The 141,545-nt window shown below is 49.6% G+C and overlaps 4 protein-coding genes and 2 non-coding genes across 15 annotated transcripts in view; all 6 read right to left on the bottom strand.

The window, feature by feature from the left end:
• Positions 1 to 5,518, bottom strand: part of DGKD (diacylglycerol kinase delta) — a 112,464-nt gene extending 106,946 nt beyond the window's left edge. Inside the window, exon 1 of the mRNA XM_040638862.1 lies at positions 5,346 to 5,518. Within this exon, the coding sequence (XP_040494796.1) occupies positions 5,346 to 5,501 (156 nt within the window). The 5' untranslated portion in view covers positions 5,502 to 5,518. The remainder of the gene's footprint in view (positions 1 to 5,345) is intronic.
• A 6,566-nt stretch (positions 5,519 to 12,084) lies between these two features.
• On the bottom strand, positions 12,085 to 47,075 carry SAG (S-antigen visual arrestin). Of its 7 annotated transcripts, XM_008690321.2 has the most exons (16): positions 46,687 to 47,072; positions 39,238 to 39,372; positions 34,968 to 35,028; positions 32,944 to 32,988; positions 31,074 to 31,267; positions 29,435 to 29,494; positions 27,913 to 27,989; positions 26,847 to 26,982; positions 25,826 to 25,910; positions 23,718 to 23,790; positions 21,591 to 21,728; positions 18,474 to 18,551; positions 17,535 to 17,558; positions 15,943 to 15,998; positions 12,732 to 12,747; positions 12,085 to 12,314 (listed from the first exon to the last, which is right to left on the bottom strand). In XM_008690321.2, the coding sequence occupies exons 2-16, from the start codon at positions 39,310 to 39,312 to the stop codon at positions 12,209 to 12,211; spliced, it is 1,224 nt and encodes a 407-aa protein (XP_008688543.1). In that variant the 5' UTR covers positions 39,313 to 39,372; positions 46,687 to 47,072; the 3' UTR covers positions 12,085 to 12,208. The 7 variants fall into 7 exon arrangements, 5 of the variants coding, with proteins under 5 accessions (XP_008688543.1, XP_008688544.1, XP_008688546.1 ...); XM_008690322.2 differs by lacking the exon at positions 12,732 to 12,747 and having other exon boundaries at positions 46,687 to 47,075; XM_008690324.2 differs by lacking the exon at positions 18,474 to 18,551.
• A 3,365-nt stretch (positions 47,076 to 50,440) lies between these two features.
• ATG16L1 (autophagy related 16 like 1) lies at positions 50,441 to 88,126 on the bottom strand. 3 transcript variants are annotated; one of them, XM_040638902.1, is made up of 18 exons: positions 87,862 to 88,126; positions 84,411 to 84,504; positions 80,157 to 80,262; positions 79,375 to 79,448; positions 78,242 to 78,493; positions 73,386 to 73,451; positions 70,739 to 70,825; positions 70,011 to 70,067; positions 69,018 to 69,120; positions 65,583 to 65,688; positions 62,005 to 62,075; positions 61,245 to 61,316; positions 55,968 to 56,088; positions 55,596 to 55,701; positions 53,402 to 53,551; positions 53,208 to 53,255; positions 52,794 to 52,895; positions 50,441 to 52,022 (listed from the first exon to the last, which is right to left on the bottom strand). In XM_040638902.1, the coding sequence occupies exons 1-18, from the start codon at positions 87,974 to 87,976 to the stop codon at positions 51,929 to 51,931; spliced, it is 1,824 nt and encodes a 607-aa protein (XP_040494836.1). In that variant the 5' UTR covers positions 87,977 to 88,126; the 3' UTR covers positions 50,441 to 51,928. The 3 variants fall into 3 exon arrangements, with proteins under 3 accessions (XP_040494836.1, XP_040494840.1, XP_040494841.1); XM_040638906.1 differs by lacking the exon at positions 70,011 to 70,067; XM_040638907.1 differs by lacking the exon at positions 52,794 to 52,895.
• Positions 56,627 to 56,851, bottom strand: LOC121099947. The gene has a single exon (XR_005831674.1).
• On the bottom strand, positions 67,811 to 68,088 carry LOC121099946. Its single transcript, XR_005831673.1, has one exon.
• Positions 88,127 to 114,075: 25,949 nt separating the features above from the next.
• INPP5D (inositol polyphosphate-5-phosphatase D) overlaps positions 114,076 to 141,545 on the bottom strand; it is a 112,765-nt gene continuing 85,295 nt past the window's right edge. For both annotated transcript variants that reach the window (XM_040638913.1, XM_008690547.2), the window contains exons 14-27: positions 141,381 to 141,477; positions 140,709 to 140,847; positions 139,305 to 139,413; positions 139,048 to 139,136; positions 135,185 to 135,266; positions 132,057 to 132,146; positions 129,676 to 129,789; positions 128,356 to 128,438; positions 126,555 to 126,642; positions 124,051 to 124,200; positions 122,411 to 122,507; positions 120,443 to 120,709; positions 116,024 to 116,630; positions 114,076 to 115,224 (exon numbers count right to left, since the gene is read on the bottom strand). In XM_040638913.1, coding sequence (XP_040494847.1) covers positions 115,222 to 115,224; positions 116,024 to 116,630; positions 120,443 to 120,709; positions 122,411 to 122,507; positions 124,051 to 124,200; positions 126,555 to 126,642; positions 128,356 to 128,438; positions 129,676 to 129,789; positions 132,057 to 132,146; positions 135,185 to 135,266; positions 139,048 to 139,136; positions 139,305 to 139,413; positions 140,709 to 140,847; positions 141,381 to 141,477 — 2,015 coding nt within the window. In that variant the 3' untranslated portion in view covers positions 114,076 to 115,221. The remainder of the gene's footprint in view (positions 115,225 to 116,023; positions 116,631 to 120,442; positions 120,710 to 122,410; positions 122,508 to 124,050; positions 124,201 to 126,554; positions 126,643 to 128,355; positions 128,439 to 129,675; positions 129,790 to 132,056; positions 132,147 to 135,184; positions 135,267 to 139,047; positions 139,137 to 139,304; positions 139,414 to 140,708; positions 140,848 to 141,380; positions 141,478 to 141,545) is intronic.

The following is a 141,545-nucleotide window of genomic DNA, read 5'->3' on the forward strand; positions in this document are numbered from 1 at the left end:
GCTGCTCAGTTACTTGGACCAGCACTACCAGAAGCAGAAGTCACTTTATCCTACTCATCTCCCCCTACCGCCCCCTCCCTCCCAGTATTAGGCCAAATTCACCTGTTAACATCCTCTCAAAGCGCTCTGTCACCTGCTTAACACTCACACCCATTACAATGCCACACTAACTGTGTGATTACCTAAGTACTATCTGTCTTGTTTTCAGACTACTAGCTCCAGGGGTGTTTATAGTTCTCATTCAGTAAGGTACCCCACGTGCCTAGTACACTTAACGGTATTTGCTGAGTTAAAATGAATCTGTGGAATAAGAAAAATAATGACTAGCCCATGGTATTCCCACTTGTATTCAATAAATTAACTTTTTAAAAACATTTTCATTGCTAATTGTCTGCCACATTCATTTTTATTTGCTCTCCTGGCTGCTAGAGATGACGAATCAGCCAGCTTGAGCTGGGGGAGGAGGGGTTCAGGGAGAATGATTAAGAAGACAGAAATAACCATAAAAGAAACAATTTACTGAAGGCCAGGCCCTATGCTAAGTGTATGTAGATTGTCCCTTTTACTTCTATGACTTAAGAACATCATTTCTATTTTAGGGATCTGACAACTCCTATCACCCTTTCTATTTTGCAGATATGGAAGCTGAGGCTCAAGAACACATTTACTGTCGCTACCACCAACCCAGGAACTAGTATTTTCCTTGCTTCAGCTCAGGAAACCAAGTCTTAAGAGAGGTCTAGGAACCTGTCCATGATCTCATGTCTCGTAAGTGGGAGAGAAGGGCGTGAATCAACTTCATTTAACACCTAAGTTTAGGCTCTTAAATACACATGTGAGCTTTAAAAACCTTTCAGAGGACTACACACCTGCTAGGACAGCTATAATCAAGACGTAATAACTGAGGGCGTGGAGAAACTGGAACCTTCACACTGCTGGGGGGAATGTAAAATGGTGCAGCCATTCTGGAAAACAGTCTGGCAGTTTCTCAAAGACTAAGCACAGAATTACCATGTGACCCAGCAAATCTACTCCCAGATAGACACCCACGAGAAAGGACACATATGTCCACACAGAAACACGTACGTGAATATTCACAGCAGCCTCATCCAGAATAGCCAAAAAGTGGAAATAACCCAAGTGCTCACACTCCAACATGGATGCACTCTGAACACTTGCGCTAAGTGAAAGAAGCCAGACACAAAAGGCACATACTGCATGATTCTATATATGCGAAATGCAAATCCTCGAGACAGAAAGTAGATTAGCAATTGTCTAAGGCTGAGAGAGTTGAGAAGGAATGCGGATGCTAATGGTTATGGGGTTTCTTTTGGGGGTGATGGAAGCATTCTAAAATTGACTGCGGTGATGGCTGCACAACTGTGCGTACACTAAAAACCACCAAACTACACACTTTAAAGGAGTTAACTGTATGGTATGTGAATTATATCTTTATAAAGCTATTTTTTAAGTCTTTTACAACTTAAACATTTTGCCTAATTTCTGCTAGTCTTCATTTCACAATGGGAAAAATGCCTTGTTTAAATTTGAAATCAGGAATATGAGCACTTTTGTGAGCAAAGCCAAAAATGTAAACTTTTTTAAAACTCTGAAATAGATTAAACTCTATCTTAACTGATAATGCTTCACAGAATCACACTGTTCTTTATTCAAATTTCAAAATACTTTAAAATGTGTTAGTGAATTATTCTACCAGTGTATTAGCCCTATCTTCCTTTTCCACTCTATGAGATCCTACAGAGTCGTTACTACGAGCTATGGTTAGGAAATAAAAATGAAGTAATGTGTTTGCTGGGGACAGGTGGAACTTTGGAAAATACCGGACATGCGTGAAATGCTAAACTACTAAATGACCATGTCAAATCTCCACTCATCAAGTTTTTGTAATACTAAAGACCTGGGGAAAAGTTTTAAAAGAACCTCATAAACTAAAGATTTCTTTGGAGTTTGGGAAGGCTTGACACACATGTCATAAGGACTTGTTTCTCAAAGTCTGGTCCATGGGCCAGCAGCAGCAGCAGCATCTCCTGAGAGCTGATTAAAATGTAGACTCTCAGGCCCCAGCCCAGACCTACTCACCCAGAATCTGCATCTTAACAAGATCCCCAGGGGATGTGCCTGCACATTAAAATCTGAGAGACACTGTCATAAGACCCTTCCCTTCCTTTTTCCATTAAGACAGCTCTTAGCTTGCACTGGACTGGTATTTCAAAAACCTGACATGCACACAGCTCTGGTCACAGCTTGTCCTCATTTTCATTCTTTGATCCTCTTCTCTACTCCAAACTGCAGAGGGCCTGATCCCTAACAGGCTGGGTTTCCCAAGCAAGAAGGGGATTCGGTGACTCAAGCAGCAGCTGCGCCCTCCAAAGGCACCAGGGCCAGCCAGACAACCCAGGGAAGTTCAGCCTCTTGGCAGGTGGGAGTTGCTCCTAGGGTCCAAAATGCCACCTCCTCCCTCTGTCCTCCAGCTCAGGGGTGACAGTGGTTTCCTATTTGCTGCATCATCTCAGGGTTGCTTCACTGGCCACTGTTTGCATCCTCAGTTCTTCAACACCTGTGCAACCATTCCCCTACATTAAATTCCCTATTTTAAAGATTTTTTTTTATTTGAGAGGGAGAGCGAGAAGGAGAGAGAGCATGTGCGAGCATGGGGGGGGGGCAGGCAGAGGGAGAAGCAGACTCCCCGCTGAGCAGGGAGCCCAACTCAGAGACTCATAGGCACGGGACTGACCTGAGCCAAAGTCAGACACTTAGCCAACTGAGCCACACAGGTGCCCCAAATTCCCTCTGTTTTAAACACTTCAAGTGGTTTCAGCTTTCCCTTTTATTTTATTTTTTTCAGATTTTATTTATTTGCCGGAGAGTGAGGGAAAGCAAGCACGCACAAGCAGGGGGAGCAGCACGCAGAGGAGAAGCACACTCCCCACTAAGCAGGAAGCCCAATGTGGGACCCAACCTCAGGACCCTGGGATCATGATCCAAGCAGACGGCAGACGCTTAACCGACTGAGCCACCCAGGCATTCCAGATTTCCCATTTAGACCCAGAATGATACCCCGTATCATTCAGGATATTTCTCTTATGCACCACATATACCAGAGCAATTTTCTGAATGGCTAATCTGCTTTAAAAAAAAAAATGGGGGGGGAGCACACAGAAAACCTCACACATCCCACATTCACACAATCTCTAACAACACGAAAGAAAAATTAGCCTTAAGCTATTTGTACAGCAGATGTGACTGTATTCAGCAACTCAAATCCTCAGGGTGTATTTTTAACACTCTACCCATCACTCCTCCTCAACCAGAACAGCTGGTAGGTACAGCAGCTATTGTTTTTTTTTTTTTGGGGGGGGGACGCCTCCTAAAGAACAGAATTCTGGACAAACACTAGAATATCTGAGAGATCTAATCTTAATCACACTTGTGAATCATATGCCCACACTGGGTACATACTATGCTCCAGGACCAAACAACAGGGGAGAGCAACTCTTACCAGTATCGTTTAGGGCTACTTGGAGATCTTCCTAAAAGCACATCTGACTGGTCACTCCCATGCTCTGAATAACTGTCAGCAGCTCCCTCTTGCCCAAGGCCAAAAACCCAACTCCACAGCTCCCCCCTCAAAATCCAGCCCAATCTACCTTTCCAGCCTCTTCCTAATTCCTCTCAACCTGACCCACTCACTTTCTGATCATTCCCAGATGTGCCTAAACCTTTAGATACAATATGTGTCAATATGCATTAACTATGTGGAAAGCGCTTCCTTCCCCCATGAGCTTGGCAAGCTCTTTCCCTCAAGATCTGTTTTAAAGGGGACCTCCCCTCCCTGCCTGCCACGGTAGCTGGATTCTCTGTCCCGAGCTTCCACAGGACTTACTAGGTCATACTGTCACATGCACAGGTGTCCACCTTCCACAGACTAGGACCCAGACTCCTAGTATCCATCTTGGGATCCTGACCATGGTTCAGCATCAGATCCACCTTTACTACCTGTGACACCCTGGGCAAGTCACTTAACCTCTCTACCTCGATTTCCAATCCCATAAGATGGGGATAATAGGTAACACCCAACTCAATGGGTTCCTGCTAGTACTAAATGAGTTACAGCCCATGCAGACTGCTGTCAAGTTAACCCAAGAAAAGTGCCTGGCACACTGCCTGGTAAGCGTCGGAGAACTGCTCTCATTACAATCATTACTATTACCGTTATGCCTGGAACAAAGGAGGTGTTCAATACCTATTTGCTGAATAACTGGAACGCTTCACAATAAACTTGTTTGTAACACATTCGGACCAAAGATTACCCCCCACCACAAGTATCAAAGGCTGACAGAAGGTAAAGCAAGAAATGGCTCCCACGGTAAAAGTACCAGCTGAACCTAACTGGCCCCGGAGGAAAAGCGCACTGCAGCAGGATGAGAGTCTGTGCCAGCTGGATCGGCCGGGGCTGCCCACAGCCCCAGCATGCCCTCAGCCACCTGTCCAGCCACCTGCCTGAGGCGGCCGTGTTCTAACAGAGAGGGCTCACCTGTAGCCAAAACCATAAGCAGTTTTCAACGGGAACCGCAATGGGAAAACAAAAGGCGCAACTTTCCTCCCGCAGAAAGGAAATGCGTCTTTCTGCAGCGAATACTTAGCGTCTGGAGTTCTCCACCGAGAGTTAGATGCCCAGCGGGTGCGCAGCCAGAGAAAGCCCCCTCTCCCGGCTTTCCCCAGAGGGAGGGAGAGCCGGTCATAGAACGCGCATCCCTTCCCTTAGGGGCACGAAAACACACGAGTCAAGGAAGAGCCCCCACACCTCGGGTCCAGCTGGATTTCCCAGGGGACCACAGGTGAGTCTGCAGAGCACCCAACGGGAAATGACCTGGTCAGTCCTCAGAAACGTGCAGAACCAGAGGCTCGGGGAGCGTACGCTTGCGGGGCGCAGCCAGCAGCCCCCATTTCTGGTGCGCTCGCCCCCCGCCTCTAGGCCTCAGTTTCCTCCCAGTCCTCGCAGCGCGGGGCTTCCTCGCGGCCCACCGCGGCGGGCGCCCCTGGCCCCGGCGCCCCGCCCCACCCGCTCGGCCCCGCGCGGAGCCCACCTGCGCCCCTGGCCCGGGGTCCCAGCCGCCGCCCCGCCGGGAGGACGCGCTCAGCCCGGGCGCGGGGCGGGGCGCCCGGCCCGTTACACCGTGGGGCGCGCTCCGCCCGGACGGCGGCGCCCGGCAGGACCCCGGGCCGGGCTGGCCGGGCCTGGGCGGCTCTCGGGCCGGGCCGCGGGCCTCACGGGGCTGCCGCGGCGTGAGGGGCGCGCGCCCGGGCCGCCGCCGCGGGCTCACCTTCTGGCGGATCTGGCCCGACGTGGACACCTTGCGGATGAGCTTCTGCGGGGAGCCGGGCTCCGCCTCGGGCTCGCTGTCCGACGACTCCTCGGGCGGCGGCGGCGGAGGCGGCTGAGGCGGACCCGGCGGAGGGGCGCCCGCCGCCGCCGCCATGCTGCCGGGCCAGCGCGCGCACAGCGGGCGGGGGCGGGGCCGGGGGCGGGGTCTGGGGGGCGGGGCATGTTCGGGCGGGGGCGGGCCCGGGGCCTGGGCGGTCCCCCACTCCTCGTCGCCGCGCCCCCTGCCGGCCACGCGCGCAGCCGCAGACGGTGGCGCGCTCAGGCCCCTCCGCCTTCACCCGCCCCCTCCACCCCCATGTCCCCTGGCCCCCGGTCTTAACATCTGTTGTTTTCTGTCTAGGACACAATTTGTGTGGTTTTTTGTCTCTGTGTTCACTTTTTTAAAATCTTTAGTCTTCCCGTTCAAGAATGTAAGTGATCTCCAGGAGCCGCGGGACCGTCCTGTCTTGCCCTGCGTTGTGTCGCCAGCGTCTAAAGCAGCATCTGGCATTTAGTAGTTAGTTGCACCGTAAACAATGGGGAGTGGATGGATGCATGCAAGAATGCAAGAAAGAAAGAAGAAAGTACTGGCCTCTGGGATGCCAGAGCAGGGATACACGATTCCATCTGGGAAGGGTTCCTGGAGAAATGATGCCTGAGAGAAGAAAAGGGCCAGTAGGAGTTATCCCTGACAGGGGAATTGTGTTCTAGGAGGAAGGACCAGACTCTGCAAAGTCCCAGAGGCAAGAAAGAACAAGTGTCAGGAAAAAACGGAAGTCATAGCCTAAAGGGAGGAAAAAACCGAGAAGAGATGAGCCTGGGGAAGGGCAGGTCAGATAGGGCTTTGTAAACCTGATAAAGGGGTTAGACCTGAGTGTAACAGGAAGCCCTTGAGGGATTTTAACCCCCGGGGCGGGGCTGGGTCACAAAGCCGGAGCCTGTGATCCAGGCTTTGAAGTAATCAGGGCAGGTGGCTGCCCTGGGTCATTGGGAGGGGCCGCAGAGATGGAGCAGTGGACTCAGGAGGGGAGTGATATGTAGGTGAGGCAGGAGGCAGAGGTCACAGGGATGAGGCCCAGCGTGCTAGCCAGGACTGCTGGACGATAGTGGGGTAGGTGGAGCCCTTCACTGGAGAGCACAAGAGAGTGCACTTGTTTTTGCTGCCATACAGCTGAGAGGGGCAAATCCTTAGGGGGCTACATGACTGTCCTCTTGCTAGAGACTCGGTGGCCCCTGGCCTGCCTGCCGGTCAGCATGCTCTGGCCCCCACTACTCGGGGTGACACTTTCCAAAGGCAAAACAAGTGAATCCATCTAGCATGGGGACATGGCCAGGGAAATGGACTCACAGCCAGGACAGGGCATAGCAGGGCCTAATGCAGGAACACTCTGGGACAGGCCCAGAGCCCCTGGTGCATTGCCCAGTGCTATAGCCACGAGCCACATGTGGCTACTTCAGTTTCAGTTTCAATTAATTCAAATTAAATATTCGGTTCCTCAGTCACACCAGACACATTTCAGATGCACAATAGCCATGTGTGGCTCAGCACCTACCACATGGGACAGCCAAATATAGAACATTCCCATCATCACAGTAAATTCTGCAGTGCTTGAGGATAGTGATGGCTCTCCTGTGCTGACCACGGGGCACACACACCAGACACTTGACCAGTGATTCTAATCCTCACAGGAGCCCCACAGGGCAAGCTCGCTGGGCCTGCCCTGGAGATGAAGACGGCAGCCAGACGTTCAGATACATACCTCTCCCAAGGAGTGTTAGAGACAGGGTTTGGGCCTGAACCATATGACTCCAAAGTTCTTGATGCTTCTAGGCTAGCCTTCCCAGGAAGCTGAGCCTGAAGGAGCTTATAGGAAGCAAGAGGAGAGAAGGGCCTGGCCTGTTATGGGCTGAATTGTGCCCCCCACCCACCCCAACATTCACATGTTGAAGCCCTAATTATCCTTCGGATGTTATTCCTAACATCAGAACTTGACCCTGTTTGGAGATGGGGCCTTTAAAGAGGTAATCAAGTTAAAATGAGGCCACTAGGACGGGCCGTAATCCAGCATGACTGGTGTCCTTATAAGAAGTAGAAATGTGGACACAGGCTCAGTGGTAAGAACATGTGAAGAGATAGAGACACCACCTACAATCCAAGGAGAGAGGCCTCAGAAGAAACTGATTCTGCCAACCTTGATTTCAGACTTCTGGCCTCCAGACCCCGGTCTGTAGTCCTTTGTGATGACAGCCAGAGCCAACTAATATGGGCACTGGGGAGAGCCTGTCCCGCATCCCCAGGGAGGTTGGTTGTTTTGTAACAATTAATTACAAATAGTGTGACACGGAAGTGCAAAACGGGGGGGAACTAAGAGTTAATTCTGTCAAGGGTGTCCGGAGGCTATCTAGAAGAGGGGTGACCCCAGCAGGGTTTGGAGATTTGAGTAGAAAGGTGAGGGGTTGGAGGGAATTTTCCAGGAAAACACAACAAGGCAAGAGACTCCCAGGCAAGTTTGCTGCTGAGCGGAGGGGGAGGGGAGGAGGAGGCTAGGAGGGTGCGCAGCTGTGGCTGGACCCAGAGCACCACCTGTGCTATTCTCAGGAGCAAGGACTGCATCATTGGGCATGGGGGCCACTGAAGCGTGTTTAAAGCAGAGGAACCAATGTATCTGGACAGAGAATGATCCAGAGGAAAAAAGACTAGAAACAGAGAGGGCATTAAAAAGCAATTCATCGGGGGCACCTGGGTGGCTCAGTCGTTAACCGTCTGCCTTTGGCTCAGGGTGTGATTCGGCGTTCTGGGATCGAGCCCCACATCAGGCTCCTCTGCTGGGAGCCTGCTTCTTCCTCTCCCACTCCCCCTGCTTGTGTTCCCTCTCTCGCTGGCTGACTCTATCTCTGTCAAATAAATACATAAAATATTTTTAAAAAACTGAGTTAGAGGTGCTTGGGTGAGCTGTCGCCTACACCCAACAGACGCTCAGGGGACATCTGAGCTCTAGAATCCATTTGAGAGGCAAAAAGCCAGAGACATGAACGTGAGTTGACAGGAGTATATTGTAATCATGAAAAAGTCCTATAAGTTGTCCCAGCCAAGGGGAGCCTAAGGAGATGTGACAACTAAATGTCATGTAGGATCCTGGAACATAAAAAGGACATTCGCTAAAAACTAAGGAAACCTGAATAAAGAACGGGCTTTAGTTTAATAATAACCTGTCACTATGGATTCATTAAGCGTGGTAGATGTGCGATCCCAACGTGAGATGCTCGTAGCAAGGGAAACTGGGTGTGGAGGAGTTCACGGTCCTAACTGTGCAACTCTTCTGTAACTCTCAAACTACTTGAAAGTAAAAAGTGTATTTTCTAAAAGAGCATTAGGCTCATTAAGAATCGTATTTTGTTCCTAAATCGGAGAATCCTAACTCTGGCATACTTCCTGTGATGAGCAGAGAAGCCTTTCTGTTCTGTGACTGCCGGGCGCTGTTCCCTTGGAGATCTCCCCCGAAGTGGCTTGCCTGGAAGAGCACATTCCCTCCGGTGCCTCTTTATGGAATGAGTCACGCTGTGAATCATCTCTAACAATGTGCGCCTCCCTGAGTTTACCCCACCTTAAGGGCATATCAAGGTGGCAGTAATAACACACTTCACATCCAACCTAATCCTTCTCGACTTGTCAACGCAAAAGTGCATGCACCTCCTGTCAAAAAAACCCCACTTCCCGTTAGAATGCATGATGCGCTTCGACACATGGGAATAAACTTATTTTACCCCAAACCCAGGTTATGATTGACATTTGGAGCGGGACATTTCTTCACTGCGTGTGACCTATCATTTCCCTGGCCCCAGGCATTGTGACAACCAAAAACCACCCCCATTACATTTCCAAACATCCCAATTGGGGTCCCCACCCACTGCATCCCCCCAAGGATTAGTGAGGTAAACCATGAAGACAGTGGCCTTAAATGGGGAGGGGAGCGATGGGAAGTGTTACAGGGAGAGGAAAACAGACTCTCTGAGAGGAAGTTAACTAGCAACACACGTAATAAAATTGTAGCTTACTAAATACACACACACACACACACACACACACACACCCGAGTACAAGTAAACTGGGGAAATCGGAAGCAGATGGGTGGACCGTACCAGTGTCCATGTCCTTTGTGATAGCATGCCACAGTTTTGCAAGATGTTACCCTTGGGGAAAATACAGGATCTCTTTGTATTGTTTCTTACAACTGCATTCGAATCTACAATTATCTCCATAACATTTCGATTTAAAAAAAGAACTTAAGGGCAGCCATTGCTGAGTCAGGAGTGCTAACCTCCCCCTCCGAGCCCCCAAAGTCTCAGCATCAGAAGGTGAACAAAGGGCTGATGATAGATTCAGGGAAACCAGAGTTCAGGTCTTGATTCTTACTGGCACCGGCTGTGTGACCTTGGGTAAGGTGCATAACATCTCTGAACTGTACTTTCCTCATCTAACAAACGGCTGTGACAGGCCCCACTTACAAGCGTGGCTCTCATGACAAGATACAAGAGGTAAAGTGCCTTTACCACAAGGCAGGTGCTTGGTAAGTATGATCCCTCCTCTCCAGCCCTCCAGTTGCTGGTTGCAGAACTTCGTCCCACGTTCCCAGCCACCACTCTCTCTGTGTAGCACTCTCAACTCTTCCAATGCACCTACCCGGGAACCCATGGGCCACACATCTGACCTGCACACGAACATCCAGCATCCTGACAACACGCCGGCAGACAGGTGAGCGAGCGCAGGCCCAGCCCAGGCAAGGTTCCACATCCCATTCGGAGCAGCGGGCTGCTTGCTTCCTGCTCCCACCCGCTCACCCTCCCCAGGGTGACCAGCTGCAGGCTATATTCTAGCCAGCACCTGGAAGTCTGTGAGCTGGGCGTTTTGGTACCAAAATAACCTGGAGGGCAAGGGCCGTTCGGACCTCTGGTGCAGCGGATTGGCCTTCCAGCTCTTTCACTCCACCTCTAACCCACACTGTTCCAAAGGTCAGGCCCATTAACATTCACCCTGACTTAGGATGTCCTGGGGTCAAGCAATGCAGGAACCAACGGGCTGGTCCTCTCACCAGGCACTGCCCAGCGGACTCCCAGGTGCCCGCTTGCCCAGGATCTCCGGCGGGAGCCAACCACAGCTGGCCTGCGCGCTTGGGCGTAAACAGAGGAAGGGCTTCGATCCCCAGAGCAGCCTGCCTGCCGCCCTGATCCTTCCTGAGTCGCCTGAGAGGGGGCCTAAGCTGGAGTGGGGCTGTTCCTTGGAAACGGAGAAAACACAAAGGAGAAATTGTGTCTGACCCTGCAAACCCACAGGTCAAAGGCCCAGTATTATTATTATTATTACTATTATTAGTCCTTCTCCAGAAATGAATCCTCATCCTTGTGTCAGAATGCTTCAAACTCCACACCTTGTTTTTTGTGTGTGGGATCCTGTCCAAGGTTCCCAAGTGGAGCCTCCAGCCTAACTCCCAGTCCCCAGGACACAAGCCAGCCTGGAATCCTGCTGAACCACCCCAGATGTTGGTGCCTTCGTGTGCACGGAGCCCATGCTGCTGTCCAGCTCTCTGCCATTGCTCGTGGTCCCGGAGACCTGACCCCAAGTGTCCACCCTGCCCATGTCCCCTCCCATTCACCCTCCTACCTTCTGTGAGGGGTGACCTGCTGCACACCCCTTTGTTCCTACTCCCCTAAAACATAGTCCAGAGCCTACACTTTCCCCTGAGCGCCTCTATGGCCTTTGGTAGCAGCTCCCAAGACTGGGGTGTACCATGGGCCAGAAAGGGGACTTTAAAGGACAGGGCCCTGGTGCCACCTCCGTCATCCCATCTCCCCTTCAACTCCACCTTCCCCCCCACCACACACATACCCAATCTCAGTGAAGACACTCTAACCGAGAAGCCCCCTCTTCTAGCACAAACTGTTCCTAGGGCTGGGTGCTGCCATCACTGGCCACAGGGCATTGATCTACCTGACCAAAGCTGCGCCAGCCAGATTCTCCTGCTCAGGACCTGCCCACTGGAACCAGAGACCCCGAAACTGAGGGCATCCAGTGTGGGGCCACCATTCCGCGAGGATGGCTGCCCAGAGGGCGGGACCCTGAGGCCCTGGGCAGCCCCGGGAGCTTCGGATCCCTGCCCACCTCAGGAGTGGCTACTCAGATTCTTCCTTTAATTCCATTCTCTGAGCCCCTCCAAGGTCCTCCCAGTGCACTCCCTCCCTGTTTCCCTTAAACTAGCCAAATCTGATTTCATTGCTTGCTTTCAAGAGAGACTTAACCAACAACTCAGAGCTCAAAGAGGGACTTGGTTAAATTAGTGATGAAGAGTGTTTTGGCCACATTTGTCCTTTGCCCTGTTTATCTCAGGAGGCCCCTGGGGGGCCATGGAGCTAGGATCGGTCAGGTCATTAGAAACACTGTCTCCCCCTTGCCCTCATATGTTTCCAGGGAAGCAGTTTACCCCAGGACCCCTGGCGAAAGCCCTGGGCACACCAGGCTCCACCGGTGAGCACACCAAACGGGACATCTTCCCACCTCCATGAGCCAGCACTGAGCCGGTCTGGCTCCCTTTCTAGATGCTGCCCTCCCCCACCTGAGACACAGAACCCTGATGGCTGCAGCTTCCTCGTCAGTGACATCACCCTGCCCCCTCAACAGCCAGCCCGAATCAGATCGAATCAGATCGCAGCACAACGAACTTTATTTCTGTGAGGAAGACTCACACTTTGGCATTTAGCGTAACTAAAGGGCTAACTGTGGAGCGTGGCTCATCGTGCTGTGAACTACCCCGCTTCCCAGCGCCTTCTTCACTCATCCCCGGCCTCCCGGTCTTTCTTCCCGTCCTCAGTGTCTCCCGAGTCTTTCAGATTTTGGCGAGCAAACTCCTCGAAAACCAAATTTTCATCCTGAAAACTAAAACAGAACGAAGAACATTTTGATCATGACACGCTCTTGGAAGCTCGCAGCTCCAGCAAAGCAAGATCCTTGGTCTTCCCTTTGCAACAGAGGAAGCGATCAAGATTTTCCGACAGGATGCGGCATGGGACCAAGCCGTTCTCCTCACAGCTTTTCATGTAAAATCTCTTTAGCAAACACGAAGAAGAGAAAATGAAGGAACCCACAGAGCAGACACACACGCCAAGCAAAACCAAGTGTGTGCGTGTGTGCACATGCAGGTGTGTGTGCAAGCCAGAGGACTAGGGAGCAGAAGGAGAAACCAGAGCCTGGGGATGTGTTCGGAGCATGCAGTGTGTACAAAAAGACCCCAAAGCCGGTTTGTGCCCAGGGAGGAAGGCACGGAACACAGGGAAACTCAGGGCAGTGGCTCACCTTCCCTTTGCCGTAGCTGTAAGCATGGAATAAAGGAGAGAGAGAGAGAGAATCATCAGCATAAATTATTTCTTTTCTTCTGAGAGAAACAGAGAGAAAGAGCGCGCGTGAGCAGGGGGAGGGGCAGAGAAAGGGAAAGGATCTCACGCAGGCTCCATGTCCAGCATGGTGCCCAATGTGGGGCTTGATCTCACGACCCTGAGATCACGACCTGGGCTGAAATCAAGAGTCAGAGGCTTAACCAACTGAGCCACGCCGGTGCCCCCAACAGCATAAATTCTGTGTGATAGCTGCACCTGGAAAATGTCTTATTTTGGTGACTTTATAGTTGGAGGGGAAAGAAGCCTAGATACGCGCATTTCACAACAACTGCATGTACTCCCTGTCTCTTTGCCTTTTCCAGCTGCCAGGGAGGCTTTCTCCCTGCACATCGGCACCCCAGCCTCCTTTACAGAACACATCGCCCTCACCTCCCCAACCACAACAAGCCATACCCCCACATCTGGGATGCTCTCTCTTTTCAAAGCGTTTTTCCCTTCGTGTCCTTTGGACTCCATCTAGAGCAGAGTCCCAGGTGCGGTGATGACCCACCCTCCGGGCCCATCTCACACCTTCAGGCCCGGCTCACAAGGGGCGAGTCCTGGGACTGGATGTCTAACCAGCACCTCCCATGGCTGGGGGGCGCACTCAAACTGGTGAACCATTCCCGGGTCCCTCAGGGCTTGGTCTCTGTTCACACGGTGATCATCTTGTTGTTGTCGTTGGGTTATATTTTCAGGTATGTTTTGCAGCCCCTGATTAACTGCTATTCATCTGAGTGGTTCTTTGTCGTTGTCCGTGTGTTCCTTTAGCTTTCTGCCGCCCGAGTAAAGTCCTGTAGCCCTCAGTGGTGAGCCAGCAGGAGCTGAGTGAACAGCTCCAGAGGGTTTTTCGGAAGCACCACAGTGATGGAGAGCCTCGGCTCGCATCTCTCAGGCGCTGGGAGGGAAGTGTCTGTGCAGGCTGCTAACCACAGGAGACCAACGGAGAGTCCCCCTGGCAGGAACCATCCTGGGCCCCCATGTGCTAGCATAATTACACTACCTGGGACCACAAGCCTGAAAGAGAATCAAATCAACACCTGCATTCCATTGTAGATGCCCTTGAGAGCGGATAATAAAAACTTGGTAGCATTTCTGTGGTGCTTACTATTCGGTATAAATTACTCGGCCCCAGGCCCTGGCTGAGCTTCTTAGCGACAGCTTAGCCCTGTTTCTGCTTAGTCTACCTATCTAGGCTCAGGGCCAGGAACCAGGCAAGTAAGATGTGAGCACTCCTGTGAATGAAAGTCCTATGACTCCAATCTCAGGAACTCAGAATTTTGAGGCCACGGGGTGATCTGTCCTTTCTCCCTGAAATCTCACAGGACAAAAGATCCTCATTTAGTCTTGACATTGCGGTATGTTCAGTGGAAGGGCCATCACGCCTGGAACATGAAAATGTCATACCCAGAAAAGGAAGAGCCCCACTTCCCCCAAGTTAAGGCGAAAAGTCTGTTCACAGCTCCAGGAAACAGTCTGGCATAAATGATGGCATCGCCTCAGGTCATGGTTTTAAAATATTCTTTTAAAATGTCCTTGAAAGGGACCAGAATGCATCTCAATCTCACATAGTTAAAAAATAGTATCTGAATGATACCAGCAGATACTAATAAGAAAAATGTGGTCAAACTACTTTTTCCCCAAAGTACACTGACTATTTGCATCCAGAATATTTGGAAAAATACTTTGAGACAAACCCAAAATGAATAGGGGGGCTCATTCTAGTGTTTAAAGGCCATTTCATGGGGCACCTGGGTGGCTCAGTCAGTGAAACGTCTGCCTTCGGCTCAGGTCATGATCCCAGGGTCCTGGGATCGAGCCCTGTGTCGGGCTCCCTGCCCAGCGGGGAGTCTGCTTCTCCCTTGCCCTCTGCCCCTCCTCCCTGCTTGTGTTTTCTCTCTCTCTCTCTCTCAAATAAATAAATAAATAAATAATCTTAAAGGCCATTTCATGATCAAGATACAAAAAGCTATAATGTATAAGAAAAATAAATCTTCCTTGTTTATACAATTTTTTTTTTTTAATAATCTCAGTGCCCAACATGGGGCTCAAATTCATGGCCCTGTGATCAAGAGTTGTGAGCTCTTCCAATTAAACCAGCCAAGTGTCCCGTTTACGGCACTTTTACTTGAAATATTCTTTGTTACTATACCTATAGAGGGTTCTCTTTCACACGGGTCCATTTTCCTTTCCTGCCAACGAAGCAGCTTAACGTTAACACAGAGGAGAATTTTCCCCCAGAATTTCTAGGATTACACCATATTTTTTTTGCTGCTCCATTTACTTTCTTAAAAAGAGCCATATCAGAGCACCTAGGTGGCTCAGTCAGTTGAGCACCCGACTCTTGATTTCAGCTCAGGTCCTGGTCTCGGGGTCGTGAGATTGAGCCCCACATGGGGCTCCACGCTCAGCACAGAGTCTGCTTGTCCCTGTCCCTCTGTTCCTCCCCTTGCTCTCTCTCTCTCTCTCAAATAAATAAAAATCTTTAAAAATACATATTTAAAAGCCATATCGAGCTCTAATTCTATATACCACACAATTTACCCACTGACATGCACAGTCCAGTGGTTCTTACTATATTCGCAGAGTTGTACAACCATCGCTCCATTTACTGCAGACATCCACACAAGAGCCAATGGATTTGCAATTCAAAGGATCCAAGGCGTCAAGAACCCGGCGTGACCTTTTTTCCTAGTATTTTCTGTACTCTCATCACAATCCCCACTGCCAAAAATACTCATCTTGTGAATGCCTGTTAATGTTTCCAAATGAAACGCAAAAGCCTCAGCCTCGCATATGTATCTTTCACCTAAATTTTCTTTAAATCTCGATCCAGTTCTATTCCCATCAGGGCTTCTGCTTGTAAGTCATCCCTGATAAAACCCCACAAGAGAGTCCATGTCCAAGAGCAGGGATGCTCTGTCGTCCACGTGATAACTGGAAGTGGACAGGCTGTGGCTCGCGGATGAGGAGATGAACACTCTTCTGTGGCCTGGCCCCGAGCCACCGTGGGGGTGATAAGCACCTGGCAATGTCCACCGGGGCTGTGGTCAGGAACGACCAGCAATGAATAAATAAGAAATCTGCAAGTAGTAAATGACTCGAGAAAGCCAAGACAGCGCGTGACTGACCTGGGTCCTCGGGCTGGGGGTGCATGAGGCGGAAAGGCACCTCAGTGGCCACTTCACTGGAAAAAAGAGAATGCAGATGGGTGAGGACACACGCGGGATTATAAAGCACACAGAACAGAGTGGGGGCTGCAGAGATTCCAAGTTGGACGAGGATTCAGCGAGATTCAAAACAAACCAGAAATCAGGAAGTGGTCAAGGAGGAATTTTAAGTGTATTCCCTGGAATGTGGTCCAGAAACTTCACTTCGGCATGGCGGAGACAGCTAGGTTTTGTAGGCTCCCCTTCCTCCTGGTTATTAGGTCCAGTGATGTGCTACGGTGGGTAAAGGAGAGGTGAAATCCCAGAGAAAGGATAGTTTTGGGGGAAAAACCTTGCCAAAATGTACACGACTTTTTATGTGTTCGCTCTGAGTCAACAGTCACCTAGTCGCTTGCTAGAGAGGAGAAATGAGCAGCGCCCGCCAAATTCCAGAAGCTGAAGGGCTTCGGGGTGACTTGGAATTTATACAAAAGAAGGAAGGAAAGGGGTCAGGAAGGAGAACAGAGGACAAATCTGGACCAAGGAAGAACGGAAAGGAAGGAGTGAAAAAGCAAGGGTCTCTCCTTGCTTCACCCAGGACCCACCACCTCCTACCCCAACGTTACGGCTTTGGTCAAAGCACATCTGTCTACAAGGTGACTGCGGTCAGACCCCAGCGCAGATGGGCTCTGGGTTCCGTGTGAGGGAAGGAGACGGTAAGAGCCAGGATGAAGGAGTCCCAAAGGTCAGCGCATACCTCGAACATGGCTTCAGGCCTCATGCTTTGGGCACGATTTGAAAAAGGTAGCCATTACTAGTCACAACAGCAGAACGGTGGAAACAACCCAAATGTCCACCAGCTGCTGGATGGAGAACCCAAATGTGGTCTGTCCACACCATGGAATACTACTCAGCCATAGAAAGGAATGAAGTATTAACACAGGCTACAACACGGATGGACCCCGAAAACGTGATGCTCAATGAAAGAAGCCTGTCACCCAAGGACAGATACCGCCCAATTCCTTTCATGAAATATCCAGAAGAGGCAAATCCATAGAGATAGAAAGCTTAGTGGTGGCCAGGGACCAGGAAAAGGGGGGAACGGCAAAGACCACTTAATAGGTATGGCTATGGTTTCCTTTTGCGGTGGTAAAAATACGAAGGAGCCAAAGAGCAGTGACTGTTGCACAACATTTTAAATGTCCTTGATGCCACGGCATTGTACATTTTAAAATGGTCCAGGTGGTAAGCTTCATGTTATATACACACAGACACTCAGACACACAGACACAATGGCAGCTGCCTGGAGCATGCCAGTTTTCTGAGCGTATGTGTGTGTGTGTGTGTGTCCTTGCCCAGGGGAGGTTCAGCTACGGTCCCGAGGAAACATCCCCAGCCTCACAGCGATTAGGCAACATTCACACAATGCCTCCGGAAGGCAGTGGGCCTCATTTCATAACACCTCTGAGCATAACTGCCACCAAACCAGGTTTCACCATGACTATCTTGAACCCCAGACTGGTTCCCTGTGATATCCCGAGAATCAAACAGGGAAGGAAGGTGATGAGGCTTACCTGGAGGTGAGCTCTCCCAGGAAGCTAGGAAACAAAAGCAAACAGGGCTGGTGAGTGTTCCAATGGTAGCACGACCTTATTTCCCATTATTCAGAGGTCGGCGTGTCCCAGGCACACTCCGCACTCACGGCTTACAGGATCTTCGCAATCCCCTAATATTCAACTTGACTCTTCCTCTCTACTTGTGATATCATCTCTTTCTCAAGTGGTTTAGCTGAAAAGAGGAATCACTTAGGTCTAAGCCCTGATGTTCAAGAACAAACCACAAGGTCTTTGTGGAATACCTGCTATTTACTTATCTTGACTACTAAAAGAAACTACCGTTTTAGATCCTCTCGGAGAAAATCAAAGGTAATGCCACGCACTTTGAAAAACACTACAACTACAAAACTGGGGTACCACGATTTGTGAAATCAACCCACGCACTACTCTGTTGCCCCGGGCAAAACGGGGCGACCTCTTTACTGACTTAGAATCACAGAATGCATGCATGGACTTGCCTTTGATGGTTTGTCAAGGTAAAAGGCCAGACCCTTTGGCAATGGGATTTGAAAGAAAAATGAGAATTCAAGTTCTTTCCCTCCTACCATGCAAAAATGAAGATCTACGGAGAATTTGTTCGGCAGCTGCCATTCTTTCCTGAAGGGCAACGTAGCACTAAATGGATTTCCCTTTTTTGCATGTCAGCTTCCACCACGTGAGCAGGCACTTCCGCCAAGCAGAACTTGGCAGAGTTTGCTCCTTCTACTTTTTTCCACGTGATGTCAGATGAAACAGAATCAACCACAAGACAAATAGAATCTCTCCCAAAATCTACTTGGTCATCCATAGAAAGTGTAGATCTTTCTTCCTTGCTGGCTCCCAATCATTCAGGGAAGGAAGAGTTCAGACGGGGCGAGGCCAAGACAGAGCCCACCGCGTTGGCTCTTGGACACTCACCCTGACACCGTGAGCTTCACCTTGATATGGTAAGACACCAGGATGCCCAGGACAGTCCGGTCTATGCCCTCCTTTATTCTGCTCAAACAGAAAGGAAAAGTGGAAGATTGCAGAGGAGCAGCAGAAAGCAAAGATTGGATGAGCAAACCCCTCACCTCTAGACAAGCCTATTATAATGGGAGCATCTTCTTAAGGAACTGGTGAATTCAACCAAGCTGTCAAAATCCTAGAACTTTCCATAGTCAGGGAAGGGGGTTCCTTTCCTGCATGGTAGCTTGGCATTTCCCCCCTTGGAAGTTCAGAGGGCAGAGTGTGCTTCCTGGTTCTTCCTGCTGTCTCCACTGATGTTCATCCACCTGCCTGTGAGCCAGAAACACACCCCTCCAACCCCGAGCCGTCCTCCTTGGCTCTTCCCTCTGCCCCACCTGCCAACCCTGGCCAACCACTGAGTCCTCCATAGGCTATTCCTATTATCTCAGTAACCTACCTCCTATAGGCCCAGCCCCTTCCCTGAGCTCTCAGCCACTCTGCAGCCAGAGAGCTCTCCCAGGGTCAAGCCTCAGCATGGCCTGGCAGGCAATCTGTGAGCTGGCCTTTGCCTGCCTTTGCCACCTCATGCCCTGCTATGCCCCAGGGTCTCCCATGCGCCAGCCTTGGCACACACCGGCCTGGAATGCCCTCCTCCTCTGCTCTCTAAGACCTCACGTTGACGCTGACCCTCCTTTGTGAAGCCTTCCTGGCCACCTGCCATCAGCATGGGTCTCCCTCCTTTGTGCTCTGGCCCCAGCACCCAGCATCTTGTTGAAGTGAATGAACACAAGTGAATGAGGCCATTGCCTGTGTCCCCAAAGAGGGTGCAGTCTAACTTTCCCCCTTAAAAACTGCCCTTCCAGGTTCTACTAACAGGTGCTGAGCTCCCACTGTCTGACAGGCACTGTGCTGGGCGTTATAACACATTATTATCTCATATGCCATCCGTTGCCAGGACATTAAGTATTTCAGGACGCCCAGTCACAGGAGTTAAGGTCTGAAAAACATCATGACACAATAGCTACAACAATGTGAGTGACAATAGACAACACGGCCAAGAAAGCTGAAGGCTTGAGGCAGAAGGCAGGGCATGATTGTGTTAAGAGGTCTGAGAAAGGTCTGAGAGTATGGGGCAGGTTCTGGGCCCAAGGACCCCAGCCCAGGGATCCCTTTCATGGGAGACACCTTGGACATTGCTCCCAGGGCCACAATGCCCTCCAGAGACTCCATCGGCTCCTTAGTGCCTGGAGCTCCTTATGGAGGGCAAATGCCTTTATCTAGAATCCTGGACTGTGGTCACTCAGTCGAGAGAGGTTGACACCAAAGGGGACTAAAAGGGGATGCAAGCCTGAGACCCCACCCTGTTCCTAGGATTGACTGTCTGACTTATACTGCACGGGGTCCAAACAGCTGGGGGGAGAATGTGCTTCATCTCATGCCTGAGAATACCCTGCAGGCCTCCCCTCCGCCATCTTCCTTGAATGGGAGAATCTCTCCACACCCGCCACTCGCTCACTCTCTCAATCTCTCTCTCTCTCTCACAAACACACGCGCACACACACACACACACACACACACACACACACAAAGATAGGCTAATCCGGGTTCTGCTGTGGTTGTCACTTTCCAGGGCCCTGGAAGGCAGCCTGAAGCTGGGGGTGAAGGAGGGACTCGGGGTTAGGAGTGGCCTTTGCTCTGTCGTTAACCGACAAGGACACCTTAGTCAAGCCTCTCCTTCTGGCTGAACTTCGATTTCCTCATTCATAAAATGAGTATAAATTTGCCTTCCTCACAAAAGTGTGGAAGACTTACATGGTTGTGAAAGAGTCCACAAACCATACAGCGCTTTTACAAACGAGTTGTGCCACTGTTGGGGTCTCGAGGGCCACACCCTGGAATAAACCAATCCAGTGTCAGCGTACCTGCCAGTCGCTCTCCCAGAGCTTCACCAAAGTGCCTTAGAATCGAACAGACCAACTTGGCAAATTATCCTCAAAAAATTCTTTGACTCCCATGATTCCGCCTCCTGCCAAATGTTTGCTGACCCCACTCTTGTCTCGGAGAACATGTGCTGCTGAGCTCTGGGGTCATGGAGGTCAAACAGGAGACCCTCTTCCCAATGGCATCCCCTTGCAGGTGGCCTACTGGGCCCACGGAGGGAACCCCAGGGCATCACACGGGGGATGGCAGGGAGTGGGCCTCGAGCTCTCCCCCAAGCACTCAGCGCTCACCAACCAACATGCTCCGGGAACGGAAGCCTCGAAGGATGGCTAGAAGTGGCAGTGGATAGTTGACCTTGAAGCCTCCCTCCGGTTTGTGCTAGATCTGCTGGCGAAATCCAGCCAGTGGTTCTTTGAGTTGGGGTCAGCAGAGCAGTGCTTAGTTCATTGAAATTTAATTGACATCTGTAGCTATCATGACCTCCTGTTCTTTACCTTTCCTGGTAGAAATGAATAAATGACGTTTCCATCATGCATGCAGCCACCTGCATTACTCAGTTTATTTTCTTTTTTAATTTTTATTTGTTAAGTAGGCTCCATGCCCAACGTGGGGCTCAAACTCATGACCCCGAGATCATGAGTTGTGTGCTCTACTGACTGGGCCAGCCAGGCGCCCCTGCATTAATCAGTTTCTGTGCTTAGGGCACTACACTAGCTAATGATATTTTTAGAAGGTAATGGCTGACATTTCTAGAGCGCTCACTGTGTACCCAGCACCACATTTTACATGGATTGTCTCCCATAATCCTTATAAACATGAGAAAAGGCAGCACCCCACTGAACAGACGGGAAGACTGAGGTTCTGAGGCAGCCCAAATAATCTGCCCAGGGCAGCCCAGACGGTAAGCAGTGCAGCCGGGGTTTGGCAGGAGACTGCCCCCAGAGCCCACTGCTGTAACCACCACGTCGCACCAGGGGAGGGAGCATGGGCCCTGCTTGGGCCACTGAGTCTGCCCTCTGCACCTGGAGTGACAGCCGTCAGGCTCCATGTGAGCCCGTGAGCCCGGGGGTGAGACGAGAGGGGAACACACCAGCACTACCTCTGCGTGAGTCTTGGGGGCCTGTCTCCTGAGCTACAAGGACTCACATCGTGCTGGAGGCGAGGTTCGTGTCCTCGTGCTTGATCTTCCCATCCAGGGCGATGCCCCTTCTTTCACGGTTGTTGGCCAACAAGGGCACCAGGGTCAGCGTCGTGGTCAGAGTGCTGTTTGGTGGCACTTTTTCTCTGTAGGAAGAAACACAGAGAGGATATTTGGCTAACTATTTTTAGGGCCATAAAGCCACCATCAGTCCCATGAGACCCTATCTGCCATCAAGCACTTTCCAGGATCCAAGTTCCCTGTGACTCACAGGGAAGGTGGTTCAGATTATCTGTGCACTTGCCTTAGGAGAAATATTAGTGACATCCCAAAACAGGCTGGCAGCAAGTCCCTCGTCTTCCTCTGAGTCACTGAAAATCTAGAGTATTCTGTGGGGCTAAATGAGACTGACGAACACAAGGGTCAGGGACCACAGCAGTCTCCTCCTAAGATTTCGCACCCATGCCATGGGCTGCAGGCCATCTGGCCAGGGCCAGCAAGAAGCCTCAGCTGGACGTCGCCTGTCAGCAAGAGCTGGCTATCGGGAGGATCAGGCTGCTGAGGAGGACGCGGTGGGGCCCTCTGTGAGCCATGCGGACCGGGCTGGTTTGGTTCAAGGCACACATGCTCTGTCTTTCCCAGCTCTGCCCTGTCACTGGGTCACTGGTCAGGTGGTAGGTGTCAGCCTCTGACAGGCACAGGGAACCCGTGCCAAACTGTGGGTCTGCAGGTCGGGGATGGAGCTGGGGACACAGCGGCGAGGGTTTCTCCAACTCGGGAACCTCCCTGGCTCCTGGGGGCTCCAGAGGTGGCCTGCCATTCACTGCACCCTGCCACCACACCTGCGCCCAGAGCCGTCCACGCCAGCCGGCTGCCAGTGTCAACACGCCCCACACATCCTCCCTCCTTGTACCCAGGCAGGAGAAGGCAGGGAGTGGCCCTAAAAACACGGCCCAGGAGTCAGCCCCAGGGTCCCGGGAGCCCCAGGGTTTGGGGACAATGACTCAGGTTCTGCAGCCTTCTGAGCGCCTTCTAGTCTGAGACCTGTGAGCACGATCTAGCTCAGCTTTCAGACTCACTGCTTCCCACCCTTGGGGGGACCCTCCAATGGTCGCCAGCGTCCTGGGAATCATTTGGTCCAAAATGCATCAAATTACTGAAAAGAAGTCCAGATAATAGGCTCTCTGAGGGAAAACCTCAGCTAGGGACCATTTTCTCCTTTCATCATTGAGCATATGCCAGAAGGTGAGCCAGGGAGACCCGGGACCCGAGGACGTGTGAGGCTGCACCTGCAGGGAGAACAGACCCCCGCCAGCAGCACCAAGCGAGCAGCCGATGAGCTACGGCTCCTTCCTGCCTCCCTCCCCTCTGGACCTATATTTAAACTTGGGTCCAGATCTGCTTTGAGTAATAGTTTATTCCAAAATTGTCTTTTAAAGTTTACGTCATGTTCTCTTGCTGACTCAGTTTGTCTTTCCTCACCGGCCCCCTTCCTGTAGCTCAGCAGCGTACAACGGTGCTGGGACACATCAGTGAGACAAAGAGGAAAAGACCTGCCCGAGCGACCCTCTCTGGGGGAGGCGTCACCCCCAGTAACCTGTGTGTGAATGAAAAGCATGCAGCAAGACCAGGCAGGTCTCTGGCTGCAGCGGGAAGATCCCATCATCACAGGATACTCCTCTGCTTTCGAGTCTAATGAAGGGAGAGAAAAGGTTCATGACGCCGGGCTCAGAACTGACATATCATCGGACTCTGGCTGTCATGGTACCACATTTTCAAATTGAGCTGAAGATCAAAAGACAGAGAACCCTCGCCTGGGCTTGCCTTCTCCGGGAGGCAGAAATCGTATCAAATTCCTATGGACTTATTCCAAGGAGCAAGAGAAAGTTCTAGCTGTTCCCACTGTGACATTCCAATCTTTATTTCTCTCCTTTCCATCATTCCTTGTGAGTGAGATCTCTGGGAACTCTTATGAATGAGAACAGAACTGAGATGCTAACTTTCTTTGCAGCCCTTGAAGTGAGAAAAGGGGAAGGAAAGGAAGCATTCTACTCCCTTCTTCAGGATGAGTGAAAGGGGAACTTGACAAGGAAGCCTGAGCCACCCAAGAAATAGAAACCCAAGCAGCTACTCACTGTGTTTCCTCCTGGGCCACCGGCTTGGTGTAATAATCACTCGAGTAGAGAACCACGTTGGCCACTTGTTCCACTGCAAAGGGGGGACAGGGGTGGGTGATTCGACGTGGGGTCCTCCATGCATGGGCATGGCGCCTGCCAGGGCCGCGGTGGGTCTTCCCTCTCTAATGCTGTTGGAGTGCACTTCTCAGGCTTGGCTTTAAGGCTGGGGTTTCTGAGTTCTGTCCCCAAACCACTCCTGTTCACCAATAACCTGCTCTGTGGCAGCTCGCACCCATGAGCCAGACTCCCTAAAACTGCACCTCCTAGGAGACCCCTCTCCGCTGAGCCCACGGCGAACCTACCCCTGGGTATCCTTCCAAGTGTACCGGGACTCACCATTTGTGCTTTCTCTAAACCCACGCCCCTTCCAACACTATCTTATTTAATGAGCACCTCCTTCCAGTTGTCCAAGCTAGAAACCATCTGCCAGCAGCATAGACCTGACTCGTGCATATGGGTAGGAAGATGGGCTCTGAAGCCAGACTCCTCGGGCTCAAATCCCAGCTTAGCTGTCAGCCATGGGGTGAGTCACTTAGCTCCTCTACGCCTCAATTTCCCCATCAGCAAAATGGGGTGACAACTGCATCTAACTTACACAGTTGTTCTGATGATCAAAAAAAATTATTTTTAATCTCTGCTAAAATCAAATTTGAGGAGTAAAAGAAACAATTTGCGTGAAAAACTCAGCACAGTGCCTAGCCTATAGAAAGCTACTAACATCTTGCTTCAGATGTTGGCTTCTTTCAAAAATTAATGGGTTTGATGTGAGAACTCATAAAACCTTGAGAAATAACTTAAAATTGAAGTATCAAATGATACTTTCTCAACTGTGCTACTTTGTGGAACACTGTATTGCACACTACACATGACATGCTAAATAATACCAGGTCCTACAGAGACCAAACCCAGATCAACTACGCCAACATAAGACAAAGCCATAAGCATCAGGAAAACGCGATAATAATTCTTCAGTACGCAAGCATCGAAACTCCTAAATCTCATCTATGATGCACATACACAAGGAAAGAGGAAAGTGGTGTGTGACACAAGTGACCAACCATCCTGATTTGCCTGGAAGTAGCCCATTTTAGCACCGAAAATCCTGGTCAAGGGGCACCTGGCTGGCTCAGGCAGAAAAGCATGCAACTCTTGATCTTGGGGTCAAGAATTCAAGCCCCACGACAGGTGTAGAGATTACTTAAAAAAACAAAACTTAAAAAAAGAAAAAGAAAAAGAAAATCCTGGTCAAGCCAGGACTGTTGGTCACCATAATACATTATAAGCCTGACTTCGTCTTAGTCATTGAGCGTTGTTTGAGCTAGTGGTGAACTCAGAGGTCACCCTGCCTGGTCATTCTGTCCTGTCTTTTTTATGTAGCCCCTAGAGAACCATGATATCAGACCAGGCCCTGTATGTGGGCAACCTCCAAGCTGAAGAAAGGGGTAGAACCGCAGGCAGGGTGCGCCTTGTGTGTGGTATCACGCAAGGCTTGGCCATCACATCGTGGTAACTCGCCAGCAGCAGACACAGTAGGGCTTTACCATTTACAAACGCATTTCCAGCCTCCAATCCCTGGAGCCTCACAAAACCCAGGAAGGTAGACCAGGAAATCAGTGCTGTGATGTCAGCTGGGATTCAGAAAGGACTCACACGGCGCGAGCCCACAAAGTAGGCCCCCTGTGCCCAATCCAGTGCTTTTCCCACCACGCTGTGCTGCCTCTGTCCACAAAAATTAATTCTGATCCGAGAAAGAAAACTCCTGTGGCTTCCCCTGGGATCTGGCAAGGGGCTCCAACCAGGAAGGCACAGCATGGAGTGATGGAGGATAGCCTGTCAGGGAAGTTGTTTCAGGACAACAGACAGCCCTAAGCGGGATTTGAGGTGGATGAGGTGACCCCTGAGGGTCTTTCCTCCTTTAGGTTCCTCCTGTGCATGGCAACAGAGATAAACAGGCAGTTCCAAAGACCCAGGAGGGCCTTATCCACCCAGAAGAGAAACCCTGGGGAAATATGACCAGATGGAGAAATTCCAGAAGACTCTGCCTTCCCGTATTGAGAAGTTCCTACCTAATGCTTTAATCTTCTTCACTGTCTTCTCTGTGTTATTGGTCACGGTAATGGTCACCGAAATGGGCTCCCCATGGAAATAGATCTGAAAAAGTTAGCAGGTAAGTCAGAAAAGTGGAACAGAGCGTGGTGGTATCTTTAATCTCATGGCTTTCTAGGTTTATCTCAGTCCTTTAGCCAGAATAAAAGTGGCTGAATTCCCACACTTTCAAGGAAGATAAAGGGCTCCTTTAGCCAGGGTCTGGAACACGGTGCGCCTCGTCTGTGGCGCACTAAGGAGGACAGCGGTGACCAAGGAGGAGTGGAGCACGGGTGCTCCCACCTGGAATGCCCAGTTCTGAGGGTCATGGCAGCTGTGGCCATGGGGGTCCCGAGTGGAATCACAAGGCCATTGGAGCAGAATAAGTGTGTGAAGGGGAATCAGTGGGGAGCCCAGGGGCAGAGCTCTCCTCAGCAGTGATTCCCACATGATCCAGGCCCTGGTGGGCACACCCTTGCACACATATGCACGCACGGGCATGCATATACACACAGTACGCTGAGCCTTTGCCATCAGGTGTGCATGACCTGGGTGACCAGAGGGACCCAAGACAGCCTCGGCCAGTGGTTCTTCACCCTCCTTCACCATGACAACCCTAAGAGACGACATTCACACGTGACTCGGTCACCCCTCCACCATTACATGGAAATCTACATTTTCCAGGGAAGTAAACAATTTGCAAAACTACACCCATCAGAGCTAGTAAATGACACCTGTGGGGGCCACAGGGGGGGCAAAAATGGCTTGGCTCAGGGGTATGTGGAAACTACCACCCTTCCCCCTCGTTGGTCAGGACTGGCAGTGCCATGGATGTGGCCAGTGTGACCCTCTGCTAAGGGTCACCTTTACTAGCTCCAAATTATGAGAAAAAGCCAATTATTTACAAACATGGCCTAGACACAGATGACCTGCTACATACCCGCGGCAGAGTGGGCCCCAGGCCTGCTCCCACACGGGGCGCAGTGCCAGCCCGCGGCTCACCTCTTTGCTGAGGGAGACAGCCAGGTGCAAGGGCTTGTCGGACATGAAGAACTGCCAGGCGGCCTCAGCTCGGGGCTGGGGACCCATCTTCGCTGGTGCATGCTGTACTTTCCGGATCAGTAAACGCACGGAGCTCCTGCAGACGACAAGCGGGGACAGGTCTGGGCTTACCGCCGGGCCCCCTCGGAGGGCGTCCAGGCCTCTCTCTCCGTCTTCATGCTGTGATGCTTCAGGGAGGACGGGGGAACCAGAGGAGGGAGGCACCCCATGCTGGGGTGGGGGAGGGCCTCAAGGACCTGTATTCTGGTCCCTTCTCTGAGGTTTCACCAGCTGGCTGGCGTGGGCTCAAGGTCACTGTCACCCTCAGCTCTCAGGGCACAGCCCAGGGTGGGCGGGGGCTGTGTGTGCCTCATGTGACAAGCTGCCACGCTCTCCACAAACGTGACTTCCTTCAGGTGCTGTTTATGACAGCAAGCCTCCACGTGCATGTGTTGAGCGTGAGGAGAGTGTTGAGGGCACGATGGAAAACATCATTCAGGTACAAGAAGAAAAGTGAACACTGGGGCCCGGGAGGGCGGGAAGGCAAGGGGTCTCTGACGGGCAGAGAGCCTCTGCTCAGGGTGATGAAATGTTCTGGGTGTAGACAATCTGGGGTGCGGACAGCGGACAGTGCTGTAACTATGGCCCCACAACACAGTGGATATCGTACTTTATGCCTCCGAAGCGCATACTCAGAAACGGTTAAAGCGGTAAACTTCACGTTGTGTGTATTTTATCACAGTAGAGGAATTACCGAGAAGAAGGAAACTAAGGAGAGAGGGAATCCAGGGGCGGCTGGAGGCTTATGTGAACCTTGAGATTGCTAGCTCCTGGGCCATTTTCCTTTTTTCCCCCAAATGATGAGCCACTGACCCCGCCCCATGTGTAGACGTCCTGACTCCTGGGCGGGTGGGCCCCATCTCCCTGGCCACGCAGCCCTGTGCAGGGAGCTCCGCCGCACGGAGCTGAAGTGAGGGGCTGCTTCCCACCCTGGGTGCCGCCCCATGTCCCACAGCTACATGCTTACTTCTTGGGCACTTTGTCCCCTTCGTCTTCTGCGCTGTCCCTGGCGAATGCTTTGACCTCAAAGTCGACCCCACAGCACTGCAGGGGGCAAGAGAAGAGACAAGGCTTCAGTCAGCACCTCCCTTCCCGGGAGCTGGGATGGGGTCTCACGTCCCACAGGGATGTTATGTGGCACCTCATCTTTCTGTCTTAGCCATATCCTTTCGAGGGCTACCCCATGAAGGTTAGATTTGCCACATGAAGAAAGAACGTAAGACTGACGTCAGGATGAGGAGCGCGCTGTGGCCCCAAGCTCCCAGGGACATCACGTACGGTGTCCAGCCCTCCCTGACTCCATTTAGCCGTCCCTCTAGATGTGATCCCGCATGCATGTCCCTGAGGTCACCCCGCCCACAGCAGGGGCTAGACGCAGGTGCTCATGGGGCTGGCAGGGGGGCCACGACTGCCCACACTGGCCGCCAACCCTGGAGGGCTGGTCGGCTGCACCCAGGCGTGGCCCCGCCTGAACGGGGGCCCGGCGCTGGCAGCTCTTCCAACTTGCGCAAACAAGCTGGAAATGGAATTTGGGGCAAAGCCTTCTGATTTTTAAACTGACTCAATAGCAGTATGTTGTGTGGGCGGAACAAATGCATCCGCCCCGCGCGGCCCCTCCCCAGCCTGCTCATGTCTGCGCACCACCGCACAGCGGGGGGTGGGGGGGGTGGGGGGGTGGGCACCGTGCTCACTGACCGCCCCAAGGGAAAAAGTGCAATTGGCTAAAGGACATGAAGTCAGTTGTACTGACGGTGGCATATGAGCCACAGCCTCATTGGTTCTATAGCCGTGGAATCATGACAATTCTGAGATCTAGTTTAAAAATAAACCAGCATGAGGGGCGCCTGGGTGGCTCCTCCCGGCGCACACTCAGCTCCTTTGCTTCTCTCCCCTCTGAGGCGCTCGTGCTTGGACCACCCAAACCCTCTCAGCGCCATGGTCAGGGTGCCCTTGGGAAGCTGAAGTCAGCACCTACTGCTCAGAGCCCACCAGTGGCTCCCCGCTCACTGAAAAAATCTATGGGGCCCGCACCTTCCACACCTCTGACCTGCTCTGGCCATTTTGCCCTGCTCCACCTGGCCCAGCATACCAGGCAGCGTGCCCTCTCTGCCTGGAACGCTCTCCCCTGGGATAGCATGGCTTCACCTTTACCCTCCTGGGGAGGCCTTCTTTAAACATCCCGAACAACCACCCCACCAGCCTCTCACCAGCCTCCTGTTCTCCAGAGTGCCTACCGTCCTTGGATGGGCCCTGGAGACACCTGTTACTTCGTTTTTGCCTGATTCTCCCCAGTGACCTGTGGGACCCAAAAGGGGCGGGACTGACTACTGTTCCGTCCCCAGGCTCCGTCCTGGCTAACAGCTGCTGAAGACAAGCAACAGATTCGTTATAACATCTCTCTGCTTTTGGGCATGTTTGAAATTCCCACAGCAAAAGGCTATTTTATGTGAAGGAATGAATGAATCCATGGCCTTTCTTTTGGAACTGACCTTCCCCATGTCTTGCGGGGCTGGCTGCAGCATCACCGAACAGGGTAAGTAATCAGGAAACTGTGGGAAGAAACAAATCCTTTCGTTCAGAGGCAGTTACTCCACGTGTAACATGCACTTGATGTACAAAACTGGGAGAAGGAAGGAGAAGCAAACAAAACAACAACAAAAACCCCACAAAAAACCATGTTCACCTGTATTACCAATACCCAGAGTAACATCATGAATACGAACTTCCAAGTGTCCTGTGGGCTCCCTCACACACAAATATGTACATACACGTGTGTGCGTTACAGAATCGAGACCCATGATGCCACGTGTCCTGCTGTCTGCTTTGCTCCCACCCCTGCTCTAAACCTCCTCAGAATGCACTATAACCATTTTTCTGCACCGTGAGCTCTGCCATTCTTCAGGCTTCATTAACACCAAATTTAATTGAGCCAGCCCCCTCTGTTGGCTGGCGCTTCATTCAATGGTACTTTACTTTTCTGCCATAATAAACAACGTAGCTATAAGCCTTCTTCAGCCACCTCCGCACAGTTTTATCCAATTAAGTCCACAGGCTATGCTGCTAGAAAGGGAATTATAGGTCAAAATCACAATTTTAAGGTTTTTGAAACGTGTTGGCATGTTAGCTTTACAACGTGATGTCACTTCAAACTCCCAGTACCAGATCATGAGAACACGCAGGACCACAAAAATGATTTTTAAGTGATTAAAAAAAAAAAGTTGTTAAGTACGTACAACGTAAGACAGGTTTCCAGCGTACTGTTTAGTGGCGTGAAGTACATCCACACTGTCCTGCAATAACCCCCACCATCCACACCCAGAAGGTTTCCACCGCCCGCACTGAAGCTCCGCCCCCAGGCAACGCTAACTCCCCGAACACCACTCCACGCTCTGCGTCTCTGAATCTGACTGCTCTGGGTCTCCCACGTGACCACTGGCATCAGACACTCGGGTGTCCTTGTGTATCTGGCTTCTGTCACGCAGTCTGATGTTGTCAGGGTTCATTCGTGTTGCAGCTGTGTCACAATTTCCTTCCCTGATAAGGCTGACCCATGTAACTTTGGAGAAATGGATAATCTTAAGACACATGTTCGAATAGGCCAGTAAAGAGGGTCGCGGCAGCTTCCCCAGACTGAGTTCACGCCCGAGTCTTTCGGAGACACCGCGGGTAGCCGGGACTCCCCCGGCGAGAGATGGGGCTGTTCATCTAGTGACCCACGGCCCAGCCGTCAAGGCCACAGGCGACTTCTGACTTCAGTACGATCTCCTGTCCCGCAGGGAGCTCTTTCATGTTTAGAGCTCGTCCGGGCCAACCGAGGGGCACGTCTTTCTTTTTATAGATGTGCAAGTGAAGGAATAACAAGCCCGTATAATTAGGTGGTCGGATGAAGGGAAATATTTAAACCGTAGGTTGAAGTGGTGCCTTCAAAGGCTGAGAGGCTATTTTCAAGGACTTAAAAAAAGACAATCACAGCCCGTGCAATCTAGAATTTCCTCCAAGGATGCAATTTGGAGGCCCGCAAATGTGAAGTCATTGCTCCGTCCCCTCTCCTTCACTCCTGGTCACACTGCAAGGTGCTGTGGGCAAAGGAATCAGGGCAGGGACCTGGGGGGGAGAGGAATCACCCACCATGAGCAGGAAGGGGTACGTGTTGCCCCCCAGCTTCTTCATCAGGCTCTCCTGCAGTTTCGTGGGGGCCCCGGTGGCCTCCACAGGTGGGAACACCTGGGCCTGAGTGAAGTACAGGTCCCGGCGGAAGCTCAGGCCAATCACGTCAATGTCCTCCTGGCCGTAGCGGAAGGCGCAGGTCAGAGATACGTACACTGGAAGGGAGACGAGAGGAGGGCTGGCTTGCCCTGTAGGCATGGCGCCCCCGCCTGGCCGGGTGAGCACAGAGCGATCCCGGCCACTGCCCGCCCCTCCGCAGCGCCCACCCACCAGCCTCGGGAGGGGAGGGGGTTTGAGAACCATGCCACCCAGCCAGGCCGCACACTTCTGGAGATCCAGCACCTTCCCTGGGGCTTGTGCTGATTACTCTGAAGGCGTATGTGAGTCAGAGGACGGGGAGGCACCTCCATGAACCACAGATATTGCCTACAGACTCCCCTTGTGTCCTCCATCCCACCACCCCCTTCTCTGGACCCACCTGCTTGGGGACTTCAGGAGGCTTTTAACAGAGAGTGAAGGTGATAAGCAGAGGGAAACAGTGCTAGGGAGTAAGACAGACCCAAGCCAGACAGGGGATGGCCAGAGCAGCGGGATAGGGGCTCGTGGACAAAGAGAAGAGAAGCAACCAAATCCCAGAAACGCGTCTTTCACCTTGCTCAGAAACTCATCAAGCATTCTCTAAGTCACCACCTCTGAAAATTCAACCTGATTAAACAGACATAATCTGTGCCTACAGTGGACTGAAAGGATTATACGAAACTATAGGTTTTGGGTGAGGACTATTTATAACAGTCTTTAATGGGGTAAACAAAAGCACACAATGTGCATTCTTCTTGAACAGAAAGCATTAGCAGAAGTGGCCCCCCCAAGTCCCTAGAAGTCATTGGTTGTGGATTTTGTCTGTGTCTTCACCACGAAGCCTAGAAGAGCCACTGATGGCTGGCCTGTCCCTTATCCAATGTTTGTGAGAGGAAGGTGCCCAGAGATGACCTGGCCTTATGCCTCCCTCACTGGACACTGTTTTCCTTTCCCTCAGAGCAGGTGCCCTTCTCCGGCCAAGGGCGTGGGCTTTCAGGGCTCAAACCAGGCTCCTCCAGGTGCTGGAGAGAAGCACGGCACCCAGGAGGAACTGAGAGGCAACGGAAGAGGTGATTTTCAGCCCCATTTCTGCCATGCCCCCTCAGTGCTGACGGCCCGACATCTGATGTGCTCCCATGGACACATCCAGGGCTGGGAATCATTCCTTGTGGTTGCCAGTAGCAACCACTCAAAAAGGCATAGTTAGAATGGAACTGACTCAGTGACGTTATCATAAGGATAACTCAGGTCTGCCCTAATCTAGTTTACACAATTGTCATTAGTACCAAACTACTTGCCCCACACATCACAGCTGCCAGAGATCTGCAAGGAGGCTGTGCTGCTGTCCTTCAGAACCAGCACAGTCAGTGTAAAAAGAAAATGAACCTTCCAGCAAGCTCGATTTCCCCCTTTTGGGATAAACCCATCGAAGAGCCCTCCTGAGTTTTGCCACTGGCACAGGGCACGCACACAGCTGATGGAGCCCACAGACCTGCGCTCTACACTCCATCCGCCGTTTACTTATCCTGCTGCCCTGGACAAGTGGCTCCCTTGGGTCTTTACCTTCATCTGAGAAATGGGGACAGTGAGCTCCAATGTGAACATAACAGTGTCCTGAAGATTATACGAGGCAGTGATGGGTAACAGGGCCTGGCAGTGATGGGTGTGCGAGAGAGCACCCACTGCTTCCCGGCCTCTCCTCCCCAGAGACCAGACCTGACCTGTTCCTGGGAGGACCAGAAGCCCAGCTCACCTTTCTTTCCCTTCACAAGTTCAGGATCCACCAACACGACACCATCTAAACCAAAAGGGAGAGAGCAATGAGGGCAGAGAAGATGAAAGAGACCAGAGGCCTTCTTTATATATTTATCTGTAGTTTTTGTTTTGTTTTTAAGGCTGTTCCGTGCCCAGCGCAGAGCCCAAAGCAGGGCTTGAACTCACGACCCTGAGATCAAGACCTGAGCTGAGATCAAGAGTCAAGACACTTAACCGACTGAACCACCCAGGCGCCCCTCTCTATAGTTTCTAATTGCACAAGTAATCCATGTTCATTATAGGAAAATTAGAAACAGAAGTTAAGCAAAGAATAAACAAAGTCGCCCAAATATCCACCACTCAGAGATCCCCATTGTCAAGATACTGGCACAGAATTTTTTTACTAAATGTATATACACTTATATGGATGTTTTTACTAAAAAAATGAGATCCCACTATACATACTGTTCAGTTAACTGCTTTTCTCATACAACTATATATTGCAAACATCTTTTCTTACACACACACACACACACACACAATATGTACTCATCATTTTAATGGCCACATGTGGCTCCATCGAATGGACGTACCATAATTAATTAACCCCCTCTAGTTAGGGCATTTATTTCCAATTTCCCCCATTATCATGAATATTGTGATGAACATCCTTACAGATACATCTTTGTATCAGTCAACAGTAGAACTGGATTTGGCTTTTGATGACATGCTGCCAAATGACCTTCCAGAAAGCGCTCTGCTCAGGGACATTCTCATTCTCAAGTGCCTAGAAATGCCAGGTTTTTTTTACACTCTCTCCTTTGAAAAATAGCTATTTTAGTTGAAATAATTATAGATTCACAGGAAGTTGCAAAGATAGTACAGAGACGTCCCTGTGTATCTTTCATTCAGTTTCTCCCAATGGTTACATCTTGGATAACTGTAGCACGATATCGAAGCCAGGAAGCTGACGCGGTACAGTGCACGTACAGTTCTAAGTCACTTTACCTCCTGTGGAAGTTGACAGTTCCCTCACGGAAGAGCTAGCTCTTGGGTCAGCCCCTCCCCCACCATCCATCCTTAGCACTGCCTCTGCCCCGCCTCCCCACCCCCCCGCAACTACTGATCAGTTTACCATTCCTATAATTTCGTCATCCCTAGATTGTTATCTAAGTGAAATCATAGAGCATATGGCCTTTTGAGATTGGCTTTTCCCCCTCAGCATAATGCCCTGGGGGTCCATACGCTGTTGCGTGTATCAGGGGCTCGTTCTTTGTGACTGCTGAGTAGAATTTCGGTACGGATGCGCCACAGCTCGTTTCAACCGATTCACCTATTGAGAGACTATTTTGGTTCCTTCCAGTTTGGAGCGATCACAAATCAAGCTGCCATAACAATCGCGTACAGGTTTTTGTGTAGATGTGAGTTTTCATTTCTCTGGGATGAGTGCCTGGGAAAGCAATTGCTGGGTCAGATGATAAGTATAGGCTTAATTTTTAAAGAAACTGCCAAACTGATTGCCAGAGTAGGTGTTCCATTTCACATCCCCACCAGCAATGGATGCATGATCCGGTTTCTCAACATCCTCACCACCTTTTGGTATTGTCACTATTTTTTATTTTAGCTATTTTGACGGGTATATAATGATATTTTGATCCATTGTGGTTTAATTTGCATTTGCCTAACGGATAATGATGTTGACCATTTTTCCATGGGCTTCTTTGCCATCCATATATTTTCTTCGATAAACTGCTTTTCACGTTTTTTGCACATTTTCTAATTGGATTTTGTCTTTCTTATTGCTGAGTTTCTTTATATAGTCTAGAAACGAGTCCTTTGTCTCCCCCACACTCCGAAATTGTTTCCAGTCAGCCAGTGGCTACCTCGCTGATGTTTTAATTTGCATTTCTTTGATTAGATTATCAGCGAAGCCAACTTGAAAAAATACAAAAGTAGCAGTTGTCTGATGGCTTTAAGGAAAACCAGCATTAAAATTAAAATCTTACTCCAAACTCAACTTACCCACAGGCTCTACTTGTTCAACATGGTCTATATAGTCTCTCTTCCCCAGATAGATGGTCACCTGTAGGAAGAACAGATGCGGATTTTAAGTGGCCAAACAACACTAGCACGTTCATGTTAAAAATCAGCAACAACAACAAAAACAAAACAAAACAAAAAATCAGCAACAATTAAAAAAAAAAACCAAAAAAACCCCAAACCTGGCAACAACTGACACATTTTGCTTAATCTTGAGGAGACTTGCTGCCCTCCCTGCAGTTTGCCCATCACCTCCTGTCTCCCCGCTTGGCTGTGGGCGGAGACTATGGATTACAGGCAAGTTGCACTCTCTCCTCAGTCCCATAAATGTGGTCCAAGGAAGTGTTCCGATCCCTTTGGATGGTCTCTGTTCTTCCACGTTTTCCCACCAAGCCCAGGTCTGACATTAACCAGGCTACTTGTTGAATTCACTAATAACACTTTAGTGGAAAGTTACACTTAATGCAACTGAGGCTCCTCCCAACATTTAAGCCTCTTATTTCTGGCTGTGAATGAAAGGTTTGCCCTCCTCATTAGAAGAATTTCTGAACTGAGCATAGAGGCAGGAGTTCCAGAGTTCCTGAAATCCTACCAGGCGAGCTGCCAGACAGGTACACCAGAACCCATGCTCTGAGCAAGAGAGGTGGGGGAGTTGGGGGGCAATGACTGCTGTTTCGGTCCTCTTCCTGTTTTGTGTCCTCAGCAGTGAAGGTCTTGGCCAACCTCCTTTGTGGGAGAGCACGGGTCTCGTTCACCATCACTCACTGCTCTAAGCCACAGGACTATGAGTGCCTTGATGGTAGGAATTCTTTCATCTTTCAGCCACCAAGTTTCTACCACAGTACCTGGTGCACAACAGGATTCTAATCCACATTTGCAAAGGGCACCAGTGAGTGACTGCATACACTCTACCTAGGCCCTTCTTCCCTAAGCCTCTTAAATTCGTATTCTTACATCCATGAACTCCCAGAATCATTTCTGTTGGCATTCAGTCATCTATTTCCACCCCCTCGTATCAGATATCCTGGAGCAAATCCCTATACCTGCGTGGTTATTTGTAATATTGATATGGAAGCACCCAAAGAACTACATAGTCAGGTGGCTGGGAAGGAAGTAGGTGTTGGATGGTGTGAGGATGTCTTCTGGACCAAAAAATAAATAAAAATTAAAAATAAAAATAAATAAAAATAAAAATAAAATCAGTGTATACAAAGCCCAGAATCAAGAGAATGCTTCTGGAACCAATGGCTTCATCTGCACATGAATGGACCAAAGGGGGATACAGGCTGATGCCGGAAAGGGTCTTACAGGACCCAACCTTAAAGACTCTAGGAAGATGTTAAAACATTTTTTTAAAAGATTTTATTTATTTCTGAGAGAGAGAGAGAGAGAGAGCACAGGGGAGGAACAGAGGGAGAGGGAGAAGTAGGCTCCCTGCTCAGCAGGGAGCCCGGCAAGGGGCTCAATCCCAGGACCCCAGGATCATGACTTGAGCCGAAGGCAGATGCTTAACCAACTGAGCCACCCAGGCGCCCCCAACACTGAAGCATTTTAAGCTTGGCGCCAAGCTCAACACTGACTACATTCTTCCACTGAAAACCCACAACTACTCTGTGAGATAGGAATTAGTCCCATTTTATGGAGGAGAAGACATCGGCAGCAAAGTGGAGAATGAATGGACAAGGGGAAAGCCAGTTAGGCATGTGATGGAGGTTGGGAGGAGGGAAGATTGAAGGTAGGTGGAGAGAGTGTGTTTTCTTCTTTTTTAAGCTTTAGCTGTGGAGGAAGAGGAACTGGAAAGGCAATAGGGTCAAGGGGAGTTTGTTGGTTGTTGTCTTTAAGATGCATGAGGTCCCTACTTGTTTTTACGCTCAGGCAAAGTACTGGTAGGGAGGGAGAGGCTGATAGTGGGGGGCTCTGGGGAGGAGGTGGACCCTGACCCAGGTGTAAATAGCATGAACCTCCGATGGGAGCAAAGGCATGTCTTCTGCTGCAATTGGAAGGGGAGGGAAGGGAAAGGAAGGGGCAGGAGCAGGAAGAGAAGTAGGGCTGAACAATGTGGAGCTGCAGCCCACCTGCTGCTTGCTCAACCAACAAACCAAGCTCCCTTCTTCCTGGATACAAGTTGCCAATTATGTTCAGGGTTCACCATCCCCCATGGGGTCCCGTGCTAAGAGGAGGCCAGCCCCAGAGGATGGTTCTTGATTGGCCTGATCCATTTAGGGTGGGCATGTGACCCAGTTTTGACCAATGAGATATGAAAGAAGTCTGCTGGAGGGCTACTGGGAAAATATTTTCCCACTCTTAAGAAGAGACACCAGGAAGCAAGAGTTTTTTCATTCTTCAGGAAGAAAGTGAGGGTGAGACACCTGGAGCTAGGGCAGCCATCTTGCCACCAGCTGGAGGCTGAAGATCACAGCAGAGGGCAAAGTGGAGAGAATCACAGAGAAATGGTCCCAGGGCTCCTGGTGCACCATGCCTGGAGCCATAAAGAGGTTGCAATTGGAATAGTCGTAATATGTGAGACATTAACGAATGGATTTTCCCCCATATACAAAAATTCTAAATTTCTTGATTCAAAGGATGTCTATAGTTGTGAGGAAGAAAAAAATGGGAAAATGATACAGCCTGGCAGGAGTGGCTTCTCTCTTCTTCTGTCAGAAGTCAAGACAAATTGCGTGGGAAGACACAAAGTTGGGAGAGAGTTTGGGGAATCAATGGTTGAGGGGTCTGCAAATTATCACTCCAAAGTGGAGTTCCTCAGCTGGGAGCCGAAAGGGCAGAGAGTGCCTGGTGCAAACCCGTTTCTCTTGTGTTGTACTATGAGGATCAGAGAGTTTCTTTTGGGCCCAACAAAGGCTTATCATTTGAGAAACCCTAAAGGAAAAGTCCAAAGTTCAGGTTTACAAAGCACAGAAAATAGAGCTCTGAGAAGTCCCTTGATTAGGTAATCACACTTTCAGAACTGCATGTGCCGGGTAAGTGCCTAATTGTGCTGATGATGATTCTCTGTGTCCTGCACCTTGACTCAGTAACAGAAACAGTCCCCAGGGCTAAGGTGCTTGAGTAAAGAGCAGACTGAGTCAATTGTATGAAGAGCCTCTGAAAGCAAAAGTTCAACCCCTTCTGCGGGAAGGTCTCAGAAGTGAACCAGAAGGGTGATCTAGATCCACCCTGTCCAATACAGTAGCCACTAGGTACAGGTGGCTTCTGGACACTTGAAATATGGCCATTCCAAACTGACAAGTGCTATAAATGGAGAATACAGACCAGACTTTGAAGACTTATCAAATGAACGTAAAATATCATCAATAACTTTTATATCATTTGCACATTGAAATGATAGTGTTTTAGATACACTGGGTTAAATAAAATACATGTTAAAAGGAATTCCACCTGTTTCTTCTTTTTTAATGTGGCTGCTACACGCTTTAACATAACATTTGCAGCTTGAGTTGGATGGCGCCGAGCTAGATTGTCGGCCCCTAAGAAGCCACTGAATGGAGCAAGAAGACCCCATCCATGGAGGCTGTGGGGTGACCTTCTGTCAGGCCTCTCATGCCAGAAGTTCATGGGCACATCTAGACCATCTGCTGCGCCCCAGCTGGAGCCAACAGTGGCATCACCTCTGCCGAGCACACGAGCTGCCAGGACATTGGCAGCCATGCAGCTGGGGTGTGTTCCCTTACCCAGTGGCCCTGAGGCCCATTGAGGATTGGAAGCATGGCGGCTGGGATTGGCACACAGAAGGTAGGGCTGCCTTGGTCCAGCATTGGGGCTTTCCCCAGGCAGGCAGCGAGATGACAAAGGGCCCCGCGAATTAGTATCGACAAAGCAGTGTTTGAAATGGTAAGTCATTGGTTCAAGGCCAGCTAGGAAAAAAAATAAAATTGGAAGTAAGGGGGTGGGGACAAGAGACAAGGAGAAAATTAAGGGTCTCAGGGCTAAGTTCTTTAGAAGACTGAAAAGAAGTTGTATGTGTGATGTGTGCAATTCAGCCATTCGATTATGTCTCGTTTATCATTCATCACAAATAGAGACAGAACACAACCTCTCAGGATTTTGGTGTTGATCGTGTCTATTTCTTTTTTCTTTTCTTTTTTTTTTAAAGTAATCTCTACACCCAATGTGGGGCTTGAACTCATGAGATCAGGAGTTGCATGGTCAGCCAGGTGCCCCGTGTCTATTCTTGAAAAAGCTCCTTTAAAAAAAATTTTTTTTCCATCAAGCCCCTCCTTTCTGTACCACTTACCGACTTGTCCCGGGAGATCTTCTTGAAGATCACATGGTTTGGTGCAGACTTGCTGCTCTTCGCGCTGGCTGCCATGGTATGTGTTGCTGGCAGCTGGCTTCTTCCACCTCGGGGTGTGCGTCAGGCGTCAGTGGGCTGCAGAAGGGTAAAATGATGCTGAATGTGCGGTCGAGAACATTCTGGGTATAAAACCTACATGTGAGATGCCGCGCGCCCAGTAGACATTTCCTTGTATCTGCTTAAATACCGATGTTTGATGAAATAAGGCCTCTGTCTAGTGTGTGTGACACCGTGGGGGGCTTTTTCTAGAACGTGTGTTTTCTTTTTCCCAATAAGCCTCAAACATTTCTTAGTAAACCTCACCTGGAAAGTCTGACTTCCTGACTAGCCTCTGGTGTCAGCACACTTGGCCATATTGGATTTAAAATTCTATCACAACCATGTCCCATGGCAATTAGAATAGGAAAGGTTCCCCAAAACCACACCATACCACTTCACAAATATCATTTTCAAAATATGTTAAATCCCCAGGAGTCCTGTCCCACTCTCCCACTGCTGCCCAGCATGACGTGCAGTGGAAAGGCCGTCTTAGCTGTCTGGACCTCAGCATACCGAGTCTCGTTAACAAGCAAAGTCCGTGAAACCACATGGAAAAGGCGAAACTGGGGCCGACTGAGCACAGGAAAACACCCATCGTCCTGCCCCTTGCTCTTCCCTCTGCCTGCCCCGGGGTCTGAGAAGCCTTGGGCCAGGGGCAGTCATGTACCTTGCGCAGCCAGTCAGATGGGCCCGGGAGGCGAGGCGAGGAGAGGGGCTCTGTCCCTCCGGGGCAAGCGGCTGGCCCCTGCTCTGTGTAACCAGATGACCCCACCGAGGCCCCTGGCTGACGTGCGTGGGGGAATTTGTAGGGAACCTGGAGTGGGGGCCCACACCCACGTCTCAATGTCTAGAAGCCAAATCCCATTTAAGGAGCAGAGTGGAAATGGGATTAGTGTTGAGACGGGTGAACTGGTGGTTTCAGCAGTTCTAGGCATTAGGCAGAGGCCTCTGCTCTCCTTCCAGAGGGGCTCACAGATGCGGGAGCTCTAGTGGGGAAGGCGTGGTGGGAGGGACGAGAGCTAAAGAAAAGCTACTTTCTATCCTAACCCTCTTTGGGTTCTGGAAATAGACTGATTATCCCTTCACTCCCAGTATCACCAGGACAGGGGATTTTCCAGTGTTCGACAGACTTGATTAAACTCAGCAGGCCGCTAATGCAACCTTGGGGGTGGGGATAGAAACAAAAAGGTCAAGGAGAAATGTCAACCTCAAGATGAACCCTGGTATTCTACAAGCCAAACGTGGGAAACAAAGGCAGGAGGAAATGCAGATAAAATTAACTGTCCTTATAACCTGAAGCTCACTGACAAATACTTGAGGCAGACAGAGTATAATGTTCCTCCGGGAAGCTCCTGTCTTAATGTTAATGCCTTGCTGGAGAGAAAAACTACCTTAGTTTGACAATAGCCAGGCCTCCAGTATCCTGTAAGTCTTCTTCAGCATATGAAAATCCTTTCGGAAGTTCCCTTTGTCTTGACTTCCCCCAACCCCAAAGTATATGATCAGTTGTTCCGCACAACCCCGGGGCAGCAGCTCTTTCTGCCCACTGGTCCTGTCCCCATGCTTTAATGAAACCACGTTTTTGCAACAAAGACATCTCAAAATTCTTTCTTGGCCATCGGCTCTGGACCCCAACAACATTACTCCAAAAACACATCAGAACTAGACAGGTTCCTCTCCCCTACCCCACGCCCTATTGATTATGGAGACGAGTCTTGTCAATTCCTCAACCCCCTACACCCCACCTCCCCAGTGTCTCTGGAATCTGTCCACATCTTTTCATCCCCAGAACCTCCCCCTGCATTCATAGCACCCCCTCTGCTTTCCTGGGCCATAATGTCTCCTGCTGTCTGACTCTATCCATCTCCAGCTTCCAGGCTCTTCTCAACAGTGGAAGAGGGCCCTTCCGAGCCCTGATCTGTTCTCTCTGCTTAGCATCTCCCATGGCTCTCAGAAAGGTTGCGGGCACCTGCTTTCCATTTTGTCCCGCACCACATTCCCCCTGCTCCCCCACACTGTTTTTTTTTGCCTAGAACAATCCTCTTCTCTCTTCACTTGTTGATTCCTCTCACGCTTCAGATGCTGGAAGAGAGGAGTCCCATCCTCACGGGAGCCTTCTCCAACCTCCCTCCCAGGCTGGGTTGGTGGCATTTGACACTTGTGTGGGAGATTACTGTATGGTCTCTCTTCCCTTACTTGACTCTAGGCTCCAAGAGGGAAGGGACCCATCTTGTTGTGTCCCTCACCGTCGCATTCAACAGCTGCTTCCAAGAACACTCAGGGAATAAACAGATGGGGCACTGTGGCCATTAACACATTACATATTGAACTTGACATGGTGTCTGGGAATGAAGCAAGTCTAAGCAGAAAGCTTGTTCTAACGTTTGAGATGTTAGCATCTGTGGAAACTTCTAGTGGCTTCCTCCTTGCCTGGACAATGCCTGAAAGGCCCCCCAAGATCTGATCCCTTGTTACCTCTGACTCCCTTTTCTCTTTCCTTTCCATTTCTCTCCCTCCTTTTTCCTTCTTTCCTTCCTTCCTTTTCTTTTTCTTTCCTTCCTTCCTTCCTCCCTTGTTCCCTCCCTCCCTCCCCTCCCTTCCTCTCCCCTCCCTTCCTTTCTTTCCAGTAGGCTCCACGCCCAGCATGGAGCACAATGCGGGGCTTGAACCCACAACCCTGAGACCAACACCTAAGCTTAACCGACTAAGCCACCCGGGCACCCCTGACCTTAGTTCTCACTACCTCACCCACTTGGCTCCAGCCCACCTGTCTCTTTGCTTTCCTTCAAACCTGCCTCAAGGCCTTTGCACTTAACTGTTTCCCCTTCTGGAACATTCTTCCCACAGAGAGCCACTTGGTTTGCTTCCTGAATTCCTTTGGGTCTTTACTTCAATGTGACCCCATTCATCCTGCAGCCTATCGTGCGCCACTTCACCCAAAACTTGCGGCCTCCTCCGCATTATTTTTCTTCACAGCACTTGTCACTGTCTCGCATACAGGAGAACCTGTGTATCTTGTTTCCTGCCTCTCCCCCCGCCCCCCGCCCTTCGCCACTCACACGTAAGCTCCAGGAGTGTAGAGATTCCTGGCTCTTTGCACCTATCCCATCTCCAGCATCTAGAAGAGGGATCTTACTATATGCTTAAAGCACATGGACAAGTCACTGGATTGCAACAGTGTGATAGCTGACGATAGCTAAAATTGAGAAACAATATTTTTAATTTCTAAGGGAGAAAACTTTTTTTTTAACAGAGAATTGCCAGCTACTAAATGCAAAAGGAATGATGGAAGTAGAAAAACATGCTTTGACAACTCTGGATTAATCATGACTTTTGATTTTCTGTATTTTTTAAATGTTTGTTTGTTTATTTAAGTAATCTGCATGCCCAACATGGGGCTCAAACTCACAACCCCGAGATCAAGACTCATATTGACAACGGAGCAGCCAGGTGCACCCTGTTTTCTGTAATTCTGATGCTTTGACATCTGGACCCTGGAGAGACTGCACCTCCAAGGCTACCCCTTTCCCAAAGAGACAACAAATTGCAAACTAACCAATCTGGAGCCCAGACGCCTCAGTGGCCTTGGTTCCTCCTGGGACAAGCTGTCACACTATCCACTACTGCCCTGACCTGATCATCTGCAGACCAGGGTTCAGCCAACTGGACAGAGCCCGTCACCACACCGCCAGATGAAGTTATTCAACCTCTCCAATCTTAAACCTGCTTATCTTGCCTCACCAGTTCTTTCCTATGGAAACCACAAGAAGTCTCCTGCCCATGTTTTCCCCTCCATCCCCCTGCCTCTTGACCAAACCTGGTGCTTCACAGGTGATCCTGTGTGGCATGGGCTGCCCCCTCCTTTCGAGAACTAAGTAACAAATTATCTTTTCAGTGGCCATTGTCTCCAGATCTGTTGGTCTTATCATAGCTGAATGATAGTAAAAGTACCATCTTAAAATACTGATGAAATGATGGACTCAAACAAAGATTACTCATTGGGGTCAAAACCATCAGGTGAAGAGTTGATGGAGAAATGGCTGTCCCCATTAGCACCACAGTGATGGTAAATGGATCCTGGGCTCATCACAAGGTGCGAGCCTGGCTGCGCAGCGGGGGACCAGGCATGGTCCACAGTCAATCTTAGCATTGACAATGGTGCCAACCAGAAGTGATGTATCACCTTGGGTGAACTGGAATCCATTAAGTGTTTCAACATCACTTCTGGTTTATGGGAAATGCAGGGACTAGAAGAACAAGCTAGAAGACACCACAAGAGTTATCAGATGAATGGAAAAGTAGCTGGTGCCTTTCATAAACCAATGTCACAGAAAAGGGAGGTACTTGATTAAAAGACACTCAAGGGACTCAACATCCAGATGTAACGTGTGATCCCAGACTGGATCTCCAATTTGAAAAACAGGATCTACAGGACATGTGGGTCCATCGGCAAAATCTGAATATGGTCTAGGTGACGTGTAAGACAGTAATATCTCGAGAAGGTAGAGACTGTGACCACACAAAGGTCATAGGATGGCATGTGTAATATGACCACATCTTGCAAACACACACACTGTGTGTATATGTACCCATATATGCCTACTTATTTATACTTACACATATATATACACATACATACTTACACATATATACACATATATACTTACACATATATGCATTACATGCATAATCTGCAAGGATACGTACTAAGGAACTAAATGGTCTCTGTGTGGTGGGTATGTCAAATTTTACTTGTTTTTAAATTTTTTTTCTTGTCTGTAATTTAAAGTTTTTCTGCAAGTCATTTACTTCTCCTATAGCAGAAAGGTTAAAAGATAACATTGTTAGAATTTAAAAGAATATCTGATTTTCCCCTTAGAAACATGCCAACAAGAGGAAGACAAATGACCAGGGTGCGTCTTTTCATGTCCCCACCAGAGAGGCTGCAGCATCCGGGACCTGCTTGCAGCTCTGGCTGCTCTTGGGACACCCATTCTCACAGTTTTGTTACCACCAGGTCGCTGGGAGGGTGCAGACTGACGGATTTCAGTCATTGACCTGCCAATTCCTGGCAGGTGGGGAAAACTTGGGGGGTGGGTTGCCTTTTGGAAATGTAGTCTCTGGTAGTCATTCCCAGCCTCTGGTCTGTGCTGAATTTGTCTCTGCTTGACAGAAAAATGAGAAAAACAAAGGCACTGTTGTAAGCTTTGTCATGGAGCAAAATGTCTTCACTGTAAACGACTGTCCTCCTTTGTTCTAAGGTTATGAAGTCCTCCATTTTTGGATATTAAGATGTCCTTCTTCTTTCCTCCCTCTTTATTGAGGTATACTTTACATACAAGCAAATTTGCCCATTTTAAAGTGCAGTGTGATGAGTTTAACTACCACTATGGTTAAGACAGAACATTTCCATCCCCCCAAAAGTTCCCTGCCCCCCCAATTCGGTCAACTCTTCCACCAACCCTCCAATCTCTGGCAACCACTGATTTGCCTCCCGCCATGAGTTTTGCACTTTCTGAAATGTATTGTGAAGTTTAGAACATAGAGAAAAGTTGGAATAATACAATAAACACCCACAGAGTCCACTGTGAGATTTGACAATGAACACTTCAGTGCATGTGCTCACCTGTGTATTGCTTTTTCCTTTTGAACCGTTTGAAAGTAAATTGCAGACATCATGACACTCTACTCATAAATATTTCAGAATGCAGCCGCTAAGCATAAGGACAAAATGTCCTTTCTTTTATAAAATGAAGATGAGAGTAGATGGTGGTTTAGGAAAAAAAAAAAAAAAAATCCTTACTTGGCCAAAATAAAAAGATGTCGCCTTCCCCTACAGCTTTTTTGGAAATGGGCTGCTCTATGAATGCGAAGTCTAGGAGCCACTGGTGACGGCAAGCTTGCTTCTCTGGAGTTGGTGTCCAGTGAGAGGAAGCTCCAGGCCCTGAGCCTCACTTCAGATACCACACGCAGCACCAGCCAGCTCGCGGGGGTGGCAGGGTGGGGATGTTCAGCTTAAGAAGCTTATGGCTTCAGGGTTAGGTTATCGTCTTAGGGGTTTATTAGGGCACACGCATGAGGAAAACTGGTATATCCCACTAAACATCAACTACAAATGAAAATCTTGTGTCCTCACCACCTTGGTTTCCCTGAAGCAGAGAGCACCTGAAAAGACTGGGCAACTCTATTTACGAAGAGTGCCAGGGAATCAGGGCTTTTAAAAGCCACCTTCATTCCAACGTGAACCTCTTGGTCAACTGGCCTAAGGAACAGAGGGCTGTTACAGGTTGGGTTGGCTTATAGCATCTGAAATCATAACTGAAATCCTGTGGGTTCTCGAGTTGGGCAGACACTTTTAAAAAGAATGTCATCCAGGGGCGCCTGGGTGGCTTAGTTGGTTAAGCATCTGACTCTTGATCTCAGCTCAGGTCTCGATCTCAGGGTCATGAGTTCAAGCCCAGCGTGGAGCCTACTTCAAAAAAGAAAAAAAAAAAAGTAAATAAAAAAAGAAAAAAGAATGTAGTTCACATTCCACCCCTTTTTTGGCTCTCCTCTCAACATCCATAATAAGCAGTTGTTGAACGCTTCCAGGGATGGGGAAATCATTACCACCTTTCTTTGAAACAGTGTGACACATGAGAAAATTCTTGTTAGGAAGGACTCAGCTTCCCTTCTACTTCCCTCCATTGCTGCGAGTTAATCTAATCTCTTCCAAAGGTGACTCACCCATGATTAGGACACAGGTGCTCATTCCTCATGGACATCACCACCCTCTCGCCACCCTGGGGTCCCACCCCTAGGCAGATTTGAATGTCCATCTTGAGGCGTGGTGCTGAGAATGGCACTCGGTGCTCCAGGCGTCCGTTTAAAGGGGGCATGCTGTACCAGCAGCCCCAGGCTGGAGTCCGAGGTTGTGCGGCCCACTGATGTGTCCCCTGCGACCTTGGGGAAGTCGCTGGGCCTCACTGCTATTCTCGTCACGCCACAGGGCTCCTAGGGCTAGAAGGGCTTCCGGGGGGTCGTGAAGCCACTTCGATACAAGATTGTGTGGCCAGGCACAAACCGAGCAGCTTCATCCTGAAGCTGTGCGTGCTTCGGGAGAGGCCTCTCGGAGGAACTGAGTGTCTGGGCACCCCCCTACCCCCCCTCCCTGCAAATCTACACGCCCGAAGCCCCCGGTGTGGTGGGGTGCTGGGAGGTGATCGGGGTTGGACGAGGTCACAGGGCGGGGCGTTGATCTGATAGGATTAGTGTCCTTGTAAGAGACACCCACTCTCCACCGGGCAAGTACACTCGGAAGTCAGGCATGCCGCCTCCTCTGTGGAGCGAAGGCCTGGGGAAGGAACCTACCTTGTTGGAGGCTTGACCTCGGACTTCCAGCCTCCAGAAGCAGGAGAAAGAAGCATCGGTCATCGGAGCCGCCCGGTGTGTGGTGTTCTGCGCTGGCAGCCCAAGCTCAGACAAGGGCCCGCGCTCTTCCTCGGGTGGGTCAGCTGCTTGCTGGAGATCAGAAGAGTGCGGGGAAAAATGGACACTGATCCAGTTTCAACAAGGTCCTTTTGTGTTGGACCTAGACAAGGGTGGTGGTTGAACACTGTGAATATACTTTAAAATGTTTTGTGTGAATTTCAATAACTTAAAATCAGTAAAAAAGAAGTAACACTTTTTACACTGTGACCCGAAACTGACACATACACATACAGAACAGTTCCTACACAACACTTCCGCTTCCTTTGTGGTTTATTCTTAGGTTTTTGACTACTCTCCCTCCCTCCTCCTCACTCGTCCCTTTGGCTGGTTATGACCCACCTTTTGGGGACTGTCTGGTTTGCTTTTTGCTGATTCAATCCTACTAAATAAAAACTTGACTGAGTGCGGAGGGTGCCGAGCACCACGGGGTGGGGGGTGGGGGGTCCTGAGACTTGATGTACAGGTTCTTAGAACCATCTGGGCGTGTACTCTCAGGAGCAGCAGCACTGAGGGCTTCCTGAAAAGAAACCAGACTGCGTGTGCCCTGCATGCTGCCCAGCCCGGCTCACAAGCATAACCGCCTACACTGTCTCTTAAGGCTGTTTCTCCAGGAAAATGCAGCCCAGAGCCTGATTCACCTGCTCTCCTCTCCACATCTAGGGTCAGGGCAGAGCCACAGAAGCCTGGCACACGGCCATGCGCAGGGCCACTGTTCCCACGTGGGACACACGTACTGCTTCTATGGGGAAAGTGAACTGATCCAGTGTGGGGCAAAAAAAGAAGTCAGCAACAGAATAAAAAAGACCCGAGAGAACAGAATGGAGCCCTAACTGTGGACAATTGCCACAACAGCTCCAAGTGAGTCCTGTCCTGTCCCCATGCTGCCGGGTGGCATCCCACACTCAGGCAGGGCTGCTTGTGCTATCTGCTCTGGCCAATGGGATGCGATGAAGGCCACCCCGGCGGAGTGACAAGTGCTCACACATTGACGCGTGCATCCTTGCTGCGTCATTCTTGTTCTCCTAGCTGCCTGCCGGACGTGACTAGGGCCACCCTCTACCATTCATCCCCAACTAGGCCACCCCGGCCCACTCACAGGATCGGGAGAATCATGGTTATTTCAAGCCATTACATTTTTAAGGTAGTTCGTTACGCAGCAAAAGCTAACTGGATCCTGATCCAAATAAGCCCATCGAAGAAAATCCATTGTTGAAACAGTTGGGAACATTTGAATATGGACTGGATAGTTGATGACACGGAGTTCTTGTCAATTCTATGAGGCGGAATTATGGCACGGTGTCCTTGGTGTTTTGGCATGAGTGCTGATTTACGGGGGAAATGACATGCTTTAGGTTTGCTGTCAAGTACTCAAGAGCTGCTGAGTGGCGGGTAGCTGCCCCAGGGCTCCTTCCACATGAGGGTTTCCTCTGGGTTCTGGAGCCACCGGATGTGGGTGTGCTCACTGAGCCTGTCAGTCAGTCAGGGTTAGACAAGGGCTGTGGAGCCCCAGGGAAAACTCTCGAAGGAGAGTGTGAGTGTTTGAGGAGCACAGCATGGCTGGAGCACACAGAGGCTGGAAAAAGTATCTGGAATGAAGGCAGGGAAGGGTGAGGAGGCAGAGATGGAAACCAGCAGGGCTGTGCTATGAAAGCCAGAGAGCTCCCTGAGGTACAAATATCAAACTTTGTGGAGGTGAAACAGGTTAAAAATAATTTTCTTGACCGATCTTACTAGATTGTACTTTTCTTACAGAATCTATACAAATGGGTATATTTCACTTTATTCAAGATTTCCGAAGTTTATTATTGGCTTGAAAACTTGGGATTTCTAGCAAGTGGGCATTATTGTAGGGCACAAGAGAAAAAACATCGTGGAGTAAAGCATCCCCGTGGCCAGCCCGAGGCCATCTGGTGGCAGCCTGTGGGCCTGGAGAGGAAGACCGACTGGAGGCAGTGGCGCCCACTAGGGGTCGGGACACTAGAACAGCTTCTCATTAGGCTTCGAGACGACACCCCTCCCCCCCCCTGCCTTACAACATGGGATACATTTCTCAGACCACAGAATCTGAGAGCCACAGGCTCCTGATTACAACGCAAGGGCTCGCAGGAACCCAGAAACGTTGTGGTTTCCGCAGTCCGGCAGTCTGGTGAGGGGAATTTCATCACGGCTGCTTTTTCCCAGTGCCCACACGGGTGAGGAGTTTCAAGTGCACATTTCAAAACGTCCAGTTCTCGAAGAGCTGGGTTGTGCTGTGCCCTGCGAAGACGCAGGTAGCTCTGCACACCTTGGTCCACTCAAGAGATCTGGAACTTGCCAACCAAGCCACCTTGAGCCCAGGCTGGCCCCTCCTGGCTGAGAGCAGCTTCCTCCACTAACCCGTGTCCATACAAAATCTCCCGCGTGCCACACGTGAAAGACGCAGAGGGGCTTTGCAGCATTTATAGGACAAAGGCTGTGTACGCAGTATGTGCTTTAAGAATAAGGCACTGAGCTTCATTTATCACACTATTTTGGGAAATGACCTAGAGAATATAAGTTCATTTAAAAAACATTTAAAAATTCTCAACTTCTGAGATATGTGAATGTCTGGGTCAAAGCCGACACCACTGACGAGGTAGCATACCAGCTCCCAGTGCCCAGGGTTCATCTGGGAAATGGAGAAACTCCTATGCCCACCTCCCACCCCCACCAGCAGAACCCGCAGCAGTGGGGAGGGTCCCAGATGATCTGACAGACATGGTGCGTCAGGACCATCAGTCAGATGAAGTCCTACTCCACTGCTGTGTGAGTCCACACGCTCAACAGCTCGGCCCTGGCAGGTGACCTGAAGAGAGCTTCACCATGCGGATGATCTCAAACTGAAACCTTTCTTTGTTCAAAGTAGAGAGTAGCCAAGCTTCCCTCCAAGTTCAAAGAAAACAGGATAACTGGAGGTTACTGCAATGCTTACTTTACACCTCTTTTAAGAATGACTTACCTTCTTGAAAGTGATTGCAAAGGACTCCTTCGGCCTTCTGGAGACTTCTGGGTGCCTCAAGACTTCAGTACACAACAGAATCCTGCCCCCAGGTTCTGGGCTAAGCAGATGTTTGGCTGGACCCTTGGTAAAACAGTCATAAGGGAACGGGAGAGGTCGGAGGGGAGGGGGGACTCCGGGAGATCAGGATTTGTCATAGTACAAGGCTGCTTGCTAGAGACAGGGTCTCCGTGAACGAATCACTCCCCTGTGAGGTAATTCATACCCCTTCAGCAGAGAGACCGGAGACCAGCAGGAGACAGGTATGGCTCCTCATCAATCCTATGGACAAAGGCTCCAGTGGGGAACCAGGCACTCGCACCGCCTGCAGTGTGGAGCCGAGGGTAGGAGTCTGGTTGAGTGCGCTGGGTGCTCAGCAGGACAGACGCAGAGATTCACGAGACCCTTTGCCGAGTTAAGACTTACATGTGGCGTGAAAATAGAATGCTGGTTTACAGGCAGTGGTAGTGGAGGCTTAAATGATGAACGACGAGGAGAGACTCCAGGAAAATAGTAGCTGTTATTTACCAATGAACGAATACCATGAAAACAGATGAAAGAAACAGCTTTTTTGCCGAAGGACAGAGGAGCATAAAAAATAACCACCAAGAGACAGAGTTTGAAAAGTATATAACAGATTTCTTTTTTATTTACAATCAAGTTCTGTTGGGCAACATAATTAAATAAATAAAAGATGCGCCCTGGCCTGTGAATTCCACCTCCCCTCGAGCTCTTGGAGCAGCAAGCTGGAAAGGGGGGCAGGAGGGCTGGGGAGAGAGGAAGGACGGACACAGCGGCCCTCCTCACCCAGCTCCAGCACTCATACCCACAGCTGTCCAGAGCACAAGTGTGGAAGGAAAAAAATAAAGTGCAAATTAAAAAGTGATGAAAGTATTGGTGTTTCAGTCACTCAGGAACTAAAATGATATACACAGGTAAAATGGTAAAGATAAATGTTAAAAAAAAAAAAAAAAAAAAAAAAAAAAGCCATAGGCCAGTTTTTCCCTGGCCCCGACCAGAACTCCTGGAACCTCAAGATGACCTTGCCATGCTTCTTGGAATGGGCTCCTGGCACTAAAGCACCGAGGGGGTATTGCACAGAGGCTTGGCGAAGGGGCAGTGACCCAGAACTGCTGGCTGCAGGCTAATACATTCGAGGCCTCCAATCCCTTGTCACCAGCAACTGTAACCATGGCACACCTGGAAAGAAGGTGGTGTGTGCCCCACCTACTTTCTGGGAGTCTGCAGGTGGCCGGAGGAAGCCACTCTACTCCTGCAGCTCGCCCACTTCCTTGGAAGAAGGTTACTGCACTTCCTCTCCTACCTCCAAAAAGTGTTTGGTAACCAAACTGAGATCTATTCCTTGACCAAGAACCAGGTGTGTAGCATCGTTAGGGAGAAAGGAAGCCTGAAGCTTTGAAGAACAGCTGCTTTCTAAGAACGGTTTAGGAGATCTAAGGAAATTCCAACAGTAATCACATGAAATCAGAGTAAGAGCCTCATAATAAGGACAGAGACCAGCAGGGAGGACCACAGTCCCGTCGTCTCCTCAGAAATCAGGGCAGTCCCTGTGGGCTGAGGGCAGGGATAATCCTGTTTGGGTTTCTGTTAATCCAACGATTCAAGCGAGTTCACCGGGAAAACCATCCCAAGGTGACAGGACGTGCATTGGGCCAGAACCGACTCTGGAAGGATGGGAGAAAGCACGGAGGGAGAACCAACTCCCACGCGTGTGTGGGGTGTTCTTGGCCCTGCCGGCCAGTGAGGAAGCTGGCAGGTGCCCGTGCTCTCCCCGCTGAGGTATGGAAGATCAGAGCCAGTAGTGTTTCCCACCCAAATCAAGGCAAGAACCTGAACCCCTGCTAAGTGACTGCAGGGACAGATTTTTTCAGTGTTACTCTTTCAGGCCATTAGAGACCTCAGCTAAAATCCTCAGAAATCCCGTTCAAAGGCAGGCCATGACACCACGCGGCCCCAGCTCGTCTCTGGACGTCAAAGCTACACCCCACACACCACCTGCCAGGACAGAGCCACGGGAGCTTGTGCGCTTCTCTGGCTTCGGCTCCTCTCTCTCTCTCTCTCTCTCTCGCTCTCTCGGAGGTGCCATCAATACTCTGACCACAGCACAGCTTTGCTTCCTTTGTCCACACTGACGACGTGGGAGCCGGAGGGGGACCACGCCACCGCATTGATGGACGAGCTTCAAAGGGAGAGGTCGAAACATCTGTGAGATCTTAATGAACTGAACGCCAGGCTCCCTCACATTCTGGGAGCAAGGCTTGCTCCAAAGCCTGGCTTGCTCACCAGGACTGCTGCCCCCAACAGGCAGGCCCCTGTGAATGAGCATGAGAACTCAAAGGAACACTGTACTTTAGGAAGCAGTTTAGGAATGAAAGGAGTCAGGTTGTACCAAGTCTACCCTAAGGCCATAGCTCGCACCCTCCAACTAGAGCCTCAGGGGACCGACTGAGGAGTGGACAATGGCCACTGCCCCTGGGAGCAGGGAGAGGTGGTTCTGGAGGAAAGCCCCATCTTTATTCCAACTAGCAGTTGAGCTTGGGTGGAGAGAACAAAGCTAAGAAAAAAAGGAGCTTGGGGAAGGACTGAAAAAGAGTCTGAAAATCTGTGTTTACAACCAGTCTTTCCGAAGGGAGAAGAAGCGGAGAAGAAAGAGGGAGAAGCGGTGCTAGATGATCAGAGAGACAGGATGCTTCCCAAACCTTTTTCCAGCAGCCACTGCTCGAAGGGCTCTAACTGGGATAGCCTGTCATATCGTTAAGCAGAACACTGCAGCTCGCTCTACTGCACAAACGGCCCCAGCCCTCCCCACTGACCTTGCTCACAGCAGAGCCAGCGAGCACACACCGCCCACCCGGGGTGGACTCAGTCCATGCCCAAAGGGGCAGGACCCCCGGGATAAAGTCACAGCACCTGCACACAACCTCAGGGGGGCTAACAGGGTTCCCCTTACCCATGCTGCTTGGAAAGGACCTTCTCCACTTTCCCCGAGAGCACGCTCCAGATGTAAAGAGAGCCCTCAGCGGAGCCCGCTGCCACATAACCACCATCAGGGCTGCAGAACACAGTAAGACCAGAAAAGTGTCAGCCACCCACCCCTAATTCAGCATCCCATGGGAGAAGTGCTGTGCAGGCAGAGCGAGAACTAGGAAAGGGGGCTGCCCTTCTCCAGAGAGCCCACCTTCCCTAGAAGCTCTCCAACAGCTCTTAGGAACACCAGAAAGGAAGGAGACAGTGACAGTGACCCCTAGTGCTGAGCTTCCAGGTCACTCCTGGACACTCCCTCAGGGTGAGAGTGTACAGATGCCCTGCTGGGATGTACCAGGTCGGGGGGGTGGGGCAGGGCAGGAGGAGCACTGCTACTCACCTGAACACAACTCTGGTCCAATCAGAGCCGCACTTGAACCCAGGCGCGCTGAAACCAACAAGAGCATCGTTACCCCGAGAGCTCACACCACTCAGGATTTGAGAGAGCAGGGTCAGGCCCTCTGGTGTTCATGCAACCCCCAGAAAAAACAGCAAGATTCAAGTAAAACCCAAACCAGCATTGCCTGCAGTTACCTAAATGTCTGTCTGACGGCATTGATTCGCAGGTCGATGATCTTTAGCAGGTCATCACGAGAGCAGCTGAGGAGTTCCGTTCTCTCCGGGTTTAAGTCCAGGGCAGTAATCTTCCCCAGCAGCTCCATCTCCCGGACAGTGCTCTCCGATCTACGAAAGTGATGGGAAGTCTGAGAAGACGTCAACACAGAAGCATGAGAACTTCCCCATTTTGACCAGGATGCCAGGGTCCGTGGAGAAGAGGGGGAAATGATGCCGTACTCTTGAAGGACAGTGAATGTGTCCCAACCTTAGAGAAATCACTTCAGGGACTGCTTTTATTATTTTTCTATCAATATATTCTATAGTAATAGTTTAAGTACCAGAACTCTGAATTTGGGAAGAACTAACTTCCTCGCCCGTCTGGGGAATGCTACCATAACTGCCATCAGAGCTTCGGCTCAGCACGAGCTAAGCAGGGCTACTACCCATCCAGTACTCTTCTGATGATGATATGTCGACGTGGCCAAGGCCTCATAAACCTGCTCCGGTGGGTCTGGGATGCTGCACTGTACGCGGACAAACGTGCGGCCTCTCACAGGCTCCCTGCCTTACGAAGTTCAGCTCCAGGAGCCCCAAGTCCAGCTGGGTGATTCCAGGTGTGGAGCTGGACTCCAGGGCAGAGTCCCCGCCCTAGCCAAGTCCCTCCTCTTCATTTGTCCGACTGCCCTCCAGGCTCCAGTCCCCACCCAGGCCCGTGAACAGCAATTCTGCAGGGCCCTATTGGTGATACGGCCAAAGGAGGTGTGGACCCTTCTGTAGTCATTTTGTTGTAAGCTTTCAATGAAATGATTTCCTACTTCCAGCAAACACTAAGTAAGAGTGTTTATCTTATTGTTGCTAAATGTGTGGCTGGAGGCAAGTCAATGCACTTCCCTGGGACTCAGGGTCTCCATCTGGCCAATTAGGGGGTGCACCGGAAGACTTCCAATATCGAGTTTAACACTAAAATGTTTCAGGGTCAAAAGGCTAACAAAAGGGTGTGAATCAAATTTGGAAGTGCTGTCCAGAAGCCACCAACTTCCCACCTGGCCTTTCCAAGCATCATCTATGAGCACAGGCTCCCTGTCCCCACATCTCCACAACCACCCTGCATCCACCGTGACCAGCAGCGACCTCCCTAACCCACCGGCCTTGCCCCTCGGCCTATTCCCTCAGACTCCTCCCACCATCCGACCCCTCTGCTCCCCCAGCCGTGGCCTCCAACAGGACTCTACAGTCTCCTCCCTATCTGTGGCCTCCCCTCCTCAGTGGCTTCCTAAAATGCTGTCTCCTGTTCCGAGGGCTATCTCTGAGCCACTCCTTCTTCATGTTTTCTGAGTCTTCCTGTGAGGACTTCTGTTTTTTTCCCCATTCAACCTCTCTCAAAGACTCTGCTCCTGTTTATCCAAGTGTCTCTTAGAAACCACAAATGTGCATTCTTATCGTAACACGGTATCTGTCGCTTATTCCTGCTCTGGCTTCGGTTCTCCCCTTCCTCACCCCCGTGTGCAAATGCTCCCTCAAGTCTGTTCCCCTCCACGTCTCCTTTACTGCTGGATGAGGTCCCCGCTCCCAGGACACCATCTTAACACCACCAGCACCATCTACGCACTCGTGTGGAGCGGTCCTGTGATCAACACCCAACGGCTTACAGGAGCAAGTCACTTACAAACAGCCATCTGATCCCAACCCACCACCGGCTAGTCCTGTGTGCCCACAGCCTGACCTACCAGGCTGTCCTGCTGTCCCGTCTGGAAAGTCTGTCTGTCAGGGGCTTTTCTGCCATGTGACGCCCACTCACTTCTTAAGACTCATCCTGACAGCCGTTCCCTCATGTCCTTGGACCAAGGTGCCTGGCGCTACTTCAGAACACTGTGCAGGCCTGTGTGTGGGTCTTCCCTGTGACATTTCAAACTACCTAGCTGTCTTTGTTTACCTAGCAGCTGGCAAAGTGCCTCGTAAGTGCACAGAGCATGCTCATAAGTATCGCTGAGCGCGACAGTCTGCTTCATGGTAAAGAATATCGAACTACAGAGATAGATGCGGACTGGAGCTCGTTTCTGGCACTTTCAGGAATTTTAAAAAACACACCCTATATATAAAACCTCATCAGAGCTCTACCACAGGAAGACCCCCTGATCTGCCTCCCCCACTGAGCTCTAGGGTATTATACCGGATGTCCCAGAAACGAATTTTCTTGTCGAAATGTCCACTCATGACACACTGCTCCGTGCAAACGATATCATTACAGCTAGATCCTGCAAACACCGTCTTTATGCCTGAAAGAAGAATGAACATCAGTAATCAGGCAGAAGCCCCTCCGTGGCTGTGCAGGCAGCATCGCTTCCCTCTCGCCCCGAGGAACCAGAGCCTTATTTAAACACAACCTCAAACACGAAAAGCTGTCACCACCTCAGTGCCACTCTGAACAAGAAACCGGACTTGTAATTCAAATTTTATCATATTAAACATAGGCTTTCGTGTGGCAACAAACCCCTCGCGGTTAACGTCTTATTATACATATAGACAGACTGAATTTCCTCACAGACTTTGCTGCGTAGATCCCAGAGCTTGAGGGTCCGGTCATGACTTCCGGAAACAATACGCGCATTGTCCAGCAGGAACTTGGCAGACAGCACTTTGCCACTGTGTCCTGTGAGTGTGTGCTAGGAGAGAGAACACAGCCGGCGTAAGCCGCGGGGGCACACCATGCTGGAAGAGCTAGCTTCTCCAAACACCCAGGGATCTGGTCAGGAATATTGAGACAAAAGGCTATGTGGCTACGCAAAATGTCCAGAAAGCCCATCTTTCAGTGTGGCCCAGAGGTGAGGTATCAAGAGGAAGAGCATAAATCTCCCAGCACAAATAACATTAAAAAAAAAAAAAAAAAAATCCAGCACCACTAGTGCCAACTTCAAGTGCCTCTATCCTCAAAAAAGGGGACGGGCTGTTGGAGGACCTTTCTGAAATAAGTTCTGTTACACATACCACCAGTCTATAGTGTTCTTGCAACCTTCTTTGTAAATCTGGATTGTATCAAATCACAGAATTTTTAAAAAGCCTGGATTTTACCCAGTGCCTCTCCAAGTCCAGACCCTATTTAAAGTCAGAACAGACAGGTTCCCTGCAGGCATAATTTACAAAAGGAAACAACAGGACTCTTTAAATAAACAATTAAAACCCCTGGGGGTTTTTTCAATCAGAGGTCTCAGCTTGAAATGTCAGACCATAACCACAGATACCAGCACTCCCAACAATCAAACCGCTCTGTGGCTAGCTGTGGGGTGCTGGCCAAGGAGCACAGCACTGGGGCCTCGCCCAGCACCAGCTGCCGTTCTGCCCATCACGGCACTCCTGGAGCCCAGTGGGACGCAAAGGGTACGGGGAGGGGACCCTGGGAGTCAGACCTTTCACTACTCACCATGGACTTCTTTTCCGTGTGGGTCAACATGCTCCTATGTACAAAATCTCAAAGGCTTAGAAGGTATTCATTGAGGTTTTCTTTTTAACAAGCCAACCAATAAATAAATAAATAAGCCTTTAAAAACTTTAATATACTTACTACAAGTGCTAAGTTACTTATAGGGTTTCCACACTGACTCCCAAAGATGCAATCTCACAGTTTTGTGTGAAATGTTTAGTGTGAGAATTTTTGAAACCAATCTTCCCTCCCTGCTCAGTGGAGCAACACCATTTCAGCACAGAACAGAAAACTCAGGCCCACACGTACTTCTCCCTTTCGAAGGGAGAAGCTGGCACAGATTCGAAGACTCATTTCTCCCACATTTAAACCATACTGAAACTGGAACAGCATCATACAATTGCTGCCAGCCAGGGGGCAGCTGTGCTGTGGCTGTGTAAAAACCTCCCACGGATCCTTGTCGTAAGATCCAGAAAACTCCAGCAATAAGGCTCACATTCAATACAGCACGGGAGTAAGGATTCCACTCAGTACAGATCATCCAAACTAAGGATCATGGGGAGACATTCAACTTGGCAAGGGTATGCCTCATGCCACGTAAATTAAGTTCGGAGAAAAGAACTACTTCTTCAGAGAAATTGAAGTCTTGGGTACATTCACTGTTTTCTTTCTTTCTACAGAAGTAAAATCCCAGTTGGCAAATACCGGAGGGAGAGCCACGGCTCAGCAACAGGCTTGTGAGCGCACTCGTTTTTGTGAACTCTACTATATGCACGCTAATACTTTCATCGCTCTCATGTGAAAATTCTCCTAAAAATGTATCCACTGCTCTTTTAACATTACAGTAGAAGTAGTTTTCACATGACAGCTGAAGATGCTCTGGTTTGAACAGCCGGGGCTTGAACATCTGTGAAAGACGAACCTCTTCCTCCTGCTGTTTCAGTAAAAGGACCAAACGAGGTGACCCGTGCACAAGGCCCACTGCTGGGAGCATTAATGCGCTTCCTTCCTGCACCCGCTAAGAGCCTGCAGGGTTACTCTGACAGTTAAATAATCTTCAAGTGGCGATTATAATTTAACGGAAATTTCTGTGCCCAGCGGACACCTAGGTCACTCTACATCTCATGAGCACAAATGGCGCTACAGTGAACAGCTATGGGCACACAGCCTTCTCCAGGCTTATTTCCCAGAGTAAAATTGTTGGAATGATAAAAGAAAGAAAAGGGGTACAGTTATTTCCTGGCTCTTCATATTGTGTTAGCTTGCTTTTTAAAAAAGTCTGGCCTTCCGCAAATCTCGTCCTTGGAGGAAATCCAGCTGATGCGCTCCAGCTCCGCGCCCTCAAAGGTATGGAACACAGCCTCCTCCAGGCTTCTTTCCTTAATTTACAAAGTCCTTATCCTAAGTGCATCAGACTTATGTAAAATTTTTAAACACTCAGTGTTCTTGGTATTTCTTTTCACTATTTAATTCAATGCAATTTATTTAACTTTCAGGTTTTAGCTTCCTTTTCCAAACAGCGGCTCCTAAGAGACGGGGCAGTGGGTTCAGATGTCAGAGCAGCTTGAACCTCTCTTCTCCTGCGCCCTGCCAGGGCCCCCCCTCCCCGGTACCTCAGGGCAGATCCGAGGGCTACCCACCATGCAGGCAACCACCATCAGCACCAACCAATCGACTGACCTCAGAAAGATGCAAAACTCGATGAGGACGTTTCTGAAGCAAAAACCACCACCTGAAAGCCAGTCACGTCATTGTGGTTACTTTCCCATGTCAACATTAGAGAAGTGAACAAGGTGGACTGTTCAACCCCGTTCCTCAAGTCACATTTTAGAGAGCAGCTGGGCAGTTTTGCAAGGACCCTGGGAGTCTAAAACACCTGCTATTCAAAGGAGTCCTCTGTAAATACCAGGCTGTTTCTAGGACACCTCCACTACAAGCATTTGAAAGCAAGCACTCAGCCAGCTGCTCCTTGCATTCTGGTCTCTCCCAACACCATTCCCTTATCATAAAAACTAAGGGCCTGGATCCTGAATTTCAGAACATCCACTTCGGTGTCTTCCAACATCCTCTGTTAACTAGGGTCTAAGTAGAAGCCAGAGCCTCCTACAACAGGGAGCCTCTTTACTTCCCGGACCCCATAAGAGTTTCACGTCTCTGGGCAGAGATGTTCAAAAAGGCCTCCTGATCTTCATCACACATACACGGAGAGCAGGCCAGACGCCCTCAAAGCTGGCTAGCCCAGCTAAGGAGGCTGCCATCCTGCCACCAGCCCCCAAGCCGTCAGCAACCCCAGCTGAAGCTCGGTGCTCCCACAGCCTGAGCACCCTCTCCAGTGAAACACGGCCCAACTCTGCAAACTAGCTCACTTGGAAACAGTTTCCGAACATTATGATCTCTGTCTTCCAGGTCCGGCTCCCACCACCACCACTAACCCAGGTGCTGATGCCCACCTGAATAGAACTCTCTTACCAGTGAAAAATACCATCCTGTACAACTGGTTGACCTCTCAACTGCTTGCTTTTCTCTTCCGAGGGCCTACGATGTAAGGAAGACTGTATGTCCCTCTTCACGATGAGACAGTTCTGCTGTACCTCAGTCTCTAGCGGCACCAGAATAATCCAGGTCAAACAGAGAAGAGCATGGGGCCCAGTTACCATTCTCATCTGGTAGCTGTGGGACCTTAGGCAATTTTGTGGGCTTATCTGAGCCTTGGTTTCCCCATAACCTACCTCACCTTGTTCCCCTGGGAGTGAAAAAGCAGTAGGGTACATACAGTACCTCAGTACTGGGTCTGACACATAGAAGCCACTCAAGAAAAGTCCCTTTTCCTTTAGGTAAACTAACGACTACAGACATATTCAACCCTGTCGCAGGTGTCCAGTAAGCGATCGACGGTTAATAGAGAACAGCACAGCCCACGGCAGATTATAATGTTGCCATGAGAACGGGCTAGGCCACGTTGAAGGTGCAGAAGTAGAGGGCTGCAACTGAGAACTTGTTCAGCCTTGGAACGGAAGTGACTACTGCTTCAGCAGAGGGTCCAGCCCTGCCCACGGGGGCCCGTGGTCCACCTCCCTGTTCCTCTATTCAGACAAGAACACAAAGCGGGCTCTTCCGCATTCACAAGGGAACGCTACCTTTGTCAGCTTCACGCCCCATACTTTGCACGGGTAGCTCTGGGTCTTCTTCCAACTTAGAACAAAGGATCACCACCACTACCTGTGAGGTAGTGACTAGCATCTAATACTGGTGATTTTTCCTAGAGTTCCTTCAATTAAATGGAGAGCCTATGCGATAGGTTAACTGTGCATTTCTAAAGATTCTTCTAGCCACATCCTGGCATCATCAGATCAGACCCCTGGCAAAAGACCATTCTGCTGCAGCTCCCCGCCTCTCTGCAGATGTACCCTGAAGAGCCTCTCAACACCATACCTCGTGCGGGCTAATGGACAAAAGCTTGTGTCAAATTTTTTTTCTTCATAAAAACCTCAGCTTCCCTCTTATCTTTCTTTTTTTTCTTTTTTTTTTTTTTTAAAGATTTTATTTATTTATTCAACAGAGATAGAGACAGCCAGCGAGAGAGGGAACACAAGCAGGGGGAGTGGGAGAGGAAGAAGCAGGCTCATAGCGGAGGAGCCTGATGTGGGGCTCGATCCCAGAACGCCGGGATCACGCCCTGAGCCGAAGGCAGACGCTTAACCGCTGTGCCACCCAGGCGCCCCTCCCTCTTATCTTTCAACAGCCTTTTCTTAATGAGCTCATGTGAAAACTGCTTCGGGCTTAAAGAGAAAAACAATGTGTCTCCAAATTAAGCTATTTGTTTTTCATTAGAACAAAAGTGCTATAACCATCAAGTTTTGGTCTTTGTTGTGGAGGCCAAGCGACTTAACAACTTTGGGTTCACATGCGAATTCCTTCACGTGACCCCCACCCTCCCCTTTTCCCTGCCACCTGCTCCCACCTTGTGTTAGTTGTGATTCTCACTATCCAAAGTGCACCCACATGCACTCCTATGTCCTACTTTCAGCTCTACTCTGTGAGCTCATTATTACTCTTGGAGACATAACAAACACAATTTCTACAACAATGCTGGGATCCCTGAAGTTCCGCTAAAATGGACACCTGCCCCAAGTATCTAGTTCTTAGGAATAGGAACACCCCAAGTCTTTCATGTGAAATGTGATGGCTTCTTAGTGCAAGTATTTTGAAACTGAATCTTGGACAAAGGAAGAATGTAACATGGAAACACAAATTTTCCCAAGGGGGAAAGAGAAGGGCAGAGGGAATAAAGTATGATTTTCACAAAAACACGATTCTAATTAATCAACCTGCCATCTCCTACATTTTGTGCTTGAGAAGCTCATAAGTTTGGAGATTATACTAACTTTAACTGGATCTTACCCGTAACCGATAATCATCCACAGTCCAGATTCGACTTGCAAAATCATTCGAAGCTGCTAAGAGGTAAGATCCCTATGGAAATAGGAGGGGTGGGGGAGAGACAAATTTTAGACAAAATAGAGGATTTCGCCCACACAATACAAATTCCCCAAGAATTAAGTCCAGAAAAGGTTTACCAGATGCTCAAAAGTTACACGCCTGATGTGGATACCAACCATTACTTACCCCCGGTATTCTGTCAACCCACCAACCCGGTAAATCCACACTTTGCTCCTGAAGTTGCTAAATCCCGCTGTCCCGCTGGAATGCTGCAGACTCTCCAGCTCAAACTGGAACTTGCCCTAGAGTTCATTAGCCAACCCCTCCGCCCCCTTCGGTAACGGCAAATACCAATTCTCTACACACTGTCCAAGCTGCAGAGCCGAGGCACCGGCTCTCCCCTGCCGCACCCTGCCAATACTACTCTCCCCGAGACCTGCCCGTCTCTCATGCACCTAGCTAGAGCCCCTCCCCTGCCCCTGCGCCGCCCGAGCTTCAGGAGCTTCAGCAGGGGCACCACAGACCTTCCTCCCTCACCCAGACTTCAACACGGTCACACCCAGCACAGAATTTATAATCCACCTGCATCCTGATCCAACACTGATTGGACTTAAGAGAACAGCAGGGAATTGAGCGATTTTTAAATTTCAAGAACCGGATGTCTTAAATGGTTTCTCAGCACCTCTAAGTGCACTCATTTCCACAGACACGGTATACTCACAGCGCTGTCAAATTCGATGCTCGTAATCCCTGCATTACTGCCGGACAGAGAGCCCTTGAGCTCACATTTATCTGGATAAAAAGGAAGACAGAGGAGAGGAAGGAAAGTAAGGCTAACACCTACGTTACAACGGGGCACCTGAAACACAGCAGAAGCCAACTAAAGGCTGCAAAGAGCCGCTGTCCTGCACCGAGCCAGCACTTAAGAGCAGCGGGACAAACGTGGCAGTGAGACAAGCGGACGGCTGGTCCCCTGGAGGAGCCGCGAGCGTGTAAGCCAACGCAGGGCCAGCTCTTAGCAGGCACTATGCTGTTCTTTTCAAGAAAGTTAGAGTCATCAATTCCCTTTACAAAGAAATAAATACAGGAATTTTAAAGACATGTCAATTCGTCTAGAGACTGAGTTTTAGTTCTGCTATTTCTCAGTAAAAATTTCTAATTCAGATAAATATACCTTTGGGTTTGACCAATATTTGTATCGATTTAACGATCACTTCTGTAGAACCTGACCACTAAATTTTTTAGAATCTATGTGTTAATTCTCCTTAGGGTCTGAAATTTTTTTTTAGTTATGTGTAACTGGCTAAGTCCTTAGAATGCCAGTAAAACTAGTCTGGAGTTTCTGGAATTTGTCCGTACACCTCCTCTGTCTCCGGGAACCAGAGATTCTGGCAATCCAACTGGCTGCCGGCACTCCCCTAGCCCCAGCCTCCCTCACCAACAGACCCAGCCACAGGCTCCTGGGTCCTGCTCTCAGACAACTCTGGCCACCCACGCGGGAACTTTAATGATGTAGGCACAAACTGACAAGAGTCCAAGTCTCAAAATGATGTGATTAAGCCCCTTTTTAAAGGGTAGCTTAAGGATGACAAGCTCAGAAAACAATTAAGGAACCATTCAAATCAAATTCAAAAAAAGGGGGTGGGGCGCCTGAGAGTCTGCTGACTGAGCATCCGACTCCTGATTTCGCTCAGGTCATGATCTCAGGGTCTTGAGACCAAGCCCCGCGTCAGGAACCCGCACTCAGAGCGGAGTCTGCTGGGGTTCTCTCTCTCCCTCTCTAAATAAATCTTTTTTTTTTTTTTTTAAAGATTTTATTTATTTGACAGAGAGAGAAAGCAAAAGTAGGGGGAGCAGCAGGCAGAGGGAGGAGAGGCAGGCTTCCCGCTGAGCAGGGAGCCTGATGCACTGGGGCTCCATCCCAGGACCCCGGGATCATGACCTGAGCTGAAGGCAGACGCTTAACCGACTGAGCCACCCAGACGCCCCCTCCCCCTTTAAAATAAATAATCTTAAAAAAGAAGTTCACAAAAGGGGGAGCACAAAATAGGAAACATTTCAAAGAACAGCCTTTTCTCTTAGTACTTCTAACTGGTAATAATTATGATATGAATAGTGGTTTGGAGATATCAAATACATTTAGGGTCAGGATTATTAAACTGGTTGATGAAGCCCACCCTCTGAATTTATTTGCAAAATACCTGTACAGCACATTTAATGCCTTTTCTTGGATCCTAGCTTTCATTAGATTTTCAAAAGTCAGAAAAGGCCAGTATTCACTAATTAAAGTCTTTATTTAGATCTTTACAAAAATATTACTGTAAATTCTAAGAAATATCGCTTTGGCTTATGCCCAAGATAATGGTCTATTTCTCTGGCAGTTAACGCATTGCCAAAATGTAAGAAATGACCAATAAATACTATTCTACATAAGAGGTTGATCTCAAACATCAAAAAAAACCCTTTCCAAAGCTCTTTATCTACAGGGCACCAAGAGAAGGTATATCAACATCCCAATGGAGCTTCTGCAAAATTTTGATAGAGCAAGGACAGATGCTCCTACTGCCCTTCTTCTGACACTTTAAAAGGGTAAAAAAACTATTTCATAAAAGGCTTTCTGGACTTAGTACCTTCCAAGATTCAGTAAATATTAGCCAAGGAGGAAAAAACCTGCCGACTGAATAAGTAATTTGCAGAAGAAACGCCCTATAATTAGGCCATAACTGATATTTGTTCCCCAAAATAAAAAGTGCTGCCGAACATTCTGTTATTTCTGTAGACCCAGTAGAAACTTTTTATCTTATTGACACAAATTATGCCAATATTACTTTCTATTTACTTCCTTTTCAGCAGCAAAAAAGTAACACTGTTACTAAAGGTTAGTTCTAATTTTCTTACAACTGCTTTTACTACCAGGAAGTAAAAGTATTTCTAGAGTTATTTTTATTTAATCACAAGACATAATCAAAACAGTGATCTGCTTAGATTAAAAAAAAACCAAATCTCATAAAACTTCTATTATGATATGGCTTTATTACTGTATTATCGCAGTTTTCACAATTATTATTCATAAGGTGTTTCTGGGTAAAATGGCGCACATTTTCATGGGCTTCAACTAGCTGTATCTGCCAGCAATTTAACTATGGAGTCACTTTCCAGGGGGAAAAAAAAAAAATGGCGAGGGCAGACAACTTTGGTGCTTTATTGATAATCTATTATTACCAAAGGGATCAATAGATTGGTCTTGCTCTAAACACACCAAAAGTAGTCACCCAGATACTTCTGCAGCTGCTTTACAGCTCAGGGGAGGCCACAGCGGGAAGAGAGGGCTCTGCAGTCAGAAGACCCAGCTCAGGTCCTGGTTCCGCCACCTCCTTGCAACGCTAATCAGTTACCAGCCATGTAAATCAACTATGCAAATCAAGTATGTCTCTGAGTTTTCATGTTTTCATCTTGTCAAGTAGGGGCGATACCCACCTTTCAAACTGCACGGGGCTATGGCGAGGATCAGGGGACATAACATGGACAAAGGCCTACTGGATCTACTCCTTGTTGGACGTGGGCACGTAAGCGCTACAACTACGCAAAGTTGACAAAGTGGTTCTTATTAACATCTTCAACCTTATTCCTCGACCTTGCTTTATTAAAAAAACATGAGGTTTAACTAAATCTCAAAATGCTGAAATTGAGCCATACCCAGCTTCAGAATTCTAAGAGAGATGACTTCATTAAGTCCCATTTCCTGTTTTAATGCCATCCCATTTCTGAGTACTCTGAAGCCACTTCTGAAACAAGGTCTAATCAAAGAAACGAGGTTTTGGTCTTCCGGCCCTTGATCAGAAGCTGCTTGTTAAATACATTTTTCCTGGAAGATACACTTCTTTTTATTCTCATGCATAGATATGACCTCAATCTTTTTCCCTAGGCCAAAGTCACTGGTGTTATTAAATGTACACACCTCCGCTCAATGTATAGCTTAATTCTAAAGTTTATGACTTAAAGCCTTTTTATTTTGCTTCTAAAACATGTACTATCTTGGAAGATGTTCCAATTATATCTGAGAAAACATACACACTAACGAATCCATAACTTAACAGCATTTTCTAGTCACTACTTAAAAATTCTGAGCAAATATCCACTCAGCTATAGTGTCTGAGATGGTGATAATGCTTTGGACAGATAATTCCTTACACAAAATACTGGATATTTGGAGAAGGTGAACGATTTAAAGATTGCCTGAAAGCAAGGTCAACCAGATGTCACCAGTGCAGCTTCTTTCTTTGCACTCTGGGGTCTCACCTCCAAACACTTCCCAAAGCTTAACTCTCCGATCCATGCCTCCTGTGGCCAGCAGCCGGGAGCCCGGACTGAACTGCACAGCGTTGACTTCCCCGTCATGAGCATCCTGCAAGACAAGCACCCCGCTTCAACCCCAATCACGGCCATTCCCGAGAGGAAGGAGCCCAGTACAAATGAACACTCTGGACACCACCTAACCAAAGGCGCTAAGACACTCATCCAGAAATAAAGGGGGTCCGCTCATAAACTAACTTGGATTTCTAGCCCAAGGTCTCCTAAGATTATTACCATTTTATTCTTAAGTTTGTCTTTACATTAATTTTATTTCTTAAGAAAAATGAAATTTCAGTCTATATTTTACTATGACCTTAAAAGTAAACCTCTGATTAACTTCCTCTCTTTTGGTCCAGATTATATTAATGCTACACGCTAAACTATCTAGTGAAAGTACAGCATGGGTTCTCAAAATAGAGGAAGGCTTTATGGCTTTCCTAATGTGAATATATCCTCATATGGAGTCCTAATACGAGCAGATACCAGTCCTGCTGCTACACATCAGTGTTACAGTTCTGGAAACAACGCGGCACTAGTGTATAGTAGCAGGGTCACTTCTGCCAAGTTTCTTAACTTTCCGAGTCTCAGCTCACTTGCTCATCTACAGAAAAGGACTTCCACCAAGTTGTGTGACCTAGGACTGTGCCTGATGGTGAACAGGCCTTCAATAAAGTAGGTGTCACTTTGGGAGAATTTAAATTCTTCACAGGGAGGGACGCCTGGGCGGCTGTCGGTTAAGTGTCTGCCTTCGGCTCAGGTCATGATCCCGGGGTCCTGGGACTGAGCCCCGCATTGGGCTCCCTACTCAGCGGGGAACCTGCTCCTCCCTCTCTCTGCCACTCTTGTCTGCTTATGCTCATTCTCTGCCCAATAAATAAAAAATCTTTAAAAAAAGAATAAATTCTTAACAGGGAAACTTTTTTTCTCTAAAGGTTTAATTATTTTGGAGAGAGAGGGAGTGTGCACAGCAGGGACACAGGGACAGGGAGAGAATCCCAAGCAGACTCCCCACTGAGTTTGAAGCCAAAAGCAGAGCTTGAACTCATGACCCCAAGACGATGACCTGAGCTGAAATCAAGAGTCAGACTCTTAATCGACTGAGCCACCCAGGCACCCCTTCACAGGGAAATTTCTGAGACTGGCGTCCAAACTAGAACAAATAATCTGAAAAGATGGCATCTTTTCTTGTGTTCAGGATGCGAAGGGAAATGGAGTAAAAAGCATCCCCTCCTAGAATGAGAGAAAAGAATACCAGAAGATGTCACTAAAACGTCTCTTAAAAGACTATGGGAGGCATCTGGGTGGCTCAGCTGTTTGGGCGTCTGATTGAGCCCCGCATAGGGCTCTGTGTTCAAAAGGGAGCCTGCTTGGGACTGTCTCTCTCTCCCTCTGCCCCTCCCACCCTCTCTAAAATAAATAGATAGATACATAGATAGAAAAGGAAAGAAAGAAAAGGAAAAAAAGGAAAGGAAAGGAAAGGAAAGGAAGAAAGAAAAAGAAAAGAAAGAAAGAAAAGAAAAGAAAGGAAAGAGAGAAAGGAAAGTAAGGAAAGAAAGAGAAAGAGAGGAAGGAAGGAAGGAAGGAAGGAAGGAAGGAAGGAAGAAAGAAAGAAAGAAAGAAAGAAAGAAAGAAAGAAAGAAAGGCAAAAAGACTATGGATGCTGACATCTTTATGGATGAACTACAATGTCTGGGATTCACTTTAAATTGCTCTGGCAAAAGTGTGTGGGGCAAAGAGAACAGACTGGCAGATGTAGCTAACTGGGGCTGCATGACAGGATGATGGATGATGGGACCCAGAGTTCTTTTACTCTTTACTCACACCAATGTTTGAAAATTTCCATAACAAAAAGGAAAAAAAAGACTGTGGAAAATGTGCATTACAAATATTAGATCATTAAACAGGTCATCTATCACTTGCCTAAAACATCATTTTGGGAAGATAAAATCTTATTGTCACATTTGCTTGGGATGGAAAAAGATGCTTGAAATATTATCAAAAGCATGATTACTAACCGACTGGGATATAAACATCACTTTATTTTGCTTGGTGATCTGATCCTGCCCCAGCCCTCGTGTCCCACTGCTGAAAAGCTATCAGAGAGGTGACCAACCTTTTTGCCTCCATGTGATTCCCTACCTTTCCTTTTTTTTATGGTATCTTTCTACTTCGGAGGTCTCAGATTGAAAACTTGAGATCATGCACCATCACACCCATGGCTGCCGCTCTTCGATCTCCTGCACAGCTGGTTCTGTTGGATATTTGTCAGCTGTGAACTGTATACTCTCAGAAACACACGCTGACAGAATCATCCCAAACTGTCAGCTGCTCCATTATCCCATACACATGACTTAAATGTGACGGGAGAAAACAATGGGCTGCTGGGAGCTGAGGGCAAGGAAGGGGCTGTGACATTAAGTGCAATCAGACCTTTTACCAATCATCACTGACCTCCATAAGGTGCACAGGCCCGTCAGGAACTCGCAGGAGTGGAATGGGAAGGGGACTAAATGGTCCCCAGTCCAACTCCTCATCCAGAGGGAGACTCTCTTTATGACATACAAGGCAATTAAATCACTCAGCCAGTTCACTGTGTGGAAATCTCTATTGAATTCCTCCTTACGCCTGGAAATGAAAGCCTCCTCCATATAAATCCCCTCCCATTTTTACGGTGAGTCTCTCTCCCCTGAAAGCTGGCTCCTCTAACTCACCCCACGTAATCCACGAGTCAGCCCAGTTATCTGGGCTCTGCTCTGCCTCTCCATCCCCCCGGACCCCCACCTGCCAGCCCTGAGTCACGTACCCAGCATTTCCCCAGGCTGGTTCCATTTCTGCCCGGTCACCTCAGCTGGGACCTGCTTATTCTTTTCTACTAGCACCCAGCTCTGAACTCCAGCTGACAGCCCAACATCACAGTGGACTCTGCCCAGGACTGTCTCCTGCTTCTGATCTTGTGCTCCTAACGATCGGAAGTCACACAGATATGGGTGTAATTCACAGAGCAAACAGATGCCCCTGCACACCTTCCAAAACAGACTATTGACTAGAATCTCACTGTAGATTGGAGCCAACCGGTGACAACAGTGACACGAATTACTGTAACTTCTCACCAACCCTAGTTCCTTCTCCCTTGTCCCATCTCTCATGCTAGCAATTCTCTCTCAGCTAGTCCTGTATTACAGAAAACGGTTATAATAAATTGTCTCCTGAAGCTAAGCAAAATGTATCAATCCCTTCCATCAGACACAGCCAACAGGTGTAAAAGCGTGCTATTGCTCTAAATAAAATAGAAAGCTAGCTGCTGTAGAGAACGGATCCTTTAACTGTCGGGCTCGGTTACCATACAAAGCTTGGTGGGATGTTGGGTTCAACCGTACTTACGAAGATACACATCGCTGTTGTTGGCACTCTCACTTCTTTACTAGAACCAGGATGAGGATCCACATTATCCTGGGGAACTGGAAAGGAAGAGACAGAGCGCCTCCTAAGAAGTAACATAAAGGAAAATATTAGGATTGCACAAGGCCTCCTGTCCACCAAACGCCCAGGAGGGATTCAAAGACGACTTTTGACAGTAGCTTTTTCTCCCTCCTAGACTCTTTGAACCACAGAACAATTCACCCGACAAAAGAGAGGCATCCTCACTCAAACGACACCTGGAGATATCCAGCACATACCTGTACTCTCTTGCTCGCTAATTCACGGACTCCAAAACCCAACACTGAAAAGCAATCCCGCAAAACTGCTTCCCAGCCAATAAACTGCTGCAAAAACATTCTCAACGTAATGTAAGTCCCTAATCCAAGGGAGCTCATTTATATTTTGGTAAGACCACTCAAGGTGACCTCTTTGCCTCGTTATGATCATCCTTAGCGTACAGTGTGGCCAAGGCGGAGTCGAACGCATGCCAGAGAGAGGGAGGACAGCGTGCCTGCTGTGCAGAGCTCAACCCAACCGTCTGCCCAAGAGGCTGACAGCACTCCTAGGAACATGCACAGTGGCCCGGGAGGCACATGCACATCCGACGAGGGGCGGGGGTGAAGCGACGACCAGCACAATTATCAAGGAGCCACGCTCACATGCCGGGCCGAGAGAAGGGAATATTTTCACCTGGCAGCGTCAGAAGAGTGATGTCCCAAGAGGGGAGACTCGGACAGACTAAAGGTAAGGCCAGATCAGCGCACAGCGAGATTAAGAGAAAGAAAATGGAGAAAAAAAGAAAGAAGCTAAGTGAACAGCTGAAGTCAAAGCATCTGTATACTCAGCGCCACAGAAATTTTGGGGTAGGTTTAAAAAATGGTGATAAATCATATACAATACTTATGAATATTCACACACATATTAACAAGGAAAGGTGAAGATTTTCTAACCTACCCAAAGATATTAGTGATAGAATCCAGAAGGCCTCCAGCAGGCTGCGAGAGTCGCTTACTAAAGAGGAGGGGAGGATAGGTTTAAACCTTAGAAACATTTTGCCCATAATTCATCAATAAAAACAGTCCACAAAAATAGGTACCTGGGATTATGTTTCCCAACCAGTTCCCAAACCCCAGCCAAGAAACCCCTCAGAGGAGCAAACCACCAGAAAACAGGGGGAAGGCAGGAGGGAGGACCCAGCTTCGAAATTTAGAAGACACAAGGTTCCCTCACATTAAATTAACCGTCCTAGAAACTGCACTTTAGACAATGACTCAGTCACAGACTGACCTAACAGTGTCTGGCTCTTAATAACCAATCCCCATCCTTTCAGTCCTGCTTTATTTAGCAAAGAGAAAAAGTCCTGGAACCCAAGTACGAAGTAAACAGTAGAATCTAAATAATCATCCCAACAAGGCGTAACCGTCCACCTTGTGGGAAGCCACACTTTCTCCCACTTCCCCTCACAGGGTGGTGGCAGCACTAGGGGACAGCTTGCTTCCAATAAGGAGGTGACCAGAGGAAGATGTGGACACTCAGGAGCCCACGATCTCCATGGCTGTGCAAGAAGGGCTGGGCGCTGCAGCGAGGGGCTTGGGTACATCGGGCTGCTCTTGCCGCGACCACACATGTGCTGTCAGACTGTAGCTTGAGCTCCCCTTTCCTGGCCCGCCCCGGCTACTTACGTGGCTGCTCTGCCGATGGCTCGCACGGGAGATGTCTCCTCAGTGTGATCAGAGGTTTCGTCCACAATGACTTCAATGTCATCGTCCCTGGAAAGAAGGGCAAGAGCCCAAGTCTTTGATCCTGCTTGGCAGGAGCTTTGTGGCGAGTGTGTCCCACAAACGCCAGCACCATCTCCTAGTCACACGCAGCCTACGCGACTGGGCTGTGACAGAGATGGCCGAGGGTACTCTGGAGAAACAGGAACGCTGCGCTCTGAACAGTACTACAAGAAACGTTTAAAGTGTTGACATCAAATCCAGAATTTCAACTGAAAATAACTTTAAAAAATAAAAATAACTTTTGATCCTCTGAGGTGTAAACACAGCTTCCACTTTGGAAAGCAAGGAAATGATGATCTATTAAATCTAGAACCACATACCCATTGCCAAGGCAGAGTCTTTCCTTCAGGCCGGGTTCGCAGCTAGGGGCATGAACGACCGGACTATAGTGCTCACCAAGAAATGGTTCCCTTCGATGGGCTGAGCACAGCACAGAGGACAGCTGGGGCAGCTCTGGGGTACCAGAAAATCAAAGGGCAAGGAGGAGATCCAGGGGAGTAAGAAAAGGGTTTGCTGCAAGGGCTATGGAGTCAATGGTTGCATTAACATCGGCTTTAAATACTGCCTTAGTAATAGAAACAAGAAAGCAAATCTCAAACGCAATTCATTTTTAACTCTGGGTATTTTTTGCTTAGGTTTCAGCCCTTGGTGCTTCTGACACTTGGGGAGTCCATCATGCTTCACGTGAAATAAGCCACAGAAATGCCCTGTTGTTTACCTGCCTTATCCCGCCCCCACCAGATACAAAGCGCCTCTGGAATTCACCCTCCCCTTTTCCTGGTTGGGGGGGAAGGCAAGTAATTATTTTGGTCTTAATGACCTCCTACCGAGTTGCAATCAGAAGTAAAATAATAAAACGTTAACAACCCAAGCCTTTATCACCTAATGCTCAGACTCCTTAGAACTTGAGAGCAAGATTTTTCCATGATTAATTATCCGGATTATGTAAATATATACTTAACTTGTTACCAGGCAAGTTAAACCAAGTCAAAGTAAATTTGTTTTCCTTGGCTATTGATCTTAGGATTCCACGCAACTGACCCCAGTCTAGGCCAGGATATAGGGAAGAACAAAGGCAAGCCTGAAGAAAGAGAACAAGGCTGGCCTTTCTTTTCTTCATGCTTGTGGTTTGGGGGAGTCACTTGTGTCCACGCAAGGGCGACAGCAGAGCAGCAGAGACAGCAAGAGTAGCGATCATGAACCGTGCCTACGTAAATGCTTTCAGAACTCGACAGACACGAAGACACAGAACCGTGCACAGGCCCAGGGCCACAAGAAAATACCAGGATGTGGCAACTGGTTATCACAACTCTTCAAAGACAGAAATGTCCTTTGCCCCAGAAACTCTGCTCTTCGGGAAGCACAGAGATTAAGAACAGGCCTTTACAGTCAGGCACACCTAGGTTAGGTTCACTCGGCCCCTTTCTATGAGCTCTTGGGCAGCATGCTTGACCTAAGTCATGTCACACCCAGTTTATGCTGCCGTTGGGAGGCAGACAAATGATGCTTTTGTAAGCTGTCATTTCTAGGTCATTTATTTACTTCGCAGTGTCAGGAAAATACATCTGAGATTTGTTTTCCACAACTGAGAGTATATAAGAAATGTATATATTCTGAACCTAAAGCACGGCCTTGGTATGAAAACCTTTTTTTTCTTATAAATTAACACCTGGTCTGGCGGATGACTCCTGTATGTAAATTCAAACCAGTCCCCTCCATTTATAAGGAAACAAACAATGTTTTAAAAACCCAGTACATCAGGGGCGACTGGGTGGCTCAGTCATTAAGCGTCTGCCTTTGGCTCAGGGCGTGATCCCAGGGTCCTGGGATTGAGCCCCTCATCGGGCTCCTCCACTGGGAGCCTGCTTCTTCCTCTCCCACTCCCCCTGCTTGTGTTCCCTCTCTCACTGGCTGTCTCTCTGTCAAATGAATAAACAAATAAAATCTTTAAAAAAAATAAAAATAAAACCCAGTACATCACAATTCTAATACTATACTCCGGAATATTTTCCAGTAGAAAAGGAACACATCATGAACTAGAAGCAAAGGGAATTCAGTCATTAAAATATCCACCACTCTTAACACAAAACTTCAGATCTTGGGGAAGACCCTCCACCCCAATCCAGATCAGGGAAAGTTCCAAACGGATTCAATCCTTCTTGCTCCAAGAGACTGTCGTTTTCACTTAGGCTTCAAAGGTTTGCCCACACCTCCATTCAAAGTCACACGCCAAGAACGGAGAGCAAGAGAAAGAACCCTAGCCCAGTGATACACTCCAAAAGGCCCAACGAGGGGCAGAAAACGGATCAAAGTGTCAAGAGGGAGGCAGCAAGGTGGTCACTCATTCCGGGCTCCCCAGCTGATGAGGAACATAAACTTGAGCAACCTTCGGGGACGTAACCAGTGTGCTTAGTGGCTCCCTTAAATCTTTTAGTTTCCTTTCCACAATCTGTAAAATGGTTTTACAGAAATAAGAACATGATAAAACCATTTTAAAAGCACTAATCAAATGACTAAGGGCAGTTCTGGCTGGAATAGCTCTACTTACTGTTCAACGGGTAGAGGTTCCTTCGCTGCTTCTGCAAGCTCTTTCTGCAGCCGGGCCTGCCGCCTCCTATTGAAAAAAGCCCACTAGTTATGTCTGCTTAAAGAAAGCACAGTGTTTCAGGCCTCAGTAAACTACCAGCTCTCACGACACATTTTATTGTTCAGTGCATCTAAAATAACTGCCCCGGGCAAAGATACCAAAGTCCCAAACCCGCACCAGTGACATCAGTAATGAACCCTGTTACAAAGGATTTCAGAGCAAAGCCCAGAAGAGGAATTCTATCATTAGAGAAAGCAGCGAACTAGCAAGGGAGAGGCCTGCCCGTCGTGACCCGGGGCCTCTCAGGACAGAAAGGCGCATCAGGTTTATCCAGGGTCCGTCACGGTCAAGAGTTGGCTTTCTGCAGCAAAGGCTGACACCAACGTATCAAGAGCATGAATAGTTAACAGTCAAGATTTACTCAGAATTTACTTGTCCCTGATTTGGTATTGTTATTTCCAGGTTTTAAAATTCATTTAATCCTTGTAACAATGCTTTGAGATTTAGCACGACTTTACAGATAAGGAAACTGAGGTATGAGCTTCTTGAACTGTCAAAATGCACATGCTTCACCTACCAGGGCTGGACGCAGACGTCTCAGCTGTGGACGATTTTTTTTTTTTTTTTAAGACATACGTATTTATTTTAGAGAGAGAGGGTGGGGGAAGGGGTGGAGGGAGAGGGAGTGAGAGAACCCTCAAGCAGACTCCCCACTGACCGTGCAACCCCACCGGGGCTCTATCCCAGGACCCTGAGACCATGACCTGAGCTGAAAATCAAGAGTTGGTGGATGATTAACTGACTGAGCCACCTAGGCGCCCTTCGGCTGTGGACAAATTTTAAAGTGGCCAAACAGTCAAGTCCACTATTAGCCCTTCTCAGAACAGTTTCTGTCTCTCCCCAAGTCCTAAATTCAGGATCTTCCCCGTTTTTAATCTTGGCCTCGTTTTCTCTTCCAAGGCAATTTTGTCTCTAACTGTGGTTTCACCCTGTATGTGGAGAACACCTAACCCGGAATTCTAGCACTGCTATTAAGCCCCCGTCAAGTATTCTAATGGAATTTTTTTGTAAAGCTCCTACCAGTGTCAATTCTCAAAACAGGAAGAAGTCCTCTAGATGGCATATCTGAATCATGGGAAGGATGAGGTTGCAACTTATACTCTTATTATTTTTTAATTTTACTTTTAAGAAATATCGTATTTATTTATTTGACAAAGAGAAAGAGAGCACAAGCAGAGAGAGCGGGAGAGGGAAAAGCAGGCTTCCCGCTGAGCAGGGAGCCCGATGTGGGGCTCGATCCCAGGACCCTGGGATCATGACCCAAGCTGAAGGCAGACGCTTAACTGACTGAGCCACCTAGGCACCCCCATTTTTAATTTTTTAAAAAAATACTTTTTGAGAGAGAGAACGTGCGCGTGCACACACACACAAGTGGGAGGAGGGGCAGAGGGGGAGAGGGATAAGCAGACTCCCTACTGGGCATGAAGCCCGATGCAGGGCCCAATCTCACAACCCTGATATCAGGACCTGAGCCGAAATCAAGAGTCGGACGCTAAACCGTCTCAGCCATCTATGGGCCCCTATACTCAATTTTATATCTGGAAGATGAAAACTAAGTTTTACAGAATAACAAAGTTTAGTAATTTTTTCTTAGCTGAAATAGATGACCAATGAACTACCTTTGAGGGAAAACCAGAATCTTGGTGTGGGGCATGGAACAACTCATGTACTAGAAAGGCACCTGCTGTAAAGGAGGGCTAAAGGGTAGACCTAAGGTCACAGGGAGGACAAAGCACCAGCAGCACCTCCTTCATTAGAACGGAGGAAAGAAACCGCCTTAATAGTTCAAACATTCCCGGAGTGCATCCGACACAGCAGCCACTGTGCCCGTGAAGACCCACCTCAGCCTAGTGAGGGAGACAGAACACGAAGAGCTACTTCAAAACGTGAAACGTGCCATGCTGTCGCTCAGGTAAACAAAGGCTGCGAGAAGCAGAACGTCTAACCCGGTGGTTGGCAGGAAGGAGGGAAAGCTTCTAAGGAGTAAGTCTGAGCAAAGTGAAGAAACCCCAGGCTCCGCCTATGCAATCAGATGAGCATACAGCCAGGGGCGAATCCCGAGGAAAACATTCCAAAGGAAAGAACAAGGGCAGACACGTAATATGCCTAGCACCCCATGTTCAATAGGAAGTATTATTCTCCTGTCCACTGTGATGACCTAGGATCCTTCCTTAACCACACGCCTGCCTGCTGCACCCCCGGCAGGCATTCAACATGCTGCACTGACTTCCGGGTGACCCTGGTGAGTTCACTGCCTTTAAGCTGCCTAAGGAGTCCACAGCATAGGCCAAGCTATTTAACTTAAACACGAGGGGCGCCTGGCTGGCTCGGTCAGTAAAACATGTGACTCTTGTTCTTGGGGTTGTGAGTTTGAGCCCCATGTTGGGTATAGAGACTGCTTAAAAATAAAATCTTAAAAAAATGTAAACATGAGACCGAATTAAAAAGGACAGCTCATTTTTTTAATATGATAGAAACTTAAAGTTAGAAAATACAGAGAAGTATAAAATGAGAAAATAAAAGCCACAGTCTTACCACACAGAAATAAACACCATTAGCAATAGAATTCCCTTTTAATCTTTCGAATTCATTCAAATTTTGGATTATGTCCTATGAAAAGATTTCCTATCTTATTTTGTTACATTAATTATATGCATCTTCTCAGGTCACTAAGTATTCCTAAGACGTGCATTTTTAGATGACTTTGTAAAAGTAAACTGTATGAAAACATCACAATTTACTTCTGAAGCAGGAGATACTGCTTCTTATTTTTCACTACTACGAGTAATGTGCCATCACAAAGTAATACCCATGACCAAGTCTCAGGACTTGCTGAATGAAGTCCAACAAGTGGGAACACTCTCAGGTCATGCCCAGTTGCCCTTCAGGGGGTGGTGGAATGGGCTTTCGAGGGACAACGTGAAGGTGCCTCCCCCCTTCCTCCCAACAGCCCTCTGGGCCAGCTTTCCTGACTGTGCGCACGCCTGCTTTCATCAACTCCCCGTGCCTCACACCTGTCAGTCTGAGGGCTCGCCCTGTTCTATCGGCTCCCCTTTAGGATATTTACGTGACAAGCACATGTCTTCCCTGATTGTTTTTGTGTTTTAAGAAATCTGAGAATTTTATACAGTCCACTTTTTATTTCTAACACTTTTAATGTTTAGAAAGTCCTCATAATATTTAGAAATTTTTCATAAAAAGAAGATAATCACATTTTTTACTTCTACCTTATGTTTTCAGTTTTTCTACTGATTCTGAAATCTACTTAAATATATTATTTGGTAGGATTAGTAATCATTATTACTTACGACTCTTTCCTATTCTCATTCTTTTAGATTAACTGCAATAATCTTTTCGAATTCCAAACTACAAACATAGGGCTTTAAAATCCTATGTTCTGATCTGTTGACCACTTACTGTTAGTTTTCTCATTGGATTTTCTTAGGCTTTCTAGGTGGATGAGCACGAGCCCCTGCCCCGTCTAGTGGCCTTGCATTCTGTGTCCTATCTGGTCAGAGAGCCAAAATATCGGTCAGAGTTGGAGACAGTGAGCCTTTCCTTCTACTGTTCCTGGTTTTAATGCATGTGTTAGACTCTGTGGGAATTTTCAACACACACGTTTCCCTCCACCAAGACCAACTCCTGGTGGAAGGGCTCCCTGTTAAGAACACTATCGGTTGTTGGTTGCAGATAGGTGTTTTTATTAAAAGCTTTTGTTCCAAGTTTAAGGATTTTTATCAGGACTGGGAACTGAGTCTGAGCAAATGGCATTTTTAGGGTCTACTAAAGCGGTCCTATAGTTTATCATCCAAAGTGATAGATTTAATTGCAGATACACCATCTTTTAATTCCTGGGATAAATCCTAGGATTGCAGTGAATTAAAAAAAAAAAAAGTACTGGGGCGCCTGGGTGGTTCAATCAGTTAAGCATCTGACTCTTGATTTGGCTCAGGTCATGATCTCAGGGTTGTGGGATGGAGCCCTGTATCAGTCTCTGCACTGAGTGTGGAGCCTAAGATTCTCTCTCTCCCTCTGCTCCCCTATCCCCATCCCTTGTGCACACCCAAGTGCTCTTAAAAAAAAAAAAAGGTACCAGTCAATCTGACTTAGGAATTTCACATCTATATTCACGTGAGATTAGACTGTAGTCTTCTTCCATACCAGCAAGAGCCTTGGTATGGGTCCAAATGGTTTTATAAATTAGGAATGGGGAAATTTTGGGGCACCTGGGTGGCTCAGTCGTTAAGTGTCTGCCTTTGGCTCAGGGTGTGATCCCAGAGTCCTGCGATCGAGCCCCGCACTGGGCTCCCTGCTCTACTGGGAGCCTGCTTCTTCCTCTCCCACTCCCCATGCTTGTGTTCCCTCTCTCGCTGGCTGTCTCTCTCTGCCAAATAAATAAATAAAATCTAAAAAAAAAAAAAAAAAAGGAATGGGGAAATTCCAATCTTCTAATTCCGGTTTACCTTCTATTGTTCAAGAATTAGCTTTTCTCCTTGAAACACTGAAAGAATTCACTGGCGAAAACTGTATGGGCCAAAACCCTTATGGAAGGTAATCCTCCACTCAGCCGTAAAAGTGTTCTTACAAACTCCAATCTCTTTTACATGCACCACTACGACTTCGGATTTTCCGAGTGTTTTCCGGCCGGCTCATCCCATCCCCCGTCATCAGAGCTGCCAGGTTTGTTTTGTCTTTTCAGAGAACCAGGCTCTACTTTACTAAAAATGGAAAGCAGTACCTGTGGGCTAATGTCTCACCTTGAATCTTTTTCATTCTCTGCATTTAGGCGATTGGCTTCCTGGGCTTTCTCGGCCATCCACCTGGTGACCAACTCCTGGTTCTCTTCAGTAGTTTTCCTCAGCTTCTCCTCCAAGGCAGTAAACGTGATCTGCAGGGCATCATACTCGTCCTTCAGGGTCTGGTTGGCTCTTTCGAGGTCCTGCAGCTTACTGCGTAGTTCTTGGCACTCCGTCTCCAGGTCAGAGATAGTCTGCAAGCATTCTGCAATTCTGAAAGCAGGATGTGGAGAAAAGGAATGGGGCCACTCCGGAGCCCCGTGAGGAGCCAGGACACCTGGCCGAATGCTAGAGCTCTATGAGTGTGGGCCCCCTACAATAACTTCTGCCATCACACCAGGTGCCATGGAGGACTCTTCACGTTTACAAACATCTCATTTACCCAAGCCCAGCCCCAGTGGTTTATAGGACAAGTCCATCAGGAGGGGAAATACCTAGGGTAAAATTCATCCAGGCGATGAATGACCGGAAAAGCAGGATTTGAAGAAGGAACTTTTGATGCCTAAATAGAGAACCAACAGGGCTTAAAAGGAGACTAGAAATTCTGCACATTCCGTTGGTTCTATCACTCAATGAGCAAAGATACCTTTCTAGGCCTTTAGAGACCCCTGTCTACAAAGCAAGGAAAAAAGGCATAGATAAAACCCAGGCTCCCCTCCAGCTCAAAGGTCCTAGGATTTGGAATCCCAGGCTTCTCCCTGATCAAGAATTATCCTGCCGACAAACTCATCCCTGTTCCCAAGGCCCACACGCTCATATACCCTGACCCTATCTCCACAACAGGAGACGCCAGCTCTCCTATGCAGTGGTCACAGGGAGAGCCATGAATGCTTCGGGGACACTCACAAGGGCCAAGGGTACTTCCCAGGGGCTTGCTGGGAACCTGGAAGACTGAGGGCACTGTCCTTGCCTTTGCTATCCTTACAGCAGATAGAAAAATATCCTAGGCTGCGCAGGCACAGAAATGACACTCTTGCTGAGTCCCGTGTGGCGACCATTTACCAGCGATCACCACTGGCCCCGCCCATGAGAGAACAGCAATCAGAAAGTGCAACCCCATGACCAGCCCTGGAGGAGGTGTCGTCTCTACTCACTTTGCTTCATTCATCTGCATCTCCCTGTCCTTCTGCTGCATTTGGTTTTTCAGCTCAATCACCCAGTGAGCTAACTGGGGGGGGGGGAGGGGGGGAGAAGAACACCTGCATCAGTGAGAGATTTCAGGACCTCAGCAGGAAACTAAACAACAGTGGGCTCTTTTATCATGAAGAAAGAAAAGGTTCCCTGTAGGGTTGGACCAAGACACGGGGAAGAAACAAGCTGGGTGGCAGCAAGGCGCAGGAGGGCTGATGCGGATGCTCATGGGAATGACGGGTAATGCTACAGGTCACTGCTAGGTTCCCGCCGAGGAGCCGTCTGTCCCCTGACCCCAGCCACTTTTCACACTCTTCGGCTGATTAAATGATCAGTTCAGCTGTATTGATGAGAAACTGCATCTTCTCAAAATTTGCCATCAAACCACCACCCAGGATTAACACAGCCCAGGATTTTTTTTCATTCTTTCTAATGAATTTTTCAGAAAATTGTAGGGTTCTCAAACACTCTAGGAAGGTACTAGTGAGACCTTCTCTGGAACAGGCAGCAGGCTTCTTTCCTTTGAAGTTTCTCCATTTGTACCTTTCATGCCACCTGGGAGTGTGGTGACCAGCAGTAACCTCAGTGGATTGCCCTCTTGCTGATGGAGGGAAAGCCCTCAAGCTTTCCCAATGCTGCATTCCCAGAGAGAGGGCAACGCCGCATGTAATCAGAACGGCTGCAAATTCTAGTGCAAGCGGGGCCCACAAAGAGCAGAGCACAGACGAGGAGCGGCTACCAGTACCTCCCCACGCTTCTTATGCAGTTCAGTGAGTTCTTCTTGGTGTTTAATTCTCAGCTGGGCCATTTCTTGTTGCTGACTATCATTCCAGGTACCATCGTGTCCGGGACTAAGTCCCCAAACCAGGCAGATGAAGGAACGAGCAAAAAAGAGAGGAAAGGAGAAAAAAACCAATCAGACCCCAAACCTCTTCAGTTGGGCAGTGAAACAGTAACCTCAGAATTTCGAACCTGTACGCAACAATGCAACCAATAAAGCAGTTCTGTTTCTCTGGGCCAATGTGGTTCTAAGCCACTATAAACCTGAAGTAGAAAGTAGGAAACATGAGACACGTGGTAAAATAAACAACCACACCTGAACCACGGGTCGTGTCGGAAACAAAACATGGATTCCAGACGAGGTTTAGGTAAACATGGAGGAGACAACAAGGTCCAGTCCCTCGACAAATGTTTGAGTGCCAACTATGTGCCAGGCACTGACCTTGGACCCAGGGAGAAGGCAGTGAACACAAAGCTTTGCTCTCAGGCGACCGATAAACAGTTAAGAGCAGACAGACAACGAATAAGTAAATACATGAGGTCCAGGGATCAGACGTGCTGTGAAGAGAAACGAAGCAGGGTAAAGGTGGGGATAGAGCAAGGCCTCTGTGGAGGGCACTCAGAGAAGGCTTCTCTGAGAGGACGACATCACTGCAGACTGGAAAAAAGCGCGGCCCCTGGAGGCTGTGCGCTCATGCGCAGAGGGAATGTCGAGTCAGAAAGGCCTGGAGGCGACAGCATAGCTGATGTCCTCGGGAGAAAGTATGAGTGGAGCCCCACGTGCAGGAGGGTAGAGAAGATGATCAGGGAGGAGGTGGGGGGGGAACATGCAGAGCCTCCCAGGCTCCCCTAGGGACTATGACTGGAAGCCACGGTAGTGCTGTGAGCAGAGGAATAACTTAGGTTTCAAAAGGATTGCTATGGTTGCTGGGGGGAGAGCAGACTGCAGGGGGGCAGGGGTAGAAATAGGCAGACCAGTTAGTGGGCTGTTACAAAGTCCAGCTCAGCTCAAGGTGGTAGAGTAGAGGCAGTGAGATGTGGTCAGATCCTAGATCCAGTCTGAAGAGAGAGCCCACAGGATTTGCCTTCTGAGCTATCCGTGGAGTCTAAGAGAAAGGCAGGCATCGATGAGGACTCCAAGGCTTTGGGCCTGAGCAACTGAGAAAAATGCAGGTGCCACCTACGGAGATGGGAAGGCCTAGGGTTTGAGAGGAGGCCTGAAGAGTGCAGTGTGGGCACCCAAGGCCGTGTGTGGAGTGGAAACCGGGTGCCAGAGTCTGCCCATCAAGTACAGAGGTCCAAGCTGGAGGCGGACAAGTAGAAGCAGTCAGCAAACAGACATATCTGAGGCCACAGACCTGAGCTCAAGTGCCCTCAAGAGTCGATGTCGTTTTGGAGACTTGGCAGGGGTTTGCATCCATGTCAGAAGTAGCAGGTGACTGAACTGTACGTTTTCAGTTCAGGACCAGGGTTTTGGCTGTGAGAACCCTCCGATGACAGACATTTAAACCACCACCCAGGGAAAGCACAGGATGGAGAAGAGGAATACGCTGGAAAAGTAGGACACCAGCACCTGAAAGGAGGGAGAGAACGGCCCCTTCTATAGGCCCTATCATAAACAAGAAGGGAAAGGAGCAGTGTGACACTCCCCCTTACTTCACCCTTGATGTCTAAAGGTATTTTTATGGCATGTTCTAAGCATATCCTAATACCTCATCCTTTGAGGCAACCTAATACTTCCCCAATCTTCGCCCATGAAGTAGGAGCCAAGAGATTAGAAAGTGGAACACACTGCACAAGAAGCCATCCTAAATAAGACAGAAGGACTAGAAATTATTTTTATCAAATCCTCTTACGTTAATGCAAAGCACTGTGAAATATGCAAATGTAAAACCAGTCCCTTCTCTAAAAAGCTAGCATCAGGTCACTCACTGCATGCCTGGTGCTGCAGATGGACAAGGACTCCAGAGCAGCCACGGTCTAAAGCAGTGGTTCTCAGGATCCCCTAATTACGGGTCATGGTCCTTACGCCCCCACTACTTTCTGAAATGGTGGGTCTGGTGTGGGGCCCAAGATTCTGCATTTCTAACAATTTGCCAGTGCTGCCATCTAGGAAGCACACATAGAAAATGACTGGAATCAACTATTTCTGTGCTGTAATCTATGCAGAAAGCAAAGGGATTAAAACACTTCAGAAGAGACTCAGATAATTGATCCAGATAAAGCTTTTTAATCACAGGCTGTAGTGTTTTAAGAATAACCAGGATGAGGGGCGCCTGGGTGGCACAGCGGTTAAGCGTCTGGTTAAGCGTCTGCCTTCGACTCAGGGCGTGATCCTGGCGTTATGGGATCGAGCCCCACATCAGGCTCCTCCGCTGGGAGCCTGCTTCTTCCTCTCCCAAAAAAGACTAACCAGGATGAGATGGACAGAACTTAAGGAGAAACAGGCGGGAGAAGGAAACCACCAGGCCCGTCTTCTGTAAATACCCTGATGGCGCCACCAAACTCCCCCCTGAGCTGGTCTCCCCCACTGGACTAAGGGACAGACACACAGGAGTGTGCGAGTGAAGAATGAACATGCTTGAGTGAGTGACTACCAACAAGGAAGGGCAGGACACTGAGGGGAAAAAGGAATCATGGATGACTTGTGGAAAATAAGGACACCATTAATAGAAACAAGGCAGTCAGGAGGAGAGGCCTGATTGGGGGCTCGAGTTTTTAGGAAAAGAAGGACCTCCAATTAAATTACCATTCCAGTGATATTCAGTCAAAAGAATTCTTGTATATTTATTTATAGGCCCTTTCCAAATGAGCTTGACTGACCAATAAAGGATAGAGAAATATAGTCACCAAGAGTCTAACTAGATAGAAACAAAATATTTCAAGTTTTCAGTTGATTGAATTTAGATGAAAAAGGTAAAATGGCATTTTCTATACCTAAAATTGAGCAGAACACTGCAACTAATATTTTAAATACTACAGTAGGCCTCCCAGGGCCACAGCCAGGAAGGATCTCTTGAATTTATTATAAGCAAGGACAGAACCTGGGCTGGGCCATCTGCTCCTCTTGCCCATGCTGGTCTGCCATGAGACCAGATGAGGAAACATGGATGGCGGGCAGGTATGTAATAGATTTAGCTACAGAGAGAAATAAATTCTGCTACACCTCGCATTTCTGGCTTTAAAAACCCCTTAAATTACTACCGACTTGTTTTTACAGCTGCTAAATGTTAGCTGATATGCAAAAAAGTACGTAGCTCTACAGCAATAATGGGTACTGTTCCCGCACGGACCCTCAATTTAATACGCAAACAGGATAAACAGCGGGAAAAAGACAGTAAGACTATACAATGATTCTCTTTAAACTGTTTTTGATGAAGTCTGACTTTTGGATTTTTTTGGACCCTTTTTATGGACCAAAAAGAAATACAGTTTATAGGACGCCTGGGTGGCTCAGCCGGTTAGGTGTCTGCCTTCACCTCATGAGGGTCATGATCCAGGGTCCTGGGATCGAGACCTGCAATGCGCTCCCTGCTCAGTGAGGAGCCTGCTTCTCCCTCTCCCTCTGCCCCTCCCCGTTCGTGCACGCCTGCGCGTACACTCTCTCTCACAAATGAGTAAGAAAACACCTTAAAAAAAACAGTTTACATGAATGACCCACACAAACACATCAAAATCCCCATCATGAACACATATGTGCGTATTTAAGGAAACAATGCTTAACCTTTCTATTACAATGCAGGTATTTCCTAATCTCTAAGAAAACACAAAGCTTGCTACAACCTGCTAGCTTAATTGCACACTCTATTAAAATATGTTGAAAACCAATGAATTTAAAAAGGATCAAACAGACCTGTGTTGTATAAAAAGCACTTTATGTTTATGCACCAGTCAATCCTGTATTAACAAGATCTATGTAAATCTGTTCAAGAATGCTTACTTGTGTGATTACTTTGAAAAAGTGAACCCAGTAGGCTGAAGGAGGAATTGGTCCAGTTACCCACCTTGAGTGACTTCTCAGGCTTACGGCCCACCTTCTGGGTGGGCACATACTCTCAAAGAGAGGATTTTACTTACTTGGCTTTACAAGTTCTTATCTGAAAGCAACTGACAAAAACTGGAGCACAGAAACAGTACCTCTCAATTAGAGAAGTGACAGCTGAACTGAGACCCGTTTCAACTGAAGAGACACAAGCAACACAGGATAGTTTCAAAATACCTTATCTCATGCCTGTTGGGGATGTCATGCTTTTCAGCTTGTAGCTTATGGGCCAGCACTGAATGAAGATCTGACTTTTCTAGCAACTTGTTATCTATTAAAAAGGAAAAGAAAAAATTATTTATTACAACCAATGTATACATTACTACTTAATACCTGATAAATATTTGGACAAAAAAAAAAACTGAACAGGGAAGAGCTGGGTAGGTTTCATTTTCATTAGTTGTCAAAGTTAACGGTGCTACACTTTGACAGCAATCGTAGCAACTGTCCAAAACCCAGGAACATACACTCCTTCAATGCTTCTTAGCCTAAGCACAATCGGCCCAGCCAAAGGAACCTGTGGAAACATGCCTAAAGAATGTCCCCCAATTACCTATGTTTATCTCAGGAGTCAAAAAACAGAACAAAAAAACCCAAACACAATGGAAAAATGAAATGTCATGTGCCTCTAAGTAATGCGAAAGAGCTTTACCTTATTATTACACTTAGAAAATTTAATTTTTAGATCAAGGCACTAGAGATACAAACATGAATGAGAGTCCTTGACCTCAAGGAGTGCAAGTATCGGAGAGGGTCAAGTATAAAAAGGACAAGAGTGATCTTTACTCATATGCTTGGATGGTTTTACAGGTGAAGATGACAGAGTCCAGGCAGGAGGGGTAGCAGTTATCTGGCAAGTGGATAGAAATGAAAGTTGGAACCAACACATGAGTGAGCAGAATGAAAACTTCAGACCTTACTGACAATGGTAAAATAACAGATTTTAAAAGCAGGCAGTGACATAAACAGACATTTACTAGTAAGAAGTCAAAGATTATTCTGAAGTTCCTTGCTCAGGTGACTGGCTGGAGATGCTAACATGTCAAAGAACACAAGAGCAGAGAACCTAAGAAAGAAAATGCATTTTTTTTCTGAAAGTAACAAATGTGACAGGAAACATGGTGCAGGAATTCAAAGGACAAGTAGTTAGGAATGACAGTTACACAGGAACTGGCAAAGTGGGAGGGGCCACTAAGCAAAACAAGAGATTGATCATGGGAAACTTGTTGAATAGTTACATTTGATGGGGATTGTCATAAATCCTAAAAGTCTGAGATTAGAACTGCTCTAGAACAAAATTTTGATAGGGTTTATGCTAGTGAATATCGATGTTGGAAGGGCTTTTCCTTCTTCTTAAAGAGAGTCTGGAGTCCCATTTCTCTTTTATATACGGAAATGGAACTCCTGGGCAAAAACAAATATTCTTGACTTACATTAATTTAATCAATCAGTTCAGCAGAACAGGGAAGTATGGCTCCAACCCTGGATGTTCACTCACGTCAAAGGGCTCTAATAAGATCTTCAAAATGTCACACCAGAGCTGGGTGCCCTGTGATATTAGGTCTTTTCAAAAAAACAGGAGGTATTCAAGAGGGACCCTTCCTAAAATTCCTCTCACTAAAGAGAGGGATCCAGGTGAAGGGAAGCTGCCACCTGTCCTTACAGTCTCTTTTCATCTTTCTCTTTAGGTTCAGAGGCAGGGGCTGAACTTGACTGGCCTGGGAAGGCAAGAGGAGAGGAGGGAAGGTGTTCCACAGGCAAAACGGAAGTGAACCCCCAAATGTCAATCGCTGACCTAAAGAAAAAAGGTGAATAGGCAAAGGCTGTCTTGCTCTCCAGCCCCCAATCGCCTCTCATATCATTCCGGGATCCCAGCCCCTCGGGGATGCACTATTCATCACAGCTATTTAGTGACATGTTCCCTCTCCAGGATGATCTTCTTCTGACTTTTCTCCTACATCCTCCCCCCTCCCATCAAAATGACCATTTTCAATGTAGAAAAATCATTCAATCACTGACGGTGCAATTACAGCAACTTCTGTTTATAGACTATTTTATAGATGGCTTTCAAAGCATTTATACACACAGTTTTATGAAGCCGGCAGGGCAAGCTTCACCCCTTTTATAGATGGAGCAAACCAGACTCAGAAAAGTAAGTGAAAAGATCAGTAAGGTGTGGAGTCAGACTTTCAGCCCAATGTGACTTTAAGTGTATTTTAGCTTTTAAGACAAAGCATTCAATAAACACTGACCACCTGAATTTACATAACCCACGTGGGAAACCACGTTTTCGTGGGAAGGGCTTTCTGGGCTTCTGGCTGTGAGGATCTCTTAGAGTACAAGGAATTAGCACAACAGCCACATCATCTCCCTTCTCTTCCCATCTTTCTTAAGAGGGTGGCTTCAGTGAAAGCAAGGAAGGATCATTTCTTTGGAACCCCGTGAGAAAAACAAAATGCAAAAGTTAGGAGCCATGAAGTCTATGTTCAAATCCAGGCTCCAACATGAATCTGCTATGCCTCCCCAAAGAAGTTTCTTAATCTCTCAGCATTAGTTTCTTCATGTGTAAAAAAGGTGAAAAGACTGCTTCATAGAATTGTCGAGAAGATAAGGTGAAATAACACATGCATATTTACCAAAGCACTCAAACCACCCTGCACGTTAGAAATATCTGGGGAACATCAAAAAACACTCATTCCCATGTCTCACCCTTATATACTGCAACTTAATTGGTCTGGGCTTTCTAATGTTCAGGTGATACTAATGTGCACATCAGTTTGGGAACCACTGATTTAGCACAGTCAGAATTCATTAACAGGCGACTATTACTTTCAATTTCATCATCATTAACTCCAGACTTTTGTCAGGCTTACTTCAAGGGGGTAGATGGAACCCTAGGACGGAAAGTGCCCATTGCTCCCCACAAATGTGTCATTCACCAGTTATGTAAAATTGGGGAAGAGGAAAGGAAATGCTCATGAGGACTCAACTAAGGGTACGAACATTTTTGTACTCAAACGGCAGACAGGGGTGGGGAGAGGAGAAAACCTCTTTCACACTGAAGTTTCAGTAACGATGTCCCAACCAAGAGTAGGGCTCAAAATGCGTACCAGTTAAAGAACACCAAGGTGGTTACATCGGAAACCGGGGATGTACTGTATGGTGACTAACATAATATAATAAAAAATCATTAAAAAAGAAAAAAAAAAGAACACCAAGGTGGAGTAAAAATGAGAGGTCTGAGGAATCAACGGCTGAACATTTCATTACAGTAAGAGAACAATGTTAATTACGCGAGTTAATGCTTTAAAGTCAGTGACAATTTCAATAACACGAGGCCCAAAACGGGACGTTTCTGGAGCCCATTCAAATACACAAGCATTGATGCTGGGATTACAAGCACGAATGGTGCCTGCCCACGAAGAACACACAATTTAGTAAAGAAAGCCCTCTAATGTCAAAGAGTACGATCCAAAAAAAAAAGCATGGGGCGTCCGCCTCGTAGGGTTTGTGGGTCAGCCGCAAAGCGCGTGGGCGACGCCAGGGGGTCGGCCTCCGGCTCCCGCCGGCGCCCCGCGTGCCGCTGCGGGGCCCGCCCGCCCGCCGCCCGGGCCCGCCCGCCGCTCACACTGCAGGATGATCTCTTCGAATGCCTGCCTCTGCAGCCGGTCCCGCCGCCTCAGCTCCTCCGAAATGTGGCGCTTCCAGCGGGGGAAATCGGCGGCGCGGAGGCCCGACGACATTTCGCGCGCTGCCCCGGCGCCTCAGCGCCGCCAATCCGAGTAGGGGCTGGCGGCCACGGGCCGCAGCATGGGCGACCAGCGGACGCCGGAAGGCCGGCGGCCCAGAGCTCACTTCCACGCACAGGCCGCCTTCAATGCCTTCTGGGACGGTCTTCCGGCTCCTGCCGGAAAGGGTTTTGGTTAGGGCCGGAAAACCCGCCCCCTCACCCGACGGCTTACGCCGCACGCACGCGCGTGTTCGGTGGCGCCGCAAGGCGCTGGCTAATGACGCCCTGCCGAGGCCGGAAGCGTAGGGAGTAGAGAGGCGGCCGCTAGGCGGCGTGCGGGCTACACCGGAGATTTGGCTGTCCGCGGGAAGGGGACAGGGAAGGAGCCGCCCGTCAGTTCACGTTTCCTTCGCAGCCTTCCCCCGATTTATATTTTTCTTGGCCTGCCTTTCTTTTCTTTATCGCCTCAATTTACAAGCAGAAGTGGGGGGCACTCCCCACACAGTAGCTGAGTCACCCTAGATGAGTGGCAATCTTGCAAAGCCTCAATTTCCTAATCTGTAAAATGGGGACCCTAATGATACCCTCCTCACAGGGTTGCCGTGAGGATTGAAAGGAATAACCTATGTAATGCCGTAAGCGCTATGCCTGGTACAAGCCTAACTTCACCCAAAGTCTGGCGGCTTTATAGTTTGGCAAGAGTGTCCCATTGCCCTTGGGGATAGGTTTTTTACAATGAAGAAATGGAACACTTAAAGAAAAATGTGAATAGAAGCCTAGACCTTTCACAGTAAATGGGTTCTTAGAAGGTAATCTAAGGGTGGGGACATAAACAGGACATTGAAAGAGCAAAAGGACAGTTTGCCAGTAGAAATTGAAGGTGGTCCATGGAAGAGAGACTCTTGAGAAGATGGCATTTGTCGGCTCAGTAGAATGGAAATGGTCTGTAATAGAATCATCTGAGCTCCATTTACCTTTAAAAAGTTAGTGAATTTACTGCATGAAAATGGAACTGGACGAAGTAGGAGGCCAGAGGAGATGAAAGGAATATCAGAACCTGACTTTTCTTCCTGTGTGGCTCAAGTCCAGTGGAAGCTTCTTCAGACACAGATAAAAAAGCCTTTCCTGCGTAGCCAGGGAGTAGGTCAGTCAGGCTTCTAGAGCTGTAGTTAAAGGCACTTTGTTGGCAGTCAGTACTGAGTGCTCTGAATTTGTGGGAAGCACTAGGAAGAATCAGAAATAGGAGGGACCTTCTCACACACTGAAGAAAACGAGAGCAGTGTTCTGAAGGTCACCAGAAATGCCCCCAAATGTAACAGTAGGATCAACCTCAAAAGACCATAGCATCACATAGCATCAGATCTTGACAGTTGAATGTGCTAATTTTCCAGACAAGATTATGATTAAAACATGCTAACAAATTTGCAGAACCAGCGATTCCACTTGTAGAAATTTGTGTTGAATATTTGGACAAATGTCTATATAAAAACATCTGTCACAGCATAGTTCATAATAGTGGGAAATAGGAAACTGTATTTTCAACAATAAGAGGTTAAATTACTGTACACTTACTGTTCAAAAAATGTTCCTAATAAAAACAGTGTATGGTGTAAATCTAATTTATGTAAAAGAAGTGCATGCTTGGCTCCTCATAGGCAAAATTTGTCAAATGAATAAAAAATATAATTTCTAAACTAAGGGTACAAAGCTCTGCTAAGTGTACCCTCTCCCTAAGCCACCAGCTTTATCTAGTATGCTGCGGCCACCTTGGACCCTTTCACTCCCTTCCACCCACCATACTCCCTCCCATAGCAGGGCGCTTGGATTCCTTGTGCTTCTGTTGTGCACACTCTTCCCTTCTGACTTCGAGTTAATTCCTATGCATTAATTCTCAACTCAGTAATCACTGCCTCACAACCTTCAAAGACAGACCTTTACAACTAGGTCAGGTCTCCCTACTACACACTTACCTCTCCTTTATAGCAATAATCACAGTTGTGGCTTTGCATAGTTATATCATTTCTTGATGAAGGTGTATCTCCCCACACCAGATGGTAAACTCTGTGAGGCAGGAGCTGTGTCTCTTTTGGCTCAACATCATAGCCTGCAAGAGCATGAAGCTTGTTATATATTAGGTGCTCAGTAAATGCTGGGGTTTTTTTAAAAGATTTTCTTTATTTCTTTATTTGAGAGAAAGAGAATGAATGAATAAGAGGGAGAGGAAGAGAATCCGAAGCAGACTGCACTGAGCACAGAGCCCAACATGGGGCTTGATACCAGGACCCTGAGATCATGACCTGAGCCAAAACTGAGTTGGACACTCAACCGACTGAGCCACCCAAGCACCCCAGTAAATGCTGTTTAATCAGTGAATAGAATATATGAAAATACTGATAGCATTAACTCTGGGCAGTGGTATTGCTGGTGTGTTTTTGTTTTAATTTGAGTATAATTGACATGTGCTTTTATTTTATTGTGTTTTTTCTATATCTTATATGTGTTTTCTAATTATTACCCATTACACTTGTACTATATATGCAAGAAAAAGTTATAAGAATGAACGTGTATTTATAAAACCATGTATTCATCTGGGTGCTGAGCTCTGTGGGAGATAACTAAGAAGCATGAAAGCTTCCACAGTGTTCTAGCCCATGAACTCTTCTGACAACCTCACACATTGTAATTCTTTTAATCCTCCTAACAACCCTACTTGGTAAGCTTACTGTTAGCTCCTGTTACCATCTTCATTCTTATTTACAGATGAGGAACCTGAAGCACGGAGAGGCTAAATAATTTGCTTGAGGACACCTAGCTAGTCAGTGGCAAGACCGGGGTTCACACACAGGCTCCCGACTCTAGCAGCTGCGCCCTTAACCACTGTACTCCATTATCTTCCAGCTGATACTGCAGTTTGGCTCGACTAGACTACGTAAAACAGAGAATAATGTGAAATCATATGTAATTAATTCCTAAATTAGACAAAAAGGAAGGCATCCTGGTAAAGAGCAGTCTGATGTGGAGGCCTCAGGTGTATTCCCAGGACCTTGATGGGAATGGCTGGATGGGGATGAGTAAGAGGAGGGAGGAGGAAATGAGGTTGTCTGAATATTCTGGAGACAGATAATGAGTCTTAGGAGAAAAGTTTTTAGTTTTGCTCTGGTTAGTAATGACTGTTTAAAGAATTCAGCATGCTTTGCTGGAAAGCAACATCTATGAAATGGATTCTGACTGCCTCTAATTGATGTAAGGTGTAAGAAAAATATTCCAAGATTCTTGTAGTAGTGTGTTAAGCAGCGCAAATTTGCTCATGGAGGAGTGGAAGAGGCATCACTCACCAAAGAAGTTTCTCTGTGCAAAGTTTAGTATCACTGAAGCGAAGTATAACCAGATTTAACGTAACAGTTAAAAACTTCCCAGAGACTTTCACCCTAACCATCAATGCCTACGCACCTCATCTGTGAGGTCCTCTAGTGCTCCTCCAATTCGGCAGACTTCAAGTCCAACTTTCAGACGACAGTCCTATTTCCTCTGGTCTTTCCCCTTTAGGTCTTTCTGATTCCTTTTATCTTTCAATGGGCAAGTGTAAACAGTTGAGTCCTAGTGTGGGTCTGGCACAGGGGTGAGCCCAGTGTGGAAGACAGAGGGCCCAGGCTTGGATCCTGACCTAGAGCTCGCTTTTCAGGAGGGGAGATCTGAATGTACGTTATTCAAGGAATATAAAGTAAAAATGAGGGGCGCCTGGGTGGCTCAGTTGGTTAAGCGGGTGCCTTTGGCTCAGGTCATGATCTCAGGGTCCTGGGATCGAGCCCCACATTGGAGGCTCCCTGCTCAGCAGGGAGCCTGCCTCTCCCTCTCCCTCTGCCCCTCTCCCCACCCCCTGTACTCACACACGCTCTCTGTCTCTCTCTCAAATAAATACATAAAATCTTAAATAAAAAAAAAAAAAGAAAGTAAAAATGGGCTGGCCAGGAGGCCGTGCCAGGGAGGTTTGACTCTTCTGGGTTTTTTCCTCTTATTCTTTTTAAAAATATAATTTCTTGGTTTTTTTTAAACCACTGTTGATCTTTAATTCTTTACTTCCACTCCTTTTCAACTCTTTCCAAAATTAGATCCCTAAAAGTGAAAGTAAGCTAACCATGTTACTGTGTTAATTGTCTACTAGATAAACATAGTAGCTGCTAGTAAACCAAAGGATGACCAAGAAATCAACCAACATAGGTTTTCAGACATACTAACGATCCCTCCAGATATTGCTGTTTTATGACAGTAAACATGATTCCTTATAAGCATGTGTTGCTTAACATTTTTATCCCTTGGTTTTTCTTTGTTCTATTTAGTGTTGTGTTTGCCTATGTATGGATACTATGAGAAAATTTCATCAGAAAGAATCCCTAGATTATTTTTTTTTAAGATTTTATTTATTTATTTGACAGAGAGAGACAGCCAGTGAGAGAGGGAACACAAGCAGGGGGAGTGGGAGAGGAAGAAGCAGGATCCCAGGGGAGGAGCCTGATGAGCCGAAGGCAGACGCTTAACGACTGAGCCACCCAGGCGCCCCAGAAACCCCAGATTCTGCACCCGGACTAAAGCACATGCAGGTCCCATCATCTACTCTCTATATATGTTGATACTCAGATTTCATATTTTAACGATGACAGCGTCTGAGGTGGGTATTAGCCTTATACCCCAACACAAGCTTTATAGCAAAGCTCAATTTTCTTAGAGGAAGCCCCTGTTATCCCTCCTCCGTAGTGGCAGCCAAGTACTGGAATGGTGGCTGAGCGTTCGGCATAGCACATCTAGCAAGCTGGGACTATGACCCGTGGCTAGAGAGTGTGTTTGTGGGAAGTTAGCTCCCTTGGTTTGCTTCTTTGGTCTTTAAAGAGATGTTTAAATTTCTCCCAGACACTCCTGCCATCTCCTACCGTGAATAACAGCCAAACTTTATTGAGTGATTTTTACACGCCAGGGACTGTGCTCTACCTGGTTTAACTTCTTTCTTTCTCACCCTACACAATGCAGATGCTGTTAATCTTTCCTTTTACAGGTGCGAAACCGACACACAGAGGTCAAGTAGCTTGTGCATGTCACAGAGTTAGGAAGAGGCAGAGCTCGGATTTGTTCGAGGAAAACTGACACCCTGACACCAGAACGAACACCCCCCCCCCCATTTAACCATGCTGCTGTGCTACATGTCAGCACATTAGGGTTGTGGCTGTTTTTTTAGGATGAGTATCAGAAGGCTATTTTTTTTAAAGATATATTTATGTATTTCAGAGGAGGGGAGGGGCAGAGGAAGAGGGAGAGAGAATCCTCAAGCAGGCTCCCTGCTGAGCGTGGAGTCCAATGCGGGGCTTGATCCCAGGACTCTGAGTTCGCGACCTGAGCCGGAACCAAGAGTTGGTCGCTTAACCGGCTGAGCCACCCAGGCACTCCCAGAATGCTTTTAATGACAGGCAATAGAAGTGCAACTTGAGCTTCCTTAAGGGAGAGGGAGGGGATATTCAGATCCAGGGTGTTGCAGAGAGCTGGCAGCGGGTGGGGATGTGGCTGACACCAGGGATCGGGGGAACCAGGACGCAAGTCCCATCAGAATGCTCAGCCCTCGGCATCTACTTCCCTCCGTAAGTTGCCACTTCCTTTTCCTCTTGTCTGGCGGCTGGGCTTCTTTTGTTTCTCAGTCCTCCCACCCAGACAGTGAAGACGTGGCCCCTCCAACGGCCTGTCAGTACAAGCAAGCCTGGCACCTCTGAGCCCCAGTTCTAAACTCCTGGGAGAGGATGCTGGTGGGCTAGCAGATGCCCATGTCTAACTATCAATGGGGCAAAGGGATGGCATCAGCCTTTCAGGATGGCTCCCCCCAGGTGGAAGGGAAAGGATGGTTCTCAGAAGAAGGGAGACATAGGACACAACTTCTGTTCAGACAGCCCAGCCCCCCTTCTTTTATGAACAGATTCTGCGCTCCTGACTACATTCATGGCATTTCCCTGTCCCTCCGTGCCGCAAATTGGCCCCAGGAATGGGCATAGAAACCCTTGCCAATCACTGTTCTGCACAGGAACTTTTAAACTGGATCTAGGAGAGAGAGTCCCTTTTCTCCTTTGGGTAGGAAGTCTGGGGATACGCATCGGGTTCCACTGGTCGCCATGTCCCTCCCATGTGTCATGAAAAGCTTAGTCTGAAAAGAAGACGGGGCAATCACACAAGAAGAGGAGATGAGAAACTGAGAATCTTGATGGTATTGGAGCCCCTAGTTCCAGCCACTCCTGAAACTAACCTGGCCCTATTCTCCTCCCAGTCTGGTTACTTGAACCAATACACCATTGCATTTTACTAAAGCTGGTTTACATTGTTTTTATTTTTTTCATTTTTGAGAGAGAGAGAGAGAGAGAGGGAGCATGTGAGCAGGGAGGCTGAGGCAGAGGGAGAGAGAGAATCCCAAGTAGGCTCCACACCCAGCACAGAGCCCAGTTCAGGGCTCGATCTCATAACCCCAAGGTCCTGAGCTGAGCTAAAATCAAGAGTTGGATACTTAACTGACTGAGTCACCCAGGTGCCCCTACATTGGGTTTTTATTTCCGCTTCCCATCCAAAAACCCTGATTAATACATCAGACAAGCCCAAGAAAAGTCCAGGGCTGGGCAGGCAAAATGGTCAGGCCCCCACAGGTGAGCACGAAGCCAGGGTTTTCCCCTTTACAATCTTGACAAACACACTGCTCTTCTCACCAAGCACTTTTGGTGTGAACCAGCACACCGTTTCCAGGCTTTTGGGGAAAAGTGCCTAGATCGGAAATCTCCTGAACTTCCGAGTGAGTTAATCTCTGTTCTAAATAATAGTATTTGTCAATGAGAGAAAATGTTCATAACCCAAAAGTTACAATTAGAAATATTAGAATAGACCTGGAATACGGGAAATACTGTTGCCATATGGTGGAACTATTTTCTCTTCCCCCTCCACGGAAAGTGAAGGGAGACCATTTCCAGTGGCATCGTGGGAGTGACTCCCTGGGTATTAATAGCTGCGTGGAGCCCCTCCCGACACTGCCTTGCTGCGCACCAGAACATCAGAGAAAGCGGGCAGCGGTGGACTAGAATTCTGACAAAGTCAAGAAGTAAATATTGCATGTCATGAGACATGGATCTTTGCTGAGGTATCAAGTGGACCTTTTGTCTTTAAAAAGACCAAATGTTGAAATAGCCCTCTGTTCTGCAAATCCCAGGACCCAGGCACTACCTCGGGGAGGACACCCCCAAATTAAGAGGAACCAGCCAGGGACACAGTGTCCAACAGGGACGGGGCACAGGACTGGCCACTCTGTGGTATGTGACTCACTTGCATTCCAGCATTTTGTCCTGCACCTCTTCTTTCCAGTAAGGAAATTTTTCTATCCCATCGTGTGCACTAGACCTTGGGCTCTTAAGCGTCCCCACAGTCAAACTGCAGAGCTCCCTTAGTCTCGTCAAAGACTGGACGCAGACAAATGGCTTCTCCAGCCACCGGGGTAACCCCAGCACCGCCCTTGCTTCCCAGGAGGTGTGGGGCAGTCCAGTCCAGGGCAGAATGATCGAGCTGGGGAACGCCACTCAGGATCATGGAATGTTCCATTGTCCTTCCCTGCAGGTTCCAGTGATCCAGTCCAGCCCGTGCAGAGTCCGCCATGAGCTGGAGATTCAGAAAGGGCTCTCCAACTCGCCTCTGAGGTCTCCCACAGCCCAGGCCCTGCCCTAGACCTTGGGGGTGGCACCACTTGACCACACCCTGGCGGGCAGAGTGGCCCCCACCATCTCGTCCACAGTCTCTCTCTGTGTCACTCTCTCCGTCTCTGTCTCTTTCTCTCCCTCCCTCCTTCCAGTTTCTTTAATCCTCTTTACCTCTTTTTTCTCTCAAAGCCCCATCTCCTTGGGTCCAACTTGACCTCCACGCCCATGAAGGTTTTCAACCCTTCTCAGCTCCATCTCACTTAGGAGTGTATGTGTGTTGGAATTAAGAGTAAGGGACCCCTCTGCTGTGTTGGGGACTGGGGTTGTGGGGAAACATCTCACAGACGTTTGATTCTTCCTAGGGACTCCCCTGTGACTTGTTAAGCTGTACCTTTGTCCTTGCAGGTCTGTTACAGAAGCCCTGCCCCCCCCCAGCTACTTTATCCTTAAATTACCAGTTAAGGTACGGTCTGCAGGTGTGTAAGCCTGAGTGTCAAGGACTAATTTGCACTGGGAATTAGGACAAGCAGCCTTAAGTCAGTATCCTGGTGTCACCCAGACTTGCCTCTTCTGTGCAAGCAACAGAAACCTTAACCTACGCCTTAACCCAGGGGTCGGCAGCATATGGCCCACCTGCCAAACCTAGCTCACCTTCTGTTTTCGTACAGCCTTCAAGCGAAGGAGTTTTTGCATTTTTAAACTAAAGAAGGGCCTGGGTGTTGGCCTTTGAACTCGTGCCTCTCAGCTCTCCTGCTGGGGACGAGTAATCGACTAATGACCCCAGCAGCTGCGCTCCGAAGCCACCACCATATCCAAGCTGTCCATGCGACCCTCGGACGCCCCAGCCAGTGACCAAGCACCGCGGGGGAGCTCCTGAGACACGGGAGACTCCTCTTCTGACTTTACCTCCAGAGTGCTGTCACAGACTGAGTGTGTCCTCCTAGAATTCATGCGTGAAAGCCCTACCCCCCAACTGTGCTGGTAATTGGAGTCGGGGCCTTTGGAAGGTCATGAGGGTGGAACCCTCCTGAGTGGGATTAGTGCCCTTTAAGAAGGGACACCTGAGAGGGGCGCCCGGCTGGCTCAGTCAGAAGAGCATGTGACTCTTGATCTCGAGGTCATACATTTGAGCCCCGTGTAGGGTGTAGAGATTAGTTAAATAAAACTTAAAAAAAATTAAAAAAAAAAAAAAGAAGGGACACCTGAGAGATGATCTCTCTCTCCCCATGGCTGTCTGCAAACCAGGAAGAAGGCTCTTGCCAGACATAGAATCTCTGGAAGCTTCATCTTGGACTTCCCAGCCTCCAGAACTACAAGAAATAAATGTCTGCTATTTAAACCCTCCACCCCCAGTCTATGGCATCCTGTTATTGCAGCCTGAGCTGACGAACATAGACACCCCGTTGGCCCTGAGAAGACCAGCCTTGCCCAGCGCCCCTCCCGTCTTCCCCCACAGGCATCTCCCTCAATACATTTCTCACGTCTAGTCCTCCTTGTCCTGTGCTGCTCAGGGAACCAGAGGACGAACCCAAGTACCAGGAGAAGGCGGGGGAAGGAAGGAGCCGCCAACTCTGTTAGAGACATCTGAAGGGTCCCGCCCCTCCCCAAGTCCACTTCTCTTTCTCTCTGGTAACATCATGCGTCTGCTGCCTACGATTCTCCCACGTCACTGGACCCTCTACCACTCCACACTTTGCACCAGCCATGGACACAGACCCGAGCGGGGCCACGTTCCATTTGCAGGGGTTTGAGTGTGGGGAGCTGGACCTCGGGGTCTGGAGCAGCCATGCCAAGATGAGGCGAAGCCAGGGAGGCCAGGAGTGGGCAGAAGAGCTGTCTGTGGACAGGAGCAAAGAAGAGGTGGGCAGAGGACGTGTCCAGAGAGAACAGGGCCCAGGATGGAGCTGCCCTCCACCCGACAGCCCCGTTCCCAGCTCCTGGGTCTGCTCTTCCCCAGCTAGTTTCTCTTCTTGTAAGCAGAAAGCCTTGACTAAAATGGAAATTTAGAACTTTAGAGCAGGAAAACCCCTTAGATGTAATTCCATTACAGAGACTGAGAGCAGAAAATGCCCGCCCTGTCCCGCTTGCCTTTGCCAGGATCTGAGGAAATGAGTCGCTGTACGTCCCAGAAGCTCAGAGCGCTACTCCAGGTCCTAGATGGTGGTGTGTGTGGGGGGGAGGACTCCTGGCAGAGGGAAAGGGGCCTCTCTGTGCTCTTTCTCAGGCCCTGACTCATGACCGTGGAGGTGACGGCTCCTCGGCCGCAGTGTGGGGGCGCTGCCTGTCCTATCGGCCACAACCCACGGTGACCTCTCAGGCAAGGCCAAGAGGACGGGTCTCCTGCATGGGGGTGAGTGAGTGGAAACTTCTCTGCCCCTCCCCCCAGCGATCCTGTATTCCCATTTGTGGTGATTTCGCAACATGCTTAAGATCGATGCGTAGGGATTTGCTTTACCTTCCGGTGACTAAACAGCACATTTCTATTAATTTTTCCAAAGCACATGAAGTCTGGGTGGATGTTTATATGGGGTCGTAAGGGAAGGCCTCTGCTGCAGAAGTACCACCTTCAAAAACTGGAAACTGCCAGCAACTTTGTAAGCAGTGTTCCTGCTAAAAAATTAAAAAACAGAAAACCCATATGGCTGGTTTCAAAAGCCCTCCCTTCCCTGAATTTCGGATTACTTTGGTAGAGCAGGGTTCCGGTAGAGTTCTAATTCTAGCAGGTCAAAGATTATGAGGACAGCAAAGTCTCTGAAAACAGCTGGCCGCCACACACTCTCCCTCAGCCGTCACCCCTGTACCGTCCACCACGCTGTAGAAGGTTCTTCGTGTCCACGTCGTCACCAGTTCTGGTAGTACAACAGAAAAAAAATGTGCACTAGTTTGGTAGATGATAATCGTATCTGACTGTCGTTTTACTTTGCATTTCTTTGGTAAAACTGAACATTCTCTCACTTATTTGCGTGTTCACCATCCATTCTCTTTGGGCAGTATATCTGTCTACATTCTTTGCCCATTTTGTCCAGGCGAGGAGTAAACAATTTCCTATGTGTTGTTTGGGGGGAAGGCTGGGAAGAGTTGATTTTTTAAAAAAATATGTTTTTCAGGATTTGTCCAAGATACCTTTTTTTTGTCAGGCAGATAGAATGTAGGTATCGACCTGGAACCCAACTTCTGAGAGCACATGTCACGAAGTGTCCTCCCAGGAAGCTGTGAACATGCTTCAGTTACTGTTCACGATGCGTGGGGAGTCCTGCTAAGTAAGGACAATCTCCATGATGCAATGTACGTTCCTTCCCAAGCTCCCTGTGGGACAGGCTTAGGCTACACTTCTTCTGAAACTGTAGTTCTCCTAACTTCTTCCTCTGACCTATCCTGATTCCCTCAACACCTCTCCTGAAACTCCGAGTATTTCCTCAATAAATCCCTTGCACAAGAATCCCGGTCTCAGGCTCTGCTTCTAGGGACCCCAGCCTAAGGCAGCCCTAAGGCCAGAGCTTGCCTGGTGTGTCCTAAACGCCGCAGGGAAGCCATTGTGGCCAAAGCAAGCCTCCCCAGGAAACACACAAACATGGACACACTGGCGCCCAGCTCTGCCTGAGACGCCGTGGAAGCAGATTCAGAGCCGGAGTATTTCTCGTGCCCTGCCTAAGGGCCGGTTTCTCCACAAAAAGGTCCGGAGGGTACCCTCTCACACAGAACTTTCTGTCTTCAGTTAGGAAAACTGCCCACTTGCCTCCTTCCAAAGTTGCTTTCCTGGAAAATTACTGACTCCATTTCCTATCAACTGAATGTCGTCCCCCTCAAAATTCATGTGTTGAATCCCTAACCCCCAAGGGGATTAAGTGACTGTAAGTGGAGAAGGGCTTTTAGGAGACAAGTAAAGTTCAATGAGGTCATAAATGTGGGGCCTTAATCCGATAGGAATGTCGACCTTATAAAAAGAGGGAAAGGAGAGAGACCTCATTCCCTCTCTCTGCCACGCATGTGAAGACACCCAGAAAACTGCTCTGTGTGAACCAGGAAGTGGGCTCTCACCGGAAACTGAACGGTATGGTATTTTGTTATGACAGTCTGAGCAGACCATCAAAACTACAAAACCATCCAAACTGCAAAAGTCAAAAGGAAATTCTAGGGTTAGGTTTGTGAGGATACCTCTTCCAATCCGTTGGGAAACCGCTCCAGCAACAACTCCGCCCAGCTCCAGGGAACCAAGCCAGGGGACCCTGGGCCTTTGGTAGCGGGTTTGAAAATCAGAGGCAACCCAGGACTCAACTTGCTTTTCTATTTTCACACCTAACCAAAAGATGGAAGCATTGTAAAAGGTCTGAAGATAGAGACGGAGGAAAAGTTTTCTTAGAATTTTAATCATTTCCTGTGTAGCTGCTGTTCTGTGAATGCAGAGTAATCTCCTCTCACATAGAAAATTAATTCTGAGAGGTAATTAGTTTATTTCTTATGTAAAATGCTTAACCCACCTCCACATATCCTGGCAATACAACCGAACTCTTGACAAGGAGTCGGAAAGGATGCATTTGAAGACTGAAGACACGGGCACAGAGACTTGGTTTTCCACCTTTCTTCTGTGAGCTTTGCCAAGTGCCCTGCCTTCCCTGAACCTCAGTTTCTTTCTCTATAAAATATCGGTAACACTCACTTTATGGCGTAACGAGGATCAAGCAAAACACACATAGGACGGTGCATTTTTATTCGGCCCCAAAGGCATCTAGGATTAACCTCTCTGAACAATCGTTGAGATAACAACCTGCTGGATTTTCATGAACTTACCCGGTTTGTGATTAGACTGTCATGGGGTCGGGCCAAGAGAAGTTCAGGAGCTGGAACTTTCCTTAATCCTAGACACACGCCTGCCTCCAGCCAGGGTAGGATGCCAAAGTTGGGAGTCTGCCCTGGTGAGGGAACCGGCAGGTCCTCCAGGAGAAATGGACTAGTTAGTCCTCCACGAGCCACACCAGCATCACCTGGGAAGTTGATTGAAATGCATGTTCTTGGTTTCATCTCTCCCTCGCCCTAGGGGCTACAAGTCAGATTCTCTGTGGGTGGTCCCAGAGCCTGCATTTTGAAGGGTCTCCTCAGGTGATATTTTGTACCCCTAAGGTTTGGGTTTTTTTTTTTTTTAAGATTTTATTTATTTATTTGTCAGAGAGAGCGTGCACAAGCAGGGGGAGCAGCAGGCAGAGGGAGAAGCAGGCTCTCACTGAGAAGGAGCCTGATGCAAAACTTGATCCCAGGACCCCGGGATCATGACCTGAGCCGAAGGCAGATGCTTAACCGACGGAGCCACCCAGACGCCCCTATGTCCCCCTAAGTTTGAGAAGCATAGTTCTAGCAGAGCTGCTTTTGATTGTGTAGTCGCTAACAGGTTACTGTAGATTTTGTACCTAAGTTATAAGTGAATGTTTTGAATGGCTTGGTTAGAACAGCTTGCAGTATAAATTTATCCCCCATAATAAGCAGTATTCGTACGTTATTTATTGACAAAAAAAGTTGGAGCTTATCATATATCATCAAGCATCAGTAATTAGATTACGTAAACTATTCCTCAAGTCATATATTATCACATACTCATGTCTAATTAGGGTGATTAAGAGGAACAATTGAAAACACTTTTTGCATGTATTCACCGAAGGTCAATTACATAAAAGGTTAGGAAAGACCCACAGTGGTAGTTAGAATCGGGGCATAATCAAGACTGTTGCATTCTGACGTCTGATTTTTGTTTTGCTGCTTGCCGGTCTGGTGCCAAGATGCACAGCCAATTAAATGGCAACAAGCTGTATTTTGCAATGAACGAGAGCAAAGGTTCACTTAAATTTAGCATTCTGACTTCATTAAAATTTTTTATGCCAGCACATAGAACATGCTGTGAAAAAGAAATCACAGAATGACAGAAAACAAGCCCTCTGTCATCTGGGAGCCTATATTTAGAATCATTTCTAAATGTTTCTGCACCACTGGGACTGTGCAAAAGATTTTCCCTTTCGTTGCGTTACATTATGAACCAGAACCAAAAATTGAAGACGGCTAGTTTGAATATTTTTTGTTAACACCATATTGTTGGATGGCGTGATGCCAGCGGCAAGAGAGAATGGGTAAAAACCTGTTGTCCGTATGCTGCAGGATGAGTAATAATTTCCTGAGTGGAAACAAGGAGACGGGGAGCCTTGAAAACCATGGGATGTATGAGGTCTATCTCAGGGTGGTGCTCCGTGAGCACAAGGACACGGGGCTGGGCATCCGCCCGGCACACCTCATAGGTGCTGTGTTCCTGGGTCTTCTAAGCTAGGACTCCCAGAACCCAATTATCCTGAGAAAGGCTCAGTCGAGAAGCCTCTGGGTACAAACAGTGAGCGCCACTATGTATCGGCCCTCGTCTTCACTTTGCATCTATCATTTGCAAGTGTACCCTTATGTCTATTTATCACCCTTCTCGCAAATGACAGAGAAGGAAACTGGCCTCAACTCATCCACGGCAAAGTTGGGATTTGAAGCCAGCTCTGATCCCAGACCATTCTGCGCTTTGTTAAGCCGCTTCGCTTCCTTTATGCGTGAATACGTTCCGCACTTTGAACAGCATTTCCCCAGATGTGATGCCTTGACCACTGGCATCCCGTTGATCTGGAATGCTTGTTGAAATTCACATTCCCAGGCACCATCCAGACCAAGGGAAGCCGGTGCTCCTGGCAGGCCCTGGGGTGGGGGGGTATGCGTTCTCGCAGCTTCTGCAGGCGATGCTCACCATCGCAGTTTGAATGTTATTGTTTTCGATGAATCCAGAGGAAGCGTGAGATGCAGGAGTTGCCCTTCGTGCCTCTACACACAGCTGGAGAGCGCAGCCCCCGGGAAACCAAAGCAACGACTTTTGCATCTACTTTTGCATCGTTAGCAGCAAATTGTGAAATCCCAGCCTGTCTTCCACCTGGCGCTCAGTGTGCTTTCGAGCCATCCTGTTTTGTGATCAGGTGGTATTTACTTGAGGAATCAAATCCTCGTATTAACATAAGCAAAACATAATTAGAAAAATCTGTTATAAAAACCATTCTGCTTTCCAAGCCAAATATAAATTACTTTGGAGTAAGTCATGCCAGGAATCCCACTCCATTAGCTCATGTAATTAAGAGCGGCTATCGTGCCAATGACTGTCAATGTCTATTTTTCTCAGTTGTTTGCATGTGTGCCCCCCCGTCTCTTACTCCCAATGTATGTGTAGTTTGAAAGAGTTGCCGTCCAAAGATGATCATATTCATTTTTGTAACAAGGTGTATTGATTTTGCTGCTTTGCCCACTCTCCTGCTCCTCCATCGTCTGCCCTTCTCGGTGTGCCCCGTGTCTGGAAGCTGACCCCTATGGACATTGCCGCCGCCTGGAGTCCCTTGTCCTCTGGCCTCTGCTTGGTTTGGGCAATAGGAGAACTAGTGGGGGTGGGGGGGAAGAGAAGGAGACAAGTGAGGTAGAGGTGCCTTTAAGCCCTGCCCGTCTCTGCTGTTCCTGGTTCCTTTTATGGCCCCAGCATCTAGCAGGCACCCCTCTTTCTGGCTCCGGCTCTCATTGCCTTGGATAACAAGTGACCTCAGGGAGGTAGTGGCTTCTTGCTGTGACTGGTCCCTGGGTGTCTCAACATCCTTCGCTGGTTCTCTCCACTCTGCCTGTGCCTCTGTAAACGGGGTCTTCATTAACGTCTCCCTTGGGTGTGCCCTTTCCCTATACGTTTAGATGCATTTACTTCTATTCACGGGTTATGTGTATATAAAGATGTCTAGTCTATCCAGAATGCTGGCTCAACTTGCACATATAATTATTGTGTGAATTCTTGGGTTTATTTTCAAATATATAAATGTGTTTTATACACACACACGTTAATATATATATACAGCTGACCCTTGAACAACGAGGGGATTGGAGGTGCCAGACCCCCTCATGCAGTCAAAAATCCATGGATAGGGGCACCTAGGGGGCTCAGTCAGTGAAGTGTCTGCCTTCGGCTCAGGTCATGATCTCAGGGTCCTGGGATGGAGCCCCACATCAGACTCCCTGCTCAGTAGGGACCTTCTTCTCCCTCTTCCTCTGCCCCTCCTCCCCCGCTCATTCTCTCTCTGTCTCTGTCTCTCTCAAATAAATAAATAAAATCTTGAAAAAAATAAACCCACGGGTAACTTTTGGCTCCCCCCAAACTTGTCTGTGAGTAGCCTACTGGTGGGCGGAAGCCTTACCGACAACATAAACAATCGATTAACAGCTATTTTGCATGTTACATGTATCACATACTGTCTCCTTACACTAAAGTCAGCTCGAGAAAGGAGAATATGACAAATCGTAAGAAACAGAAAATACGTTTACAGTACTCTACTGTATTTATAAAAGGAAAATCCATGTTTAAGCAGACCCACGCAGTTCAAACCCGTGTTGTTCTGGGGTCAGCATGAAAAATATTAAAGAGTGACAACCGACCCCCTCCCACCTTCCCTGGGTGGGAAGACTTTGTTGGTTCCATTGAGGAAACTGACAATGCACGGAGCACAGGGAAAGGGGACACATGAGAGTCTAAGTGTAACTTGATGTAAAAGGTAAAAGGGACCACAGGTGCTAGAATGGAGGAAGACTGAACGTCTGTCTGGGTGGAGGCAGATGGGGTAGGAGGAGGGGAGGGGGGAGGGGGGTGGGGAGGAGGAGGGAGAAGGAGGGGGGGAGGGAGAGATAAGTAGCAGGATGCCTTGATCTTTGGGGGAAACTGGCAAGGAGAATGTTAAGGAAGCTTCCTGGGGAATACGCGGCCCAGTTATGAGCAACATGTCTCTTCAAGGCCATGGGGTTTTAAAACATGTCTGTGAGTTCTTTGACACTTCCCCATCAGCAGGTGGAGTCTAACTCTCTTCTCCTGGCATGTGGGGTTGTTTCAAATGGAACGCAGCACAGGGATTCTGCAGGACTCCAGAGGCTGGGCCATAGGTGTTCCTGCCACCACTGAGGTCCCAGCTAACAGCAGCATCAGCCACCAGGCCTGTGAACGAATGATACTGCAATGGTCCCAGCCCCCAGCCCGGCCTTCAAGCTCACCCAGTAACAGTGATGGAAGCCGGGACAAGCTGTTTCCAACAAGCCCTCCCCAAATTGCAGATCTGTGAGCAACATGAGTATTGTTTATGGCCACGAAGTTTTGGGGTGGTATGTTTTGCAGCAGTAGATGGCTGGCACAAAGGTTTTTTGTTTTGTTTTTTGGGTTTTTAAAAAAAGATTGATTTCTTTCTTTGCGGGGGTTGTGAGGGGGTAAAGTGAGAGGTAGTTTTAAGCAGACTCCACGCTGAGAATGGGACCCAATGAGGGGCTCGATCTCACAACCCTGAAAGCAGGACCTGAGCCCAAACCAAGAGTCGGATGCTTAACTGAGCCAGCCAGGTGGCCCTGGCATGAAGCTTTCACAGTTAGACTTGGGTGGTTCAAGCCGGCCTTCAGGTGGCCCTGTGTTTATCAGTGACAAGGGGATGGTACAGAGAAATACCAGATACTAGAATATATATTTTTTTAATCCTCTAAGGAGCTTTCTGAAAAAGCCTCCTCAGGGAGAGTCGTATATGTAACATGACAAGCACTGGGTGCCTAGCACGTAGGAGGTGCTCCAGAAATGTATACTTTGGATGAGCAAATAAGCCAGATGGGGAGTGGGATCCCAGGGGGTACTTCAGTAACAATAGCCATAAGGGTGGGTTTTGATACTTCTAAGGCACTTGTTTGGCTCAGAACCTGGATGAGTGGATGATACAAGTTTGCGTTGGAGCTCATTTGCTCAGTTTACTAGAGAAGGGAGCCAGGAGACGTCTCCACGGTGTTATCTGTATGTAGGAAGGAGGGAAAATGGGCTTAAAAGCTAGTAGTGGAATTTTTCAGAGAGAAAACTATCTTTCTGTAGCAGAACATCTTGGAGGATCATGGCTATTGTGAGGAGCTGACCCCCAAGGCACGGCCGGGATGGGCTTTGAAGGAGACGCGGGACCACGTTGTCCAACAGGACAATGCGAGAAGATCGTGGAGAGCGAGGGCAAGTGGGGGCGGGGCACGGGGTCCCAAAGAAAGTAGATCAGAGAAAAATTGGCTAGGTGACTGAAGAATTTTAAGAACAAACATGTTTAATCGTTATTCGTCAGTTGCCGGCCGTGATGTTCTCTGTTGGAGCAAGCATTCATTGCCCCACATCTTCCCTGAAATCGGTCTTAAGTGTAGCCTCCCCCTGGTGCTGTTCTGTGGAGTAGAATCAGGACAGGGTCCAGCATGGCACAGAAAGGGTCAAAAGATCAGACATACGGAGGAAATATGGAGGTGGGACTGGAGGCCACCGGAAGAAGTTCCCCGAGAATCCCCTTCTTTGGTGGTTACTCTAGAGCTGAAAATACACGTCTATTTAGAGTTAATATTGTCCCACTTTGGGTAAAACCTCTAAAATTTACAATTACATAGCTGTTTCCCAGCCTCTTCTGTCCTTTATAATACATGGTTGTAAGTCCTTCCTCTACATTCATTACGACCACTACAATAGAACGTTATAATTATTGCTTTACACAGTCATATTTTAAAGAAATTAAGAGAAAGGAGGGGTCTTTCCTACTTATCCACTTTCAATGCTTTTCATTCCTTCCTAAAGATCGGAGTTTCTACCTATTGTCATAATCCATCAGTCTCAAGAAATTCCCTTCGCATTTTTTGGTAGGAGATCTTAGAGCAAAGTTTTCTTTTATCTGAAAATGTCTTTATGTCACCTTAATTTTTGAAGGATCTTTTAACCCAGACTAGAATTCTGGGGTTGACTTTTTAAAATGTCTATTTCTTTGCTAGGATGATAGATAGATAGATAGATAGATAGATAGATAATGGATATATAATACTCCTAAATATATATTATATATATCCTGAAGTACATATATACTTTATAAAGATATTATATAAAGATATATATACTATATAAACATATATATACTAATATATATAGTATATATGGCATATATATACACACACACACTTTAGGACATATATATCTTTATCTATATCTATACATCAGGAGTATTTTTCTAAGGTTCTGGGGTGTAGTTTCCTAGCTGCTTTAACATCTTTGCTGATTCTAACATATGTAATGGGATTGATCTGTGCTGCTTATCTTTGCTTTTGACATGGGTGACATTTTGCAGGTTCCTTTTTATAAAGCAATTCTGAAAAGGGTCCTGAACATTGTGAATGACACGTCCTGGATATTGTGAGCGATAACCTGTGGATTCTCAGAATTCTGTTCTGTTCCTCTGAGGAGTAGGATGTTTGGGTTAGTTTGTCTGTGTCGGGGGCCGGTGGTGAGGGTAAACTCACGCTGCAAATCCCGTCCATCCGGGTGTTGAATAGCTTGGCCAAGGTAATGCAGCTAACAGGTAGCTACCTTTAGACGCCTTAGGAGCGAAATATAACTTCGCCAGGGGATATTTCCTTCTCTAAATTTTCATCTGTGCCTAAGACTTCTACCCCGAAACAAGCGCTCCCTTCGCTTCAATCTGGTTCTCCTTGATGGGAAACCAGAGCTTTCAGTCCAGGCTGCGCTGGGTGGTATTTGCTATTACTGCTCTTTGCTTGCTACGGGCTTGTACCTTAGGGTTTCAGATGCCTCCTTCCAGCTGAGGGAGCAGGGTAGTCCCCCAGCTCTGGGGGATGGAGTCTGAACCTGGGTCCCTGGATAGATGGAGCGGCCTACCGTTGCCAGAAAAAATTCAGGACACCCTGTTAAATTTTAATATCAGATTTAAAAAACCCATACATTTTTAGTGTAAATTATTTGAGACTTATTGTAGACATAAGACAGAGCGAACGAGAAAAGGCAGGGCTATCTATTCAGAGCTGATAGCTGTCCCGTGTGCCTCAGCAGAGCCCCAGAGGCAGGGAGAGGAGTGGGAGAGCTTAGGGTGGAAATAGGGAAGCTTCAGGTGTGCCCTGATGGGGGCCTGGGGCCTGGGGAAGCTGGAAGTGGGCTACCTAGAAGTGGGGTGTCTATGTGACTGGCTGGGGGGACACATTTGGCTCTCGCTGGTTTGTCCTAGTTGGAAGCAGGGACAAAAATTAGGGACGCTATCAGGTATTAATCAAGTCCCGGCTATTTGGGGCCAGGTGTTAGAGGTTGTTGTCTGGCTGCCTGGACTGTCACAAGAGACAGCAGGCTGCCTTCCTGGGCTGCTTACTGTGGATGAGGGCTTGGTTTACCAGCAGGCTGTGGGTCAGAGTTCTATATCTATATATGGTCTGACCACTGTCCATTTGTATCTTCAATCTCTCATTATATTATTTGGGACATACTTACACTAAGTATCTCTTCAGAGATATCTCTCTGGGCACCCAGGAATGTCAGCCCAATAGCGCAGAGTAGAAACAGGAAAGACCAGTGGCCGCCGGGAGGCTGGGTTCTGGTGCTTTGCCCTTGGTGCTGACCCAGGGGCTGGTGGAGCGGGCACGTTGGTGCCCCACCCGTGTCATGCTCTCTCTGGCTGCTGGAATTGTCTTTGCTGACAGGCGAGAAGGGTTGAGGAATTAACACCCCCCGGAGGCAGCCCTTCACCGTGGCTCACGGGAGCTGGTGTGTAAGCACCCAGCTTTCTCCTCTTCCGAGACAGTTTAAGGCCCAGTTGGCCCCAGGGGCTACCTGCTCTTGGAGCATCTTCCTGACTTTGTCACAGAGCCTGTTTCTGGGGAACCCAAACTAGTAAGACAGGTGGAGATTAGCTGACCCCAAACTGAGCTCCTTGGACGTTTTAAACGTCAGACATACTGAGCCAGGGGCTAGGACTGTGGACCAGGCAGAGACAGGAAGCAGCAGGGTGGTGAGCGTGGGGGCTGGCCTCTGATGGGGCCCTAGGGCGGAACCTGGGCTCACATGGGGCTTGTACCCTGACTGCGGAGGGGCTGCTCTTCCCATTCCCCCTGGGCACAGCTGTGAAACTTCCTCACTTCCCAAGCACCTTGGTGACAGACCCCATCCCCTGAGGTGACCCCCACCTCTTTGTCCCTTGAGACGGAAGGAGCCTAACTGGTCTGGTGTTATTTTTACAGATTTGTGGGGAGAGCCTCCCTCCTGGTTTCCTGCTTTGGGCTGCTGTTGTTAGGTGTCACAATCAGCATCCTTATCTTCTTCAAAAGGAGTGACTCTTTATCAGGGGAAGTGTGGGATGGCAGTTATTCACTTCCGGGGAGGACTTCACCACCCCCCCCCCCCCCCCGCGCCAGGACATTTGGCGGTGTTGGGGAGTCCTGCCTCTGGCGGGCAGAGGCCAGGGATGCTGTTAAGCACCCTAAAACGCACAGGACACAGGACGGCCCCACAACAAAGAATGACTCAAATGCCCCAGAGGTCAACACCACGAAGGCTGAGAAACTGCCCCCCGGTGAGCAGCCTTTGTGTTTCTTTCTGGTTCCAGGCGGGTTAGGTCCCCCAGGAGGGAACCTGCGAGTGGAGGCTTGTGGGGACAGGGCTGCTCCTGCTTTGCGCCCCCCATGGCCGAAAGGAAGGACCGAGGGGAGAGAACTTGAGGGGCTACTGTGCATGGAGCCTCACGGGCCCGGGCGCTGGAGCGGCGGCCCAGGCCCCACGCCGCTCCTGACAGGCACAGGCCACTGTTCTCCTGTCCCGGGTGTCACGGTGTGGCCCATGGGAACAACTGGCCCAAAGCCATGTGGGTTGTCAGATCTGGGGCCAGGACCCGGCCCAGGAACCCGGGAATGAAGCAGTCACCCCGGAGAAGGTGTATTGAGAGGCAAGGACTCAGCAGCTTCTACACAAGTCAGTCGGTTAGGCATCTGCCGTCGGCTGAGGTCCTGATCCCAGGGTCCTGGGATCGAGCCCCGCATCGGGCTCCCTGCTCAACGGGGAGCCTGCTTCTCCCTCTCCCTCTGCCCCTGCTTGTGCTCTCTCTCTGTCGTATAAATAAATAAAAATCTTAAAAAAAAAAATAAAAATCTTTAAAAAAAAACAAACCAAAAACGAAAAAAGTGGCCTTACCCGTGGCGGAGGTCGAAATGGAAACAAGAACCACTGTGTTTTTGTCAGACGCTCTCCGTGGCTACCACTGACGCTTGTCGAGGGTGTGTGCATAGCCAAGGTTACTAAACACCTGTGGGTCTTTCAGTCCTCACAAAGACCCTCTGAGGCTCATGCCATTATTCTCCTCTTTTTGCAGGTGGGGAAACTGAGGCAATGTCAAGTGAAGTGCTTAGCCAAGGTCATATAGTTGGTCAGCGGGGGGCTGGGGGCTAAACCCAAGCGGTCTGACCCCAGAGCCCCAGATCCTCACTGCCATGGTCATGGCCTTTCTAAAAGTTGTCATGTTTCCCCAGCTAACTCCTGAAGGAGAGTCATCGCATGGCTCTGTGGTCCACGCACTTCTTACGCCACAGCAATACAGCTGTTAGCCCGCGTATATGCCTCTTCTCGAAGCTGGGAGTATTACCTTATTCTCCAGGGGTCCTCACGGCCTGGCACGGAGCCTGGCCCATTTGGGGCCCATTTCGGCACTGTGGCTCCTGAGTCTGGGCTCTTAGCTGCTCCCCATACTGAATGCTGTTTTAAAATAACTGAAGCAAGACAAACCATTTCTGGGGATGTGCTCAAAATTAGACAGGAAAATTCTCTGGACATCCCATATACCCAAACATGACTCCACATAATTCCAAGGACGGCCTCTCCTGCCTGCCCCTCCACCCCTTCCCTCTCTTTCCCAGGGTCACCGCCAGGGCTACAGTTGGGAGCATGGCCAACTGTCACTCCTCCTGGCCTCTAGTGGCAGGGCTCACCACCACCACCCCTGCCCCATTCCATCTGCTCTGCAGGCTGGGGCCGGGGAGAGGCAAGGGGGGGCGGCGGTGGGGGGTACATTCAAGGTGGTGCAAGTTCAGGTGGGCTCCTGAGAGCAAATCCCCCTTACCTTTTGCTCCCAGGTGCCTCACTTGTCCTACTGTATTCTTGACCTGCCTAAACACACGAGCAGCATGTCACTGTCTGCTTGAGTCCCTGTGCCTCCCCCCCTCCAACCCCGGTGCCTACAGAAGGAAGCAGGGGCTGTGAGTCATTTTACTCAGTTAGGGAAGGAGGAAGAAGCCAATTGGGGAAGAAGCGGAAGCGCTGGAGCTGAGTCTGGCGTTGGACAGGGCGATCCAGAGCTGCTCTGGGGCCCAGGCTGCTCTGTGGTGACCGGGACTGCCGGCAGGTCCCAGACAGAAAGGAGGGCTGGCCAGCGCTGCCCTGGTAGCTATGGCCAGCTGCCTGCACAAGGACTTCCTCGTGTCCTTGAGGCCTGCTCCACGGGCTCGGGCAGCCTGAGCCGCTCTTGTCTGTGTCGCTAAAGCCATACAGCTAGCTCCCTGGCCTCACCTACTTACCCCAGCCTCAACCAGTTCCTCTGCCTCAACTAGTGCCCCCTCTCCCCACACTCCACTAGTCCCCTTGGCCTCAACTAGCCCTTCCTTGGCTTCATCTAGCCCAACTGGCCTCAGCCAGACCCCTGTTAGCAAGGCTTTCCCTTCCCCCACCTGACCCTCGTTCCTGGCCTTGTTCAGTCATTCTCTTGCCCACAGCTGGGGTGGGGGGCTTTTTACCCACCACCTTCCAGGACATTCCTACAGTCCCAGAAGGCCCGACTCAGCGCCCTCCCTCATCCCAGTCTGGACCTTTTCGCTCCAGCTTCCTCAGGGTGATCTCCCCTGGGCCCGCCTGCACTGTCCGGCCTCCAGGAGAGAGGCTAGAGGCTCCTGCTGATGTGCAGGGAAGCCTACACCAGGCCAGGCCCTGAGTCTCTGTGAGCTGAGCTCAGGAATCTGCTCAACCGCACCATCAGGCAGAAGACGTCCTTCTCCCCATTTTAGAGACAAGGAGACTGAGGTTCGGAGAAGCTAAGTGCCCAGTACGAGATTATACTTTTAGGAAATGAGAGACAAGACATTCAAACTCCATTCCCTCTGACCCCACAGCCCAGGATAGGCCACCCCTCCCCCTTGAGGTCCCCCTTAATAGGCGTGCTGGCCCCAAGGCCCAGCACATGCCATCAACACCTATGTGGCTGAGGGAAGGACTGAGCTGGGCACAGTCAGGGTGTAAGCACTCACAGACAAGCCCCGGGGCCTGCTCTGTGGTGACCTGAGAGAAGGCGTCAGTGCAGACCACCATTTAATCAGCAAACAACCTGTCAGCGCTGTTCCGGAGCAGCACGGATTTCCCAAAATGGGACCTTTCTGGATGGGAGATGTCCTTCTTGGATGGTGGGTGGGGGCGTCTGTGGGGGTGAGACCAGGCATTTGCATTATAAAGGTCTCTTTCCACCGGAGTGCAGGCTGGGAGCTGCTGTTTGCCGCCTTGCAGAAAGCTTCGAGGCCTTCAGATGGCTGGATCTCCATGGAAATTAGTTTGCAGGGAGAAAGGAGCTATTTTGAGGACAAGCGAAGATGAGAACCTGTAGGCTGGGGTTAGGGAAGGTAGCTGTGGGAGAGAGCTTTTCTGAATGACTCACTAACTTCCCTCCTATTGAGGTGGGGAAGAAAATGGCATGGCAAAAAAAACCGGAAACCCAGGAAAAAGGAGGAGCGGCAGGGCTGACCCCTCCCTGGGGGAATGGCATGGAGTGGCAGCAGCAGGTGCCCCCCCCGGGGGGGGCCCTCAGTGGGAGTGGAGCTGGGGGTGAACCGCTATTAGGGTATATTCACCATGATTACACCTTCCCATCAGCATAAAATCTGCTGTCTCAACCAGCGGTCATATAACCATGCAAAGAAGGAAAAATTTACTTAAGGAAAAAATGGCTGCAGCAGCTTCTGCCGTCTCAGAGGGCGACAGAATTCCTCTTCGGAGCGGGGGGCACTTTTGTAGGAAAGCGTGTTAATCAATTTGCCTTCTCGGTTAGGGAGCCTGGGAAAGACTAGCTGAAACAAAACAGAGGAAAATTCCTTAAGTGATAAAGAGGTGGGGGCTTCTGGGTCCCCATGTCATCCTGCGGCTGTTTGGGGGGCCAGGATTGCCAACACACCAGACACAGCAGAGAGAGCTGGCTGGAGTGGCCCCCCCAGTGGTGGCAGGCCAGAGCCCAGGGGGAAGGTGGTCAGGGACCTCGAGGGGGAAGGGGGTGCGGGGCTGAGGGGCTGAGAGGACGTAGGTCTTACATTTCAGTTTCCATTCCATCCCAGTGGGCCGTTACCCATCATCTGACAGAGCCTGGTTGGTACTCACACAGCCCGTGGTTGGGCTTGGGGGAAGCCCATGAGGGGCACTGAACTTGCTCAGGCCACTAGAACCCAGAGCAAAAGATGCTGGGGAGTCTAGGGTGCACCTCACTGTGCTGGTCCTCAACTCACTTCTCCTGGGAACCCTCAGAAATGGTGGGGAGGGTCTGGATGTCCGTTCTAGGTGGGGGCATTAGCTCCAGCACTATCCTCTTAGACCTGAGTGGGCCGCTACAGGTAGCTCCCAGAAGGCCACCCCATCCTGGCAGCCAGTGGGGTCCCCAGGAGCCCCAGGTATCATGCCAGCGTCTTCGGCCATGGGGTGATGGCTATGGAGGGGGGTTTGACCAAAAGGCCGTCTGGGTGTCTCCAGCTGTCCTTCTACCCTGGCCCCTGGCCAGAGAGTCAGGAGGCTGCTACCTGGGGACTTGGGTGTTTCTGTGTGAGGAGCAGGAAGTGTGCTTGCAGGTGAGGGGGTCCCACCTGAGCGCGGTGAGGTGCTGCGGACACAGTGGGCTTTCAGCCTCGCCCCTGCGTGTCCACGAGCCACGGCTGCGGGGCAGCGAATTGTTTGCTCCATGGCTGCTAAGAACACCACTCCCTCAAGCTCGGCCTCGAGTCCAGGCCTGGTGTCTGAACCGGAGCAGAGGCTGAGGAGCCTGAGGTGGTGGGAACGGCTGCCGGGGCTGAAGTGCCCTGGAAGTGGGGCCATGCGGCCCCCACACTGGCGCTCGGGGTGCGGGCTGCTCCCGGGCCCGCGGGCAGTCGAGTCGCTCCTTGTACTGCCAGGAGCTGAGGCCCACACCGTGGGGGTTGTTTACGCGTGTGTATGGTCTCTGGCGCTTAGCAATGAACACTTACAAAAGCCAGGAGGAACGTGCAGCTGCAGGACAGCGGCTGGTGCGTGTGGGGTGATGACGTCGGCGGAAGTTGGCTGGCCGCACGGTGCCTGGAGTCCACAAAGCTGTGTGGCATTTACTGCTGTTCCTGGTCTATGCCAACTTCTAACTGGTTCTACGACAGCCCCTCTAGTCAGGGGACTAGTCAGCCCATCACCACCACGAACCCAAACAACCTCCCCCCCCCCCACTTGCTGGCCTGCAGAGTCAACAGCCTAGAAGCGCGTCTGTGGCTGAACGTCAGGAAAAAATGCCACACGGCTGGGAGCTGAGTGAGAAAGGCACAATTTATTGGTCACACAAATGGACACACACGGGGACGTGGGGTGCGTACCCATTCTCCTGCACTCACAATTCTGGATTTGGTTTCCTACACTAATTCTGGATGTCAAAAAGCAACACAAGAAAAGACATCACCAATCTACTCTCCTAGTAACCAAGGAAGCAGGGCCAAAAGCCACGGGGTTCGGAAAGAAACGCCTGCACTGTTCCGAGAGCCGGAGCCGAGAGGGTCACCTCCCTGGCAGCCAGCCAGAGCAGCTTGGCTTTCAGAAGCGACAGCAGAGACTTTTCTATGAGCACAATGAGATGAGTAGTGGGAGGGCGGGTTCGCTCCAACCGTGGCCTGGTGATGGCTGCCCACCTCAGGGAGGGCCCGGCGCCTCTAGCATGAGTTGAAGCTGGATCTCTCCCCTGGAGTAGGAGCTGATTTTCCTTCTCCTTCCCACTAAAGAACTGAGGAGACAGAGATCCCTTCTCTCCACGCCAGCTCTGCTGGAGCCCCGGGGCTTTAGCTAAAGCAGCTGGCATCGCTGAAGCTAGACAAGGCCAGGTTTGTTGTACCCTAAGTCAACCACTCGCTCTCTAGCTCCCTAAAGCCCAAGCCCTGTCTCGCTTCAGGAAGGCACCGGCCTTAATTTTTAATGCTTTGTCCAAACCGCTCAGAACACACATGTTCTGAACTGGGCGTCTGGAATGTGATTTTGGTCGGCTGAAGAAGACTCAACTCATGTTTGTAAAGCACTTAGCACAGTACCTGGCATGTGGTGAGTGCTCCATACACACAGCAATTATTATTATTAATATTATTATTATTATTTTATATCTCCACCTGCAAATCAGCGCTTTAGTTCCTTTCTTCAAAATGATGACCGGAACAAGGCTCATGGGTCCCAAGTACCAAGATCAAGCTGGGGGCCCAGGTACACTTTCCCTTCCGCCCTTAGCACTTGGTGCCAAGTTTCGCAGTCAGGACACTCTGCCGACCACACAGAAGCTAGGCCCTCTCCTGAAAAATAGGAAGCCCTGCACAGGAAGCTAGGTAGGAGGAGCCAGCAGGGGGTCCTGGGGGAAAGTCTGAGTGGCTTCACGCTGTTCCTCTGGGCTCCTGTCTTGCTGGCAGCTCACCAGGGGCTTTACTGTGGGATAAGAACAGAAGACCGTCAGTGCCGAATTCTCCACCGGGTCAGATCTAACTAAAAGTGCCCACGTCCCTGCATGCTGTGGGCTAGATCAGGCTTCCTTCAACGTGATGGTGATAAGAGCCAACACATTGTTCTAAGTACTTTCCATATATTCCAATATACATGCACATGTAACATAGGCACAGAGGTCATGATTACAGTATGTGGAAGAAATAAAATACGCAATGTAAAACATGTAGTTTATATGTAGATTATAACATAGTAATAATATATAATAAAATTTCATCCTCCCTGTAAACCAATGAGGCAGATTCCATTAATAGCCCCCTTTTTACAGATGAGTAAACTGAGGCTCAAGGCACAGAGCCAGGTGGTGGGAGAGCTGGGATTCAAACCCAAGACAGTCTGGCTCCAGAGGCGGTTCTTAAGCACCATTGGTTTTGCTCAAAAAGAAATCTATTTTATGGGAAGGAAGGGGACAGTGTGTCCGAAAATTTTAAGTACTAAACTAATGATGATAACGCAATGTAAGCGATCTGGGCTCTTTATTTACAGAGTTCCTACAGGGCAGACACAGGAGGGCTCACAGTTTATCCCCAGCACCTCATTTAACCCTTTCAGTGCAGGAGCAGTGCCTTCGGGGACAGACAGGCATAGGTTCAAGTCCTGGGATCTGAATGGGCACCTGGCTGTCGTATCACACGCATGTCACGTGCCCAGTGCAAGCCCCAGGGCTAGTGGGGTCCCGCGCTCACGCGCCCACACGCACGTGCCCCCCCTCCCCCCCGCGCACCTGCATGGCCGCCCGGCTGAGCGGCGCGTCGTCGGGCCGGTGCTTGCCGTGGTGGGGCAGCTCTGCGTTCTCGCGGTAGTCGCGACCCTTGGAGTGCTGCAGGTGCAGGACGGCCGGGCTCTTGACCGGGAGTGGCGGCCGCTGCGCCGCTGGGGGCGGGGGCGGGGCCTGCGGGCTCAGTTCCGACCTGGAGGGCTTGATGGGCCTCTTGGCGGGCACCTGGGCTTGGAGGCTGGCGGGGGCCTTGGCCTTCCCCTGGCTCTTGTCCCCGGCCGCTGGCCGGCCCTCGGCGGAGGACGAGCAGGTGAAGGAACGGAGCCGGGGCGTGGGGCTGAGGAAGGGCGTGGGTGCTGGCTTGCCTGTCCCCTTGGTGCCCTCGGCCTCCTGGGCTTTGGGGAACAGGATGCTGGGTGACAAGATTCCTGGGTCCGGGCAGGGCAGGGGCTCCTTCCTCAGCATTTTGGGCGATTCCTGCTCTTTCCTGGGAAGCAGCTTTGGGAAAGAACTCACGGACCCATAAAGCGGGTTCTCAAACATCTCAGGCTTGGTCAGCTGCGCGTCCTCCTGAGGGGAAGGTTCTGCGGAATTCTTGCCCAAGTCGCAGGGCCTGCGGGTGGCAGAGAGGAGACACAGAGAAGAAGCACATTTGACGAACAGCTGCTTATCCCTAGGGGGTTTTCTTTTGGGGTGATCAGAAGGCGTGGAGCCAGATGAAGGTGGGGGTTGCCCAACTTTGTGATTGTACCGAGTGCCACCTCACTGTTCACTTAAAACGGTCAATTTTGGTGAAGGGGTGGGCTAGCTGGGTGATGAGCATTAAGGAGGGCACTTGTGTTGAGCACTGGGTGTTACAGGTAAGTGATGAATCACTAAATTCCACTCCTGAAGCCAATATTACACTATCTGTTAATGAACTAGAATTTAAAAATTTGAAAGAAAAAAAAAAGCATCTAATAGTGATTTTCCTGGAGTTTCCAAAGAAGATTTCCTTCAATTTTGTTATGGGAATTTCACTTCAACTAAACAAAAATACAAAATGAGAGCAGCAGGTACTATGCTGCTCAAACGCTGATGATCTCACAGGTAAGCCCACTTCTCGCCTCGACCGTTTCCACCATGAAAACTGCTCACGCCGAAGCGCTGGGGAGCAAGGGGGACTTCACTGAAGGTCTCGCAGGAGAAAGGGAAGGAGCTCATTTCCATGTGCCCAATACCAAAACCACCCCTTCAGTCCGTGTCAGAGAAGCCTGCCCTCCCCAGCCCCTGCCCCTCACAGCTGCCAAAAGACCTCCTCTCCTGGACTCCCTCGAAGGAATCCGCAGGCTCTGTTGTCTCTAGCAAATTCCATCCTGACTCTCAGGAGAACAGAAGCCTGCAGGGCACCAGACCTCCTCAGTGACCATCTGTGCTCTGTGAGGGCCCCAGCTCAACGAGCCCCATTTAACAGACACGTAGGATCCCCCCTACGTGTGAGATGCTGCCCCAGGCATAGGATGGGGCCATGAACCAGACGAAGTAGGGGTCCCATGCTCCTAATTCACACGGCATTCTTCACACAGTCCTCTCCCCAGAGAGCTCCTGAGTGTGCTTTCCTTCATGTCCTCACTCAGAGCAGGAAAGAAAAAAATGGCGGTCATGCTGAAAATCCGAGGGAGCCTGGAGAGATGTGAGCCAGCACCAGGGAGAGAAGCCAGTGGCAAGCCAACAGGCCTGTCTGACGCCGGGCAGCGCCGGAACTCCATGCTGCAACTCAGAGGAGGTAAGAGCTGCCTTTATTTATGCGGTTCCTGAAATATTGCTGCTCTGATGCGAGGTGATTTCCTGCTGAGCGAATTATAACCAGGAATGGGAACACGTTTTACTTTCTGGCCAACAGCACAATCTCCTGGGGGAGTGCTCTGGGTTCTGCTTTCTGTAGAAAAAAGGAAGCAGGTCCCTTGGAACCCACTGAAGTGTTTACTGATGGAATGTGCACTGAAACACTGTTCCAAAGTTGCTGACCAGCCAAGGCTAATAGACTCTTTCCGGAATAGACATGGGCTCAGGGGACAGAGGCGAGACGTCATCGTCACACAGGTGCCAGTGAGATGAGAGGACGTGGGTGTGGGGGAGGCGAGCCTCAGGGACATGCCAAAGGGGGCTTGACTGTAGACTCACTTTTTTGCTCATTACTCTTTGGAAAGACCTAGAAGCAGTTGCATAACCAGAAATGTTGGGGCCTTGAACAAAGACTTCAGAAAGCTGCTCCACCACCTCAGGCCACCCTCTGCACCCCTGTCTGGATCCTCAAAGATCTCTACTATGAATTAGTGCAGGGAGGAAGGTGCGAGAAGGTCCAAGCAGCATTGACCAGAAGTTTCTGATGAAGCGTCAAGAAGTAGAAAAGAAAAACGCATGGCCTGATTCCTGGCCTTCCAATGAGTGAGACAGGAGGATTAGGGAGCAGTGCCAGGAAGAGCATTTTGGTGATTCCCGAGCTCCCTCTCTGGGAAAAGAGCAGGGAGATGGGCACAAGTTATCTCTTCCGTCTGAGAGGGAACTTCTGCACTCCTAGAGAGGGGAAGTCTTGGTGGGGGGGGGGGGGGGGAGGCAGATGGGGGAAAACCACACAAAATATAAAAAGTCCCTGACCACAGGTTACAAGAAACCAAGTCCCCTAGGAGGCCGTGGTTGTGGAATGAGTGCCCCAATATCCAGGGCACAGAGGTAATTCATTCCTCTGGTAAAATAACCCCACTCCTCAGATTCCAGAGTCTTCCTTTCTAAAGCTTCAAACCCCACCCTGGGGGCCTCTTGCCTATGAATGTCCCTGCCCTGAAGCTGTCACCTGTGGAACCAGAGAGGACACGTTCCCACCCAGTTCCATGCTGTGTGCTGTATGCAAGTCGTTCCGCACAAAGAGACGCCAACTTTGGGAAGTTAAAGACATTTCAAGAATTTCCTTGTTCTTTGGGGTTGTTTACGGCTCCATTTCCTGGGGCTGCCGAAGAGGCACCTCAGCACCCCCCGTATGAGGCTTCTGTCCTCATTTTCCCAGGGAGGAAACGGAGGCTGTTTCCCCTTCTCCCAAGCTTCTTATGGACTGACCGAAGTACAAAGCTATTATCGACAAACTCTGGAAGCCAGAGGCTCAGAGACAGACAGACGGAGCTCAGGGGCAGGCCTTGTCATCATCCTGTCCTATATCCTCCTCCCCTCCACTCGTCCGCCCGATTTGTTCTTAGAGAAAATGCTTAAGAAACAAACCACAAAGTGCCCCTCCACCCAGAGGAAACTCCAGGCAGGCCAGGTGCGCAAAGGCCGGCGGTGGCATGAGATAAGAATGATGCCTGGGAGGTGCAGTCGGTGAAGCGTCTGCCTTCGGCTCAGGTCATGATCCCGGGTCCTGGGATCAAGCCCTGCACTGGGCTCCCTGCTGAGCGGGAAGCCTGCTTCTCCCTCTGCCCCTCACCCTGCTCATGCTCTCACACACTCTCTCTCTCTCAAATGAATAAATAAAAAATCTTAAAAAAAAAAAAAGAAGAAGAATGTTTGACAACATTCCCTTCCCTGGCTGCTCAGATAAGGTGGACACCGACCTCACAGAGGGGGAGCAAGGTCCAGAGCAGCCCCCCTGCAGTCATTCCAAAGACAGCCACCAAGGAAAGATGATGCTCGTGGTATCTGGTACAGCTCCAATCACTGTTCATTGGGATCTGCACTTTCCATTTCCCAGTCACGCTGTGCTTACTGGAAAACTCGCAGGGCTCCCTATGTGGCATTTCCACAACGTGCTCACGGATGGGTTCACTTGGGACGCGGCACCCATGAGAAGGGGCTGTGGCTTTGGCTGCCCGGCCTGGGCCCCTCACAGCTCTGTCCTCCTGGCCTGTGCTGCCCTGCCCTGTGCAGGTTGGCTTTCTCTGGGCTCCCGGCCTTTCCCCAAGTTTCTCGGCCAGACCCTCCTCCTGCAGGCCAGCAGCTCTCCTGCCCTTTGCACTCCCCCGTGACCGCTGCGTTTTGTGATTGGCTACACAAGGAGGGTTGGAAAAGGAACCTCGGGGCTGAAAAGGCAGGGAAACTCAGAGCTGGGGAAGGAGGAAATCCCCACCTGTTCCTTGGGAGACTGCATGAAGGTTTGCTAGTTATAGAAATGTATCTTCCAAAACATGTAGTTTTTATAGGAAGCTGTTTTAGGGGGCAGTATCTTTAGAATTTTCTATGTTTTTAAAAGTCTTTCAAACTTACACCAATAGGGTGGGGTATGGAGATTTCTCCATAGGCATTTCTCAAGTGCTTCCTGTGTTCCAGGGCCTCCTTGAGGAGTCGATGGTCACAGTGGACACACAACCCTACCCTCATGCCGCTTCTATTCTAGGGTCGGGCTCCCCAGTGGTGAAAACCAGAGAAGGGAGAGGGCTTGATGAAGAGAACGCTCACCTTGACTCCTGTGTCCTGGGGCAGGGACCCCGCGCTGCTGTCGACGATGAAAACTTCTTCGGGGATACAGGTGGCTGGGAGGGTGGTGTTGGGGGGCTCTCTCCCCTTCCAGGCCCCAGGGAGGAGTCCTTGAGAGGCTGGTCATAGCTCCAGGCTGCGGGCTGCTGGTCTGGGGACAGGGACTGCTTCATGTGCCCGAAGGGTACCACCCCCATGTAGTTGGGGTTGATGATTTCAGTGATGCTGGAGCCGCTGCCTGGAGGGACCCTGGAAGGGAGAGACACACCAAGTCACACCCCAGGGCTCCCTTCTGTCCTCTAGGTCAGCACCACAGGAGGACAGTGTCCTCTGAGGTCCCTTAGGGCCCCCCAGGCCCTCTGCTACTCCTTCACTTTTTAGACAATGGATGGATGGATTGATTCATACAACAAAGTAGTTACTGAGGGCCTAGTAAGCCCCAGGCCTTGGGCCAGAAGGGAACATAGGCGTGAACAAGGTGGCCCAGGTGTCTGTTCTCATGGGACCCACAGTGCACAGGAGGAGGCAGAGAAAGAAGGAAGGGGAGACGGGGTAAGAATGTGCGAAGGAGGGACTCAGGGCTCAGCTCAGTCCCCTGTCTGTCCTCCCCACCTTCTTGAATAAAATAATTGAGAAAGAAAAGAAAAAAAAAAAGAATGTGTGAAGGCCCTGTCGGGAGGGGCTTGACCTGCTGCAGGAGAGTCTGAAGGGCTGTGAGCAAATGGCGAGGACAGGTAAGAGGCTGGCACGGCCAGGCTGAGCGGGTGCAGGGAGGGCAGGGCTGGGGGGTAAAGAAAGTGCTGCACCTGGGATGTGTCGGCCTGCACGTCTGTGTCTGCATCAGAGTGGAGACGGCCTGCAGGCATTTGGAAAGGTGAGTGGGAGGTCACAGAAGTCAAGGCTGGAACCTCAAATGTGGGGGCAGGGGGGAGCAGAGTTCAGCCTAACGCTGCGGAGGGGATGGCCCGGCCCTGGCTGAGGTGACAGGAAATCAGGTGCAAGGGGTGGGGCAGGCGTAAGGGCGAGGCCTGGCCGCACAGGTGGTCTGCGGACCCAGAGGAGTGGAGGAAGCTGGGCTCTACAGCAGCGTTTGGGATTTCGCTTCGGCCAACCTGCCCCCACAGCAGGCAAGCTGGCACAGAGGAGGTGACCCCGCCATCCGGCTTGATTCTAGCACTTGGGACCACACTGGTGAATCAAGGGGACCCTGCTGTTGGGGACTGCTGTCCCCTTGTCATAGAGCCTTTAACGTCTGCATTATTCCCAGTTGAGGCTCTGCCAAGAGCAACCTGTGTGCATTTTCCTCAGTGATCCTTTCCCCTGGGAAAAATGGGGCTCCTTGACCACAGAGCCATGCCTGCTGTTGTCTCCGGTCCCCGGGGGACACGGGAGCCATTCCCTCTCTGCAGCAGCTTCGCCCTGGACTGTGTCTTTCTGCTAGGCTGGGAGTGCCTAAGTCACGGGCTGCACCAACTTTGCCTTGGTTTCTCTAGAATCTGACACATGCCAAGTGCTTAGCTAGTGTCAGTGAATTGACCTTTCTTTCTTTTTTCTTTTTTTTTTTTAGAGAGAGAGAGTGAGTGAGAGCAGGGGAGGGGCAGAGGGAGACAGAATCTTAAGGAGACTCCACACCCAGTACAGAGCCTGACGTGGGGCTCCATCTCATGACCCTGAGATCATGCCCTGAGCCGAAATCAAGAGTCAGATGCTCAACTGACTGAGCCACCCAGGTGCCCCTTGAACTGCTTTCTGTCATGGAAACATCTCCCGGGCCTGACACCGGCACACCCGCCTCCCCAGAGCTGGAAGTGGGACAACGCCTGTCCTGGGCCAGAGCTTCCGTCCCCTCCCCGTCCTTGGTTTCTCTGTGCTCCACTCACCCTCTCCTGGGTCCTGGGTCTGCAAAACCCCACTATNTGTAGGGAAACCCTGGCAGCCCCCCTGCTCTACCTGTTGGTAGGTTCCCACTGCTTCATGGGGTCGTGGCTGGTGAGGCTCTTCAGGGACTTGGGCCCACTGGACTCATCTCGCTCAGTCTTCACGAAGTCTGCAAGGAAAGAGCCAGGAAAGAGAACGTGAGGTCTGGTGCCCAGTTTGGGCAGGACGGCATAGAGGGTTCCACTGGCAGCCGAAGCCGGACAGTGAATAATGGCTGGCTGGGCGGTGGGCTACGCAAGATTCTGAGGCCTCACGCACGTTCAGTGATGGACCTGTTATGCCTACCTTGGGTGCAGAGGGAGGAGAGCTGGCACATATGTGTGACCCAGAGCTATCATATCATGGGACATTTTCAACTTGCTGGTGCCACAAGGGACAGACAAATATTTCTCGGCAGATCCGCATGAAACCAACAGACCCAGGTGGCTCCACGAGAGCATCTGATACCGAAGCCCACCTAGTTTAAATGGAGGGGAAAGAATCTGGAGCAGACTCCTCACAGAGCTCGAAGCCTGACACGGGGCTTGATCTCACGACAACCCTGAGATCGTGACCTGAGCTGAAACCAAGCATCGGATGCCTAACCGACTGAGCCACCCAGGCGCCCCTCAAGCAGAGAGGTTTCAACGTCATGGATACTACTGAAGACGACACGTTCATTTCCAAGTTTTAAAATTGTAGCCAGGATTCTGAGAAAATTAGATTTGAGTCTCAGACACTTCCTCGTGTTCCCTGCTAGCAGGGTCTCTGGGCCGCATTTCAATATTCCCCCAGTGACGGTTCTTATCTACGAGATGAGACGTCTACAGTTGCCTACTGGGAATCAGCAGGGTCTCCTCTGGGGACAGACAGGAGATGACTCCCCAAGGCTGGGATTTCACAGGGGGTAAGGAAACACCTCCAATGAGTATTTGTTCCCAAGCGTGGCTACACTGGTGTCATTTCTGAGAACCACGACAGAGGCCTCCTCCCAATGGCCGACAGAAGGAAGCAAGCGTCGTTCTGCAGGACACAAAGATTTGAGGACAAGTTGGAAGAGGTGCTGGGGGACCCTGCCAGGGAAGAGAAGACCCCAAGATGCTGCTCTTTTGGATGGTAGTGAAAAGCCAAAGAAATGTGCTAAGGACAGGGGAGAGGGGGAGCTCGTTGGTGTGCATGGTGTGGACATGTATGTGTGTGTGTGTGAGTTGCACACCACGTGGCCAAGAGGAAGAACGGGGCACGTGGGAAATTCTAGAAATTCTAAATCCCAGCTGTAGCCAGTGCCTTCGCTTGTAGCCTAGAAAGAGCTATTTAGGATCAGGCAGCTTTCTTGTGTCATCTTGGTCCTTCTGGTGGAGGCGCTAACCGGGAGTGACAAGGCCTAAGAGCCGAATCGAAGACAAGAGCAGAGCACCTGGAACATTCACAAGCTTCACATCCCAACAGATGGAAGGTGATGTGCAAATCATGGGGTGCTGTGGTTCTATAGGGAAATTCTGGAATCAACTCAGAATGGGGCTAGATGGCCTCTCATATCCCTTCTGACAGTGGATTTCGTGTTCTGAGGCCAGAGCAGAGAGAACAGTCAACGGCTGGGCTGAGAGACACCTCACTGCTGTCCCTCCCGAGCAGCACTGACAAGGGAGCAGGGGGTGGTCGTGCTCACTCACCGTAGAGCTTCTCCCTCATCTTGCCTTGGGAGGTCTGCAGCTTAATCTCCCCCCGGAAGTGGCCCGTCATCTCTCCGTGGTGGGTGAGGGGTGTGTAGATGGGGAGCTGAGTTTCCGTGGCCTCTAACCGTAGAGCGATGCAGCCCTCGCCTAGGGAGGTGGGGACAAGAGTCATGTCAAGAGCCGCCATTTCACAGGAGAAACACCGTGCGTTTGGCCTGCAGATTTAGCTCCACTGCCCAAAGATGATCCTTCGAGACGATGTCCAAGGCAGGGGTTATCGAATAAACCTTTTGGAACAACTTGGGGAAAACGTTTCAAACCTTACAGTGAAATGAACTACATGTGGATTAGATGGTGTAAAAAAAAGAAAAAAAAATTTAAATCATAGAAAATCCAGCAGAAAAGCTAGACTTAACTACTCATCTATTGCGGGACGGAATGATAACTTCCCAGGGTTTGAAGCAATGTAAGAAACGACAAAACAGACTGACAGATAAGAGGATATAAAAGCTTAAAACTTCTGCACAGAGGAAAAAAGGAAAAATGGGAGACTGATGATGGCTTCACAAAGAGTATTTTAGCTGAACCCCATGAGGAACGCCTCAAAATCAAATCCCAGCAGATAACTGGGGAGATAACCCAAGCAGATATTTCACACAAAAAAGAATTGTAGCTGGTTGATTTCAATACATGGAAACTAGCTCCATCTTCCCAGCCATCAAAAATGCAAATTCAGGCAGCACTAAGGGACTTTCTTACAGATAGGAAATTAGCACAAAATGGAAGGAAGGATACCCAGGGCCAGCAAGGATCTGGGGACACCTGTTCACCAGGACATGGCAAGGTCACCATGGCAGGACACAGCCTTTATGGCAATCAGCTGGATACTGCGTGTCAGGAATCACCAACCTATTTATACCCTTTGACCCAGCACACATGGGAACTTATCCTCAAGAGATGACCCAATAGGATAAAAAATGTAGCTGAAGGAGGATAAAGAATGTTCACAAAGAGATCCCTCTCAGCATTGTTGATACCACGAACAGAAAAAACTGGAAGGAAACCCATGGGATATTGGGGAGCCATTAAATACAGCCATCATGGAGGCTGTATGGAGGGGGATTCTGGAAAATGTGTATCACCTAACCAGTCTCTCACTGGGTGAGGGAAGCAGACTAGAAAATGGTATCCCTATGATGGTTATAAATATAGACATCTATGTATGCTTTTGTATGAGGAAGTATGAGACCAAAATAAAAATGGTGGCTATAAGTAGGGATGAGACTGTGGGTTGACTTTTTTTCCTGTTATTATGAAATGCTGTTTGTATGAATACAGGACGAAGAAACAGAGGAAGACGACAGTATATGAACAAGAAAACGGAACCATTTTTCCTCTGTGCCTGTGGCCTACCACCAAAGCTTCAAACACAGTGACTCTGCACGGATCCCTTCTCTCTGCCAGGCACAACGGGCAGGCCCTCCCCATCCAAGGCCAGCGCAATCCTTAGGCTCTGGCCACCCCTGCCCGGGCTCAGAGACCCTCTTTTTGGTGCTGACTAGGAGATGGTGGAGGGCAGGATTCTGGAGCTGGGTTGCCTGGGTTCCAGTCCGAGGTCACCTCAGTGGCCACATGACCTGGGACAAGTCACTTCATTTCCTCACCTGTGCAATGAGTGTAGCAATTGTACCTGTATCCCGGGGCTTTGGGCCGAGCCTGAACAGTCGGCAGCCGACGCACACGAGCACTCTTTGTGTCTACAGCCTCTTTCCATGTCGCTTCCCTGGGTCAGCATTAAGCACCTTCCAGTTCCTTCCACTGAAAACAAACACCCTCCCCAGACCCAGATCCACGTTCTTGCCTGTCTCATGCACGGTGCTGCTTAATCTGGCTCCTGCCTCCAGCCTTTCTCTGGCCACCTGCTCCTCTCACCCTTGTGTTCTAGCCACACTGAATGTATCACGTTCCAGGGTGAACCTGACACTGGGCTGGAGCCCCGGACTGGCTGAAGACAATGTCACAGAAGATGATGTCTCTCTAGTAGGATAGTCGGTGTCTGCCCAGCAGGGGCCCTGAGCAATGCCAGACAGACCTGGGTTCACATTAGGGCTCAGCCAGTACTCCCTGTGGCTTGGGCAAGTCCCTTAACCTCTCTGAGCCTCAGTTTACTCACCTACTGGTTGGGAGAATAGTATCTGCTTTACAAGATCTTGTTAGGATTAAATAATCCCCGCAAAGCACCTGGCACAGAATCTGACACAGGAAAGACTCAATAAACGAGAGGTGTTGTGGCTGCTGGCTCTTCCTCCCAGAAGCCCTACAGGGCAGGAAGGAGGATTTACCACTATTTGTCCTTCTGGCAGCCCTGGGAGCGGGAGAGGAGTGGCAAGAGAGCAGGATGGTGGGCGTCTCACGATGGAGATGCCGCCGCCTCCCTTACATCACAGGCCACCCGCTACGAGCAGGTGCGGTGCCGACAGCGCCTGTCCTGGGACCCTTACCATAGGATTCGTCGCTGTCGGAAGACTTAATGCTAATCAGGATGTGCTGGTCCAGCAGGTACTCGGGGTCAGAGATGATGGGCTTCAGCTGCACAGGGAAGGGCACACGGTTAGAGCCGCCCGCTCGGGCACAAGTGGGGGTAGGCTGCCAGCCCAGATGAGGGGCGTGCCTGAGCAAACAGGACTGCAGGTGTTCTTATTAACCACATTTGAATTTCTGCTTTTCATGTCTAAGACAGTAGGAAGGAACCACACGTCCACCCTCTCCAGCACGCGGGGTTCACTTCTTTCCCTGTCTCCCCACCAATCATACTGCACCCCAGGAGAGATCTGGACCCCAAGTGTGCCCCATGTCCCTACTTCCCTTCCCTCCTTTCCCCTCCCTTGCATACCCCAGCATCATGGGGGTGGGGGCCGGACTGACAAAAAAGTGGCAATGGGACCAGGAACCGGGTCCAAATGCACCCCACTCCCCACCCCAGGCTTCCCCCTGGCAGGTGGCATTGCGGGTGGCATTGCTGGTGGCACAAAGGCCTGCCCTCCATCTGGACAGGATCTACGTGCAGAGGAGTCCCCCGGAGTGTCCTGCAGGTTGTTGGAGGGTGGCTCAGCAAATGACAAGCACATATCCTGAGCTCCAGCCCTGCCCCGCTCCTCCTGCTGCAGCGAGGGATTGCTGGCTCCCAGCTGCCCGGCTGGTCCGGCCCAGGGCACGTTTGTGTCAGGCTTTGCACCTCACCAGTGTAGGGCCGCACCCGTGCAAGCACAGGGAGGGGCTGTGTGTGTGCACTAGCTCCTAAGGCTGTTCCTCACACTGACACCAACACAGAGGGGCCTGATAAAGAGGCCGTACACGGCTCCAGGCTGCCCCCTTCCTTCCCATCCAGATACCGGGAGACCTCTTGTGCAAGCCTCTGGGCGCCATGTTGCCCGACAGGATGGACCCTATCTCCATTCAGAAAGTTCCACAACAAATGACTGGAAATCGCAGCAGGTGCTCGAGGGCACTCTCGGGTTCCAGGGCTGCGCCGAACACTCCGTTCGCTGACTTGTAGTGATGACTGGCTCAAAGTCAGACCCGGGCTGGGGGCTGCAGATGCATGAAGACCCACCCTCTCGGGCAGCAGCGGGAGCGGGGTGGTGGATAGCTGACCACCATCTTTTAAAGCTCACCTTGGGGGTCCCCTCCGAGGGAACCTTCCAGGAGACCCCTGGGACCCCTGCCATGTGTGATAGATCTGCCTGGCCCTGGACTCTCGTCTGCACACCCTTCCCTCGTTATGTGACAAAGAAGCAAGGTCCTACTCCACTGTGCACCCAGCATGAACCCTCGTGGAGGCCCACCATCAATTCAACATCACAAAAGCTGTTCTGGGTCCCAGGGAGAAAACCATTTTCTTTTCTCCAAGAATGACAAATGTGTTCCACTAAGGTCTGCCTATGTGTTTTCAATTCCACCCTCTGCTCTCATGGGGTCATGGACACGTCAAGTTCTGAGTCCGGTGTTCGGGTAGGAGCCAATGGACTCCCCCCTCTGCTCCTTCACTTGATCCTCCAAGCTGGGGCTGAGCAGGTGAAGGGCGCTGCGGGGGCATCAGGGCTCCAGGGGCTGTGGGCCTGTGTCTGTCACTGCAGCTGTGTGATGGTGAACCAACCTCTCTGGAATCTGCCTCAGTTTCCTTCTACGCAAAGTCACGTGGTTAGACAAGCCCATCTCTAGATCTCTTCCGTGGTCAATTATGGGAACTGAAATCCATTTAGGAATATTGGGGCCCCTGGCTACATCCTGTTCTTGATTTACCTTTGGAAGGGTCTCGCCAAACTTCACCACCAACTCCCCTTCGCTTCCTTCTTCATTTTCTCCTTCCTGACTCTTGACAAAACCTGTCAGAGGACAAGCAGGCTGGTTTTCAGAAAATAGAACAAGAGCCAGACAGAAAAGCCTCCTAGGGTCGCCCCACCCAGACCAATGAAGATACTCTCCCTTTTCTATCTGTAGGGGCCACAGCCCCGTTCAGGAGTCAGGCTTGTGGGGGATTCTGTTTTGGTGTAGGGGATGGTCATTTGCCAATATGGTTGAATTATTTTTAGGAAAATCAAAGAGATTCCCCTCCTTTTCAGCTCTTTTTTTTTGCAACAAACCAGGCAACAAAGAAATCATCACATCACAGGCAAGGAGATTAGGAAACATGACAGCTCATCCCACGCCACTCAAGATAGCAGCCTTTTGAAATGCTAATTTGAGCTTCCTAATATGCTGTTTCCATAGAAATGTATGCAAATGTCTCGATAGTTTATTAAAAACACCCGCATGAAAATCCTCATCATTTTTGGAAGGGCCTTGCCCCTACCTGGTGACCCAGGTCCTAGAAACTTCACGGAAAAGGTGGGTCTGTCACCAAGACTGAGCCTGGGCTGAGTGGGGGGAAAAGGAAAGGAGGACAGGGCAATACATCTCTGGATTTCTGGAAGCAGCCGTCATCCCATCACAAAATGCCTCCCTGGGTGGAGCTGATTCTGCCCTGCACCCCCACCTCTAGACCATCTTCCCACCAGCAAAGGGAGCTGGAAACCACACAGATCTTGCCATGGAACAGCTTTAGACAATATGCCTAGAAATGCCACCCAGAAAGGGTGTTTGCTAAACACAGTTTGAGCTAGCTGCTGCTGGCTGGGAGGAACTGTCCAGCTCGAGCTTGTTTGGGGATGCCCCAGACCATCTGAGAAAGATGCCCTGTCCCGTAGCAAAGAGCAGAGGACCCTGGGAAAGAACAGTTCCCGCACTGGCCTCCTCGAGCTCTGGACCTTCGCCCAGGACCCTCTGGTTGAGTCAGAGCCCCAGCTTGTGGCGGGGGGACCCCTGAGTGGGTCACACTCTGCCCTGAGGGGCAAAGAGAGGATCCAGTCAGTGGCCCAGTCACCTAGATGGGTCCGTGCATCAGTGGGCCGCTGGGGGATGCCCCCACAGTCATTGAACCCCTGAACCCTCCCCTCCGACAAATGCCCTTGAGGCCCATTTATGAACCCTTCCCAGAGAGAGAGGCGGCAAAAGCAGCGTCGATGAAAGGCACTTCCGGAGAGCCCCGCCAGCCCGCCCGAAGGTAGCTCAACGCCCACTTACTCTCTAAGCAGCTCGAGTGGAACTCCAGGTAGAATTTGGTCTGGGACTTGGTCTTCAGCGTGGCAAAGCACCTGAGAAACTCAATCTGCCCTTGGCTGTCGACAGTCCCGGGGCCTGGAACGGGTGAGAAAGAGATTTGGCTCCACAAGGTGCCCAGAGAGGGAGTATTGCGAATCAGCCCCCACACCAGGCTCCAGGGAAGGTGAGGTCCGGGCGAAGGAGAGGTTTTCCCCGAATCCCGCCCCACACTGAGCATCCCCGATGATGGGAACATCCTCACAGGCCACAGAGAGCAGGGTGGGAAGAGCGAAGAGTTCAGGGACCCAGGAGCCCAACTCTCAGCTTTGCCACTGACCCTGCGTGGCCCTGGCAACGCCCTTAACCTCCGTGCCTCAGTGTCCCCATTTGTTCTGGCTGAGAGAGCTTGTATAAGGGCTCAGGGCTCCATACGCAAATCTGTCTTGTTTCTAAGTTCAGGTAGCGAGGGATACCGGCTCTTCCTTCCTCAGGCCGACTTCCCTCCACTCCTTATTACCCTCGTTCCCACCCTCGTGGCTGGCCCGTTGTGGTATTCACTGACATGATGCGTTTGCAAGCATCCTCCGGCTGGCCGTGAGCAAGTTCCGGCCTTCCGTGTAAATTCTGAGCCACACGAGAGCAAGGACAGACATTTGCGTCCTCTCTCCCACCCAGCCTTTCCTTCTTTCCTTTCTTCTCCTCCCCGGCTTTCCTGAGGAACAACCGGCAGATGCACATATTCAGTGCACAGCGCGATTATCTGATGCGCACGCGCACTGGGAGACGCTTACCGAGATCAAGATAATTAACACGTCCGTCACCCACATAATTAACCGGTTTGTGCTTTTGGTGTTTTTTTTTTTTGGTGTGGTGAGAACACTTAAGATCGGCTCCCAGCAAATTTCAAGTGTACAATACTGTATTATTACCTATGGTCACCATGTGGACTGTTAGCTCTCCAGAACTGATTCATCTTATGACCGAAAGTTTGTACCCTTTGACCTACATTTCCCCATTTCCAGCTCCCCTCGGCCCTTGGCAACCACCATTCTCTTGTTTCTATGAAATTGGCAGTTTTTTCCAAGATCCCACATATAGGTGATACCATACACCTATGGCATTTTTTCTGTCTGGCTTATTTCACTAGACTTTCCTTCATTTCCTTAAACCCCACGGCACCTAGGCCAGGCTCTGCTTGGGAAGAGGTTCAACCAACCCTCAATCCAGGTAATTGGCATTTGTGAGCATAGTCTGGGTGCTGAGTCCCAGCGGAGGGAAGGCAACCCTGACACCTAGGACGTGCTGACGGTCCTCACCGAGAGTATAATGACATGAGCTACCCCATCGATGCTGCTGGAGCTCAGAAAAAGGGGAGATGGGTGGGAGCCCAGAGAGAGATGGAAGGTTCTAGAAAGACAGTGCCCAGAGCTAGGATAGGTGGTGGATTAGGGGTTGTGTGGAGAGGGGAAGTCACATTGCTAGAGCAGACGTCAGATCCAACAGCGTGGAGAAGAGTGTCCCAGAAGACAGTATTCCAGCCACCCCTACAACCTTCAGGACATGAAAGACACAGCAATAGAGGCTTTTTCTGCCTCAACTGGGCCCCCCGCTCAATCTTCCTAAATTAGCCTGGATTGTCTGCTGAGCACAGAAGTGGGGGGTGAGCAGAGGAGGTGACAACATGGCTCCCCAGTCACCCAGGCCCCGGCCAGGCATGCCACAGAGAACACCAGGCCCTTGCTGGGACAAGGATGGCCTAGAGAGCAGGGCTGAGCTAGATTATTTGAAAACATATCTGCAAATCTAAGTATTATTTATGCCAGCATTTCCCAAACTCAGTCAGCACACCCCATCCTTCCAATGTTGACCATCTCCACCTACCACGCACCCGCACTAATACTCACTCAATATTTTCTGTACATAGACTCACCTTTTAAACTTAAGTAAACATATTTAAATAAGAAAGTACATCACAAGACTACGCGGAAAGCCAGCATTGCTTGCCTTACACAGAAGAGACCAATGTGAAACATATTAAAAATAAATGCATTACTGATCAAGGTTCATCCACGTCCCACCCAGAACTGTCTGTCCCACCTTGGACACTCATTGACTCAATTTTAAAGACTGCATTAAAACCGAGGCTTAAAACACGGACATATTTGCCAGAGAGAGCAAGGACACGCTCTGCACTGAGATCGCGATGTGGCCTGGATGCGAGGAGCGCCCACGGATGGAGTGTGGCCTCGGCGGGAAGGATGCGCCTCCATGTAGCATAGACGGTGAACTGCTGCAACCAGAAAGCCAGCGCCCAAGGCCTCCTGTCTTCGCGCAGGACAGAGCGATGGCCGCCCGCCACTTACCATTCTTGGAGACAAACTGGGAGGTGACTCCTGCCTCAAATGTGGCGAAAACAGGGCTGTGGTCACTGGTCATGATGTCACTGGTGCTGCCTGTGGGGGAGGGAAGGCATTTCTCAGCAGGGAAGGAGAAACCCTTCTGGGCAAACCAAGGATGACAAACCCATGGCAGAAATCAACTTCTACTGACGGAAGCCTCCAGAAGGTTCACGGTTTCACACCTGCCGTTCCCCTGACCTTTCACAACCACGCTCAAAAGTCTCAGTGGAAGTGTGTGACACTCTTTCCTTGGGGCGAAAATGTGCCTGCACTACTTTTTCCTAGAGACACACGAGTTTTTATTTTTTATTTTTTTTATTTTTTATTTTTTAAAGATTTTATTTATTCGACAGAGATAGAGACAGCCAGCGAGAGAGGGAACACAAGCAGGGGGAGTGGGAGAGGAAGAAGCAGGCTCATAGCGGAGGAGCCTGATGTGGGGCTCGATCCCAGAACGCCGGGAACACGCCCTGAGCCGAAGGCAGACGCTTAACCGCTGTGCCACCCAGGCGCCCCGACACACGAGTTTTTAAATAGATCATGGGGTGTGAACCATGGAGGGTTTACTGGTCTCAGCACTTTGTTGCACTGATGAGCTCATGGCCCAAAGTGGGATGGGGATTTAGGTCACTGAACTCCCCAGTGACAGAGATGGCACCTCCCCCCATCCCACAGCGCCTCCTCCTATTGGGAGAGTAGAAGGTTAATGAAGTGTAGACACTGAGTGTAGACATCCCTTCTAAGGAACATGGGGCTTGGAGGGAAGGCAGCAGGGTATGTTTGGAGGGCATAAGGGAAAGCAGAGAGTTCTAGTGATACTGAGTTCTAAGTGCTTATAAGAGAGCCATGTGAAGATGTCTGGCTGGGTACTCAGGGCTGGAGATTTCTCTTTGGGTTTGGAGTCATGATGTTAGATGGAAGCAGAAGCTATCAGGATGTCTGGGCTCCCTGGGGGAGGCACACAGGGTGCAAATCTGGGCCACACTGGCCAGTAAGGGGCAAAGAGAAACAGCAGGGGAGACCAGGGCAGTAAGACAATTGACGTCACTTTCTATAAAGCTTTTACAGATCAGTAAGAAAAAGGTAAACATCCCAGCCTTCAACCAACCAAAGGATACAGGCAGAAAATTCCAAAAGAAATACAGATGGCTAAGGAACATGGGAAAAATGCTCACTTGCTCACGACCACCAGAGGGACAGTTGAAACATGGAGACAGAATGAAGGAGAACAAGAAGAAGGAGCAAAGTGGGGGGACTGGGACCGGGAGAGGAGGAGGGGCTGGAGGGCCCAGGTGAAAAGTTAGCCAGGAGAGGAGGAGGACACCCCTTCTCTGAGACAGGAGGGCAAAAGGTAGAAGGGGCGCCAGCCTAAGTCATGTTTGGATGTGGACAGGAAGAAGTCAGGGAGGGTCTGGTGCTGTGTGAAGCAGGAGAGGACTGGGGGGTGGGGCGGTCAGGCTGAGCGTGAGGTGGCAAGTGGAAGAGGGGGTGTTCCAGCGAGAAGTTAACGGGTAGACAAGCAGGGTTTTAAAAATGTCCTTCACCATATTTTATATACGTATCGAACATACGGCACTAGCGCTTTGGTGCCTGTGCCCTAAACACTAGGAAGGTGACGGGGACCTGGACGGTCTCTCTAAAACCACACCCTCTAGGTCCCACTCCCACAGTTGAGTGTGGGCTTAGCTATGTGACTTCCTTCGGCCAGCAGGACATGAGCTAACCGGGAGGCAAGCAGAGACTCAGCTACGAGAACTAACAGGACTCACGGAGTTGCAGAATGTGGGAGAGAGAGGCACCACTGAGAAATGGGATGGTTACTGGTGGGTGGGATATGGGCCTTTGTAGGTCTTGAAGGCTGTCGCTGGGATGCCTTTCCACACATCTAAAGGTGTGAAGTTTGTCTCGGGAAGTCACTGCTGGCAGACAGGGCTCAGGCTAGGGGCGAGCAGGGGCATGCCTTCCCAGGGCACTTGCTCTGGTCCCTTCTGCGCAGCAGAAGAAATGCACAAGAAAAAGGGATGGACATCAGTTCAACTTGATGGGACCTGAGTTAAATGTGGGGATTTGCCAGTCCCCAGAGAGAGGATGGGAGCCACAAAGGTGGCCACTGGGCAGCAGCAAGTCCCCACTTGCTGGGTGAGGCAGGGCTGAGGTCCCAGATGGACCATCGGGGTCCCGGGCCTATGACTTGGTCACATGAGGGACACAATAGGAACAAGGATGGCTCTCCTTCGGATGTCATTGTCTGGGAATTTGCAATGTTTAAACCTAATACCACGATTCTCGGTCAGTAAAGTGTCCAAGGTAATTTTGCTCTGAATTTTTAAGTACACAGTGCAGAACAGTTCCAAATAATGGGAATTAAGTACCTTTTAAGCATAAGCACCCGAGCAATTAAGAATTCCTTGAGCAGGTCTTAAACGTCTAGGGTCAATCATTATTTCATTGTTCTGACAACTTTTCCGTAACTATTTATTTTAATATTGCATATTATGGCTTTTTCATCAATTTAACTCAATTTGTCTTTATTTTTTTAATTTTTAAAAAAGATTTTATTTATTTATTTGAGAGAAAGAGCTAGAGAGAGGAGCGGAGGTAGACGGACAAGCAGACTCTGTGCTGAGTGCAGAGCCCAACGTGGGGCTCGATCTCACAACCCCAAGATCACGACCCGAGCTGAAATCAAGAGTCGGACACTTAACCAACTGAGCCACCCAGGTGCCCCCTCAATTTATCTTTAAATCTCCATAAATACATACGTGTATACTCCTGATACGTGTTAGGTTTACCCATATGAATTTCCACTATTTGACTGTATTTAACCTATGAAAACACCACTTTCATGTGGTTCAAACCTAATATGCTCTTTTCAAAAGAAGTCAGTCTGGATTTCTTTTTAAAAGGGCTCCATAATTCCAATGTTTCCCCATCCAGAAGCCGCTTCTCATGCTGCAGCCTCAGCAGGAGAGAATGATGCATCAACGCCTCCAGGTCACCTGACCCGGGTTGCTGGGACTGCTCCCATTTTACAGATAGACAGACTGGAACCCATTAGCCCCAGCACCCGGACCCCCGAAACGGCTCCTCACCGTAGGACTGACACACCACGTGCACCAGCGGGTAAGACTTCCAGAGGACTCGGTCGCACCAGGAAGGAAGGTTGTACTTCATCTGTAAACCAAAGTTGCAAGCTTTGTAAATGCCACTAATTTTAGATGTAGAAATCAGGAAAAGAAAAGGCTAATTTGTCAACTCTGTAATCCTTGAATTCATGGGCTGTTGGGTCTTTAAAGACTTGGCCCATAGGTGGCCTTCAACCCTCTTCATTTGCCTTAAGTTCCGAGTCCACAGCCATGCGCACACCTTGCGTTCCTGCTTTGGAAGATCGACTCGCCCAGCTAGGGGCCCGTACCTATCCTCCTCACTATCTCTGAATTTCTTGTTCTTCCATCCTTACTTTTTTTCTGACTCAGGTGAACGCCACAACTTGTACTTTCAACCCAGTCTCTGCTTACATTTCCAGCTACTTACTTTAATAACAACACTGCAACCACCCACTCCCATCCACAATCACCCACCCACCTACTGATCCAGACAACCATCTATTTATTCACCCATCCACCTACCTGCCCATCCATCCGTCCATCCACCCACTCACCTGTCCGTCTGTCCATCCATCCATCCACCCACCTACCTGCCCATCCGTCCGTCCGCCCGTCCGTCCATCTGTCCACCTGCCTGTCCATCCATCCGTCCATCCGTCCATCCATCCATCCATCCATCCACATATCCACCTACCCATCCAATCACTCTAACAATATGTATTAAGACAAGTCCTCTCCAGGCTACACTGGCGAGCAAAATGCCCACTGGGGGTGATAGACAAGGCAAACTGGCAATATCCTTTATCCCTTCAAGTTCTAGCTCTTTCTCTTTTGCCTATAAATATAAAGGTACTCATCCTAAAAGAGCCTACCCCTGCCATCTCCTTCAGCTACTCTTCTCTTTTTACCAATTTTCTTTCCAGAATGTTCTATTTTCATTGCCTCTACTTTTGGACCACCCGTTTCGCTTTTTAAACTTGAGGTACAACTTATGTAAAGTGTACTCATCTTAAGGAAACAGCTTAAGGAGTTTTTATATTTGTACACACTCACTTAACCCAGATGGAGACAGAGAAAACCTCCCTCATCTCAAAAGGTTCCCTCATGTTCCTGTGTCCCTACTACCACCTTGTAGAGGTGAACATGATCAGGCCTAATGCCTCTATTGATGCACTTTGCCTCACCTTGAACTTATGAATGGACTCGCTCAGTATATAGTTTGAGGTCTGGCTACTTTTTCACCCATGTTGTTCCCTGTACAAGTTCTTTCACTCTCCGGCTGTGGTTGTATTCCATTGCACGTCTATACCACATTTCTCTAGTCTACTGTTGACGCGAGTAGGACTCTTCCCAGTTTTTGGACGCTGTGTACAAAGCTGCAATAACCATTCTTGGTATCTCTCTCTTGGTGAACACAGGCACTAATGTCTCTGGGGCCACACCAAAGTGGAATTTCTGGGTGACAGGGTAGGCGCCTGATGCTGTCAAACTGCTACTCGCAACACCGCAGTCCTCAGCACTGGCTGCCCCAAGCATTAGCGGCAGAGCTTTACAAAGATACAGAAAGAACAGCTCACCCCAGGTCTCTTGCACCAGAGCCTCTAGGGATGAGGCCCAGACATCTGTATTTCTGGAAAGCTTTCCCCGACTCATCTGCACACACCTGGTAAAGAGCCACTCTCGTCCTCCCCCAGGCTGGATTTCACCCCCAAGACCATGTGAACTGCTCTTTCCAAACCTTCTGGACCACAAATCCAGCTCCTCATGCAGGGTTCACGCGCAGGGAACATGTTGTCCTAGACTGACATTCCACACTGGCCACTGCTAATCCCGACACTCTCTCATCCCCAGCTTCTGTGACGCCGAGCTGCCTGGTTGGTCCGCCCGCCACCTACACGAGCACTCATGGCCGGCCTCCTTTGTTGTGTCTGCTTCTTCCTCTCCCCTCGGAACATGGCTGGCCCCCAAATCTGCCCACAGCCCTTCTCTTTGACTCTTCCACACGCTCCCTGCGAATGTCACCTACCCCATGGGGGTGTCTGTGTTCTCAGCATGCACAACTCCCCAATCTATGATCCAGCTCTGGTGTCTCTCTCTAACATCACCTAATATTTTCCATTGCCTTCTGGATGTTTCCTCTGAGGTCTTCCGCCAATATTATACAGTAAGTCTGAAGACAAGCTCTATGGTCCCCTCCAAGCCAGCTCTGCCTTCCGATTTGCGTTTTTATCCATGGCAATCAGATCTACCAACCCATCCTGCTCTTCTTTGCTTCTGCTTTTGTTGTTTGCTCCCAGTTCCGACTTGGGTCTCAGGTTCTCAGCTGGACCCAGCACAAGGCCTCCTCAGGGTCCCTGAACCCTGTTCATCCTCTGCATGGATGCAGACCGGCCTTCTGTGTCTCACTGCCATGCTGCCAGCCCGCAGCAGAACTTTCAGTGGCTTACCGCTGCCCACCCAACAGGTCAAAACCTTACCCTGGCATCTCGGACCTCCCTCCCCTCGGTGCAGCCCCTATTTCTCCTGATACTCGAGTCAACCTGGACATGCCCTCACTGTCCCCACATATCCCTGTGGACCTGCCCTGATGGTACCAGAGGACCCAGCCACACAGCCGCCAGGGGACACCCCCGAAGCAGGTGTCCTGCCCTGGGGTCTCAGCCTCCTTCCTCCCCAGCAGACCTGGATCTTCTCTCCTCCGCTGCCTGGTTTTCTCTACTAGCTCCTGCCTCAATCTGGCATCACCCCCCCCCACCCCATGTGGCCTTACCCTCCCTCCTGCACTTCTCTGCTTGCCCTGAGCCCTCAGGCAACGTCCTGAACTGTTCTCCATTTTCTTAGGCCTCCAGCAGCCCCAGAACCACGCCATTCCACACCCCTAAGCCTTGGAGCCTGGCTTCCCTGGGTTGGGCCCCAGAAGGTGATGGATGCCAGAATTTCCTACCTCTGTATCTGTTCCAGCAATTCTTCCAACTGGAAATGGATCAGCCCCCCTCAGCCCTTGTCCTGTCCTCTTATTAATAGCCAGCTGTCCCACACAGCACCACAAATGGGCCCTCTTTAAGAAGCCTCTGCTGATCTTTCCTTGCCCTAATGGTCATGTCCCTCTCTGATCTCAGGGCACTTGGCAACCTCATACTCTATCTCTGGTTAGTTAGCTGTGTGTCTGTCTCATCTTTCTTTCTGTAAACTCCTTGAGGGCAAACACTGGGCTCATCTTTGATCTCCTGCCACCTAGGAGAATATCTAGCCCATCGTAGGTCATTAGTTGAACAAGAATGTATGAAAGCTTTATTGCAGCTTCCCCCAAACAATGTTCCTAGGAACCCAAGGGACCTCATAAGGTAATAATTGGTATTCCATGACTGAGTTTGGCACAGAAATTTCCTTGTGGAGAACCATAATGCTCATAAACCCATAAAGGCTCTGATAAGTCCTGCAGCAAAGAAGCTTGTTTAACGATGATTCATTTGGCAGATTAGCAAATAGATTTCATCACAGGACTTTAAAAAAAAAAAAAAAAAAAAGGAGCTTCAGAACCCAGTTAAAGAAATATTTTAAATCCTCCCAGACTCTTAGACTCTCTGGACAGAAGGTAAATCCTGTGTCAGAGTCTAGTTTCTTACAGGGGCAAGTGTGGTTGCCCAGCCTCTCCTTAAAAGAGATTTTTTTGCTTAGTGATGCAAATCAACACGTGATCTCCAACTGTCCTTCTTTTTTTCTGTTGCCTAGTGGATGAAGATGCTCTTCACTTCCCGTTCGCCTACGTGGGAAGGGACACAAGAGGGGTGACATGTGCAGGGGGCTGGAGATGGAGGGCCAGGGTGATGGCTATGAAAAGAACTCACCCCTGTGGCTTTCTGCTTAGTGTAGGCATACTTGTCCCGAGTCAGTCTTTCAAAACGGTAGGTGGGCGCGAACGTGATTTCTTCCTCCTCTGAAAACCAAACAAAACCTTGGTTTCTCCTTTGATTCCCTACGTTTCACAAGGCCCACGGTTCCTTGTTCTGCAGGCAGAGTCCTTCCCCTCCCCCTCGAGGATACTCAGGGAAAAGAGGCAGCGATGGCTGGAGAGGGCCCAGGAGCAGAGGGCCACAGTTCTTACCGAAATGCAGGAAGACCTTCTGCTCTTTCCTCTCCGTGAGCAGCTGGTCGTGGGACAGGAGGTCTGCGTACTGCTGCTGCTTGATCTTCTGGACAATGGCTTCTGCTTCCTGGAGCAAGGACACGGCCAGGCCCCCGGTGAGACCCCCCTCGCCAACATCAGGAGGCCCGTCACCACCCGCCTGCCCACCGGCCGGGACGCGGAGCCCCCGAGGCTGCACCAGACCCTGGTCCCGGGGCTGCCCGGCTGGTGCGTCTTGCGCTCAACTGTTTTACAAGGAAAACCCTGCAAAAGTAGTCAAACATCACCATGATAATACAAGTTGTCTGTTCCAGATGCTTAAAGGGACCTTGTACTTTCTCACTCTGACTTCTAGTATTATTTTTATGAACACTTCATTAGGAGCTAGGTTTGTTTCTCTTGTTCTCTGTGGGAACTGAGGCAGCTTGTGGTGAGGCCGTGGAAGGATCTGAAATCCTGGCCCCGTGAATCCGTGGGCGTCGGCAGGATGCGCTGGCACCCGGGTACCCAGCAGTCCTCCCTCCCGAGACCGTTCCCTCTGCTCCGGCAAACGCCCTTGGCCGACCTGGTGAGGGAACGGCCATGACAGCCCCTCAGACTGTAAAGGGTCAGGATTTGTGGGGTCCCTGTCCAGCCCTCTCCCATTTGCTGCGGGGAGCCTCTAGTGAGGGAGGGAGTGGTCGGGGGGGAGGGACACAAATGGGCCCTAAGCTCTTCCTTGGTCTCTGCAGAGTGACTGGGACAGCAAGAGCAAGGGACGGGGTGCTCGGAGAAACAGGTGGGAAGGGGAGTGAGAAGGTCTGGGTTCCAGCCCGACTGTCCGTGATCTGCAACCGACCCCAGGCCATTCCTTAGCCTGCTTGTGCCCCAGGGTTCTTGCCCCTCAGTTCCTGCCATCCTCCCTTCTCCCCACACAGGATGCAAAGTGAAGCTTCTTCACCACGGTTAGGGACGTGCAAGCTGTAACGAAGGTCTCTGCACAGGAAGCATGGCTCTGCTCCCAGGCCTGTCCACCCCCGGCCTGGAAACGCTCTGCTCTCGTGGCCATGCCTGGGCAACCAACGCAAGCAACGTCTTCCTTAGCTGCCCAGTGACCCGCCAACCGGACAGAAAATTAGGCCAGTCTCCTAGGACTTCAGCCTTTCCTGGGGATCTGGGCGTGGCCACCAGAGGACCGGAGCGGCCAGGATGGGTATGTGGGGACCCAGTGTGAGCAGACGTGACTCTAAAGGCAGGGGTTCCACAACGGAATGGCATCGAGTCCCAGAGGGGGCGTAGCGGCCTCGGCCCAGCTGGGTCTGTGCCTCCGTGGCCCCGTGCCCTGAGCTAACTCAAGGGAGCCTCTGTCCCGTGCAGCCCCCACCCCGGTGGGCAGCCCCTTACCCAGGTGGGCAGCTCCACGCGGTAGTTCAGATCCCCGAGCCAGAAGAGGTGGGTGAAGCGGTGAGTGATATTGAAAGGGCTCAGCTTCTTGTCCCCCAGAGCCAGAAACCGGAGAATGCTCATGTAGTTCTGGTTTCGCCTATTTAAACGAAAAAGGAGCCATCTTGCATGGGCTTGCTGGTTCCCCACTTCAGCACCATGGGAAGAAGGCAGAGCGAGCCTGGGGGGGCGGAGACGTAACTCTGGGGCCCCGGCTGCAGCAGACCACCTCTGCGTGCAGATGGGGTACAGTCAGGGTGCAAAGGGCCTTTCGGGTGGAAATGGGGGCACAGGGCAGGGGCCCCCAGAGCTTCTGTTCAGCAGGGAACGGGAACCCTGATTATTCTAGATAGAGGTCTTCATGACTGGGCCCAACAGGCTTTGATCTGTAAGGGTGCCCGGAGGAGGTCCTTCCCTTTAGAAATGGAGTGGTATTTAGGCGTCTATGAGACTGATGGCACACGGAAACGTGTGTCCGGTCCCCCCGACAAGACCCATCCTCAAGAGAGGTCGCTCTTGTGCCACAGGTACGGGGAAAGCCGGGGGCTGCACAGTGGTTGTGGTGTTCGGGGATGTGAGGTCTGTCTGGGAGGAAAACCCCATTACATGCTCTCGGGCAATGAGCTCCATTACCTGAGTTTCTTTTCGCTTCCAGAAGTCAAGTGGCTATTAACAAATCCCAAGGAGGTTCCGTTGAACATAAATGACACCCCCACGGCTCCCTTGTTCCCTGAAGGGAGGGGAGAAGGAGAAAGTCAGCACAACAGGCAATTTGGCAAGTGGTGGGAAATCAAGGTG

The sequence above is a fragment of the Ursus maritimus genome, unplaced genomic scaffold (assembly GCF_017311325.1).
Source record: "Ursus maritimus isolate PB19 unplaced genomic scaffold, ASM1731132v1 scaffold_1, whole genome shotgun sequence".
Lineage (NCBI taxonomy): Eukaryota > Metazoa > Chordata > Mammalia > Carnivora > Ursidae > Ursus > Ursus maritimus.

Excerpts from the sequence above, each read along its gene's own strand:
- SAG (XM_008690321.2), bottom strand. The coding sequence starts at position 39,312 with ATGGCAGCCAGCGCGAAGAGCAGCAAGTCTGCACCAAACCATGTGATC. Across the intron at positions 25,911-26,846 it reads CTGTCTCCCTCAGCAAAGAG|ATCTATTTCCATGGGGAGCC; the intron begins GTGAGCCGCGGG and ends TAACTTTTTCAG. Across the intron at positions 17,559-18,473 it reads GTGAAGCTCACGGTGTCAGG|CTTCCTGGGAGAGCTCACCT; the intron begins GTGAGTGTCCAA and ends TTTGTTTCCTAG.
- ATG16L1 (XM_040638902.1), bottom strand. The coding sequence starts at position 87,976 with ATGTCGTCGGGCCTCCGCGCCGCCGATTTCCCCCGCTGGAAGCGCCAC. Across the intron at positions 69,121-70,010 it reads TCTATCACTAATATCTTTGG|GAGGCGCTCTGTCTCTTCCT; the intron begins GTAGGTTAGAAA and ends GTTACTTCTTAG. Across the intron at positions 65,689-69,017 it reads CAACAGCGATGTGTATCTTC|GATGCTCATGACGGGGAAGT; the intron begins GTAAGTACGGTT and ends CTTGTCTTGCAG.